Here is a 139486-nt window from a genome sequence, read left to right as displayed (position 1 = left end):
TTCGGCCAGGGCCGCGGTCCAATCTTTCTGGATAATGTCGAGTGCCGGGGGCAGGAGGCGTCGCTGAGCGAGTGTGGCAGCCGTGGTTGGGGAATCCACAATTGCTTCCATTACGAGGATGTGGCGGTGCTGTGTGATGGTGAGTGGGGGGGGGGGTGCGTGGCTGCGCTGCAGGGATGGGGTGTGATGAGACCCCTCCTTCCCACTGTCTAGGGTGCTCCGGCTCTTCCCCCCAAACCATAGCATTACTTCTTCCACTGGGGGCCAGACAGTCCATGATTCGTTTTGGGGCCACACTCCTAAGGTGCTCAGGGAACTATATGCAGGGCTAGGTTGGCCATGTGCAAGGCAAGTGCCTTCCCTGCTATTCTATCTCTCTGGCTTCTAAAGCCAGAATATATAAATGAATAAATGAATGAATGAATAAAACTGACATGGCACATATAGCCCACAAGGTCATTGGAAAAATAAGGATTGTGGCCCCCACCTTAGAATTTTATTGTATTAGGGGCCGGAGAGATAGCATGGAGGTAAGGCGTTTACCTTTCATGCAGAAGGTCAATGGTTCAAATACCAGCATCCCATATGGTCCCCTGTGCCTGCCAGGGGCAATTTCTGAGCATAGAGCCTGGAGTAACCCCTGAGTGCTGCCAGGTGTGACCCCCCCAAGAAAAAGAATTGTATTGTATTGGGGCCAAAGTGATAGCACAGAAGTAGGGCATTTGCCTTGCACGCAGTCAATCCAGGACAGATGGTGGTTCAAATCCCAGCATGCCATATGGTCCCCCACGCCTGCCAGGAGCAATTTTGGGGGGTTTGGTTTTTGGGCCACACCTGGCAGCACTCAGGGGTTACTCTTGGAGAGCCAGGAGTAACCCCTAAATGCTGCCAGGTGTGACACCCCCCCCCAAGAAAAATACTTTGACTGTATTTTTTTATATTTTGAGGCCACACTTGGCAGTGCTCATGGGTTATTCAGGTTAATCTCTGCACTCAGATTATTTCTGGCTGACTAAAGGGGCCATATGGGGTGCTGGTCAACTGTGTGCAAGGCAAATTCCTTCCCCCACTGAACCATAGAATTTGAGTAGACAAGGTTGGATTCATGTTTAAGGCTTTGCACTCCCAACAACTTCTATTGTTTGTTTATTTGCTTGTTGGGGGGCCACAACCCACTGGCATTCAGGGGTTACTCCTGGCTCTGAGCTCAGAAATCACTCCTGGCAGGCTCTGGAGACCACATGGGATTCTGGTGATCAAACCTGGGTCAGCTATGTGCAAGGCAAGTGTCCTATCCGCTGTGCTATCGCTCTGGCCCCCAACAAGTTATTTTTTTCTCCCAACAAGTTAAGTGATGCCATGTGTCTCCAAGAAAAGGGGACTGATGAGGCCAGAGAGATAGCACAGCGGTGTTTGCCTTGCAAGCAGCTGACCCAGAACCTAAGGTGGTTGGTTCGGATCCCAGCATCCCTGTGCCTGCCAGGAGCTATTTCTGAGCAGATAGCCAGGAGTAACCCCTGAGCACCGCCAGGTGTGGCCCAAAAACAAACAAACAAACAAACAAAAACAAAAACAAACAAAAACAAAAACAAAAAAAAAGGGGACTGAACAGGTACAGTGGGGAAGGAACTTGCCTTGCATGTAATCTATCCAAGTTTGATCCCCAGCATCCTAAAGGGTCCCTCAAGCCTGCCAGGAGTGATCCCTGAGTACAAAACGCCATTGGATGTGGCCCAAAAACCAAAACCAAAAAAAAAAAAAAAAAAAACTTAACTAAGAGGGCTGGAGTGTATGCTTTGCATGAGAGGGTCCTGGATTGGATCCCCAATTCTGTATGTGTCCCCCCCCCAGCACCAGCAGGAGAAACCTCTAAGGAAAGAGATTCCAGTAGCCCCTGAGAACTTCTGGGTGCTCCAAAACAAACAAACAAACAAACAAACAAAAACCTTTAAAAAACTGGGGCCGGGTAGGTGGCGCTGGAGGTAAGGTGTCTGCCTTGCAAGCGCTAGCCAAGGAAGGACCGCGGTTTGATCCCCCGGCGTCCCATATGGTCCCCCCAAGCCAGGGGCGATTTCTGAGCACATAGCCAGGAGTAACCCCTGAGCGTCAAACGGGTGTGGCCCAAAAACCAAAAAAAAAAAAAAAAGAACTATGGGTGCTGGAGTCATAGCTCAGCGGTAGGGCATTTGTTTGCCTTGCACGCAGCCTACCTGGAATGGACCCAGATTTGATCCCGGCATCTCATATGCTCCCCCCAAGTCTGCCAGGACTGATTTCTGAGCGCAGAGCCAGGAGCAACCTCTGAGTGCTGCCTGGTGTGGCCCCAAAACAAAAGAACTAAGAACTGCAAGAATTCCTCAATCCAGGTTCAATACCCTACACCCCATGGTCTTCTAAGCACCATAAGGGTGTCCCAAGTATCCCTAACACTGCAGAACCTGAATAGTTCCATATCCTCAGGCTTTGGCACTGAGCCCACTGCCCAGCTGGCCAAGAGATGCAGGTGGAACCCCCAGACTTCCTGCATATCACTTGGAGACCCCCACCACCACCAAAAAAAAAAAAAGAAAACCCATGGGGCCGGAGTGATAGCACAACGGTAGGGCGTTTGCCTTGCATGCAGCTGATCCAGGATGGACCTTGGTTCGATCCCCGGCATCTCATATGGTCCCGCAAGCCAGGAGCAATTTCTTTTCTTTTCTTTTTTTTTGGTTTTTGGTTTTTGGGCCACACCCGGTAACACTCAGGGGTTACTCCTGGCTATGCGCTCAGAAGTTGCTCCTGACTTGGGGGACCATATGGGACGCCAGGGGATGGAACTGTGGTCCGTCCAAGGCTAGCGCAGGCAAGGCAGGCACCTTACCTCTTGCGCCACCGCCCAGCCCCTGGAGCAATTTCTGAGCACATAGCCCTGAGTTTTTGGGTGTGGCCCAAAAACCAAAACCAAAAACCACTTCTAAAACATCTGCTTTAGGGTCTCAGGAGCCCCTTTGTCTTTTCCTGCCACCCTGTGAGACCTGGCTTGAATCTTTTAGGCAGCCCTTATCCTGTCCTCCCTTATCCTGTCCTCCCATGGGTGTGAGGATGGACAGTAGCAAGATTCCTGAAGCTTCCTCCCATCTACCCCGACTTCTTCCCAGAATTCCTACCCACGCAGCCCCCGACGAGGAAAATACTAACCAGCAGGACATCCTTCACAACTCCCCAGAATGGGAGAGGTAAGGAGGGGCAAAGTGGGGGGTTGCCTGGGTTCTAGGAGAAGGTCCCCGAGTCCCCTTCACCTGACTAGGCAGGGAGAGTGGATTAGTGAATTTGCTCACCCCCCCAACACACACACACACACACACACACACACACACACACACACACCTCCTTCTCCCCTACTAAGTCAGGCTCTGGAAAAGGGGGTTCATTCATTCCTGTGGGAACCTACAAATTGCATAAGGTTGGAGAAAGGGAGATAAAGAAGAAAGGGAGTTTCATCCAAAATTCACAAAAATCCCGAAATACTACTAATGAAAAGTGAGTCTGGAAAGATCGTACAATGGGTAGGGTGCTTGCTTTGCACACAGCTGACTGGGTTCAATCCCCAGCATCCTATGTAGTCCTCCCTAGCACTGCCAGGAGTGATCCTTAAGCACAGAAGTGATTTCTGAGCACGGGAGTTACCCCCGAGTGTGCCCCCACCCCAATTTTTTAAAGTGCCCTAAAGGAGGGACAGATATATAGATATTAAAAATATATTAAATCATATAAATATAATATTCAAGATATTTAAAAAGGGAAGGAAGAAGGGACCAGAGTGACAGCATTGCTGTGGGTAGGGAGTTTGCTTTGCAGAGCACTAGACTCAGGCTGGCTGCAGGCAGGAGGGCACAGACCTCCCGCCCCGGTCTGGTCCGCAGGCGAGGGCAGCGTGCGCCTGGTGGGCGGCGCAGGCCCGTGCCAGGGCCGCGTGGAGATCCTGCACGGCGGCGTGTGGGGCACCGTGTGCGACGACGACTGGGGCCTGCCGGACGCCGCGGTGGTCTGCCGCCAGCTGGGCTGTGGCGCGGCGCTGGCCGCCACCACCAACGCCTTCTTCGGCTACGGCACGGGGCACATCCTGCTGGACAACGTGCACTGCGAGGGCAGCGAGCCCCGCCTGGCCGCCTGCCTGAGCCTCGGCTGGGGCGTGCACAACTGCGGCCACCACGAGGACGCGGGCGCGCTTTGCGCAGGTGCGGCCCTGGAAGGGCGGGGCTTATTAGGCGGAGCTGATTGGCGGGTGGGGACCCGGAGGAAGCCTGTAGGAGGGTGTGGCTGATTGGAGGATGGGGCTTGGGGGCGGAGCCTGCAGAAGGGTGTGGCTCATTGGAGGGTGGGGTCTGGGGCAGAGCCTGCAGGAGGGGAGGGTGTGGCTGATTGGAGGGTTGTTCTGGGGGGCGGAGCTTCAGGAGGGTGTGGCTGATTGGAGGGTGGGTCTGAGGGCGGAGCCTGCAGGAGGGTGTGGCTAATTGGAGGGTGGGTCTGAGGGTAGAGCCTGCAGGAGGGTGTGGCTGATTGGAGGGTGGGTCTGAGGGTGGAGCCTGAAGGAGGGCGTGGCTGATTAGAGGGCGGAGCCTCATGAGGGCGTGGCTGGTTGGAGGGTGGAGCCTGCAGGAGGGTGTGGCTGATTGGAGGGTGGGTTCTGGGAGCAGAGTCTGTAAGAGGGCGGGTCTGGGCTGGAGCCTCGGTGGGGCCATGGAGGGCAGAGCATGGTGCTGATGGAGGCTGATGGGCTGGGGTGGGACTTGGGATGGAGCCTGTTGGGGCAGTCTGTTGGAGGGTGGGGTTGGTTATGAGGCTTGGGGCAAGGCCTATTGGAAAGCCAAAGACCCAAAGGGGATCTGCATATAAAGAGGTACTTCCACAAAAAAAAAAAAAGGTGATTCCCATACCTCTCTACAAAGACACTTCCCAATTAATTTTAGAAACTGGGTGTGATTTAGTGGTAGAGTGGACCCACAATGCCTGAAGTCCTGGGTTCCATACCCATCACAGCAAACACTGCAAACAATTGCTGGATCCAGAGTAATAATAGTACATCAGGGAGGGCATTTGCCTTGCAAGCAGCTGACCCAGCTTGGATCCGCAGTATTCCACATAATTCCCCGAGACCTGCTAGGAGAGAGCCCTGAGACATGAACCCTGAGCACTGCCAAGTGTGACCCAAAAGCAAACAAAAAAGTAATCAAATTTGTGGAGCCGGAGAGAGATAGCACAGTGGTAGGTAGTTTGCTTTGCATGCAACTGTTCCAGGACAGACAGTGGTTGGAATCCCAGCATCCCATATGGTCCCCTGAGACTGTCAGGAGTGATTTCTGAGTGCAGAGCCACGAGTAACCCCTGAGCGCCACCAGGTTTGACCCAGAAAAAAATTTTTTTTTGCTTTTTATTTATGTATTTAATTTCTTTGGGGTGGGCAACTTGGAGATGCTGTGGAGGGCAAGGAAAGATATACTCCAGACTCAGTGCTCAGGTCACATTCAGTAAGAAATTCTTGAATCACGGATGCCAGGGATCAGACCTGGAACCCAACAGGCAAAACATATACTCTAAAGGCCGAGTGATAACACAGCAGGTAGGGCATTCGCTTTGCATGCAGCCCACCCGGTTTGATCCCTGGCATCCTATATGGGCCCCAGAGCTTCCCAGGAGTGATTTCTGAGTAAAGAGCCAGGAGTAACCCCTGAGCTCTGCCACTGGGTGTGGCCCCCAAACAAGCAAATAAAATAAAAACCCATACACTTTAGTACTTTGAGCCATTACCCCAGTCCAAAAGTTTGCTTTTAATCCCTCAGTACAGCCCAGAAGAGCCTGAAGAAACCCCAGTACTCTTTGTGGTAAGCCCACATACAGTTGTGAATATTGTGCTTGTCGTAATAAGCCTTATGAATAATTTGACCGCACCCCAAGAATGCCTCTAAGTTTCCGGATAATTTCCAAGTACTTTTCATGAATATTTCAGAGTAAAGTTACTGTCCTCTAGAATTGCTCATGAAACTCCAGAAATTCTCTCGTTGTAGTCCAGGTTATCATGTCCCCAGAATTGCCACCAACACAGCTCTCTGCAGTCGAGATGCTATCATAATAGTATTTTCCCTTGCCAAACCAACCTCTATTCTGAGAGGGTTCCAAAGCACACAGTAACAACAGGGCCAATGAAGCGCTTCCCAGATAGATTCTATTCTACAAGACAACACAGTGTGAGTCTGGGCCTGCTGCCTCACAGCAAACCAGGGGCCATCAATCTCAGCTGACAGATGAAAAAATAGAGTGAGGAAGTCTTACCCATGGTCACATGGCAAAGCCATGTCTTAGTATATGGTCTCAAGCATTTTTTTCTCTCTCTTTTGGTTTTTGGGCCACACCCCACAGTGCTCAGGGCACTCTGCTCAGAGATTTCTCCTGGCAGGGTTTGTGGGACCCTATGGGAATGCCGGGGATCAAACCCAGTCAGTCACATGCAAGGCAAGCACCCTACCCACTGAACTACCTCTCCAATCCCAGACATGTTTTAGCTGTAAAATGAGGATAGTATATAACTAGTTCTGCAAGCCCCTTGGACTGTGCTTCATTTTCTCTAGGGGGAACAAGTGTCCATACTGCCTTAACAGCCCAACACTGACCAAGAAGTAGATCTTGATCTATGACCCTGTTCTTTCCGACTCTAGTCCTAGGTCCCCCAACTGTCACAGCACTGCCACCCTCTGCGACCAGAGAGAAATGGGCCTGGCACACAGAACCACAGGGTAAGAAGCCCAGCAATCCAGGCTGTAATAGTACCTGAAGATGGGTAGGCAGCATGGCACTGGGGAAGGTAGTTTTACATCCATAGGAAAGAGACTAACAGTCCAAGGCTTTTGGCCAGATGGTTAAGTGGGTGAGGAAGGGATGAGCAGATGGTGCAAGAAGGAAACCTAAAGCCCGGACATGTTCAGCAGGGATATAAAGTTTTCTGCAAAGCTCTGGAGTAGTTTGGATTGATGCTGCAGTTAGGAGTTGGGAGACCTGGGAAAAAGATGAGGTAGAGGTGGAAAGAAGGACAGTATCCTTGGGACTAGGGCTGAACTGTCATTGGGCTGAAATTAGAATAATAACTGGAATAGGGCTCAGTTTATTCTTAAATTTGTTCCTCAGGAGCCAAGTTCACTGCAGACCCCACTACACCCAGACCAGGGTCCGAGACATGGGACTGAGACTGGGTGTGGGAAGTAGAACTGGGGTTCATTTAAGGGATCTCAAAGTCCTGGTGCCCTGCTTTCCGCCATGAGATCTCCTTGCCCCCACCCCCCGAAATGCTTTTTCTGGGGCCGCGAGATAGCATGGAGGTAGGACAGTGATTCGAATCCGGGCATCCCATATGGTCCCCCGTTCCTGCCAAGGGCGATTTCTGAGCATAGAGACAGGAGTGACCCTTGAGCACTGCCGGGTGTGACCCAAAAACAAACAAACAAAAAGAAATGCCTTTTCTGCAGCGACAGGCGTGGCCGCCCAACCTTCCAGGGAGACAACTCTGTCCACCACAGCGGCCTGGGCGTTGGGGAAGAAAAGTAAGTGGTGGAACTGGAGTACCCTGGGGGGGTGGGCGAGGGTGGGTGTTGGCTCTGCCTGGGAGCCAGCGGCCCCACCCCAGCCCCTCTGGCCCCGGGCCTGTGCGCCCCACAGGCGGGCGACTGCGGCTGGTGGGCGGCCCGAGCCCGTGCCGTGGCCGCGTGGAGGTGCTGTACGCCGGGGGCTGGGGCACCGTGTGCGACGATGACTGGGACTTCGCGGACGCGCGTGTGGCCTGCCGCGAGGCGGGGTGCGGGCCCGCCCTGGGCGCCACGGGCCTGGGCCACTTCGGTTACGGCCGCGGCCCCGTGCTACTGGACAATGTGGGCTGCTCCGGTACGGAAGCCCGCCTGAGCGATTGCTTCCATCTGGGCTGGGGCCAACACAATTGCGGCCATCACGAGGATGCGGGAGCGCTGTGCTCAGGTGAGGCTGGAGAATGAACGAACACATGTGGAGATGCGAGGAAATTGATCAGAAAAGCCATGGACTGGGCGGGGCAGAATCTGCGCAGGCGCACATTGCGAGGGGCGGAGCGGGATGGAGTTCTGCGCAGGCGCACATAGTGAGAGGAGGCGGAGCTAGTCAATTTCAGCGCAGTGGGCGGAGCTGGTGAATTTCAGCGCAGTGGGCGGGGCGGATTGGCGCAGGCGGCTACGGATCATGGGCGGGGCCGCTCGCAGACTCGCATTGCGGCGCGGGCGGTGAGTGGGCGGGGCTCCCGCGCGTGCAAGGTTCTCTGCGGCACTGCGACGGGAGCGAGCGTGAGAGGACGCGCCTTTTCCGCAGAGAGGGGCGGGGTCCGGCCTGCCGCGCTGCTGCTCTGCGCCTGCGCGCCCCGGGAGGGGCCCTGCAGCGAGAGTGAGCGGGACGGGATCCCCGGGTAGATGTTGCTGATCTGGGTCTCAGCGGTTCTTCTGCATGAATTGCCGCAAAGCTTTCGTCGTCTGGGACAGTTGATCAGCTTTTGGGGAACACGCATCAGATCCTTGGGAAGAATCGATGGGAAGAAGAGGCTGTTTGAAGAGACTGATTTGGAAAGGCTTATTGATCAGTGTGGGAATTGATAAATGTATCCACATATGGTGCCCCAAGCCTGGGAGCCTGGGTCCCAAAGGGCTAAGCTCAGCTCCAACAGCCACTGTCTGAAAGGAAGATCCACATCCCCCACCTTCATCCACATCCCCCTTTTCTGATAGAACAGGGCCCTGTGAAGGCTGTTCTGGAAGTTACCAGGCAAACCTCTAGCGGGTGGCCTGGTCTGGACAATATTCTCTGAGTAAAACTCTTTTTCTTTGTTCTTGCTGAGCCAGGCCCAGAGGAACTAGGACTGCAACTCCAGCAGGATGGTTTCGAGACCACCCGGGTGCCCACTCCTCGGCCTAGGGATGGTAGGTGCCCCCTGCCCTGAAGAATAAAGTGGGAAGGACATTGGCCTTGCAGGTGGCTGAGCCAGGTCTGGTCTGAAATGGTCCCCCAAGTTGTGGCAGGAGTCATCCCTGAGCATTTCTGAGTGTAGCTCAAAAAGCAAAAAAAATTTGGGGGGGGGAGGTCACACCCGGCAGTGCTCAGGGGTTATTCCTGGCTCTATGCTCAGAAATCGCCCCTGGCAGGCACAGGGGACCATATGGGATGCCGGGATTAGAACCACCGCCCTTCTGCATGAAAGGCAAATGCCTTACCTCCATGCTATCTCTCAGGTCCCATAAAGCAAAAATATTTTAACAAAGAAATTGCAGGAGGGCTGGAGAGATAGCCCAGTGGTAGGACATTTGCCTTGCATGTAGAAGGACATCCATATGGTCCCGGCATCCCATAAGGTCCCCCGAGCCCGCCGGGGGTGATTTCTGAGCGTAGAGTCAGGAGTAGCCCCTGAGCACTACCGGGTGTGACCCCCACCCTGAAAAAAGAAATTGCAGGGGAGAGGGAAAGAATATTGTTCACCAGATGAACATTTGCCTTGGATGGTCCTGAGATACCATAGTGGGGAGGGCACTTGCCTTGCACGCAGCTTCCCTGAGGCAATCCTTGGCTTCTGCATCTGATATGGTTCCCTAGCACTGCCAGGAGTGATTCCTGAGTGCCGAGCTAAGAGTAACCCCTGAGCATCGCCGAGTGTGGCCTAAAACAAAACCAAGAAAAAAGGAACAAGAATTTGCTCTTTAACCTGAGAAGTCTAAAGTAGGAACAGCCCCCAAATGGTAGGGACTCCCAGCCTCCAGAACACCCATGCATGCCCACCTTCAAAGCTGTATCTGGACAGTGATCCCTCCTGTTTTCTTTTCATTTTTGGTTTTTAGATCAAACCTGGGTCAGCACATACGAGGCAAATGTTTTCCCCACTGCGCTATTTCTGTGGCCCATATCCCTCCTCTTTTCTCCCTCTATGCCTTTGTCCCCTGGCTTCTGAACCATCCCTGTATCTCAAACCACTGCCTGTCTCCTGGCCTGGCTGTGAAAAGATCTGTCTGGCCTGGGCCAGCTATGCTCAGTTTACCCTGATCTCTCCTAGGACACCTACGTCTGGCCAATGGGGCCCACCCATGTGAGGGGCGCGTGGAGCTCTTCCTAGGGCAGCGATGGGGCACCGTGTGCGATGATGCCTGGGACCTGCGGGCTGCAGGTGTCCTTTGCCGCCAGCTAGGGTGTGGCCAGGCCTTGGCTGCTCCCGGGGAAGCCCACTTTGGCCCCGGCCGGGGCCCCATCCTCCTGGACAATGTCAAATGCCAAGGGGATGAGAGTGCCCTGCTGCTCTGCTCTCACATCCGCTGGGATGCCCACAACTGTGACCACAGCGAGGATGCAGGAGTCCTATGCCAGCGGTCGTGACCTCCCACAGCAGCCCCGCACACCTTCCCTTCCATGTCAGAACTGTGGCCCACCCTTCCTCCTGGAAGCCTTCCTGGAAGACCGTCCCTCTGCAGTTTACCCCTCAGCCCCTGATCTGGGGGAAAAAAACCCACCCAGACAGTGTGATCTCGCTTGAGGGAACCTGGCTGCACCCTTTCTGTGCGTGACCTCAACCTCTCATCCACCACTGTTGGTCCAACTCAGTGAAAGTTCCATGTTCTGCTCAGCCATAACAGAAGGTGGAAACAGGGAATGTCTCCCTCTCCTCTTAGGTGGTGCTCCTGTGGCAGCACCCCAATCCTGGAGGGTTAGGGGATTTCTGTGAATGAGGTGTCTCCTTCCCTTGTTCCCTTTCTCTTGGGCTCTCCAAGAAGAAGGAAGGCAAAGGTGGGGCCACAGCTCGTACCCTTATTCAGATGGTGCTTGGCTGGACTAGGGGACCCTAGGGGCCGGAGCAGGGAGAGTGGCCCCACACAGCAGCTGGAACCAGCATCTCTGACTTATGCTGCCTCCACCACAGAGCTGCCACTTTGCAGAAGCAAAGAACCTGGGGGCCTGTATGTGTCCATTCACAGGTGCCAAGTCAATAAAGCAACGTCTCCCTTTCTGTGTCCCACTGTCTTTGAACTGGAGCTATGGGGTGGGTGTCTGTGTTTCGGATGACCACAACTGATTAGCTCTGGAGGAAAACAGGGTCAAGCCAAGCTCAGTTCAATCTTCAAAATCCCATTGAGTCCCCCAAATCCCACCTGAGCACAGAGCCAGGACTCAGCCCTGAGTACAGCCTGGTGTGGCCCCAAAACAAAAGTGTATGAGGGCATCACATCCTGGATATGCTGAATCTCAGTGGCAGCCCAGCCCCCCCCAGACCCCTGTCCCACCCCCCTTTTATATATATATATATATATATATATATATATATATATATATATATATATATATATATATATATATATATATAAATTCTAGAAGTAAAGCAAAAGCAGTTTGAACTCATCTTGGGAACTCAAGGTCACACACAAAGGTCAGGCCACTAGAACAGAAAAAAGTTGGTGGTTGTTGTTCATTGGGGGGGCTCCCAAATGTGGAGAACAGTTGGGGAGAGGAGGGCATGTGATGCCAAAATTAAACCCAGAGCCTCTTTTTTGGTTTTTGGGCTTCACCTGGGAGTTACTCCTGGCTCTACACCAAGGGGTTAGGGGTTGCTCCTGGCTCTACACTCAGAAATCACTCCTGGAGGGGCTCAAACTTTATCCAGTTTGGCCATGTGCAAGACAGGTGCCCTCCCACTCTGCTATTGTTCCAGCAAAACTAAAATTTAAAGGAAGGCAAAAAGGGGATGTGGGAGAACAAAGTATCTTTGGGGCTCCCCCTAGAGCTCTGTGGGACACCGAAGGGAGCTCTAGGGCAGAGAATGGGAGAGCCCATCAGAATTGCTGTCAGCCTGCAAGTGGGTGACTTGTGAGCATCAACTCTGCTTGTCAAGAGTTGCCTCTGGGGCCCGGAGAGATAGCACAGTGGCGTTAGCCTTGCAAGCAGCCGATCCAGGACCAAAGGTGGTTGGTTCGAATCCCAGTGTCCCATATGGTCCCCCGTGCCTGCCAGGAGCTATTTCTGAGCAGACAGCCAGGAGTAACCCCTGAGCACTGCGGCAAAACACTGCGGGGTGTGGCCCAAAATCCAAAAAAAAAGAGTCGCCTCTGGGGAAGGAGCAATAGCCCAGTGGGGAGGGCCTTTGCCTTGTACACACCTGATCTGGGTTTGATCCCCAGCATCCCATATGGTCCACTGAGCCTGCCAGGAGTAATTTCTGAGCACAAAGCCAGAATCAACCACTGAGGGCCGCCAGGTGTGACCCAAAAACAAACATAAAAAGACTTGGCCTTCCAGCCTGTGGGCTTCTATCATAGCTGGAATGATTGTCCCACAGATAAGTGACCAAAAGTTAAAAACTATGTGCCAAAGCAATAGTACAGTCAGGGGGGCATTTGCCCGGCATGCTGACCTGGGTTCGAATCCCAGAATTCTCTATGCTTCCCTGAGCACTGCCAGGAGTGATCCCTAAGTACAGAGCCATGAGTAAGTAAGCTCTGAGCACTGGTGGGTGTGTCTCTACCTTACAAAGAAAAAAGAAAATTTCAAGGTAATTTAGTTAGTCCCTGCTGTCACCTAAAATTCAGCCTGTCCCACTCAGAATGTTATGACCTCTACCTAAACCTGCTCAGTTAGTAGTAACACTCCCACTCTCCTAGCCAGAAACCTCGGTGTTGTCCCCAATGATTTCTGCACCCCCACACACCAAATGAGTCTTCCCTGAAGTCCATTAAGTTCAAGTTCTCCTGGCCCATCTGCTGCTTCTTTTCTTTTCTTTTCTTTTTTTGTTTTTGTTTTTGGGTCATACTCGGCAGTGATCAGGGGTTACTTCTGGCTCTATGCTCAGAAATCGCTCCTGATAGCCCTATCCCACTCTTCTTTCTATATATCATCCTTCCTTCATCCTGCCCACCCCTTTTCCTCACTGCCTCACCACTGACTCTTCCAACGCACCCCTTCTTTTCTCTACCTCACACCTACTTCTCCCCACATCTCCCTTATTCAAAAAAAAAAAAAAATCGCTCCTGGCAGGCTTGGGGGACCATATGGGATGCCAAGATTCGAACCACTGAACTTCTGCATGCAAGGCATGCAAGGCCCTACCTCCATGCTCTCTCTCTGGCCCAGCTGCTTCCTTTCTTTTTGTTTTATTTTAGATTATACCTGGCATTGCTCAGGAGTTACTCCTGATTCTGCATTCAGAAATTACTCCTGACAGGTTTGGTGGACTATATGGAATGCTGGGGATCAAACCTGAGTCGGCTACATGCAAAGCAAATGCCTCTCCTGTGTACTATCACTCTGGCCTTCTTTCTCTCCTTCCTTCCTTCCTTCCTTCCTTCCTTCCTTCCTTCCTTCCTTCCTTTCTTCCTTCCTTCCTCCCTTCCTTCCTCCCTTCCTCCCTCCCTCCTTCCTTCCTCCCTTCCTCCCTCCCTTCTTCCTCCCTTCCTCCCTCCCTCCCTCTTTCCTTCCTTCCTTCCTTCCTTCCTTCCTTCCTTCCTTCCTTCCTTCCTTCCTTCCTTCCTTCCTTCCTTCTCTCCCCCTTTTTCTTTTGGTTTATGGGCTACAAGAGCTACTCCTGACTCTGCGCTCAGAAATCACTCCTGGCAGGCTCAGGGGACTTGATGGGATGCCAGGGATCAAACCCGGGTCCATCCTGGGTCGTCTCATGCAAGGCAAACGCCCTACCGCTGTGCTATCTCTCCGCCCCCTCCACACTTCTTTTTTTTTTTTTTTTTTGGTTTTTGGGCCACACCCGGTAACGCTCAGGGGTTACTCCTGGCTATGTGCTCAGAAGTTGCTCCTGGTTTGGGGGACCATATGGGACGCCGGGGGATCGAACCGCGGTCCGTCCAAGGTTAGCACAGGCAAGGCAGGCACCTTACCTTTAGCGCCACCGCCCGGCCCCTTTTTTTTTTTTTTAACTTGCGTCACTTTTCTGTTTCCAGTCCATTCTCTAGACCCATAAAAACAACGAGCTTTTGGGGTTCACCAACCTTCAGCCTTCCCCTCCTCCTATAGCTCCCCAGTGCTCAGCCTCTATCCCCACCGCACCCCACCCCCGCTGCCCAGATCCTTCACTCTGGGCCCCGCCCATGTTCTCAGCCTCATCCCTCACCACTGACTGCCAAGATCTCTCTGGCCTGGACGACTTTCAATTCTCTAATGTCTGGGCTCCCTTCCCCGACCTCTGCACACGCTGTTCCCTGTGCCTGGAGCCGAGCCGCGTCACCCTCTCCCCTCCTTCCCCTTTCCCCGACTCTTATTTAACCTCTCTCTCAGTTTTGCTTTCTCCCCAGAAAGTCTCCACCAGTATCTCTAAAGCTCCCTTGAAGCATCCACCCCACAGTTCACCTGTCCCAGGTTTAGCTCTACCATCCACCCAACCTCTGGGAGAGGGACTTGGAGGGCTGGGCTGTGGACTTGCGGATTGGGGTTGTGTTGTTTTTGTTTGGGGGCCCCAGCCAGCGGTACTCAGGGGTTCTCCCTGGCTCTTCACTCAGCAATCACTCCTGGTGGACTTAGGGTACTACCAACTGGGGTGCTAGGAATCAAAACTAGGTCAGCTGCATGCAAAGATGTACCCTCCCCACTGTACTATATATATCTCCAGCCCCAAAGGGGGCTGGAGTGTGGGTCCTAGACACCCCCCCAATACTTGCTGGGATGGTGTCTGTGCTCCATGGGGGACCTGAGCAAATATTCCTGGGGATCCCAAGCACTTTGCTGGGAATGAAGCAGTAAGGCAAGAAGAGATCTAGACCTGGTTCCTGTCCACTTGGTACAGAGACAAGTTTCAAGAGAAGAGGCCTAATGAGGAGAGAAATCAATGGCTGAAGTGCTGACTTTGCGTGCAGGAGGCTGGATTAGCTCCCCTGAGCACCACCAAAGGGTAATCAACCCTCCATTACCAAGCCAGAAATAGTGCCTGAGCACCATAGAGTGTGGCCCCAAAACAAAATAAATAGGAGCCAGACAGATAGTTCAGGGGGTAAGGTGTTGGTCTTGCAAGTGGTTCCCCTCAGTCTGATTCCTGGTTCTCTGCATATGGTTCCCTGATCACAAAGCCAGGAGTGAGCCCTGAGCACTCCGAAGTCTGCCCTCAATGGTGCTGGATGTGACCCTCAAAACAAAACAAAACAAAGCAATGATGACTCTTGGGAGAAATTCATAATCACAAAAATTTGAATGAGTGATGGGTGCTACAAAGAACACGCATAGAGAGGGGTCAGAGTGATGTTACAGCAGGTAGGGTGTTTGTCTTGCTCACAGCCGACATGAGTTCGATCCCCAGCATCCATATGGTTCCCTGAGTCCTGCCAGGAGTGATCCCTGAATGCAGAGCCAGTAGTAAGACATGTGCACCGCTGGGTGTGTCCCCCAAACCAAACCGAAGCGAGAAAAGGGAATGTAACTGGGTGTAGGAGCCCAGGAGGCCTTCAGGGCTTGAGGGTTCAGCACTGAGGGCAGCAGGATTGAGGAGAAGGGCTTAGAGGTTCTCCCTAGAGTGGTGGACTCTTAGAAAGAGGAGAGTCAGGAACATGGGTGAAGGCCACAACACTCTGGGGGTTCTTGGCCATTCCAGGGAGTTTCATTTTATTTATTTATTTATTTATTTCTTGTTTTGGGGACTCTGCTATCACTCCTGTCTCTGGAGTTTGATTTTAGAAGCAAAGAGTCTGCCATGTCAAGGTGCAGATGTTCACTTCCCTCTGGGATGGCTCTAACACCTCTTTGGACCTACTGGGATCTTCCATTAGGAGATTTGGACAAGACCAGGGATCTCCTATTAAAGCCGCATATCTAGAAGTGATCGGAAAGCTTGACTTGGATATGCTGACCCAGGTTTGATCTCCGACACCCCATATGTCCCCTTCCAGCCCTGCCAGGAATGATGCCTGAGTGCAGAGCATGGAGTAAACCCTGAGCACCAGGTGTGGCCCAAAAATAAAGTAAACAAATATCAGTGTGTCCAGCTTCCCTACCCACCCCAAAAATCTCAAGAATTTTCAGAGAGCTTCAGTTTGGCTCAATTTACCAACCATGGAATTTCATGTCAGCTTTTGTCTTCTCTTTGCTCACTGACTAAATCAGAATGTTTCTGCTTTATGTTTATTTCTTTCTTTATTTATTTTGCTTTTGGGATCACATCCAGTGACGCTCATGGTTTACACCTGGCTATGCACTCAGAAATCGCTCCTGGGGCCCAGAGAGATAGCACAGCGGCGTTTGCCTTGCAAGCAGCTGATCCAGGACCAAAGGTAGTTGGTTCGAATCCCGGTGTCCCATATGGTCCCCCGTGCCTGCCAGGTACGGGGTTTCTGAGTGGACAGCCAGGAGTAACCCCTGAGCACTGCCGGGTGTGGCCCCCCCCCCCAAAAAAAAAAAAAAACAAAAAAAAACAAAAAAAAGAAATCGCTCCTGGCTTGGGGACCATATGGGATGCCGGAGTCCATCCTAGGTTAGCATGTGCAAGGCAGACGTCCTACCACTTGTGCCACCACTCCGGCCCCTTCTGCATTATTTTTGTTTTAGTTTTTTTTGGGGGGCTACACCTGATGGTGTTCAGGGGTTACTACTGGCTCTGTGCACAGATATTATTCCTGGTAGGCTCAGTAGACCATATGAGATGCCAGAGATAAAACCCCGTCAGCCACATGCAAGGTAAACTCACTACCCACTGTGCTCTCTCCTCTCTGGCCCATTTATTTTTAGTTTTGGGGTGCACACTGCAATGCTCACAGCTCACTCCTGACTTTGTGCTCAGTAAATTAGTCCTGGCAGTGCTTGAAGGACCATATGGGATGCTAGAGATCAAACCCGAGTTGGGCATATGCAAAGCAAGTAACTTACCCCCTGTATTATTATTCTCCAATCCTAAGCCAGAGGTTTTTGTTTTAAACTTATTTAGCTCTTTTTGTTTTTAAATATTATTTTATTGAAACCATTGTGATCTACAAAGTCATTCATAATTAAACTTCAGTGATAGTGAGTCATGGCCATTTATTTAGATCTTTTTTTCTACACAGGAAAAATAAAAATTTTTCTGTGCTTCACCGGAAATCTGTATGGTTTGTTTGAAGGCCACAATCAGCAGTCCCTGGGGGGCCAGAGACAGAATATAAAGGATTATGCACTTGCCTGGCATGCAGCAGTGAACCCAGGTTTGAGCCCTGGCATCCCAGGTGGGCCACTGAGCACCTCCAGGAGTGATCTCTGTAATCTCTGAGCTCCAAACCAGAGTAAACCCTGAACACAGCTGAGTGTGGTTGGGACACACACACACACACACACACACACACACACACACACACACACACACACCTCCCTCTGTGCTGGTCCTTCTAGCCATCCTCCTTCTTTCTCCCTAGTCCACAAGCCATCTGACACCCGATTGTTTCCCTTTTTTTCTTTCTGTCCCAATCCCCTCCTATTATTTCAGGGGTCCTCAAACTTTTTAAACAGGGGGTCAGTTCACTGTCCCTCAGACCATTGGAGGGTCTGACTATAGTAAAAACAAAACTTATGAACGAATTCTTATGCACACTGCATATATCTTATTTTGCAATGAAGAAACAAAACAGATACAAATACAATATGTGGCCCCGCGGGCCATAGTTTGAGGACCACTGTTTCATATTTTTCAAAAATGTAACTTCGGGGCCGGGTAGGTGGCGCTGGAGGTAAGGTGCCTGCCTTGCAAGCGCTAGCCAAGGAAGGACCGCGGTTCGATCCCCTGGCGTCCCATATGGTCCCCCCAAGCCAGGGGCGATTTCTGAGCACATAGCCAGGAGTAACCCCTGAGCGTCAAACGGGTGTGGCCCAAAAACCAAAAAAAAAAAAAAAAATGTAATTTCATTGAGCTCTGACTCACACATGCTCTAAACTTTACCTTTTTTAAGTGTACAGGTCATTGATTTATTTTTTTTAGGATATTTTCAGGACTCTGTAATCATCACTGCTCTCTAATTCCAGAATATTCTACCATCACTCCCCTCAAACAGAAACCCCTCATACCCAGAGAAGTCATTCTCTCCCACTCCTGCCATCCCTGGAAACCACACAGCTCCCTTCTGTCTCTATGCAGTTAGTTCTAGTCAGACATTTCAGACAAAGAATCTTGTAACATATGGTCCTTTGTGTCTGACTTCTGAAGCTTACATGTTTTCTTCTTTTGTTTTTCTTGATTTTGTTTTGGGGCCACACCCAGCTGTGATGCAGGGTTACTTCTAGCTCTGCACTCAGGAATCACTCATATTGGTGTTTGGGGGAGAGGATAAACCATGCATATGGGATGCCAGGGATTGAACCTGGATCAGAGTATACAAGGCTCCAGTCATTATTTTATTTTATTTTATTTTTTGGTTTTGGGGTCAAAATGGCAACACTCAGGGATTACTCTTGACTCTGTGCTCAGAAATTACTCCTAGCTGTGTTTGGGGGACCATATGGGATGCCAGGGATTGAACCCAGGTCAACCACATGCAAGACAAACTTCCTGGGGCCAAAGCAATAGCACAGCAGGTAGGGCACTTGCCTTGCACGCTGTCCGCCTGGGTTTAATCCTCAGCATCCTATATAGTCCCCTGAGCCTTTTTTTTTTTTTTTGTGGTTTTTGGGTCACACCCGGCAGTGCTCAGTGGTTACTCCTGGCTCCATGCTCAGAAATTGCTCCTGGCAGGCACAGGGGACCATATGGGACGCTGGGATTCGAACCGATGACCTCTTGCATGAAAGGCAAACGCTTTACCTCCATGCTATCTCTCCAGCCCCAGTCCCCTGAGCCTTTGAGGAGTGTGATTCCTGAGCACAGAACTAGGAGTAACCCCTGAGTACCACCAAGTGTGGCTCCCTCCAAAAAAGACTAATGCCCTACTATTGTGCTGTTGTGCTATGGCTCCAAGCCACCAATTATTAGGGTTTTTGTTTTTTTGAGGTTTTTTTTTGGGGGGGGCCACACCTGGTGACGCTCAGCGCTTACTCCTGGCTATGCACTCAGAAATTGCTCCTGGCTGGGGCTGGCAAGGTGGTGCTAGAGGTAGTGTCTGCCTTACATGCCCTAGCCAAGGAAGGACCACGGTTCAATCCCCCGAGTCCCATATGGTCCCCCCCAAGCCAGGGGCAATTTCTGAACGCTTAGCCAGGAGTAATCCCTGAGCATCAAACAGGTGTGGCCCAAAAAAAAACAAAAAAAGGGGCCGGAGAGATAGCATGGAGGTAAGGTGTTTGCCTTTCATGCAGGAGGTCATGGGTTTGAATCACGGTGTCCCATATGGTCCCCCGTGCCTGCCAGGAGCAATTTCTAAGCCTGGAGCCAGGAATAAATAACCCCTGAGCACTGCCGGGTGTGACCCAAAAACCACAAAAAAAAAAAAAAGAAAGAAAGAAAGAAAGGAAGAGAAAGAAGAAAGAAGAAAGAAAAAGAAGAAAGAAAGAAAGAAAGAAGAAAGAAAGAAGAAGAAAGAAAAGAAAGAAGAAAGAAAGAAAGAAAAAGAGAAAGAAAGAAGAAAGAAAGAAAGAAGAAAGAAAGAGAGAGAGAGAGAGAAAGAGAGAGAAGAGAGAGAGAAGAGAGAGAGAAGAAGAAAGAAAGAAAGAAAGAGAAAAAAGAAAAAAGAAAGAAAGAAAGAAAGAAAGAAAGAAAGAAAGAAAGAAAGAAAGAAAGAAAGAAAGAAAGAAAGAGAAAGAGAAAGAAAGAAAAAGAAAGAAATTGAAGAAATTGTTCCTGGCTTGGGGGCCATATGAGATGCTAGGGGACTAAACCACAGTTCGTCCTAGGTTAGCATCTGCAAGGCAGGCTTGTGCCACAGCTCTGGCCCTATATTAGTTATTTTTTAAGTCTTATTAGGAAAATGTCTATTGAAATTCATTTGGGAAGGGGATGTTGTTTGTTTTGTTTTGGGGCAATACCCAGCAGTGCAGAGAGCTTTCTCCTGGCTGTATGTTCAGGTAACACTCCTTGTAGGATGGAATCTGGGTCAGCCTTGTGCAAGGCAAGCGTCCTACCACTTTACTATCTCTCCAGGACTTTAAAGTAATCCTTTGCCAACTTCCCTCACTTTTTCTTTTTTTTCAATGTTAGGGTCACACACTGTGACACTCAGATACTACCCCTCTCTTGCTGTGTGTGTGTGTGTGTGGATGTTACTCCCATGCGTACAGGACCACACAAGGTTCCCCCAATTGATCAGTCCTAAGTCACTACTTCAATTCTTTTGCCTCTTTTCCTGTTGGATTCCTATTTATTTTTTCTGCTTTAGTGAGTGTGTTTTGTTCATTTCTTCTGCAAAACCATCCAGCCCTCTTGTTAACTTCCAGAATGAGATGGGGGCCGGAAAGATGGCATGGAAGTAAGGCATTTATCTTGCATGCAGAAGGATGGTGGTTCGAATCCTGGCATCCCATATGGTCCCCCAAGCCTGCTGGGGGTGATTTCTGAGTGTAGAGCCAGGAGGAACCCCTGAGTGTTGCCGGGTGTGACCCAAAAACAAACAAACAAACAAAAACAAAACAAAATAAGGCACCTTCCAGAATGGGGTTTCTGAAGGTACCTACTGTTGGGTCAGGGAAGTTATAACTCAGAGGTGGGCTAGTGGGCAGGCAGGGTTTGATCCATGCATTGCAGGCTATCCCAACACCCTTCTGCTTCTGAGGAATGAGTCTGGGGTAGTCCCTGAGCAACACAAGGTGTGTTTCCCCTAAACAAAACTAACTCAATAAAAACAAAAACAACAAAAATGGCCTTTTGTGTTTTGCTAATCAAAGTTGGCTTGGAAACAATGGCTTTCTCCCTCTTTTGTGTGTTCAGTCTCACTTGTCTTGTTTGTTTGGTTTTAATTTTGGATATTTTCCTCTGTGTGTGTGTGTGTGTGTGTGTGTGTGTGTGTGTGTGTGTGTGTGTGTGTGTGTGTGTGTGTGTGTGTGTGAAGGACCCAGGTGTCTGTGTGTATAAAATCGTGCAGGAAGATCAGGGGTACTAACCAGTCCCCTGGATCCTGGACCCTTCCACCCAGTGACGTGAGCCAGGAGGTGGGGTCCCCAGGTGGTGCTTCTTGCTGATTCACCGCGATGGAGTGGGGCAAGCCGCACCGAGTGGGAACCCAACTCCCCGTGGGAACTGAAGCCCCACCCCTAGCTCAGCGGAAGTCTCTTGATTGGACGTGCCAGAATCGCTGCATCCAATCACAGAAAGTTGCGGGGTGCGGGTGGGGCGTGGCCAGGGGCAAGAGCGACGCCCCCTGCTCCTTTCCAAGGAGCCCCACCCTGGCGCGCCTCGGGGCCTTGGGGAGCCTCAGGGCTTGGGTCCCTGGAGGGGTGTGACTGGCCAGGAAGCTGAGTGATGAGCCCTGGGGTGGTTTATATCTGGACAGAACTGGAGGAAGGCCCTGGAAGGGTCTCATCGAAGAGCCAGGGGCGAAGGCAAGCATCTAGATGAGCAGTTTTAACTTCTTGCTAAATAAACACCTTCCAGCAAAGGAATGTGGCTCCTTCACCACCCCAAATGTGGCCCCTAAGGTCCTGGGTGGAGGGGTGGAAGGGCTCTGGAATCCGAAGATACTCACGATTTGCAGAACCAAAGGCTAAGAACCAAAGACAAAGGCCCTGGGGCCAGAGCAATTGCGTAGCTGGTAGGGCACTTCCCTTGCAAGACGATCCATCCTCAGCATCCCATATGGTCCCCAGAACCTTCCAGGAGTGTGATTCCTGAGCTCAGAACCAGGAGTAACCCCTGAGCACCGCCAGATGTGCCCACGTTCAAAATTGTTGCTCATCACACAAAGCCAGCGTCCAGATCTGAGGTACTGCTCTTCACTTGCCTCCCCCAACCTCACTTCTCTGGTCCTCATAGGCGCATCTCCCCTCCAGGGCTCCATGCAGTCAGGCTTGCTTTGCTGCTCACTCAGCTACTAAACAAATAGATTCCTTTGCATTCTTTGGTTCTGGGGTTCGGTGGGAGTGTGTGTGTGTGTGTGTGTGTGAGAGAGAGAGAGAGAGAGAGAGAGAGAGAGAGAGAGAGAGAGAGAGAGAGAGAGAGAGAGAGAGAGAGAGAGAGAGAGACCCTCAGTGCTCAGGCTTCTCATTCCAGACTCATTGCTGGACAGTGATGTACTCAGGGGATTGAACCTGGGCCTTCTGCATGGTTGATAACCCTCTGAGAATTTCTTTATGAAGCCAAAAGCCCCTCCCCTCACCAAAACGTTTGTTAGTGTTTGGAGGAAACTTGGCCATGATTGGTGAAAGAAGGTGGCAGGGCAGGGACCTCTAATTTAGTGTACAGAGAAAGGATCATAGGGAAGTTATTTTGTTTATGGTTTTGGTTTGGGGGGGGGGCCCACACCTATTGGTGTCCTGGGCTTACTCCCGTCTCTGTGCTCAGAAATCACTCCTGATATGGCTTGGGGAACCATATAGGATGCTGGGGATCTAATCCAGGTTGATTGCATGGGAGGCAAACACCCTATTCATTGTATTATAGCCCCAGCCCCTCAAGAGGAAAGTTTTGCAGGAAAACATGTTCCTGGAGCTAGAGATAGAGGACAGAAGGTAGGGCCCTTGCCTTGGACTCAGCCCTCTCATATTCCATCCCCAACACCTCATATGATCCCCTGGACCTCACTGGGAATGATCCCTGAGCACAGAGCCAGGAGTAAGTCAGATATGACATGACCCAAAACCTGTACATGTACACACACACATATATACATATATATAGGTACATATATCCATATGTACCTGTAGAATTAAAGCCCTTTGGATGGGCTTGGATGGTGGTGGATGGTGAATGGAGGCCTTTCTCCTCCAGCCCAGGACCCCCTGTTCAGCCGGCAGTTCTGAGGTGATCACAGTGGGTAGAAAACTCACGGGCAGGCTTCTTTAGGAGATAACATCTTTATTTGCCCTGGCCAACATGTGTGGCCTATCATAACCATTTACACTGCATCCTTATTCAGCCCTGCATTCTAACTTGTCTTTCAGTCATTTCTCCTTCTGCTTCCTTCTCCCTCCATCCATACCAAATCCCCCGTTTTGCCCCTGATGCCAAACCTTTTGTAACCTCCCCAAGACCTTTCTTGTAGGTAAGATTACATGAAGAATGCGGGTGGGGTAACATGTACCTATGTATATACATATGTGAGTTTTTTGTTTCTTTTGGGGTCACACTCGGCAGCGCTCAGGGATTACTCCTGGCTCTATGCTCAGAAATCACTCCTGGCAGGCTCAGGGGACCATATGGGATGCCAGGATTTAAACCACCGTCCTTCTCCATGCAAGGCAAATGCCCTACCTCCATGCTATCTCTCCGGCTCCTATACACATGTGTTTTTATGTGTATATATGGGAGGGGAGAGAGATCTTTTTGGAAGAGGAAAAGAAGGCTGCTCTTGTTGGCTGATGAAATATCACAGAGGTTCACAGGAACCATGAATTAAGGGATGGGAACCTTGAAGTTTTGTTACTCTGGGACACTAACTATTCAAGAGGGGTAATATAAAGAATAAATTTTTGTTTGTGTTTTTGTTTTGGGGCCATACCCAATGGTGCTCAGGATTTACTCCTGGCTCTGTCTGGACATAAGTATCCTTATGGGGCTCAGGAGACCATATGTGATGCTAGAAATTGAATTGCGGTTGGCTGCATGCAAGGCCAGCTGCACTATCTCTCTGCATTGCACTCTTAGACAATTGTGTGGTTCTATATCATATCTGTGTTTGGTCTCAGACATCAGCTCCTCTTTGGGAGTGGAGAACGTCCCTCTCTGTTTCCTTCAGTATCTGTCACCACAGCTGCCTGTTGGGCTGACCACACCCAAGTTCAACAGACAGTTGGGACCATTAAGCTTCTCATACATCAAGTAGGGTGCATCACTTCCACCTTCCCCTGTGGCCAGATGGATCAAACCCAAGTTTGATTTCCGGTATCCCATATGGTCCCTAGAGCACTGCCAAGAGTGATTCCAGAGCCCAGAGCCAAGAATAAGCTCTGAGTATTTCCAGGTGTGCCCTTCTCTGCTACACCCCCCCCAAAATAACCAAGATTTGCAGTGGGGAGTGGTGAAAGGACATAATTAGGGCACCTGGCTTGTATGTGGCTCCTCTTGGCCTCATGTGGTCCCTGAGCACATCTGGGTGTGAGAACCCCAGGTGGTCCCCGGAGTACATCTCTAAGGAAACTTGAATACCTATCAGATCCCTGTGGCTTGGGGGTTGCTAGTTCTAACTTAGGGATCAGAGAAAGACTATAGGACCCCCCAACTAGTCCCTTCTCTGACCTTCCAGACACTTGAGATAGTACTAAGGATCTGGATGAGACTGTGTATGGGGATTTGATGCAGTGGAGGGGTTTTATTTATTTATTTATTTATTTAGGTTCTTGGGCCATACCCAGTGAAACTCAGCATTTAGTCCTGGCTCTGTGCTCAGAAATCACTCCCAGCAATGGTAGGGGGGACCATATGGGATGCCAAAGATCTAATCCAGCTCAGTTGTACACAAGGCAAGCGCCCTCCCCACTGCCCCATCCCACTGTCCCATTGCTCTGGCTCCCAGTCCAGCTGCCTGAGTGTTAGTTGAGGTTGGTCTGTCTTCCCAGGTTGCATCCATTCACCACTGACTGGGTCTGCGCCTTCCAGGGTGATCTGGGGTGCCCTGCCACCTTCTCTAACTTTCCTGCCTTTCTTAGGCAGGCTGTCCTGCTGTCTGTCCCTCTTCTCCCACCCTTTGGCCTTTGCTCTGGTCACCAGCAACCCAGAACACTAACCCTTCATGAATCACACTTGTTCTTGATGTGCTTGATGTTCTCCCAGGGCACCTGCACACACCCCTTAAGTGAGAACAGCACAGAAGAGAACAAACCAGTCATTTCCAGTATGTTCTAGCACTTGACTTCGTCTCCCTTTTAGGGGACAGTGATTAGGAGAGGGAACCTGGTCTCACCCAGAGTGCCCAGGGGCTGCTCTTAGCTCTTTTAGGAATCAATCAGGGCGTGTCCATGTGCAAGGCCAGTGCCTTAACCCCTGTCCTATTTTCCTCTGACCCTATTCTTCTGCCTGGATGATACTTTCAGAGGTAGAAGTTTTTTAAAAATCAGAGTTCTGGGAGCAAACAGGGAGGACCAATACTCTGCCCAAAGCAAGACTCAAAGGTTTTGGGGTCACAGCAGGAGCCACCCTGCTCTTCCCAGAGCCATGAGCAAGGACTGGAGGAAATGAGCTAAGGTGTTGGGGTTACATGCTCCCCAGGACAGTGGCCTGGTCTCTCCTCCATAGTGCTGCATGTTCCCCATATAAGACCCTGGGTTCCTCTCCAGCAAAACATGGTTTCCTTGTACCACCAGAATTGAGCCCCAAGTATAGAGTGGCAAGGAGCCCTGAGCCCCTTTGGGGTACTGGGGTGGGAGATGGAAATCCAAAACAAACAAATGAAAGTCATGGGTAGCTTGTAGCAGGGTTCTGTTTGCAATTCCCTGACTCAGTCTGGGGAAATCCCTGAAATATCAGAACCCAAGAAATTTCTGCCTGGATCCCACCAGCCCATGCCCACTCCAGTGAGTTCTTTGGCAGATTGTGGACCAGTCTCTGAGGGTGTCAGCACCCCCATGTTCCTGACCTGCTTCACTCCTGGCCTGCATTTTCTTCCCGCCCTCCTGAATCCTTGGATCCACTGACTCCTCATCTCTCCCCTCTACCCCATGGTTACAACCTGTCATGAGTGCTCTGAATGTGGCCTGTTCAGCCCCCTCCCAGCACTGGGAGCTTCTGGCATGTACCCCAGGGCCTGACAGCATCCAGCCTCCAGACCTGGCTGGGCCCCAGATGCCCAACTCACCCCCACTCCCAGGTCTCCTGGGACCTTTTCTTTCTCTGGCCTCCCTCCCTCCTGGTCTGTGACTCAGCAGAAGAATCAACTTCTCCTTCTGGGAGGTTCCAGGCACCTCCCCATTCTGCCACAAAGTTGATCCCCACCTGCTTCCAGCCCAGCTTGTCCCTTCTCCAGGGCTTCAGGTCTTCCACCTGTTCCCCTCAACTGGGTTTCCTCCAGACTCTGCCTGAGCTACCTCCTCTTTCAGACAAATGAGCTGCTGCCCCTTTGCTCAGAGCCCCTGGTATCCTCAGTCTCTTCCTCTTCCAGGGGCCTGTTGGATCTGATGAAAAATCGTCACCTCCATGTCCAGACCTGTGGCCTTCATGTCCCCCACTGCCCCACATGGCCGCAACTGAACTCTGATAACCTAATACTTGCCACTGCCCTGCGTCTGTGTCTGGTGGGTGAGAGAATGTTTGTGGCTAGAAGTCAGTGTGTCAGTGTGTGTGTGTGTGTGTGTGTGTGTGTGTGTGTGTGTGTGTCCTGCCTTGCAAATATGAGATTGTAAGTTTAATAATTATTGGCACTGATGTGTTTAGTTCTGGGGCTCTAAGGCCATATTCCTCCTTCATTATGCCCCTGACTGCCCACCAACCACAACAGAGTCCAAATCTTCTACATTGGAGCAGAGCTACACAAGTATGAGACCCTGGTGCACACCCCAACTAATAGAAGTATCAGCATGTGGCCAGGAGTGAGTCCCCGGGCAAGTGTGTGGGTACTGCAGTGACACTTGGATGTATGCCGGCCACCCCTCTGGTGGTCATATGTATAAACTTTATGAGTAAAGAGTGTGTGAGTCCACAGACAGGGTGAAAACACTAGAACAAAAGCAGGAAGGGCATTTGTTTTGCATGCAGCCGACCTGGGTTTGATCCATGGCATCCCATAAGGTACCCCAAGCATGGCCAGGAGTGACTACCAAACAAAACAAAACAACAGGTGTGTAAGCCCTAGTGAGTCCTGAAACTGGAAATGCAGGGGTCACTGCTCATATCTGTGTCCTCTGACCATTATATTAGCCATGAAGGGAAGGCTTGGAAAAATTTGCTGCTGTCTTTTCTCCATGCCAAGACGAGTGTTCCTGGGCCATTTGGCCCAAATAGCACTGTGCCAGCCCGTCCTTCCCTGACTCACAGAGTCGAGTTTCAGGGGTTCCCCTAGATCTCCTTAGGGGGCACCTTCACAGGACTCTGCCAACCTCATTTCCCTCTGGTTTATTTCCTTCTGGGGCCTGTGACTCCACCCCACAATAATTTACCTTTTTGGGCCAGGAGTAAAGAACAGCAGGGAGGGTGTTTGCCTTGCATGAAGCCAAGCCCAGTTTGATCCCTGGAATCCCTATGGTCTCCCAAGCTTACCAGGAGTAATTACTGAACACAGAGCCAGGAGAACCTGGAGAGGCTTCTTCTGTCATCTCCCAAGCTGAACTAATGGTTGGTCTCTTCAGTCAGCTCCAGAGAGAAGATGGGGTAGTCCCTACACACCCTATTTCCAAGCAACCAACCTAAGTACCTCCTTCTTCCCCCCACCATCAAGGCTGCCCCATTCATCTCTTCCCAACTGTCCCAGACATTCAAATACAACTCCCCTAAGGGGCTCCCTTCCTGATGTCCATTCACCAGATAAACCCTTCCGTGCAGCATCTCAGCCTGTCTCCCCTGCTCAGGCCCATCCAGAAGTTTGCAACCTGGGTCTTTTTTAGGATCCTTTTGTTTGTTTGTTTGTTTTATTTTGTTTGGGGCCACACCTGGCAGTGCCTAAGAGTTATTCTTGGTAGACCATATGGGACATCGGGGGAATCGAACCTGCGGTCTCGATCTTTCCTTGGCTAGCACTTGCAAGGCAGACACCTTACCTCTAGCGCCACCTCGCCCGCTCTCAAGGGTTACTTCTTTTTTTTTTTTTTTTTTTTTTTTTTGGTTTTTGGGCCACACCCGGCGATGCTCAGGGGTTACTCCTGGCTGTCTGCTCAGAAATAGCTCCTGGCAGGCACGGGGGACCATATGGGACACCGGGATTCGAACCAACCAACTTTGGTCCAGGATCGGCTGTTTGCAAGGCAAACGCCGCTGTGCTATCTCTCCGGGCCCTCAAGGGTTACTTCTTGAGAGGTAAGTTACTCCTACCTTTGCACTCAGGAATTACTCCTGGTAGTGCTCAGGGAACCATATGGCATGCTAGAGAGGAATCCCAGGCCACTCTTATACAAGGCTGTACTATCGCTCCAGCCCTAGGAGAACCATTTTGTAAAAGGCCCCAAAAGTTGGTGGATGGTCCTGCCTGGTTATTCAATGCCAAGTCATATGCTCCAAGTAAGCTATGTTTGGAGAGTAAGGGTGTGGGGACCCTCAGGACCAACCTTGATGTTCAGGCTAAGGGACAGGATCTTTGGCCTCTATGACAGAGCCAAGGAGCCAAAGATGATGCTTCTTAGCAGGCCCAAGGCATGGGTTGGAGAGGGTAGGCCTTAACACATTTGGAAAGATCTCTTTTTTTGTTTTGTGATGCTTAGGAGTCATTCCTAGCAATGAGCTCAGAAATCGCTCCTGCCGCGGTGGACCATATGGGCTGCTAGGGATCGAACCAGGTCCTTCCTGGATGAGCCCGTGCAAGGCAAAAGCCCTACCACTGTGCTATCGCTCCAGCCCCAGGAAAGATCTTTCTGATCTTTCTTGGGGGAGACTGGAACTGCCACAAGACTGAGTTCTGATAGAAAGGCTGAAAGGACTGAGCTATCTCCATCCAATGATTTTATTTTATTGTTTATTATTTTGGTTTGGGGTCACACCCTGTTGTGCTCAGTAGATCTGTGTTCAGTTGCCATTCCTGGTGGGGTTGGGGGCCAAATTCCATGCCAGGGATGCAAGGCAGGTGCCTTAACTCCTATCCTCTCTCTCCAGCACCCCAAGTCTTTGGTTTCAGAGATGCAGAAGCTGAAGCCCAGGGAGATAAAGAAACTTGTTCAAGGTCACCGAGCAAGATCAATAGCTAAGCCTCCAGTGTGCCTCTTACAGCCAGCCCCCCTCCACAGCGCCAGAATACCCCGAGTCAGCTCCCCTAAGATGTCCCAGATGCCTGGTGTCTCAACCCTCAGCCCACCGCTTCAGACCGGCCTTAGAAGCTTCGGAAAAGCCATGCTGGGGGAAGCGTTCCCAGGGGAGCAGAGAGGGGAGAGTGGCGGCCTTCTCTGCAAGACGCAGCAGCGGGCGGCGGCTAGGCTGCTGCTGCCTCTACACCAATCAGAGCGCTGCAAAGCCACCGGAGGAAGCCCGGGGCGGGGCTGCAGTGATTGATGCTGCAGCACCGGAACAGCGGGACGCGGCCTGCTCCGGCTGGTCCCCCTTTTCCGCCGGCTCAGCCGCAGACACCCTCCCGCCCGCCTGCCCAGGAAGGTCACGACGTCCTGCCATCCTGGAGGTGGGGCGGGCGGAGAGCCACGCTGGGGGCCTGCCCCGTGCCCTGGTAGCAGGCCACTCGCCCTCCTTTCCTGAACAGATGCCAAGGGGAGAAGCTATTAGGCAGGGCCGGAAAACGTGCCCCTTGCTGGGGTTTGGGGTTTGGGGTTTGGGGCTGAGCTTGAATTTACAGCTCAGTCACTACCTGGCTCCAGGGTGACTTTAGCAATCCTGGTATGGAAAAGACAGATTCAGAGCCTTTCAACCATTGGGCCTAATCGCGGCTGGAGAGATGGTAGAAATTCGGTCTCTAGGCGCTTGCCTTGTATATGATGGGGATGAGAGAAGGGGTTCTTGGGGGGACTCAGTTTGAGTCCAGCAGGGTATATGATCTCTCATCACCCCACCAGGAAACAGTCCTGAGCACTGCTGGGTGGGATGCAAAAACCCCAAAACGAGTCAGAAAATGCCAAATAGCCTTTCATTTCACAAGAGGACCCTGCAGAACACTGGGCCCCATGGGAAGGGCCTAGAGTGCTTTCTCGTTTTCATTTTCACTTCCTAGGTGGAAACATAGAATCTTGCTTGCACCTGGGAATGGAAAATGGAGCCGAGCCTTGGCTAGAGCCAAGGACAGGCAGAAGCTAGAAGATTATTATTTTCTACACCTTGCCTCTTGGTCTCAAGTTTTCAGCAAACCCCAGCCTGTGGAGGAGGAAAACTGCATCTTAAGCTGTTTGCTCTCTACAAGGTGGACAGGCTTGAGGCTGTCCAGTGGGATAGTACAGGGGCTGGAGCAATAACACAGCAGTAAGGCTTTCCCTTGCACTCGGCCAACACAGGACACACCCCGGTTCGATTCCCGACATTCCACATGGTTTCCTCCCCCACCCCGTGCCTGCCAGGAGTGATTTCTGATCACAGAGCCAGGAGTAACCCCTGAGCACCTACAGGAGTGACTCCCCCGCCCCAAAAGTGAGACAGTACAGCAGGAAAGGCACTTGCTTTTCACTCCACCAGCCCAGATTCAATCCCTGGCACCCAACAGGGATACTTGAGCGTGCCAGGAATAATTCCTGAGCAGAGTCAGGTAACCCCAGAGCATAGCTGGGTATGGCCCCAAAACAAAAAGGCAAAAGGTGGCCAGGCTATGGGAAGCAGCCATCTGCACAAGCCAGCACTGCTTTAAGCCTAGTGCCTTAAAAAAAAAAAAAAATCCGGGCTGGAAAGATAGCATGGAGGTAGGGTGTTTGTCTTGCATGCAGAAAGACTGTGGTTCAAATCCCGGCATTCCATATGGTCCCCCGAACTTGCCAGGTATGCGATTTCTGAGCACAGAGCCAGGAGGAACCCCTGAGTGCTGCCAAGTATGACCCTAAAACAAAAACAAACAAAAAAATCCAAAGGAAATAAGGGCAAAGCTTACTCTCCTCCAGACTGCCAGAACGCGACTCGGAAGTCAACGTGGACACTGCAGATGTCATTCCTGTTTGGCTTTGGAACATCCTTTGCATCTGTTTGACTTTTCTCAAACAGATTTGGCTGTATTTTTTGTTTGTTTGTTTGTTTTTTGGGTCACACCCAGCGGTGCTCAGGGGTTACTCCTGGCTGTCTGCTCAGAAATAGCTCCTGGCAGGCACGGGGGACCATATGGGACATCGGGATTCGAACCAACCACCTTTGGTCCTGGATCGGCTGCTTGCAAGGCAAACGCCGCTGTGCTATCTCTCCGGGCCCTTGGCTGTATTTTTTTTTTCCTCTAGTGCTCATTGCACTGGTGGGGGGAAGGAACTGAGGTGGAGAGGTCAGGAAGACAGCCTGACATGTGCCAGGAAGTGGCTTGATGGAGCAGCTGCGGCCTGAGTCACTGACACATTTAATCCACGTGTGGACATCGAAGGGGGCAGTGAGGGCCTGTTCCCACGGACCTGGGGTGCCCAGGCCAGAAGGAAGCAGGGCTGGCCTGCAAGGAGGAAGAGAAAGGCTGAGGGTGGACTTGGCAATTGCTCCTGGACTAGACAGAAGGAAGTAGGAGGGTTGTTGGGTTGGGGGGAGGGCCTGGATGGTAGAGTGAGAGATGAGGGACTGGGGCTCACATCCGTGGAAGGGGAGACAAGAAAGCACTTTCTAGATGTTCTTTCTCCTCAAACCCCTTGTTCTGCCTGCACTGGACCCTGGTTTTAGAGGCATAGATAGTATAGGAGTTAAGGCCCTTGCTTTGCAAACAGCTGATCCAGGTTAGATCCCCAGCACTTAACCTTGGTACCCCTGTACCACCAGACCCCTGAAAAAATGAGCCAGGAGTAAGCCCTGAATATAGGCTCCTTCCCTAGCTAAACAAAACAAAAAATATGAAATAGATAAAATTTTTATGGTGTTTCAGACTGTGTTAAGCACTGAAGCAAAATGAAAGTCTCAGCTTGTTCTGCCTTGAGCCAAGTTCTTCCAGGCTTTCTCTTTCAGAACAAAGACTTCACTCCTTTATTCAGGTTTCTCCCCTCCTAGCTTCCGACTCCAACCTCTGCCCTAGGACTAATGACCTCGGGGTCCATGACAAACACAGTGGCTCATCAATCAACCTGTCAGAGGCTCTGAGGCAGTTCAAAGGGCTGGAAAACAGGTTTAAAATGTTGGTGCCCCCCAGGCACTGCTGGAAGTAGCCTCAAGCACTCTTGGGTGTGGGCCCAACATAAAAAATAAGCAGATGGAGACATTTCCCCAACCCCAGGCCTGCCATCTTCTGCCCATTTGCTGGTTCATCAATCCTACATAGCCTTTAATTTAGACCTTTTTTTTTGGGGGGGGGGGCGGGGGAGGGAGAACCACACCTGGCAACACTCAAGGATTACTCCTGGCTCAGGAATCACTCCTGGCAGGTTCAGCAATCTATGGGATGTTGGGATCAAATCTGGGTCACAAGAGGCAAATCCCTCGGACCTTTAAACCAGTTTTTAAATGGTTTGTTATTTTTGTTTTTGGGGTTGGAGAGATAGTAGTGCTTTTTTTTTTTTTTTTAATGACTCACATCCTGGGCCTGAGAGATAGCACAGAGGTAGGGTGTTTGCCTTGCACGCACCGGACCCATGACAGACTGAGGTTTGATTTCCGGCATTCCATATGGTCCCCTGAGCCTGCCAGGAGTGATTTCTGAGCACAGAGCCAGGAGTAACCTCTGAGCATGGTCGGATGTGGGCCCCCCAAAAAATAGACATGTCCAATGATCCTCAATGCTTACTCCTGGCTCAGTGCTCAGGGATCACTCCTGGTGGTGCTTAGGATAGGGGTCAGATCCTATGCAGTGCTGGAGATCTGAGTCAGGGTTGCTTCTTATAAGACAAGCACTTTAACCACTGTACTATCTCTCAAGCTCCAGCATCCTTTTTTTTTGGGGGGGGGGATTTTAGGCCACACCCAGTGGTGCTCAGGGGTTATTCCTGGCTCTGGAGTCAAAAAACAAAAAAACAAAAAACTCCTGGCCGGTTGAGGGACCATATAGAATCATATAGAATGCCTCAGATGGAGCCCAGATCAGCCACGTGCAAGACAAACGCCCTCTCCACAGTGTTATTGTACTGGCCCCCACCATCATCATTTCTTCTTCTATTCTTTCCTCCTTTCTGCCCCTTTCTCTTCATTGTTATTGCACTCCCTTTGTATGTGCATTTGCCTTGGTGCTCAGAGGTTTGCAAGTAGCTTGTCCACATGCTGGTCAGCATCCATCTCTAAGCTGAGGTGCTGATTTGCCTCTCTTTTGGAAGGGCTGGGCCGGAAGCCTTGAAGCCCTCTCAGGAGAAGCAAGCACTTCAAAGTCTCTTCCTTTCCTGCCCTTAGAACTGAAAAAAGTCAAAGGGGGGGGGGGGGAGAACCAAAGACAATTTAGAGCACTTAACACATTTGAAATTCTCTGAGGGCAGGGTTCCAGGCCTTCTTCCAGCATCTAGCATCGAGCCTGGAATATTCCTTTAGAGACTTCTTCATTGCAAATTCTTCTCCACACCTCTTCCCAGTCTCCTCTTATCTGTTGTCTCATCATTTTCTAACAGTCTATGTATTTATATGCATTTCTCTTTTTTTTTTTTCCCCTTGGAGGTGTCTCCTTTCTTGTTTTGCGCTCAGTGTGGAAAACTTAATAGATGCTCACTAAATAGAGATAGTGGAACAAGTGAAGTCAATGAAACGATATGCACTGTATGGTATGCGCTACATTGTCAAAAAGGGAAGCATTTAAGCAGGAATTGGTTAGCTTGATGTCAGCGTGTCTGTGTTAGGTAGGAAGAGAAGGGTTGCTCAACCCCTCGCTACACACAGTACCAGACTTTCCATAGACTCTCGGGAAAAGAATTCAATTTCTAACGTTCTCCCCAAAGAGGAAGTTAAGGGCTCTCCAGGGGTCAGTGTGCAGACAGCCGCATCCTTCCTGCAAATTAAGCCGCTTTGCTCCGCGTTATTTGTCCTTCTGCATTTTCACCTAGTCAGGCCCAAGAACGTCAAGGTGCTGATGGGGAACTGGAACACTGTGGGGGAGACAGAGGGAAGTGATCACCCCCATAGTTCATTCATAACCATCCGGCAGGCGGGCTCTATCTTGAGCGTTTATATATTCTAAGACCCGTCTGTCGTTTATATCTCGGAGATGAGGTCCGGGGGGTGCAAATAAATGCTGGGGACCCTCTTCCTCTGCTTAAGTACCTGTCGAAAGAAATACTGGGCGGTGCCGTGAATCAGCAACTAGCTAGCGCTAGGGACTGACTGATGCAGCCTCGATCTCCTCCGCCAGGGGTCCCCAGCGGCCGCGGAATGACAACTCCCCGCCCCCTTGGTTGTGCGCTAAGGCCGCTGGGAAATGTAGTCTTGGCCGCCTTTTTGTCCTTGATCTCATCCACAGGCCTCGCCGCGGGGGGGTGGACGAACTACGACTCCCAGAAGCCCACGCGTTTTGGAGGGGGGGGAGGCCTGCCAGAGCAGGATGGGGGTGGGGTATCCCTAAGGGGAAAAAAAGGCCTCTGGATAAATTAGGGCGCAGGAAATAAAAGAGAGGATGGAGAACAGGGAGTGTGAGGGAGCTGCCGGGGAAAGGCGAGACGTCGTGGAGGCTGGTGGAGGAGCGGATGAAAGCGGATGGGTAGGTGGGTGGGTAGGGAAGGAAGCAGCGGGTTGAAGAACAGCAGCGGCGGCGGTCAAGAGAAGGGGCGTGGTTGAGGGGCGGTACGTGATGACGTCACGCCCCATGGGCGGGGCCGCAGAGGGTGGTCGGCCCGCGGCACGCACAGCAGCCGCAGCCGCCGCCTCGCGCCGGATCTCGCGGTCGCAGCTCGAGCCGCCGCCTCTGCTCAGCTCAGCTCAGCTCAGCTCAGCTCAGTCGCCGCTTGAGCGCCGCGCTCTACCGTAGCCTTCCGGCATTCAGGCTCCCGCCGCGCCTTTCCTCGCAGCCCTTCCGAATCTCCTCCTCCTCCTCCTCTTCCTCCTCCGCCCCGCGCCCGCGAAGATGGTGGACCGCGAGCAACTGGTGCAGAAAGCCCGGCTGGCCGAGCAGGCGGAGCGCTACGACGACATGGCCGCGGCCATGAAGAACGTGAGTGGCTCGTCCTCGCCCTCGACCCCCGCGTCCGAGTGCGCGTGCGTGTGCGCGTGCGCGCGCCCCGGCCCGGCCCGGCCCGACCGGGCTCGCCTGGTCCCTGCGGCCACTCGGGGGGCTCAGAGGTTGCAGCGGCCTCCAGGGTGGGGCCCGGGGAGGGGCCGAGCGCCCCGGGGAAGGGGAAGGGGAAGGCAGCCCCGAGGTGATGCTGCAGCTGCAGCTGCTGTTGCTCCTGCGGCCTTTTCTCCACCCCCATGCGGCCTCCTCCTGGTGGTGGTGGGGAAATCCCTGGACCCCCGGCGCGGGGGGTCCTTGCGCGTGCATCCTTTGTGCCCCAACTTCCCCTCCTCCCCGCCTGGCGCTGGCGTGGGGGCTGGGGACCGCATGGATGCGGTTCCTCTTTTTTTTCTTTTTTTTTTTTTTTTTGCTTCTTCCCTGGTGTCTGGGCGGCGCCCCCTATGCAACGGGCCTTGGCAGTGTCCCCCCCCCCCAGTTCTACCCCCCAAAAATAAAAATAAAGATCTTCCTTCATCGCTTCTCTTGCCACCCTGGAAGAACCCGGGAGAAAGGGTTTTGGCATTTCATTGCATTTCTTCCCCTACCTGTCTTGTCTGTGCTCAGGGTGCAAATATATGAAACAACCTTGATGCTCACGTTTTTTTGTTTTTTTTTTGTTTTTTTTTGTTTTTAACCCCTAACAAAAGGTTTCTCTCTTTCTCCCCCCTTTTTGTAGGAAATATAGGGGGACGCTTCTCTTTTCTTGCTTAGCGTTTTCATTGATTGCTTTTCGAGATGCCTTCTCTCTCCTTTTATTTTTTTTTCTGACTTTTTTTTGGGGGGGGTATAGAAAAGGGAGGAGGGGGAGGCATTGTCTCTGAAAAGAAAGGTGGGAAATTTTCGCCCGACTGCCTGAATTTGTGACATATGTTGTTTCTTTTTTAGATACAGGCTCACATCTGTTGAAATTCCTATAAGTCGAAGGGTGTGGGGTGGGGTGGGGGGAATCGCTGGGATCTGATATTGCAAACAAAGCGGTGGTGGTGGGAGGCAGTATCAAGTCATTTCCAGAAGATTCTGCATTTGTCATATTGCAGAGAGCCTAGACTGGGTGGAGGCTGGGAGGAGTTATTTTAAAGGGGAAAAAGTCTTTTTTTTTTTTTAATATGGAAAAATATATATTTTTTTACCACCTTTGGTTAGATACATCTGAGCCCCACCTTTATTTAAAAAATAAAAAAAGAAGCTCCCACATCTTCATGTGGATGAAAAGGGAACCCTGGTCCCCAGTTGTCGCATTTTGTCTGGGATTCATTCCTGCCTGTATTGCACCATTTTGTCAGGAACACTAACTACATTTATAGGAAGGTCTGTCAGCCCACTTGCATTTAGGAGAGGGAAAAATATTGAGCATTGCTAAAAGGGAAAAAAAAATGAGTTTCTTGATGATTTAGGTCCCCTACTCTCTTATGTAACAAAGATTTTAAAATGCAGTCCTAGTAAGCATTGGACCCAGGCGTGGTCCGGGCCCGGTAGCAGCTTTGTGCTGAAACCACACGCGGATTACAGATGATATCTTGGATGGCTGGACTGACTCACTTGAATATATATATATATATATATATATATATATATATATATATATGATATTCATATGTATAAGCCACATTACCGGCGCTTTTATTTTTTGATACCTCAAGGAAGTGAAATGGTTCTGAAAATTGGGGGGAGTCCTGCTGTACCAGTGTGTCCTGCCCCACACTGGATGCGGTTTCCAGAAGGAAGCTCGAAGGAGAGAAGTGGGACTTGATGAAGGGAGGCCAATAATGGCAAGGACCTTCCTTCGTGGTATTGAAGAGCCTCCTAATTCTGCATTTTTAGTTTCACAGGCGAGCAAGCGAGTGACCTCGCACCCATGTCCATAGCAACCCAGTGATGTCACACACAATGACACAGAGGCTGCAATGCACCTAAGGGCTGGTGGGGAGTGTGCAGCTGGCGTCTGACCAAAGTGGTGCAGAAAGTCGAGAGAAGCCAGGTGGAATGAGACACTTCACCTTCCACGAGATAAGAATGTCACGGGCTTTGGGGCTTGTAGGTCTGTTGACCTCTTGTTATGGGTCCCTTAGCCTTCTTTATTCGGGTTTCCCTCAGATCGTTCTAGGGCATACACTTTTAAAATTTAGGCAGTGCAAGAATAAAGATAGACATTTTGAAACATTTTTTTTTATGATGGTGCCATTATTATTAAAATAATGGCATAGACATTTGTTGGGGGGACAGATAATTAATTTTGCAGGTTTTAAATAAAAGCCTTAATATTTTTCGAACGCCTGCGGATCTTTTTCAGTTCACTGTTAGGGGATGAGAATGTTGAAAGATTGCAAAATCTTAAATTGGGGTTTGGGAGAGTTTTCCCTTACAGTACTTAACGCTTCTGCCTCTGGACAATTGGGTGAGGAAAGACTGGTTTGTAAAATAAAGCACTTTTTTTCCCGACTTGTTTACCATGTCTCTTGAAAAGCAAGCTAGCTTCTGACCTCATTTTCTTCATCTGGAAATTGGGGCAATACCTACTTGAAGGAGCTGTGAGGATTAAATAAGAAACGTAGAGCCATAGATTGGAGCAGTAGCACTGCTGTGGGGCACTTACCATGCACACTGCTGACCTGGGTTTGATTTCAGGCATCCAATATGGTTCCCTGTGCTTCACTGGGTGTGGTTCCCCCACTTCCAAAAAAATGTAGGGCTAGAGAGGTGCTATAGCTGTAGGGTTCTTGCCTTGCACGCAGCCAACCAGGTTTGATCCCTGGCATTCCATTTGGTTTCCCAACCCTGCCAGGAGTAATCCCCGAGTACAGAGTAGTAAGCTCTGGCTGGGCACAGTTGGGTGTGGCCCAAAAAGCATTTTAAAAAAAGAAATGGGCTCAGAAATGGCAACTATTTTTTCTATTTATAGATTATCTCAGGCCAGAGTAATAGTACTAAAGGGCTTGCTTTGCAGGCAGTTACCCAGGTTTGATTCCTGGGACCCCATAGGACCCCAGAGCTTGACAAGCGTCCCTCCAAAAAAAAAAAAAAAAAAGTGGCCAGAGAGATATAGCACAGTGGTAGGGCATCAAAAAACAAAAGGTCATTTTATAATTGAGAATTTGGAAAACAAAATACCGAAATCTACCATTATATGAGCTCTTTTTTTGTTTGTTTGTTTTTGGGTCACCCAGCAGCGCTCAGGGGTTACTCCTGGCTATGAGCTCAGAAGTCACTCCTGGCTGGCTTGAGGGACCATATGGGATGCCAGGATTTGAACCACCGTCCTTCCTCATGCAAGGCAAACATCTTCCTTCTATGCTATCTCTCCGGCCCCTATATGAGCTCTTTTAAGGTACATGTCTTCACGATGATAGAAAACATAGGAAATACATTTTCTTTACAGTTAGGGAAATCATTCTAGTACTATCCTGAGGTACATAGTGCTAGTTGTAGATACCATCCAAGTACCAAAGTATTTGAAAGAGCGAAGAGGTAGGTTAAGTCTTTGAAGCCAGACATAGAGTTTGCAGTTTACCTCTAGGGGGAGAAAATGTTTTCTGGTTAGCCCTGTCCTTCGGATTTTAATAGCCTCTTGAGAAAATGTTCCAAGCAGGAAATTGATACCTGCCTCTGGGAAAGATAAGTCTGGGCTACCAAGTTTGTTGCCGGATTAAGCAATTGAAGTGGTGGAGGGTGAATTTGGTGCAAAAGGTCTTTCTGGATGGGGGGTGTTTTGTGCCACACCCAGCAGTCCTTAGGACTTCCTTGTGGCTCAGCTCAGGTATCACACCTGGGGAGATGGGGCACCACTGGAGGACTTCATGAGGTGTTGTGGATCGAATCTGAACCGGTCATGTACAAGCCTGATTCTTACCCATTGGACTATCTCAACCCTAAATTGTATTTTAAAAGCCTTTCAAGGGAGCTGATAGACTTTTAAAGTCTCACTCTCTTAAAATGCTGCTCTCTCCTCCCTCTTGCAGGAGACTGGATCAATAGCCTCTACCACTTACGGACTAATGGTATCTCTAATAGGCTGAGTGGAGGTGGGCCAGCCCTTGTTCTCAAGTCATGTGGCTTCAATTGTTCTCTTCTTTGGGCAGGAAAGAATGGAGTTGGTTATTTTTATGTGTTTACCCTTTGCAGTAACTATTGAGTAGTTTCATAATTGCTTGGGGGAAATGTATCTTTTGGATTATGTTGAGATTGAAGACTTTGCTAAATGGACATTATCTTCATTACAGACTTTTGGATTAAGTAGATGCGGGAGCGGGATTCATCCCTTGGTATTTGGTTTCTTTTTTTTCTTTTTTTTTTTTTTTATGGGCCACACCAGGTGACGCTCAGGGGTTACTCCTGGCTATGCGCTCAGAAGTTGCTCCTGGCTTGGGGGACCATATGGGACGCCGGGGGATTGAACTGCGGTCCGTCCTAGGCTAGCACTGGCAAGGCAGACACCTTACCTCTAGCGCCACCGCGCTGGCCCCATCTCTTGGTATTTGGGGGGAGGGAAGCCTTAGTAATGATCAAACTCTGAATTTTGAACAACACAGGTGAAAGGCAACAGAAGTTACTGCTTTCAGATGTACAGTTCCATAGCATTTGGAACATTCTAGCACATGTTTTCGGGTCGTGCTAAGAGGGACAGAGACAGTGTTAGCCTTTAGCATTGAACCCCGGGCTTCACATGTGCCAGGTAGATGCCCTACCATTGAGCCACATCCCTAGCCCACAGGTGATTTGCGGTGGTTGGATTTTAAAGCCTATTTTCTGATTCAGGAAAGTATCAATAATGAAGGGCCCTCAACAGCTCACCACCTTGGTGTAATGAGGTAATCAAGGTCACTCTTCTAATATCTGAACTGGCTCAACATAAATCGAGAAAGACGAGATTTCCAATAAACTTCTCAGTCAGAATTTAAGCCAGAAGGTCTCGCCCAAAGAACAGTGTTGAAATGAGACCAGATTTGGCGATTATGGAAAGTTGCTGGTCTTCCACTGGTTGATCGGTTTCTGCCCGAGGCCTACTTGGTGATAGATGGAATAACTCCCCTGTGGTGTGGCAGCTACTGGGAATGGAGAGTGCCTCCTGCATGAGCCCTGGGCTGCAGTTGCCCTTCCTGGCAAGAAAATGCTGGGAATGGGAGAAAATAGAAAAGGAGAGTGGGGAAGGCATTGCACATAGGTGCCCATGGGATCATATTTTAGGAGTAATCTGTAAGCACCACTGGGTGTGGCCCCCCAAAACAAAAGCAGTTAAGGAGATGCTAAATACCTTGCTTCATTTTCCAATAGGGCTGTTTGGCTTCTCTGCTCAGTTTCATCATCCCTAATCCTTTTATCAGGGCATCCGTTTATTTCTGTATGGGACACACAAAAGTCACAATGGCCAATAGAAATTCCAAGGTCACAAGGGGAATATCACATTATAAGCCTGTCATGTCTTGCATCTTTTCTAATCTGAGTGTCTTATTAGCTCTATTATGTCGACTGTAGTTTCAGGGGACTATATTTGTTGCCTCTGTTATAAGGCTACTAATTCCTTATGAGTTGTCTTTTAATAATTTGGGAGGGGGATTTGCACCACACCTGGTGGTGCTCAGGCCTTACTCCTGGCTTCACTCAGAAATTTCTCCTGGCTAGCTCGGGGGACCATATGGGATACTGGGAATTGAACCCATGTTTGTCCTTGTCCCAAGTCAGCCACATGCAAGCAAATGCCCTATCTCTGTGTAATCACTCTGGCCCCAAGTCTTTTTTTTCTCGGTTTCATTTTAAATTCCATTTCCCAGTTTTTGCAAACTGTTGAAATGTCTCTTAATTTAATAACACTTATAGAGATTCATACACTTTTGACATGACTAATTTATAGATTGGAGTGGTAGGAAAATACTTAGAAAATGTGATCAACAAAAATTTCTAAGAAAGGGCTAGAGCGATAGATAGCCCAGCGGGTAGGGCATATGCCTTGACTGCTGCCAACCCAAGTTCAATCCCCAGCATCCCACATAGTGTCCCTCCTTGAAGCACCCCCTGCCAGGAGTGATTCCTGAGTACAGAGCCATCATTGGGTGTGGCCCCAAAACAAAGACAAAAAATTCCTGAGAGTTTATACTAGGCTTGCTTGGTTCCTGTGATTTTTGTCAAAACGGTAGAAATTTGCATGAGTTCTTTTTTCATGTTTTGTTTTTGGTTTTTGGTTTTGGGGCCACACCTGATGGCACTCAGGGATTACTCTTGGCTCTGCTCAGAAATTACTCCTGGCAGGCTTGGGGACCATATAGGATGCTGGGTATTGAATCTGGATTGGCTGTTTGCAAAGCAAACACCCTATCCACTCTACTATTGCTCTGGCCCCCAGAGCAATGAGCAATGAGTCTTTAAGGAACTGATGAGGGGCCGGAGAGGTAGCATGGAGGTAAGGTGTTTGCATTGCATGCAGAAGGACGGTGATTCAAATCCTGGCATCCCATATGGTTCCCTGAGCCTGCCAGGAACGATTTCTGAGCACAGAGCCAGGAGTAACCCCTGAGCGCTGCCGTATGTGACCCAAAATCCCCCTCCTCCCCCAAAAAAGGTACTGATGAAGCCAGATTTTTTTTTTTTTTTTTGGTTTTTTGGGTTTTTTAGAAGCCCCAGGGGTTCTAGAATGGGAGTGGGGGCCCTGAGAGACAGCAGTGGGAGCAGCTGTCCTGGAAATGACAGATGCCCCAGCATTTGCAGTGGTTGGAGAAGAGCAGTGTGGGGGGGGGGGGGTCCAGCTTTGCTTTAGATTGTGATTTGGATTTGATTTTATCAGCTTGCAAGTGACCTGGTTTGGGTCTAATCTAGAAAGGCAAAGAGAAAAAAGAGGATGGGAAAAGAACAGAAAGGGACCAGGAAGAGAAGACTCAGGTTTCGGGTCATATGTAGGAGCCCCAGGTTTTGTTTCTGGTATGTTCCTGGTATTTTAGGTCCCCCAGCACCACTGAGGCGCCTCCACCCAAAACACCACCTGCCGGTGAAATGGCTGAAAGGTAAGAATATAATTTGGGGGCCCCGGAGAGATAGCACAGCTGCGTTTGCCTTGCAAGCAGCCGATCCAGGACCAAAAGGTGGTTGGTTCGAATCCCCATGTTCCATATGGTCCCCCCGTGCCTGCCAGGAGCTATTTCTGAGCAGACAGCCAGGAGTGACCCCTGAGCACTGCCGGGTGTGGCCCATAAAAACAAAACAAAACAAAAAAAGAATATCATTTGGGGAGGTGTTCATACCAGGGATCAAACTTGGGGCTTCACACATGTCAGATCAAGTGCTCCCCTGCTGAGCTACATGGCTGACCAAGAATAATTTGTTTTGGGCTATACCCAACATAGCTCAGGGTGGTGCCTCCCGATCAAATCCAGACCATCTTCATACAAAGCATGTGCTCTAGACCTTTGTGCTATCTCTTGACTCTCAAGTGTTTTTTTTGGGGGGGTGGGCAACACTTTAACTTTAAGTGCTCAGGGGTTACTCTTGGCTTTGCTCAGGGGATCATATGGGGTGCCCAGGATTAAACCTGGTCTGCTGCTGCTGCTGCCTTACCCAATATGCTATCACTGGCTGGGGGATTGAACCGCGGTACGTCCTACGCTAGCAAGGCAGACACCTTACCTCTAGCGACACCTTCCCCACCCCTCAAGGGTAATTTTTAAGGCTCTTGAAACCATCAATAACAGATATTCCTCAGAAGCTTTGCAAGAACTAATATCTTGGGGCCAGAGAAGATGCAGGGATTAGGTCCTTGCCTTACATCTGGCTGAACCTGGTTTGTTCCCAAGTACCACCTAAGGTCCCTACATGGCTCCCTTCATTCCCCCTGAAAAGAAAAGTGTAGTTGGTTGTGTATAATCACATGGTTGGTTTTGTTTTGGGGTCACACCCAGTGATACTCAGGGCTCACTCCTCCCTCTGCGCTCAGGAATCTCTCCTGGCAATGCTTGGACGACTGACCATATGGGCTGCTGGGGATCAAACCCAGGTTGGCTGCAATATGCTCTGTTTTCTTAACCTGGCTTTAAATTCTGAGAGGAATCTTAGAGGAAGATACTAGAAGGTGGAAAGGAAGGAAAGCTTTACTGTTGGCTAGTTACAGCAAGGTTGCATAATGACTTTTTTTTTGGTCTTTTTTGGCCATACCTGGCAGTGCTCAGAGGTTACTTCCTGGCTGAGGAATCATTTTTGGAGGCTGGAGAGATAGCACAGCGGTAGGGCATTTGCCTTGCATGCAGCTGATTCAGGACACACCGTGGTTTAAATACCGGCATCCCATATGGTCCCCCGATCCAGGAGCAATTTCTGAGCACAGAGCCAGGAGTAACCCGTGAGCATTGCCAGATGTGACCCAAAAACAAACAAAAAAATCATTTCTAGTGGGCTTGGAGAACCATATGGGATGCTGGATATTGAACCCAGGTTGGCCACATGCGAGGCAAGCGCCCTTCCTGCTGACCTATGGCTCTAGCCCCCCCCCCCCTTTTTTGTGTGTGTGTGTGGCTAAAATAATACCTTTAAGAAAGGTATTAGTAGGGCCGGAGAGATAGCACAGCGGTGTTTGCCTTACAAGCAGCCAATCCAGGACCTAAGGTGGTTGGTTTGAATCCTGGTGTTCCATATGGTCCCCCATGCCTGCCAGGAGCTATTTCAGAGCAGATAGCCAGGAGTAACCCCTGAGCATACCTGGGTGTGGCCCAAAAGCCAAAAAGGAAGGAAGGAAGGAAGGAAGGAAGGAAGGAAGGAAGGAAGGAAGGAAGGAAGGAAGGAAGGAAGGAAGGAAGGAAGAAAGAGGGAATGAAGGAAGGAAGAGAAAGAAAGAAAGAAAGAAAGAAAGAAAGAAAGAAAGAAAGAAAGAAAGAAAGAAAGAAAGAAAGAAAAGGAGGAGGAAATGAAGGAAGAAAGAAGGAAGGGAGGGAGGAAGGAAGGAAAGAAGGAAGGGGAGGAAGGAAGGAAGGAAGGAAGGAAGGAAGGAAGGAAGGAAGGAAGGAAGGAAGGAAGGAATTAGTCATGGAAAGTCTTGAATTCAGTATATACAAAACAAAGCTGGACAGTGTAGTACAGTGTCTCTTCTTTGTACCTTTGGTCAATATCTTTCTTTCCTTCCCCCTTTTGGCCTATCCCCCTTTTCTTGTCTCCCCTCCCTCCCAGGAACTTACCATGTAGTAAGATGAGTTTATCAGCTTCAAATTACCCCTCAGCTCACTCACATGCTCAAATTATCGGCAAGATCGCTTTACATTTAAATTTGGCAGCTTCAAAACGGAGTTTCTTGCTTAAGACGTTGAATCCAGATGGCAGATAATTGAATTTTCCTCCCTTGGTTTCTCAAGGAGAGTCGCTTGTCCGCCGACCTCCATGGCTGCTCCTTGACTGTTTCTCAGGGGGACTAAGATGCTGAGTGGTTGTTGGGGAGAGGAACAGTGCTGCTGTACTGGAGCGTTGGTACAGAAGGCAGGGCAGGACGCTGGCCTTGCTGGTAGTGTGCCCGAGCTTGACAACCCTGACACTCCATATGACTCCCCAGACACCACCAGGAGTGATCCCTGGTTACTGCGCCAGGAGTAAGTCATGAGCACAGCTGGGAGTGGGTCCCCCAACACCCTCCCCCCAAAAAAGTTCTGCAAAATGTTACTAGTTTTGGCCTTGTAGGATAGAGGCTTTCCCCATTCTCAATTCTTTCCTTTAGTGATGTGACCCACGAAGACTAAGCAAATAGGTTGAAGGTTGGCTTCTTGCCAAGCTTTAATTTTTTTGGAGAGGGGACACCTTGTCAATTTTTCTTTTTTTTGAGGGGATCACACCCAGTGGCACCCAGGGGTTAGTTACTTCTGTCTCTTCTCTCAGAAATCACTCCTGGCAGGTGCTGTCTTGGCTGTGTGCAAGGCAAATGCTCTACTAGCTGTGCTATTGCTCCAGTCCCTAGTCAGTCATTTAAAAAAATTTTTTTTTATTTTGGCCCACACCCGGTGACACTTAGGGGTTGCTCCTGGCTTGGGGGACCATCTGGGACCCCAGGGGATCGAACCATGGTCTGTCCTGGGTCAGCCGCATACACGGCAAATGCCCTACTGCTGCGCCACCGCTCCGGCCCTGGGGACCATATATGCCGGGGGATTGAACCGCGGTCCATCTTGGGTCAGCCACATGGAAGGCGACTAAATGCCCTACCGCCTGTGCCTTCGCTCTGTTTCTACTTTTTAAAAAAAAATGTATTGCTGAGTCAGGGAAGTGGATCAATGGTAACTCTGTGCTTTGCAGGCATGAAGCATTGCTTCATGACCAACAAGCATTGCTACAAGGCAAAAGGGTTTTATTGTTTTTGGTTTTGGTCCACACTCAGTGGTGCTCAGGGGTTACTCCTGGCTCTGCACTCAGGAATCACTCCTGACAGTGCTTCAGGGACCCCATGGGATGCCGGAGATTGAACCCAGATTGGTCATGTGCAAGGCAGAACGGTCCTCTCTGACTCCTTTTTTCTTTTGTTTTTGCATTTTGGGCCACACCTGACTGTGCGCTCAGAAATTGCTCCAGGCTTGGGGCATCATATGGGATGCTGGGGGTGAACCGCGGTCCATCCTATCGTGCGCACGGTGGACATGATAGACATCCTACTGCTTGTGCCACTGTTCCAGCTCCCCCTCATCCCCCCCCTTTTTTTTTTTTTTGGTTTTTGGGCCACACCCAGATATGCTCAGGGGTTACTCCTGGATGTCTGCTCAGAAATAGCTCCTGGCAGGCACGGGGGACCATATGGGACACCAGGATTCGAACCAACCACCTTTGGTCCTGGATTGGCTGCTTGCAAGGCAAATGCCGCTGTGCTATCTCTCCGGGGCCCCCCCCCTTTTTTTTTTTTGTTTTTGTTATTTTTGGGCCACACCTGGCAGTGCCCAGGCGTTACTCCTGGCTGTCCGCTCAGAAATAGCTCCTGGCAGGCACGGGGGACCATATGGGACACCAGGATTTGAACCAACCACCTTTGGTCCTGGGTCGGCTGCTTGCGCCGCTGTGCTATCTCTCCAGGCCCTGTTTTTTTAATGTTAGTTGCAGCGCATGTTTGGATGGATGGATGGATGGATGGATGGATGGATGGATGGATGGATGAATATAATAGATTTTCTATCCGCTATTTGGACCCAGAAGTTTGACCCTTGCTTAGAAGTATGGAGCTGAGGGACTAGGAAGATGCTTAAAGGGCTAGTGCTTTTTTAGATTGGTTTGTTGTTTCGGGGCCAAACCTGGTTATGCTCAGTGATCACTGGTTGAAAGACTTTGGGAACTGTATGGGAGGCTGGGGATCAAACCTGCTGCCTTTGTTGTATGTGAGATAACTGCCCTATCCACTATCTTCCATCCCTTGGAGGACTACTAGGTTTTGGGTTTGGGTCTTTTTATTGAAAGGGAGTGTTTTGGGTCACACCCAGGAGGTGCCAGGGATAGATCACAGGCAAGCCTGGTACAAGACAAATCAGCTCCTTACCTGCTGTACTATGCCTCCAGCTTAAGAAAAGATTTGGAACTAGATCCATTTATTGGGAGAGAGAGGGAAAACTATATGATTAATTCTACTAAAGCAAGATACTAGGTTTTTAAAATAGAAAATTGCATAAAATCTTTCTATTGACATTACTAATTTATGACAATAGTACATGGATTCTCAGAAATTCAGAATTATAACTAGTTAACTAGTTCTTATTTGGGATTTGTTTCTCTTCATAATCTTTCTGTGGCTATGATTATAGATATTTAATATCTATTGGTAGGGTTCCCAATGATATTGGGGGCCTCGGGGGTTGGGCCAAGAGCCCTGTCATGTGCTGTAGTCCCTAGAGCTCTCTTCCCTGGCCCTACATGTCTATATATATTGCTTCAAATAAATGCTGGCTTAAGGATCATTTCTTGGGACCGGAGAAATAGCATAGAGGTAGGACGTTTGCCTTGCATGCAGAAGACAGTAGTTCAAATCCCGACGTCCCATATGGTCCCCCAAGCCTGCCAAGAGCAATTTCAGAGCCTAGAGCCAGGAGTAACCACTGAGCGCTGCCGGGTGTGACCCAAAAACAAAAACAAAAATCAATTCTTGGGGTCAGAGCGCTTGTTTTGTATGCACACGTTATAGGTTTATTCTCCAGCATCTTACAAGGTCCTGAGCACCTTGCCAGGTATAAGGGTGAGTACAGCCTGGTATGACTGAAAACTGAAAGAACTCAAATGTTTTAGCGCTGAGGTGACAGCTCACAAGCTTTGCCTGCAGGAGCCCCAGAAAACCATTGGCCCCACCTTCCTGGCCCTTTATGGTTCCACAGTTCCCTGCTGTGAGTAGCACAAAGCCTTGCACTCGACCCTGTCCTCCTTCCCAGCATAACCAGGTGTGGGAGCAAAACATTTGGTTCATGACTGGTTTGCCTTAAATATTATTTAACAGGGCTGGAGAGATAGCATGGAGGTAAGGTGTTTGCCTTACATGCAGAAGGTCCGTGGTTTGAATCCTGGTATCCCGTGTGGTCCCCTGAGTCTGCCAGGAGCGATTTCTGAGCGTAGAGCCAAGAGCAACCCAAGCGCTGCCTGGTGTGGCCAAAAAAAGAAAAAGAAAAAAATTAAATTTTAATTTAACAGAAAAACTTTAGGTTTTTGTAATTTTTTGGCCTTCCCTCATTTACTTGGAACACTTCTTTCTGTGCCGTACAATGATGCTATGCTGGGGGTCAAACCTGGGGCACTCATGCAAAGCTCAAGCCCATTGAGCTAATTTCTAGCCCCACTGAAGTCTTAGAGGTCTTGTGAGGAGGCGAAGGGGCAGCTCCCAGAACCAATGGAAAAAGAAAAAACAAATGGGTGGAAGTGGACCAAATATCTGGCAGCCTGCCTCGGGCTTCAGAGTAAGACTGTCAGGCCTTGGAGACATGACCCAAGCCATAGCACAGCATGTTGGGAGCTTGATCCCTGGTACCCAGTATGGTCCCCCAAGCCTGACAGGAATAATTCCTGAGTACACAGCAGTAACCTCCCCCCCCACCCCTGATTTTTTTTGGTATCAAAGGGGAGTAGAATAGTGGAGAGATATAAATTTTTTAAAGTTCAGCATTGAGTCAGATTATACAACTGATAGAGCACTTGCCTTGCACCACACCCTTATGGTCCACTGAACACCTCCAGGTATAGCCCAAATAAAGGGGAGGGAATTGGAGAGATGCAGTACAAGGGGCAGGGTGTTTCCTTGCATGTGCCAGCCCAGATGTTCTCCCTGGCTCACATCCCTGAGCAGGATTGTGGGTGTGGGATGAGGGAGATTTTTTTTTAATTTTTAGGGCTGGAGATAGCACAGCAGGTACTTTCTTTGTGTGCAGCTGACATGGACTCATTCACTGGTGTCTCATATGGTCCATCAGACCTCCCAGAAATGATCCCTGAATATAATAGGTATGGCCCTCAAAAGAAAAATTATTTTGATTTAAGTATTTTCTGGCTCTCACACACTGAAGTATATAGTATAAAGCATGTTTGTTTCTTCATTTTTGGCTTTTGGACCAAAATAAAAAAAAAAGCACTGATAGTTCTTTGAGCTCAATTCTGGCTCTGTGCTCAAAGCTAACTCCTGGCGATGCTCAGGGACTATATGGGATGCCAGGGATCAAACCTGGGTCAACCATGTGCAAGGCACATGTGCAAGGCAGGTGCCCCTGCCAGCTACCTTATCCTATTCCTCTGGCTTTATGGTTAGTGTTTGAAAATCAGGAGTTGGAATCCAGTAGTCTAAAGAGGCAACCTTCCAGTGAGGCCATCTGGGAAAAGAGCCACCCCTGCACTCGAGCTGGGGGCTTATATAAACCCTCCCCATCACAGCTGCCCCTAACTGACAGTTATAAAGGGTCCCTCCTGACTGATTTCTCAGCCCTGAAAGAGGCCACAGGAGTCTGTGTAACTAATGCAAGACTAACTTCGGCTTCTCCAGGGGACTGGGGTGCCAGGCAGTGTATAGGGGCACTGCAGAACTTAACAAACCCAAATCACTGAACCCAGACAGCCTGGGTCCTGCCCGCCTTCCTCTCTGTGCCTTCGGTTCTGGTGGAACACTAGCTCTTGGTTGAGCATTTTCAAGATCCAAACACGGGCAGAGCAGGTCAGGTGCTAGGTTTGTATGCAGCCAACCTGGCTTTTATCCCCAGCATCCCAGGAGTATCCTGAGGGCTGTGGCTCTAGCCATAAGGCATCTGCTTGTGCGCGCTAGCCTAGGAGGGACCGCAGTTTGACCCCCCCACGTCCCATATGGTCTCCCAAGCCAGGAGCAATTTCTGAGCACATAGCCAGGAGTAACTCCTGAGCGTCTGTGGCCCAAAAACCAAAAAACAAGTAAATAGGGGTTGGGGGAGGAAGTGAGATAGGGGACATTGATGAAGGGGGATGTTCTTTTTATGACTGAAACCCAACAGTAATCATGTTTGTAATCACAGTGTTTAAATACATTATTTTAAAAAAAAAGTGGGGGGCCCGGAGAGATAGCACAGCGGCGTTTGCCTTGCAAGCAGCTGATCCAGGACCAAAGGTGGTTGGTTCGAATCCCGGTGTCCCATATGGTCCCCCGTGCCTGCCAGGAGCTATTTCTGAGCAGACAGCCAGGAATAACCCCTGAGCACCGCCGGGTGTGGCCCAAAAACCAAAAAAAAAAAAGGGGGGGGGTTGGAGAGATAGCATGGAGGTAGGGTGTTTGCCTTTCATGCAGGATGGTGATTCGAATCGGGCATCCCATATGGTCCCCTCAAGCCTGCCAGGAGCGATTTCTGAACGTAGAGTCAGGAGTAACCCCTGAGACCGCTGCCGGGTGTGACCCCCCCCCTAAAATAATAAAAATAAAAAGAAGAAACAAGAACTCTATGACAGAGGACACTGTCTCCAAGGGCTCTGAAGCCTTCAGGTGGGATGGTTGGTTCTGTTGAGGAAATGCATAATGGAAGGGGGAAGGAGCCCTGGGGCCACAGTAGCTGGGCTTCAGGGCTGTTGGAGCCTGGTTCCTGATGCAGCTTCTAAGTATGGAGCAGGAGCAGTGGTGCAGTGGAGGAGCTTGGCCTGCACATGGCAGACCCAGATTCAATTCCCAGCACCCCTTATGGTCCTCTAAGCCCCACCAGAAGTGATTCTTCCCCCTTCCCTCCCCTCCCCTCTCCCCATCCTGGCTCTACACTCAGAAATCGCTCCTGCTCGGAGGACCATATAAGATGCTGGGATTTGAACCACTGTCCTTCGGCATGCTAGGCAAATGCCCTACCTTCATGCTAACTCTCCGGCCCCCAGAAGTGATTTCTGAGCACAATTGGGAGCAAGCCCTGAGCACAGCTGGGGCGAAGGACAAACACCCTCCCCTACAAATCAACTGCTAATTACATCTGCCACAGATTGACTTGCTTATTAGTATAAGCATTTGTGTGTGTCTGTTGGGGGACACACATAGGCTTTAACTGACACTTTTCAATTGATTTGATTTTTAGAGGTGAATTTAGACAGTTGAAGTGCTTGTTAAGTTTCTGTATCAATCTACTTGATCGAATCCTTATGTTCTTTTGGGGCTGTGCTCAGCAGTGGTGTTCAGGGGGGACCATTCAGTGTAGGAGATCAAACCCAGGCCTCCTGCGTGCTAGAGGAGGCTGGTTGTGTGCTGTCTCTCCAGTCCTTTCCACCACCACCACCCACCCCCGACAAATATTTATTCTGATTTCTCAGATGTCTCAAGTAGCTCTGATCTAGGTCAGTCAATTCCAGGGATCAGGCAGACTTCAGTGCCCATCTGCATGGTCCCTTTCCTCCTGCCTACTAGCACTCTGTTCCATTACACTAGCCAGAGCCACCCCAGATAACAGGGAGAGAAACATTCCCTATCAAGCTGGCAGGGGCTGCAAAGTCATACTGAAAGGAAAGACTGGCGGGCTGGGAGGAATGACCAAGGCCCACTGCAAATAGCCAGGGCTGGATTAGTCATAACAGAATCAGTTTATCTGGCCACACTCTGGACTAGCAGAGACTGTGGTGAGTGCAAGGTGATGCCTGCCCTGAAGGACCTGGGAAGGAAATGATTGTTTGCAATTACAATACAAAGGGGTGGATAGGGTGGGTGGGTATGTGCACACTCGTGTAAAATGATTGAGGTTTAGAGACTACATGTGAGAGGGTCCCTCCCACATAGTGCCAAGGATTGAACCTGGCCTTGAATTTGGGTCTCAGTCCATTGAATGTTCTCTGGCCCAATTTCCAGTATAAGTTTAGACCAGCTGGTGAAGGGTCTAAATTTGAGCATCTTTCTAAAACTGATTTTTGAATATTAACTTATGCTTGGCTGTAGTGAAGACAAACACACCTTTGCCTGGGAAGGGACTATATTGTAACCCAACTTGGGTGTCTGCCATCTGCCCGTTCACCTTGATGCTTGATTTTGCCTTTTTGTGGCCTTTTGACTCATTCAGATGTTTTCTATATTGGAAACTAGAAAAGAAAATGTTTAGGGCCAGGGAGGGAGAAAGAGATGCCCCCAGTTTGTTTGATGCCCAGCATTGAATGGTATCCTCTATCCCAAGTACCACCAAATATAGTCACCCCCCCTACCCGATACACACTTAAAAAAGTCCACCAGTGGACGGACCCACAGTGATATTATCACCCTAAGGCCCATATTTTCTTTGCTTTAGGCTTATTCTTGGTGTTCCCAGTTCATGGATTTTGGATGGGATAGTGGCATGTATCCATCACTAATTGCCTGAAAAATCCAATTTTCCTGCCTATTCATCCAGTTTTGTTTTTTGTTTTTTTTTTTTCTTTTTCTGTTTTTGTTTTTTTTTGGAGTTACTCCTGGCTCTGTGCTCAGAAATCGCACCTGGCAGGCTCGGGGGACCATATGGAATGCCGGGATTCGAACCACTATTGATCCTGGATCAGTTACATGCAAGGCAAACACCCTACCCCTTGTGCTATCTCTCTGGCTCCATTATCCCATATCCCCCCCCCCCTTTTTTTAATGCTTTTTGGGTCACACCCAGCAGCGCTCAGGGTTTACTTCTGGCTCTATGCTCAGAAATCGCTCTTGGCAGGCTCGGGGGATGGACCATATGGGATGCCAGGATTCAAACCACTGCCCTTCTGCATGCAAGGCAAATGCCTTACCTCCATGCTATCTCTCCAGTCCCTGCTTTGTTTTTTCTAGGTGAACTGAGTGCTTTCTTTGTTAGATCCCCAGGTTTATCAATATTTTTTGTCAGTACCCTATTTTTTTAGGGGTGGGAGGTTTGGGTCACATCCACCGGTGACCTGGGGCTACCCATAACACCATACTTAGGGTTGCTCCTGGCAGTACTTGGGGAACCACATGATTCCAGGCAAGTTTTATTTTACCCTGGAACGTGGCTGAACCGAGTTTGATCCCTGACACAATATATGGTCCCCCCATTTCACCAAAATGACCCCTCCAACACTGCTTGGAATAAGCACTGAGCACAGCCAGGTATGGCCAAAAACCAAAATAGGTATGTCTTTTGGTCATTTTTGGTAGTGATCTCTACTATAAAAATTGCTGATTAATTCTCATAAATTATTTTGTTGTTTTGCCTTTGGATCACACAAGGCGGTGCTTAGGGGTTTACTCCTGGTATGGATCAGGTGTCTATGTGAGGTTGACCCAAATTGAACTAGGGTCAACTGCATGCAAGACAAATGTACGTGTGGTACTATGGCTCTGGCTGCCCCAAAGTACATGATCATTTTTTGTTGGTTTGGTTTGGTTTTGGGCCACACCTAGTGATGTTCAGGGGACCATACTGTATGCCAAGTATCAAACCTGGGTCAGCTGCTCTGGCCCTATACATGTTGATCCTAAGTTATTTTTTGTTGTTGTTTGTTTTTTATTTCTTCTTCCCAAAGCTGATGCTCTTTTAAAAAAATATGGGGGGGGGTGGAGAGATAGCATGGAGGTAGAGTGTTTGCCTTTCATGAAGAAGGACGGTGGCTTGAATTTCGGCATCCCATATGGTCATATGGTCCCCTATGCCTGTCAGGGGCGATTTCTGAGCATAGAGCCAGGAGTAACCCCTGAGTGCTGCCAGGTGTGACCCAAAAAAAACAAAAAAACAAAAAAAATATTAGGGATTGGTGGTGGTGATGGCAAGACCTGGCAATACTTAAATACTCAGGGGTTACTCTTGGTTCAGTGCTCAGGGGATCACTACTGTCAGGGTTCAGGTTCCGGTCAGTGAAGCTGGGTCAACCACCCGCAGTGCATTGGCTCCAGCTTCTTGTTGCATATTTTTTGCTTTAGGTGTTTGGGCCACAGCAGGGCAGTGGTCATAAAAGTGCCTTTCTTCCCCTCTCCCCCCTTTTTAGTTCTTCTTTGAGGTATTTGGCCAAACCGAACTTGGGAACAGACTCTAGAGAGTTAAAGGCTCTTCCCTCTAACTTAGTTTTCCACTGGCTACAAACATTTGGTGCAGTTCCAAATCTGGTTGAGTTACTATATCTAAAGGTGATCTTGGCCTTTCCTAATCTCCAGCTTGTCTGAGGCAACTGGACACACTTGACATAAGCCCGAGTTTGTGTGTTTGTGTAGTGCTTCCCTTGTGGCTGGCCCTCACGGTCTAGTGTGGGACTGAGGTCACTGGGGCCTTAAATAGCTTCTAGCTCTGGAAACAAGGACAGGATGATTTAGGGGAAAGGCCAGAATCCGATCTCTGTAGCCCTAGGTGCTCTGACTCCTCCTTGCTTCTGAGACTGGCATCAGGTTGCTCGGGGAGGCACTGCAGCAGAGTCTGATGGGCTTTGGGTATAATAGTGCCCCCTGGCTGGCCCCTAGGATGTGCCCTCCTAGCACTGGTTGTGTGTGTGTGTGTGAGCCAGATCCTGTGAGATGGCGCAAGGACCCTTGATATAGGGAAAGAGGCTGGGGGACTTTAAATGAAGGAAAATCACCCAGGGCTTTCCTGGAGGCATGTTTGTAAGTAAGGAGTTTTTGACTGTCTGGTCCTCCTGAATTTCTGATGGACAAGACCGCTGCTCCCAGGCTCACAGTAAACGGGCATCCAGGCACTCACTGCCAAGTTTTGCATTCAGGACCCAAGAAATAGAATCCACTGTGAGAAGTGGGGTCTTTCTGCCATCAGTTTCCCTGAGTTAGTTCCCGTGCTAACATGGCGTGAACTAAGCCGAGGAAAGCACATCTGCTTAGGATGTGCTGGAGGGGCTACGTGAGGGTCAGTAAGTGCAGTGATGGGTGCAAACTCAGGACGAGGTTTGCATTCAGCCGGCAGGAGCAGTGTGGCTCAGCTAGTGCCCTGTCCAGACTGGGGCGTATGCAAACTGAACGTGAGGAATTTTGGTCTCCTTATTGCCTCCTAGCCTGTGCTTTCCTATTTCTACATTGCAGGGAGGAGTGGCCACATCTGGCATCACTCCAGAGCGCCCACTGGGTGGGTGCTGGGTATAGGGGGTCTCTTCTAATGGGTTTCTGAGGACCCAGCCCTGAAGAAAACCTTCCAGGCTGACTCAGCTGCTTCTCAGGAACACAGCGTTAGATTCTGTGGTTGGTGTCACAGGACCAGTGTCAGAAATGGGATTTTGCTGAGGTCATTGTACCAGCCTGATTCGGGTCACTGTCGGTCCCTGTTCCTGTTCCATGAGGATCACTGAGAACTGTTGTAGGCAAGGGTGGAAGTAAAGGGATATTTTGCCATCACTGGACTGGGCTGGGCCCAGTGATGGGGTATTCTGGGAATCCTCAGGACTGAGCAGACTCTGGTATATGGCCAGAGGTTAGGCAGGTGTTCAGTGCTCAGAGGATCACTACTGTCAGGGCTGCAACCTGATGCCAGGTGCAGTTTATAGCTGCACCAACTTTATTTGCTTGAGCACTTTTTTGGAGTCATACCTGGCAGTATTTAGGGCTTACTCCTGGCTCTGCATTTAGGGATCACTCCTGATTGGGCTTGGGAGGGAGGGACCCTGTGTTAGGCATTGAACCTGGGTCAGTGCCCTACCCCTCCACTATTGGAATGGAAATTTAGCAGCCAGGGCAAGGTCAGGAAGAAGAAGCCATTATTCTGTTTTCTCTGGACAAAGGGAAAATAAACTTGTGGGTGTGAGAGGCATCTATGCATTAAACATCTAGGGCAGTTTGTGCATAATTGAGGCAGGGGTTTGGGCCACACCCCATGATGCCAGGGATCAGATCCAAATTGGTCACGTGGCAAAGTGCTGTCACTCCGTAGTAGTTCTCTGGCCCAGTGTGTGCAGTTTTACAAGAGAAGAGTTTTTGCAGTTGATAAAAATTTGGATTTTCATCTGAGGAACTAAACCAGACCATTTCTTCATGGAAGAACTATGAGATGGACACATGCTCCCCTTGGGAGGGTGCAAGCTGTAATTTTCTGTCTTTACCCCTCTTCCTTACAGCCACCTTGTGGGTTTTCTGTCATTCAAATAGTCAGATCAATGGGGTTTGTTTTACTTTTATTTTTAGGTCTTGGGGTTCCACCCAGCAATGCTTACTCTTGGTTTTGTACTGAGGAATCACTCCTGGCAGGTTCAGGGGATTGAGCCTGGGTAGACTGCATTCAGAGCAAGTTCCCTCCTCCCCACTGTCCCGTCACTCCTACAGTTTCTTGTGCCTTGACTGATGGACCCTCTGTTTTGCCTCCTCCAGGTGACAGAACTCAACGAGCCGCTGTCCAATGAGGAGCGGAACCTGCTGTCTGTAGCCTACAAGAATGTGGTCGGGGCCCGCCGCTCCTCCTGGCGGGTCATCAGTAGCATCGAGCAGAAGACCTCGGCCGATGGCAACGAGAAGAAGATCGAGATGGTCCGTGCTTATCGCGAGAAGATCGAGAAGGAGCTGGAGGCCGTGTGCCAGGACGTGCTGAGCCTGCTGGACAACTACCTGATCAAGAACTGCAGCGAGACCCAGTATGAGAGCAAGGTGTTCTACCTGAAGATGAAAGGGGACTACTACCGCTACCTGGCCGAGGTGGCCACCGGCGAGAAACGGGCCACGGTGGTGGAGTCGTCCGAGAAGGCCTACAGCGAGGCACACGAGATCAGCAAGGAGCACATGCAGCCCACCCACCCCATCCGGCTCGGCCTGGCACTCAACTACTCCGTCTTCTACTACGAGATCCAGAACGCGCCCGAGCAGGCCTGCCACCTGGCCAAGACGGCCTTTGACGATGCCATCGCCGAGCTCGACACGCTCAACGAGGACTCCTACAAGGACTCCACGCTGATCATGCAGCTCCTCCGCGACAACCTGACGCTCTGGACGAGCGACCAGCAGGACGACGATGGCGGCGAAGGCAACAATTAAGGGCCCAGGGACTGGCCGCGCACGCCGACGATGCTACTACTACTACTACTACTATTACTACTACTACTACTGCAGTCTTTCTTTTCTTTCCCATGAGGGGGGGGGTCTGGGGGGGGAGGGAGAGGGAGGGATGACCCTTCCCTGGGAGGAGCCCGCGACCTGTCCTGTCTTTGATTGCCTCTTTGACATTTTTGCCAAAATACCACTAGTGGAAAAGTCAGGCTCGCCCGTGCTGGTGAGGAAGGGAGCAGCAGCCTCACGCCGGCGCACGGACTGTTCTCTAGACGAATTGCAAGTCGAGCTTGTCTCTGTCTTCTCATTTAACTTATTGCTAGCTAGTAAGGGTTGGAAGATGCAAGAGCAAACCGGAAACGGAATGGCCCTCGTCCACTGAGTTCTGTGGTTCCAGTAAGGATTTTGATGTACATAATGCTCTTGTCTTTTAAGTTGTGGGGTTTTTTTTAATCTCATCTGTTTGAGCTGTGCATTTTCTTTTTAAATTTTTTTATTTTGTAGGGGGGTTACTCGTACCAGGCATGGAGTAGTTTTAAGAATCCCAGTCGGACAGACTTAGAACCTAAGATACATGGATCCTTAGATCTTTAGGCCTCTCCAGTTCCTTCACATCTCTGATTAGGCAACAGTATTAACACTAAATTGCAGTTTACAGTATTACTACATTACAGCCATATGTCACCTCAAGCCATCGACCGTGTTGTGTTTTTTTTCCTTGGGTCGTTCCTTAGCCTTCTTCATCCTCCTGCGGCCGTACCCAGGTTGGCTTGGCTGTTCCGTCTCCTCGGCTGGCTGCTCAGCTCGGCTTCCTCGGTGCTTGGCAGGCGGCAGTGGGCACTTTGCCCTTCTTTCCTTTTCCTCTGTAAATCCATCACTGGAACGACCCATCCATCACTTGACTATGAACATTCAACACCACAAAAAAGGGGAGAAAATTCAGGTCTGTATGTCATCCCTGTGTGGTCTCTGCCGAGCCTGCCGTGACCCTCAGCTGCCCTGGAACCTTCCCAGGGCCTCCCCTGTGGCCACATCACTCGCGCTCTCTGCGCTTGAGTCTTCCTGCTAGGCTGTGGCCATCACTGCTTGGTGGGGAGAGGGATGAGGGGCCTGTTACAAGGGTGGCACAGCATGCGGGGATTCAGGTGCTAGACGCTCCCTGGGAGAAAAACCCCAACGAAAGGAAGGAAGCAAGCGAGCGCTCTGATCAACAGCTGGTGCTGGAGCCCTGGGTTTGTGACCGGTGTCCCATCCCACTACTCCCCCCTCCCCCAAACCGCCCTTCTGGGTCAAGGCAGCGAGCAGGCAGCCTCAGACCCTTCTCAGAGAATTGAGACTCATCTGATTTGACTAAGACTTTATATATCTTTCTTCCTCTTGAACTAGTTTAGCCCTAAAGCTTGGAGATTGGCTTCTCTTGCACGCTTGGTGTGCCTTCTGGAGTGGAAGGAAATGGACTTGCTCTGGGCACCCATCTGTTTCCTCTGCGCCCCAAGCCCCCTGTCTCTCTCTTGGGGAACCCTCCTGTCTGAGAATGAGCATATTGCTTGTGGGCTCAGCATTTTTTCAGAGGTCAGAGACAGAGTGATGTGCTGGGCCCTGGGGGGTTGCTTCCTGTGGGTCTGTTTTAGGAAAGGGAAAGAGGGAGAGAGAGGGAAGCTGACATAGCATTTGCTAAGGCCCCATTGAGTATCATTTAGAGGGGATAGGTCTGATGGGATCGATGGGTCGTGAGCGGGGAGAAGGTTGTTCTGGGGTGTCATCTCTTGTCTGCCTTGCATGTTTCTCCTCAGCTGGGCCCTTCCTCGTGCACCAGCCAAAGGCCAGGGAGCCCACCTGGAGTTGGCCAGGATGGAAGAGCTTGGTGGGGGGGTTGTTAAGCACTCCTTCATCTTCATGTCCGGCAAGCAGCGTCCATCCGTCCTTTTGTAGCATTTGGAAAGAATTTACTGGAATTACAAAACCTTTTTTTTTTTTCCTTCAAATTTCAGCTTTGGCTCTGGCTGCTTTTTAGAACAATGCAAGATTTAAAAAAAATCATACCCGAGGGCTAAAATTGATGAGGGAAGCGGGGAGACTGGATGTTTAAGCAGCTTGAATGGTTCCTTTTCTTTTTAAAGAAATGCACTTGCCTGTGGAAGTCTCCAGTGAAACCATTACTCGATCCTCCATTACTCTGTGATACAATATTGTGCATGCTAGTGTTGTATTTCTATACAGTAGCTTGAAATTTATTAACTTATACTGTAGGTGTTATGTATTCCAATGACAAAAAAAATTAAGTCTTCAAATTTTTAAAAAAAAAAAAAGATTTTTTTCATTTAAGTTTTTTTCTTTTGGGAGTAAAGTTTGCTCTACCAAATAGTGATTGTAACCAATTGATCTGTTTTTGGATGTTGCTATAGTGACATGCAGTTATCTATTATGTTTTTTTTGGGGGGGGGGCAAAAGAAAAAAAAAACACCAGTGTTAGCTTAATCTTAATGTCTGGTGTTTGTCATGGTGAATTATAACTATTACAGTGCAGGAGAGCAACGATTATGTTCTCTGAATGAGCCTTTGTGCTTTTTTGTCATGTTATGCAGTGAACTCTTTTTAAGGTCTAATCAGTGATTATTTTTCCAACTCCGTGTTTCTCTAGGGAATTATTTCACACACGGACCATTCTTAGCAGTTTTCCTCAGTGACGGAAGATCATGAATGTGAGTCATTATGTAGCTGTCGTACATTGAGCAAATAAACTTACAGATCTGATGTCAGTGCCCTTTATTTCTATGGGTCCCCCAGCCCCTGAAGGTGTGTGTGTGTGGGTGTTCTTGTCACACTGACTGAGGGCACACTTGGAGGGAGTAGGTCATAGAAAACAGAAGGGGAAATAAACGGAGCCAGGGTAACAAGTTGGCTTGCAGAGAATCATGGCTTTTTTGGGGCTACCATAGGTTCCTCTCCTCCCTGCAAAAAGGAAACACATTAAGGGTCAAAGTCATATGAAAATCTGAGCTTGCCCGTGATTTCTGAGCACCGCCTGGTGTGGCCCCAAAACCAAAAAAAAAAACAACCACTTTGAACTTGAGTTGAAGGCCTTTGGGCCCAATGGCTGAGAAGCACAGACCCATGTTGATGCCTGAGAGCACTATAGGAAAGCATGTGATTTGTTTCAGTGCCCTTAAACCAGATCTTCCTACTGTTCCAATTCTGAGGTGCTCAGAGTGGCTGGGCCCAGCCCCTGCTTTGGCTGGTGGCAGCTGTGTTCAGATGTGTCCCCATGTCTTGGGAGCAGTTAAAAAGTGCGTTTGGCTACAGAAGGACCCTCAGGGTAAATGCTGTGCTGCTTCTCCAACTTTGCATGTGCTTCAAGGCAGGGAGCAGGTGCTGCTTTGCTGACCCCCTCTAAAAGGGATTGCCCTAACACCTCACCTTACTCGCCCAACTCAGGGCAGCCTGGGACCACTACCCAGCACTGGGATAGGAAAGCAAACAGGATTGGGGTAGTTGGGGGTTCTCTGAGCAAATTCCATGAGGAGGGTTGGGCCACCTGAAGCCCCTGGGCCCAGCCCTTCTAGGTTCCGTCAGCCTGATACCAGCCTGGGCTTGTCCAGAGAGTTTCACACACACCCCTATCTTTGGAAATGAAACTGAGGGCCTGAGAAATCATACAGGGGTGTTTGTCTTGCATGTAACCCAGATTTGATCTCCCACACTGAAATGCTTTCCTTTTTTGTTTTGGGGCCACGCCCGCCGCATTTTGGTGTTGCTCTTGGCTCAAAGCTCAAAAATTGCATCTGAAGAAACGAATATGAGAGGGGCCGGAGCAATGGTGTAAGTGGTAGGGCACTTGCCTTGCACGCAGTAACCTAGGATGTACCACCGTTTGATCCCTGGTGTCCCATATGGTCCCCCAAGCCAGGAGAGATTTCTGAGCTCATAGCCAGGAGTAACCCCTGAATGTCACCGGGTGTGGTCCAAAAACAAACAAAAAATTGCTCCTGGCAGGCTAGGGAGACCATGTGGGATGTTGGGGATTGAATGAACCCAAGTCAGTCCCGGGTTGGCTACATGCAAGGTAAATGCCCTACCACTGTGCTATCATTCCAGCCCTGAAATGGTTTTCTATGCTGTTTTAAGATTCGTGGAACTGTTATCTCAAACCTTTTTTTTTTTTTTTTTTGTGGTTTTTTTGGGTCACACCCGGCAGTGCTCAGGGGTTACTCCTGGCTCCATGCTCAGAAACTGCTCCTGGCAGGCACGGGGGACCATATGGGACGCTGGGATTTGAACCGATGACCTCTTGCATGAAAGGCAAACGCCTTACCTCCATGCTATCTCTCCAGCCCCCTCTCTCAAACCTTTTATTTCTTGGCCACATTCGGTTATGCTTGGGTTACTCCTGGCTATTGCGCTCAGAAATTGCTCCTGGCTTGGGGGACCATATGGGATGCCAGGGGATCAAACCGGGGTTTGTCCTGGGTCAGCAGTGTGCAAGGCAAACGCCCTACCACTACACCACCGCTCTGGCCCCTCTGAAACCTTTTCATGGACTTCTTCGCTTTTAGGTGGGTTGTTTCCAGAACTAGAATCTTGAACTGACTACATGGAAAGGACTAGACCTTACTCCATGCTGAGACATGTACTTAGTTCATGAATAAAGCATCTTACATACCCTGGCCACTTCTCAGGACCCTGCTGGACCCCAGCAAACCACGCTGGTATAAGGCTTTGAGTAGGCACATTTGGAAAAGAGGACCCCTAAAGTGGTGAGGGTGTGAGGCTAATTTAGGAACTTAAGGATGCTCGAAATGAATATCCCACAAGGAGGCCAGTTCACATCTTTGCCTCATGCCAACTTCCAAATAGCAGTGACCTCCAGGTGGCCGGTTAAGCACGAGAGGAACTGAAAAGCCACTATCCCCATCGGGTCTCCTTTGCAACAGCTTTGGGTGAAGTGCAGAGCCAGGTCCTGAGACTTGAGGCCTTCCCACTCCAGAGCAGAGGATGGCATCCTCTCTACTATTTATGTGCCATGACCACATGCTTTGGCCTCTGTGCCTGTCAGCTGAGACCACACGTTGACTCCCTGGCCTATTGGAGTGGCCAAGCTTGGCAGTTCACTTCTGGGCCACAGTTTTCAAGCAATCTTGGGAAATAACCTTTCTAAGACCATGTAGTAACACCTCTGCGTCTCACTGTGGACACGAAGCGGTTGCCAGCCCAAGGTTTCGGGAGACTCTAGTATGCCAGCTTGCTCAAATACTCAGTTTTCACTTGGGATCAGCATGGCTGGCTCGGGCCACCACCACCAGCACTGCCTGGGAATTGATGTACCTGTGCCAGGCGCCCGAGAAAGTGGCTGAACCACACACAGCCAATAGGCTGTATGCAACCAGACCGCACTGATTTCCCAACCACCTGAAAACAGTACAAAAGGCCATGAAAGATGATGAGTGGAAAAGGGCCATGATCCGGAGAGATAGCATGGAGGTAAGGCGTTTGCCTTTCATGCAGGAGGTCATCGGTTTGAATCCCGGCATCCCATATGGTCCCCTGTGCCTGCCAGGAGCAATTTCTGAGCCTGGAGCCAGGAATAACCCCTGAGCACTGCCGGGTGTGACCCAAAAACCAAAAAAAAAGAAAAAAGAAAAGGGCCATGATAGGGGCCAGAGAGATAGCATGGAGGTAAGGCGTTTGCCTTTCATGCAGAAGGTTGGTGGTTCGAATCCTGGCATCCCATAAGGTCCCCAGAGCCTGCCAGGAGTTATTTCTGAGCATAGAGCCAGGAGTAACCCCTGAGCGCTGCCAGGTGGGACCCAAAAACCAAAAAAAAAAAAAAAAAAAAAAGGCCATGATAGAACCAGATAGTTCAGTGGTTAGGGTACTTAGCATGTGGCTGACTTGCAGAATAAACACTAATTAGAGGGTTGGTGGGAGATGGTTTGGGCACAGTGTCCACCCAGCACCCCTCTGCTTGCTGGGCTTCATGTTCACTCACAGAACCTTGAACTGAGTCTTTCCCTCCCCATGTTCTCATTCCTAAAAATTGCAATGTCTTAAGTCACCCCGTGTGATTCTGTGTCAGGAAATAACTCCCCAATAGCTCATATTTGAGTGTGTGTGTGTGTCCCAACATCGCCAATGAACACCTGAGGAGTACTAACCACTGTTCACAGTGAATCAGATAAAACTGATTCATCGGATTTCATGATTAAGGTTTTTTTTTGGTTTTTGTTTTTGTTTTGTTTTTTGGTTTTGGGGTCACACCCAGCAACGCTCAGGGGTTCCTCCTGGCTCTACATTCAGAAATCGTTCCTGGCAGGCTCGGGGAGACCATATGGGATGCCGGAATTCAAACCTCTGTCATGCATGCAAGGCAAATGCCTTACCTCCATGCCATCTCTCTGGACCCATGAATAAGTTTTGTTTTGTTTTTCATTTTTTGTTTTTGAATACTGGTATGTTTTGTTTTTATCCCCTTCACACTACTGGTCTTTTCAGGAGGCCACTCAGAGTCCCCGCATTTTTCCCCTCTGGAACGTGTTAGCACTTTTTCACAGCCCAGTTAAGGCCCTTTTGTATGGTGGCTGCCATTTTGCTTCAGTCTTAGACATGCTGTTTTCCTTGTTTGTGCACAGTTGAATTTGAGCTGGGAGACGGCTGTGCAGGGCTCTAGAATAGGGACATCAGACAGTGGCAGGGCATAACCTCGAAGCACCCAGGCTTGATTACACAATTGCCAGGGTGAGAGTTAGCTCCTTTCCTCAGAGATGCATCTCCAATCTGGCATGGCCCCTCACAGTACCCAGCACAACCCATAAGTGCTGTTCCACCCTTCCCTGTCCCTTGGGGTCACAGGCCTGTCTTCGAGGCTACCTGCCAGCTGCATCCATTAGAAGAAAGAATCCAGATTTGTTTGAACACAAACCAAGTGTCCAGGTTCTTCCAGCCTCTAGTTTATTCTACTTGTTGGCTCTCATGTAGGGAGCAAGAAGTGTCACTGGACCATCTGCCTCCCAGCCTGGAGCCAGATTTAAGGATTTTTTTTTTTTTTTAAGTGGGGGTAGCCACATAAGGGGTTACTCCTAGCTCTGCACTCAGACAGTAATCAGGGATCTTATGGGATGCCAGAAATCAAATCTGGGTCAAGGCAAATGTCCTACCCGCTTTGCTATCCCCCTCTTTTTTTATTTTAAATGCCTTTATTATGATTGAAAGAATATGGAACGCTTCACGAATTTGCGTGTCATCCTTGCGCAGGGGCCATGTTAATCTCTGTATTGTTCCAATTTTAGTATATGTGCTGCCAAAGTGAGCACTTTTTTAAATGTGTTATGCTTCATTTTTTCATAGCCTGCTGGAAGTGTTGGAATGATAATACAGTGGGTAGTAGAGCATTTGCCTTGCACATAGCCAACCGGGGTTGGCACCCCATATGGTCCCTTGATAATACCTGCAGTCATCCCTGAGCACAGAGCTAGGAAAAGGCTCTGCGTACGACCAGTGTGGCCCAAAAAAGAAAAAACATATTGGTTTCTGGGTCACGCCCAACAATGCCCTGGCTCTGCACAAGGAATTACTCTTAAAGATGCTTGGGGCGATATGGAGATTCCTCCAAAAACTGGAAATCAAACTCCCATATGATCCAGCTATACCACTCCTAGGAATATATCCTAGGAACACAAAAATACAATACAAAAACCCCTTCCTTACACCTATACTCATTGCAGCACTATTTACCATAGCAAGACTCTGGAAACAACCAAGATGCCCTTCAACAGACGAATGGCACAGAAACTGTGGTACATATACACAATGGAATATTATGCAGCTGTCAGAAGAGATGAAGTCATGAAATTTTCCTATACATGGATGTACACGGAATCTATTATGCTGAGTGAAATAAGTCAGAGAGAGAGAAAAATGCAGAATGGTCTCACTCATCTATGGGTTTTAAGAAAAATGAAAGACATGCTTGCAATAATAATTTTCAGACATGGGCCCGAAGGGATAGCACAGCGGCATTTGCCTTGCAAGCAGCCGATCCAGGACCAAAGGTGGTTGGTTCGAATCCCGGTGTCCCATATGGTCCCCCGTGCCTGCCAGGAGCTATTTCTGAGCAGATAGCCAGGAGTAACCCCTGAGCACCGCCGGGTGTGGCCCAAAAACAAAAACAAACAAAAAATAAATTTCAGACACAAAAGAGAAAAGAGCTGGAAGTTACAGCTCACCTCAGGAAGCCCACCACAAAAAGTGATGAGTTTAGTTAGAGAAATAACTACATTTTGAACTTTCCTAATAATGAGAATTTATGAGGGAAATGGAAAGCCTGTCTAGAGTACAGGCAGGGGTTGGTTGGGGAGGAGGGAGATTTGGGACATTGGTGATGGGAACGTTGCACTGGTGATGGGTGGTGTTCTTTACATGACTGAAACCCAAACACAATCATGTATGTAACCAAGATGTTTAAATAAAATATATATATAAATAATAAAGATCAATGACATTAAAAAATAATAAATAAAGGTGCTTGGGGGATCCTTTGGGATTGAAACTGGCTTGAGCTCGAGTACAAGGCAAATGCCCTTCCCATTGTAGCATTTCTTGGGCCCCAGAAAAAAAAAAAAAGAAACCTATCACATTTCACTGCATAATAGGTGCATATTTTATGACATTCTTTTAGCCAGAAAATGGGGTGCTGGAGCTGGAGAGAGAGTATAGTGAGTAGGGTACTGGGAATCTAATCTAGGTTAGGTGCAAGTGTCCTCCCCAGTGTGCTATCAATCTATCCCTCTTTTTTATTTTTTTGTTTTTTTTGGGGGGGGCCACACCCGTTTGATGCTCAGGGTTTACCCCTGGCTAAGCGCTCAGAAATCACCCGTGGCTTGAAGGGCCCATATGGGATGCCGGGGGATCGAACTGCGGTCCTTCCTTGGCTAGCGCTTGCAAGGCAGACATCTTACCTCTAGCGCCACATCACCGGCCCCTATCCCCCCTCTTTATTTTTCTCTGGGTCACACCTGGCAGCCCTCAAAGCCCTCAAAGACTCCTCCTGGCTTAGGGATTACTCCTGGCAGTACACAAGGCACCATGAGCTTGCCAGGGCCAGAATGTGAGGCTCCTGCACTCAGAGCCTGGGCTCAGCCTGCTGGGCTCCAACATGTGACCTGCTGACTGGCTCAGTTTCTCCAAACATTCTTTGCTTGTTGCTTGTTGGGAATGTTCCTAGGTGAGAGGGCCTTAGTAGGTAGGCTGCAGTCGCAAACCAGATTACATCAGCAATTAGGCTGATAAATCTGGAAAGCATGAGGTGAGAGGGAGAGACAGATTACAGCAGGTAGGGTGCTTGCCTTGGATGCATCCCACAGAGTCCCCGGAGCACTGCTAGGATAGATTCCTGAGCACTTCCAGGTGTGGCCCATAAATGTATACAGCCTGCGCTGACAGCAAATAACCCTGGTCGGGTCATTTTCCATGTGATCTAGGATGTCCAAATACTCAAGACAAAGCAGCCCATGTGGAAAAGTGAAAGCAAAAAGAGCAATAAAAATTGCATCCCCCAAAAATTAATTTTAAAAAATCGCTCCCCCGTATCATTGCTCTGTTAGGACCAAAATATGTCAGGGCCAAATTAACCGTGAATGGGGAGAAGGGCGATGAAGATGCGGGGTTCCCTGGATATAGGACAACACTCCCGCCTTGGGCCGCCTCCCGTGTCGTCGTCCTCTGCTGCCCCCTGGAGGGCGCCATCAGACACCACACCGCCCAGCCGCGCCCCTCCCCGGTTATAATCGTGTGGCATCCCGCGAGCGACTGCGCCCCCAGATGTAGCTCTGACATCTAGACGGCAGCAGCTCCCCTTCGCTTCTCTCTGGTGCCCCGAAAGCAAGAGTGCACGTCCGAACAGGAGAGCTGCTCCCAACAACGCGCGGCTCCGAAGATTCCGGGTCGCGAAGCTTCCTGGACAGTGCCTAGATGCCCGGATGTGGCTGAGCTAGGATGCGGAGGCCGCCGCGGCCTTGCCTAGCAACAGCCCTGCCATTGGAGGAGCGGGACATGTCGGCCTCTGATTGGTTCCCTGTCACGCCGAGGCCCGCCCACTTCCCCCTGTTCCAGGTTCGCTTGTTCCCAAAGGCCCGCGAGCCTTTGTCTCCCCAGCACCGGGTCAGCATCTCTGGGTGCTTTCATGGCATCTGGCAGTGAAAGGACTTGGTGGGACCCGGCCGAGTCTCACACCCCCCAATGGGCCCTTGATCACTCACTGCCTGCCCCTCAGTTTCCTTGTCTGAGCAAGGACGCCCTCTCCAAGGTCCTGGGGCTGATGCATTTTTTCCTACTTACCTCACCTGCAACCAACCCCTCATGATTCTTTTGTTTTGTTTTGAGGGCCACACCTGGCAATGCTCAGGCTTACTCCTGGCGGTGCTCTGGGGACCATTTGGGGTCCTGGGGATTGAATCCCAAGTCAGCCTCTTGCCAAGCAGGGGATAAACCTTATGTAACTGCATGCCAAGGTTGGGGGTGCTCAGTGGGCGCCCAAGCCCCTCCTCTATGACTTCAGTTAACCAATTTAAACCTAGCTGTTGCAACATGTACTGAGAACTTATAGTTTTACCCTTAGCTTAAAGCTCTAGTGACCCTATAAAATGATTTGTAAGCCTGCCTCAGGATTGCCACTCATGAGAGGAGCAGCTCCAGCATGCTGGTAATTGAATAAACTCTGTTGTTCTTTGCATTACTGTCATCCCCTTGGTCATTATGGGTCGGATTTTTAGTTCGGAGCTAACAAGTGGCCTCCTTCACCCCATCTGGTAGAGTTCATCACTTTGTTGACCAGCAATTAATGAGAGCTGGAGATAGGGTAAAGAGGGAATGTGGGCCCGGAGAGATAGCACAGCGGCGTTTGCCTTGCAAGCAGCCGATCCAGGACCAAAGGTGGTTGGTGTCCCATATGGTCCCCTGTGCCTGCCAGGAGCTATTTCTGAGCAGACAGCCAGGAGTCACCCCTGAGCACCGCTGGGTGTGGCCCAAAAACCAAAAAAAAAAAAAAGAGGGAATGTACTCGCCTTGTACGTGGTTGACTCTGGTTCAATCCCCAGCAGCCATAAACAAACAAACAAACAAACAAACAAAAGGCCAGAGAGATAGCACAGTGGTAAGGCGTTTGCTTTGCATGCAGCCGATGCAGGACAGACGGTGGTTCAAATCTCAGCATTCAATATGGTTCCCCATATCTGCCAGGAGCAATTTCTGAGCGCAGAGCCATGAGTAACCCCTGAGTGCCACCAGGTATGATCCAAAAACAAACAAAAAAATTAATACCCAACAGCACCCCATAGGCTCTCCTGAACATAACCTGGAGTGATTTCTGAACACACACCCAAGAGTAATCTCTGAGCACTTCTCATTCACATATCCCAAACACACCACAAAACTTAGTTGTTTGTTTAGTTGTTAAACAACTAAAATTTAGTTGTTTGTTTGTGGTTTCTGGACCACACCCAGTGACACTCAGGAGTTACTCCTGGCTCTGTGCTCAAAAATTGCTCCTGACTTGGGGGACCATATGGGATGTCCAGGGATCAAACCATGGTCTGTCCTGGGTCAGCACGTGCAAGGCAAACGCCCTACCGCTGTGCAATCGCTCCAGCTCCTCCACCACAAAACTTTAACAGTAAGATGCCAGGCATGGACAAGCTCTATGAGGTATTCATGGACTTCTATATTCTTTGTTTGTTTGTTTGGGCCACACCCGGCGTTGCTTAGGGGTTACTCCTGGCACGGGGGACCATATGGGACACCGGGATTCGAACCAACCACCTTTGGTCTTGGATTGACTGCTTGCAAGGCAAACGCCACTGTGCTATCTCTCCGGGCCAGAACTTCTATATTCTAAGGCTTCTAGGAATGATCAGCTTTGCTTGGCAGAGCCCAGACTGACACCCAAGAACCTTGCTCAGGGCCCCACAGCCACCAAGTGGAGCCATAGGGTGTTTGAACTCAGGAAACCACACCCCAAGGACTGCAAGCTTAAACCTGGCACTCTGTTACCTGGGATTTGGGTTGGGTTTTGACAAGCTGGGAATGAATGGTTGGCAGCTAGCAGGTGCCCAATACTGCTTAATGGGTGTGATTGTCATAGGTATGATGCATCCAGCAGCCCCGGAAGCCAAACAGCAGCCTCTGCAGCTAAAGAGGAGTGTAAGGGGTGTGGGAGCTCACTTTAGGTTAGATTTTGCCAGGGCAAAATAAGTTGGTGCCAGGAGAGGGACTGGGTTCCCCCCAAGGACTCTTGGGCTTCCAGCAGAGGATATGGTCTGAGGTTGGGGCTAAGGGGCATTGGTGTTCCCCAAGGCCAGGCCTCCTGTCCCTTTACTGCTGTGTACCAGCCCCTGAATGGTGATTCTGATAGGTTCTGGAGGTGGGGTAATATGGGAATATGAACATGTCTGGGAAAGCGCCCCCCCCCCCTTGGACAATCATCTTCTATCTGCTATTCAATTAGGGTATCTATTGAGGGGCTGTTTCTAGGCATGAATTCTGCTTTCCCCAGCTTGTGGGACCACAGCTCGTGTCTGTCTGTGGGAACCAGTGCCCTGAAAACCCTCTTTCTTCCATCCTCACTCATGCCTTGGTTTTGAAGGCCCTTGCTGAGGGGCCCCAGACTTGTCAGGAAAGAAGGGGTCTTCCACAGGGGTACTGAGGAGCTGGTTAAAGAGGGATTTAGGGGCCAGAGAGATAGCACAGTAGTAGGGTGTTTGTCTTGCAATTGGCTGACCAGAAATGGACCCAGGATCAATCTCCTGTGTCCCATTTGGTTCCCCGAGCCTGCCAAGAGTGATTTCTGAGCGCAGAGGCAGGAGTAACTCCTGAGTGCTGCTGGATGTGGCCCAAAAACAAAAAATAGTCTACGGCCATACCACCCTGAACGCGCCCGATCTCGTCTGATCTCGGAAGCTAAGCAGGGTCGGGCCTGGTTAGTACTTGGATGGGAGACCGCCTGGGAATACCGGGTGCTGTAGGCTTTAAAAAAAAAAAATAAATAAATAAAGAAGGGAGGGGACTAGGTGAGTGTTTGGGATAGGGGTCTGCAGAGAAGATGGGAGCTTCTAAGTGACAGGATCAGACAGGGCAGAAAGAATAGGGGTGGGAGAGATAGCACAGCAGTAGGGCATTTGCCTTGCATGCAGCCAACCAAGGACAGACAATGGTTCGAATTCCGGCATCCCATATGGTCCCCCATGTCTACCAGGAGCAATTTCTGAGCGCAGAACTAGGACTAATCCCTGAACATCGCTGGGCATGACCCCCCCCCCCAAAAAAAGAAACAGAAATGTCAGAAATGATGGGGGCTTGGTAGTGTAGATGGCAATGGGGGCACTGGTGGGTAGTCCCCCATTCTCTTACTAAGTGCTCAATCTCCCTGCCCCAGTTTCTTTCCCTCCCCAGGTCTTTATGCTTCACCCCCGTGACCCACCTGGGACCCCTCACCTATCCAGGTAAGGTACTGTGGAGGCACCCCTGTACCTCCTATGGAACTCCTGAGACCTAGTCCTTCATACCATGGTTAGAGCACCCTGGGCCACTGCATAGCTATGTCTAGATTTCAAATTGCCCTGCGGAGGGGAGCCCAGAGTCACCCAAACCCCTCTTAATAGAAAGAGACTGGTGCCCAAGCCATGTTACCAAGGGGGAGAGGAGAGAGGAGGCCCCAGTCCTGGACTGTCTCCTCACCCAGGGAGAGGCAGACCTCAGCCTGTGACTCCTGTGACTGACTATCTTTTCCTCAGAACCTGACTCTAGTCCATTCCAGCAAGTTCTGCCCAAGCGGCTGAGCTGTGCTGGCAGGTCATTGTTTGGCATCTTGATCCAACACTGCCCCCTGTAGGTTGAAGTAGGGTATGGCCGATTGGAAGGAAGGATCTGGTGTGTGTGTGTGTGTGTGTGTGTGTGTGTGTGTGTGTGTGTGTGTGTGTGTGTGTGTGTGTGTGTGTAACCCCTGAGCACCACAGGTTGTGACCCCCTCCAAATAAATAAAAATAAAAATGGGACAAGTGGGACTAGAGTGATGGCACAGTGGGGAGGGTTATTGTCTTGCATGTCTGCTGACCTGGGTTCGATTCCTGGCATCACATATGGTCCCCCAAGCACTACCAGGAGTGATTCCTGAGTTTGTGGCTCCAAAACAAAGAAACCAGATAGATCTTCTTTCCCCTTGAAGGTTACCCAGCAGGGCCTCAAAGGGTGCTGAACTCCCTTTGTTTAGAAGCTCAAAGTGGCACCAGTGGTTCCAGATAGTGCCCGGACTAGTGTGCTAGCTGTGCTCCGGCCTCTCCTTTCATGTTGCAACCTGACCCCCTTGGGTGTCTATGACCCCACCCTCGTTCAGGTACACCTACTCCCAGCTGTGAACACACCTCCCACCTCTTTTCAGATGTCTCTCAGCTGGTCTTGCCCAGCCACTGTGACTGTATAAATGTCCCAGCCCCATCTTACACTTTTCTGTTTCCCAGGATTCAGTGAGGGCCCAGCATCTTATTTCTTCCTAATTCCCTACCCCAAGCCTGGGAGCTGGCCATCCTCCTCCACACGTACCTATGGGGGTACTGAAGCTGGGTGCTGTCTTTCATGCACTGGGCAGAGGAAACACCAGGTGACTGGCTACCCCAGGTCCTGGCTGCCAGGACTGTGGAGAGGGGAGATGTAGCTAGCTAAGCAGGGTGTAATGTGAGTGTTGGGGAGGAGAGTAGTGATCAGAGCAACTGGATTAAGTGAGGGGTGGCAGGACGGGTGCGGCCCCACAATGGGCCCAGACTGGTTCTTCAGGCAGCTCTCACCAGGGTGTAGATTTCCGCCCTGGCCGGTTGCCAAACCCTGCCAGCTTTCCTGTCCCGCCTGGCAGGGCCAGCAGCCATGGTGGTATCCTCAGGGAGCAGGGCACAGAGTGAAGAAGCTGTACAGAATGTGTGTATGTGGGTGTGGAGGTTAGGAAGCACTCCAGGATTTCCCCTCAAGGGGCTGCTTCCTTCATAAACCCAGGGGAAGGCATTCCTTCCGAGACTCAGAGGAAATAGCACAGAGGGGGACAGGGGTGTCGTGCAGTGGCGTAACTTTGCAAGCATCTGGTCACAAGTTCAAATTCCCAGTGTCCCCATGCACCAAATACATATTGGTGTCCCTGCAGTGTGATATTTTGAATGTATTGTTTGTTTGGAGACCACACCCATTGATGCTAAGGGCTTACTCTTCACTCTGTGCTCAGGGATCACTTCTAGAGGTACTTGGCATACCATATAGAGTGCTAGGGATCTAACTCAGTCTGCCACATGCAAGGTGAGTACCTGAACCCCTGTACCCTCTTGGACCAACCCTGCAGTACCACACACCAACAACCCAAACCCACAAGGAGATCCTTGAAGCATCAAGCTATAGGGTGGACCTCAGGGACAATGTCGGGTCCTTCCAGTTTTTAGGGACTTTGGACCCCACCCTTATAGGTCCCTCTTGCAGTCCAATGAGAGGGAGATAGAGAGAGTGAAGTCTCAAATGTTGGCATAAAGGCAGTCAGGACAGTTCTATCTTTCTGCCACCCAAGTCACAGTCGAAAACACCCCCATTTTTGGCCTCCTGGGGACAGAGGTGACCTCCTCAGGCAGGACAATGATCAGAGGGGTTCTCTGAATTATTCCCTTCCACTGGATCTTTCCCAGCACATTACCTGCTGATCACATCATTTTCTCTCTTATTTTTTGGCTGTGGGACAGACTACTGTGCCAGCCCTTCTGACTCTCCCCAAAGCAGTGTGGCTGGAACGGAACATCCTTGGACAAGGCCCCACTGTCCAGGCGTTAAGACAGCACACAGCAAGCTTGACCTGTGAGTAAGCCAAAAGCTACCAACCAGAGGCCAGGGCAGAAACCAATCAGAAGCAGAGGCATATGGGATGTATCCAACTTTATTAGAGAAAAACAAAAGAGGGAGTATCAAAAGAGCTGGGCAGGGAGACTGGGGTACAGAGGAAGGACAGAGATTCCTGGGGTGGGCGGTGACCAGAGGCCCCGAAGCGCTTTACTTGGCTGCAGCCTGCTCGGATTTCCCTGCTTCTGGGCCTGAGAGCTGGGCACGGGACTCAAAGGTGACCGGGATGGTGATTTCAGACGACTGGGTGGCTGGTTTGGGCATGGGGGCCTCCACGGTGAGCATACCCTCAGGGGACAGGGAGGAGGAGACCTGGGTGGGATCCACACCAGGGGGCAGCCTGGAACATGAGAAGGATAAATGTTAAGACCCCACATGTTTCCCAATGGCCATGCCTCTCCCAAGCTTCATTCTCCCATAGCCCCACACCTAGCCCCCTACTTCCTTGTCCCTACCCTTAAAGGCTCCATTCCATATGCCCCGCCCACTATGTGGTCCATTCTCCATAGTCCCCGCCCCGGTGACGTCATGGTCACATAGCCCCGCCTACCACCTGCCACTCTTCACATACCCCGCCCACAAGACCACACCTTCCTGAGATCTCCATCCCTAGTGGCTTCTTGGTCTTGTGGTCCCGCCCCAAAGACTTCACCCTCCTGAAACCCCGCCCCTTTCCCCATATGTGTCTCCGCCCCCACCAGCTTCTCCCTATTTGGCCCCGCCCCAAGACTCGCTCCTCTCCTGAGGCTCCGCCCCCAACGGACCACTCCCAAGGCCACGCCCTCCCGCGGACTCACGTGTATTTGCGAGTGAAGCACCGGGAGATGTAACCGTGCTCGTCTTGTCTCTCTTCGTGCTTGCCTGGGGGGATGGAGAGGAGAGATTAGAGGCTATCTCTAATTTGGGGAGGGGGCTAAATTTTGGCTATCTCTAATATTGGGGGGTTAAATCATCCCCCGGGGGAGCTAAATTTTGGTATCTCTACATGGTTCCCCTGGAAGGCCAAGCTCCAAGCCCTACCCAGATAGACCAGAGAGATGGGGTGGGGTGGGGGAAATCCCTGGACTGTCTCCGGGCTCTTAGAGCATCTGCAAAGTGATCCAGGACTCGGGGAGCGAGGACGGATCCCCAACCGAGCCCGCACCCATGGCGGGGACGCCCATGGCTGGGCTACTTAAGAGAGTCCCCCGATCACCCGGGAAGTCTGGGGCTGTCCCGGCGGACGGGCGCCTTTCTTGGCTCCCGAAGGCGATGACAGGCAGAGCCAAGGGCGTCGGTGGGAGCTTCGGGTTGGGCTTGGGGGCACCCGGGGTGTCTTTCCGAACCCTGGGGGGGGGCTGCTCACCGGTGATCTCCACCACGCCGTCCTTGGTCTTGACCGTCAGCTCCTCGGGGGCGAAGTGGTTGACGTCCAGGGCCACGCGCCAGCGGTCGGCCGTGTGCCGGAGCTCCGAGACGCCGCTGCTGAGCTGCCGGCTGAGCGCGCGGCTGTAAGCCGGGGCGGCCACGGCCACGGCGGGGGCCCCGTCCACCGGCGCCCCGGGCAGCGGGCGCACGTAGCCCGGCCAGCCGCTGGAGCCGAGCCACTGCGAAAACTCCTCGGGCAGCCGCGGCATCCCGAAGGCCGTGTCGAAGAGGCGGCTGTGCGCCGGGTACCAGTCTCGGAAGGGGTCCCAGCTGGGGCTCCGCAGGAGCGAGAAGGGCACGCGGCGCTCGGTCATGCTGGGGTGCTGTGGGGTGCGTCTGGAGGCGATCGGAGAAGTGCCGGGGCGCTGCACCCCGCGGTGCTTTTATGGGTCTCCGGGCCGGGTATTTTTAGCAGGCGTGTCTCAGGTCTCTATTAATGGCAATGACCAGCTGGGGGGCGGCCCCTCCCTTTGCGGGGTACCCCGCCCCTTGCATACCGGGGCTGGGGCGGGCCCAGAAAGGCCCGGCCCACTCTGGAATCTTCTCTCCGGTTCCAGAAAGAAAGCAAACGACGGGGCGCGTGGGCGCTGTAGCTGAAGTGCCGCCACCTGAAGCTGGTGCCCGGACTTTGGTGTCTTTGGTGTGGGGAGAGAGGGGGACAGGTGGGGGCGGGATTGGAACCTCAGGAGATTGATGTACAGTGGTTGGTGGTTAGGACTGTGGGTCACCTCCTGCCTCTGGCACTCAAGGTGACGCTGCTGTGCCTCAGTGTCCCCCTTTGGAGACTGGGGGTGAGGATGGTGGGAGGACTCAGAGATAAGGCGCAAGGCTGGCTTTAGGCCAGGGCCCGACCATGCATAGTTATTGTTTTAATTGCTAGCTGTCCTCATGATCTCGCTGGAGCCTGAGCCCAGAGAGGAGGTTGGTGGATTCAGTCACCTCCCACTACCTGACTCCCCTGGTCCTCTCCTCTCCCGCAGCATCATGGACCCGCCGCAAGCTAGAGCCCCTTGCCCAGTCTGAGAAGGGGTTTGTCGGGAATAAGTCCCCAGTGTTGCTCTTTCTTTGATTGAGGACCCTGAGTGTGACACCTGAACCTTACTGGGGCTCTGCCAACCCCATTGCTGTGAGTGAGATTGGAGCAAGGATAGCTCCATTCTTGAGGATTATGATTTCAAAGGCCCTTCCCTTCTGTCCCCTCAGTACACGGGGGGAGGGGGGGTGACCCTCAAACTTCTGTGATCCACTTGCCCTCAGAGTGGCTTGGCACCCCTCAGCCCCTTCAGAAGAATCCAGTGCTCTTGGTTCCTGACTTGCTCCAGACACCCCCTTCTGCTCCTTCCACCCCCTCCAGCTCCCCCCACACCCTCCTGCTTGACCTCTCTCAAGTCCTAGTACCCTCCTCTTCTTTTAAAATGTATTGTGGGGTTATTATGGGTTCTGGGGAAGCTCTCAGTGATACGACCTGTGGCGGTACTGGGGATCCCTGCATGGATAAGGCATGGGGTACATATAGGGCCCAGGTTGATTCCCCAGGACTGTATGGCTTCCTAGCATTGCTGGGGAGGGCGGTAGAAGTCAGAAAATGGAGGTTCTGAGAGTTGTAGAAATCGGCTGAGTCCCCAGTAAATGGGGAGTAATCTTTCCATCTAGGGTGTGGCATCTGGGGGTTCCCATCTTGGCACCCCCCAATTCTCTCTGTCCAGGACCTGCTCTGTGGCTGCCTCCTTCTTGGAGCAAAACTGAACCAGCCACGGACCCCAAGACACTGCAGCCTTCACTGTCCCTCCTGGTAACTTGCCTGAGGGGTGACAAACATGGGGAGTAGCTGCCAGCTTGGGGCACAGCTGGCTTTAGGTTTTCCCCTCACTGCCACAGACTCCGGCTCCTTCTGAGACTTAGCTTCCCTCTCCCTGGCTTCCTAAATGCCTTTCTCTTTTCCCTCAACCCAGAAAGATTCTGGCTGGCCCAGGAATCAGAGAAAGACCTCGACAGATAACCTGGGGTGTTTGTGGGCTGGATTGGGGGCAGACAGGCTCTTTCCCGCCCCCCCCCCCAGCCTTGCTGGGTCATGTGTTGAGCCCAGGGGGTCTTAGTTAGGAGGTGCTGACCACCCTCTTTCTGACACTCCCTGGCACTCCTTGGCCCTCGATAAATCCATCATAAAGTCAGGGTGAGGTCAGCCCTATAAACCAGGGTGAGATCAGAACCATGGCCCTTCATGCGCCCTTGCTTGCCCACCATGGCCCAGACTGGAGCCAGGTGCCGCCCAGAGCTTGAACAGGTACTTTCAACTGGGGCCCCACCACGCTGTGGGTGGGGCTCCCAGCTGGCACCCCACACTTTGTAGACGTAAGTTCCATCACAAGCGCCCTTCATCTTGCCTGCAACCAGGGCGGGGTGCGGCAGACACCTCTGCCACCTGCCTACCGATGCCTTGTGTAATGTGAGGCAGGCACCCCACCCTCTGCCACTGCAGGGAATGGGCAACTGGGCTGAGCTCACCTCTCAAGGTGGCAGTTTTGGAGGGGTGGGGACTCACTGACACCCCCCTATGCTGCCAACACTCAGCACCCCCACAATCCATCAGAAGACAGTGATGGGGGGAAAAGACAGTGAGGAAGTGGGGCTGGTGGCTGAAAAGGGGTTTAATGGGTTACACAAGTCTGAGGCGAATCTGGGCACTCTGGCTGGAACCTCTAAGCCTGCATGTTCCCCAAATGAAGCTGATGGCGCCTGCCATGGCTGATTTATGGAGTTTCACCCACAACCTTCTTTTCTTCTTTGACTTTTTGGGGGAGTCTGCCATGTTGGGGCCATGCCCAGCACTCTTTGGGAGGCCAGAGATGGAATGTGCACTTTCCCCGGCCAGGGAGACTGGTGCAAACCTCTTCTGTCATCACGGATGACACCTCAGCACCTCACTCATCAGAGTGAAAGTCAAAGGTCATCAGATGAGGCTGCATTGCTGGTCCAGGGATGCGGAGGGCACTCAGGGAGAACCATCCCTGAGCATCCGAGGGGTGGGGGATCGGGGTTTGAGAGGTATAGGGCATGATATGGGACCCTCTGGGCCCAGGGCTTGGAAAGAGAGATGAGGGGGATGGGGCCAGAATAATAGCACAGTGGGTAGGTGTATGCCTTTCACCCAGCACACCCAGGTTTGATCCCTGGAATTCCATAGTGTCCCCCAAGCACTGCCAGGAGTGACCCTTGAGCACAGCTGGGTGTGAACCAAAAACCAAAAAATAAATAATGATGAGGAGGGATAGTATAGGGTATTACATGTCTGACCCAGGTTCCCTGAACCTGATGCACTTCATGTGCCCCCAAAACCACCCCTGAGGGGTCGGAGTGGTGACACAAGCGGTAGGGCATCTGCTTTGTATGCAATAACCTAGGACGAACTGTGGTTTGATCCCTGGCATCCAATATTGTCCCCCAGCCAGGAGTGATTTCTGAGCGCATAGCCAGGAGTAACCCCTGTGCGTCTCCCGGTGTGGCCCAAAAAGAAAAAAAAAAAACTCACCCCTGAGAGCCAGAATATTGTGGGGTACTCCGGGCATCCCTTGGGTACCAGCCTCACCTTACATGGATTTTGGGTCCTGGCATTGACTCTTTTGCACCCAGGGCTGAGAATGGCTGGGAGTGGCTCCGGGTCCTCTTAGTACTGCTCGGAGAACCCACCAAATAACCTGAGTGGGAAAAGTTGATTTTTTTTCCCTCACTCCCATCCGCTCAAGGGGCCCCTGAGTTGCCTGGGTAGCTTTTCTGGGATTAGGAGGACAACCCCGCCTCCAGGATATCCCAGCACCTGGGGGGGGACAGAGAGGAGACAGCAGGGTCTCCCCCTACCCCACCTCCTTTGTCTCCAGTCCGCTCAGTCTCCTCCAGGCACTGCACCCAGCCTGGGCCCCTCCAGCCCCGCCCCAGGAGCGCTGAGTCAGCCTCTCCCCTGCTGGCCCAGACCTGGAGAAAATGCCAGAGGCTTCTGGCAGCCTCGGTTGTTGTGGGGAGGCCTGACAGCTGATGGATGGGGAGTCGTGGGGCCTGCTGGGAAGTGACCCTGTGAGTGAGAGACAGGAATGAGAACAATGAGAACGCCTGGGGGCGGGGTGCCAGGTCTTCTAGAAGTGTCCAGCACGGTCCCTCCCAGAATTTCTCTCCGCTCCACCCACTCCCTCGACATCACCCCTATAGAGGGTCGGTCCCCTAGCCCCCGGTCCCCCCAACCCCGTCGTCGTGCTGTCCCCCAGCATCTGCTCCCTGAGAGGCTGTGACCTTGGCCGACTGCCGGCTTCTGTGACTCATTTTCCTCACCGGTGCCCTGAGACCAGGACACTGGATGTTCTGGAAGATTCTTTCCAGAGCTGTGAATCAAGTTTCTCCTCCTCTACACCCCTCCCCCGTTCCACCTGCCAGCTAATGCTACTGGCCCAGGGGGATAGAGCAGAGACAGAGAGACAGAGAAACAGAGAAACAGGGGCCTTGATGCTGGGAGGCCGCTGTGGCAGGGTCTGACCCTCAGTTTTTGTCTGTTTGTTTTTATTGCTTTGGGGTCACATCTGGTGGTGTCCAGAGTATATATATACTCCTAGCTCTGCACTCAGGGATCACTCCTGAGGGGATAGAATCCAGTCAGCTGCATGCACCCTACCAAAGTACTGTCTCCCCAGCTCTGCACCCCACATTCTTGTTCTTGAGACTTCAGGAAACTTCTCAGGGGGCAAGGCCTGGGAGTGGCAGGGGAAGGTAAGGGGTGTCCAAGGACTTTGCTGAAAGGTCAGGTATTGGGGATACCACCTGACACCCGCCTGGGTATGTTCACTTGTCAATGTGTGTTTAACAGGAAAGAGTTTCCTGTACCCCTAACCCCATCTTTCTAGCCTCCCTGCTGCTGTGTTAGGAACAACGGAGGGGTGCGGGAGGTAGGCTGTTGGTAGTCAGAGACCAGGAGGTGACCTGCTGCACCCCAAACCCACCCAAGGAAGACTGGGCTTGCCCCGCCCCTTTACCCCCTGACACAGAATTGGGGTTTCCTGTTTTTCCACATGCCTTCCTGGCAGTACTTTTCCCTTTTCTCAGACACAGCACACAGGCAATGGTGGTGGTGGGGTACTGCCCCCTGCCCCAATAGCAGGACCCCAGAGTAGCAGGGAGGTGGAGCTGCTGAGAACCATGTTGGGCTAATTCCGGAGAGGGGGCTCCCTCCTCTGCGCTCCCCACCACCATCAGTGTTCCCTCTATCGCCTTCTAGTGTCCACCTGCTGCTGTGGCACCACCTCCAGGTTTCTGGGGCTCTGTTTACTAGTTTGCTGGCATGTCCTGATCTCCCAAAACTCTCAGATTTTGTGGTGCCTGGATCTGAAGGGAGTTTGGGGGAGGATGAAGGAGCCATGGCGTGGGTAAGGCACCAGATGATACCCAAAAACAGTGTTCCCACAGAGTCAATGGGGTGGCAGCAGATCAGAGCAGGCGTTCTTTTGTCTGCTGGTGGGGCGGGGCACACGCAGCTGGTGCTAGATGAGTATCAGGCCCCTAGTGAAAGCTCAGATTTGCATTTTAAATTTTGGAGGGTTCCCAAGCACGGCTTGAGAGGTCCCTCAGTCCTGGTGAGGCTCAGCTCTCTGGGGCACCTGGAGATGCTGTGCTGGGGGCCTCCAGGGCCACCCTGACAGTGTTGGGGGCCAGTAGGGCCATGCCCAGCTGTGCAGGGAAGGGGCAAGGTGGTGTCCACGAAACATACTTCCACCCAATCTCGCTGACCCAGTCAGGTGGGCCCAAGGCATGGTGAGGACTGAGGTGCAGAGGAAGGGAAGAGGGCCAGAGGGATAGTACAGTGGGGAGGGCACTGGCCTTGCACACATCCAATCCAAGTTCAATCCCGGTACCCCATAGGGGTCCCCCATGCTTGCTAGGAATAAGCCCTGAGCACTGTCAGGAGTGTGTGGGTACAGTCTGGCTTTGGGTTATGGGAGGAGCAGGCACTAGACTAGGTGGAGAATATGTAGTGGGGGGGGGCAGTGTACAGGATGGCACAGGTATGGGCTCCCTTGAGATGGGAAGATGGGGGGCGGACTGACCCACACCAGGCTCTGCTCAGAGCTGACTACAGGCTCCTAGGGATGCTCATAACAGTCCTGGGTGCATAGACAGTCTGAGGGTGGAACCAGGGTCAGCTGTGTGCAAGGTGAACACCCTAAGCCTGGTGCTTTCTCCTGCCTGGGAGGGGAGGAGAAGAACCTTACCTAGGGGCCAGAGTGATAGCACAGCAGGGAGGGCATTTGCCGTCCACCCAGCCAACATTGTTTTGATCCCTGGCATCCCATATGGCCCCCTGAGCCTGCCAGGAGTAATTTCTGAGATAAGAGCCAGTAGTGAATCCTGAGCACTTCTGGGTGGGGCACAAAAACAAAACTAACAAATAAAAAAGAACCATACTAGGGGCCAGAGAGATAATCCAGGGGGTAAGGCACTTGCCTTATACCAGCTGATCTGGTCTAATCCCCAGTGCCACATATGATCCCTCAGACCTGCCAGGAATGATTCCTAGTGCAGAGCCAGGAGTAAGCCCTGAGTTTTGCGTGTGTCTGACCCAAGGTTCCATCCCAGGCACTGCATACGGTCCCCTGAGTCTTGCCAGGTGTGATCTCTGACTGCAGAGCCAGGAATGAGCCCTGAGCATTATTACTATGTGTGGCCCCCAAATAAAACTAACCTAAAGGGCTGTACATGGTAGTTCTGTATATACCATCTGTGTGGCACTGAACTTGGGGCCTCAGACACGTTTGGCTTGTATTCCACCTTCAGCAACATTTGAGGGTGCATGTCCCCTCTCAAGTGGAGTCTTGGGGTCCCCATAGCTAGGTCCAGTTCCCTTGTAACCACTTAGTTGGAGACCAAGTTTTACTAAATTTGTATCAAGGGTGGTTGTGCTCTTAGGAAGGGGCCTGGGGCTGCTAAGGACATCTGTGAACCCGACAATTCTATAAAAATTGTGGATGTGGACACATTTGGGGGGGGCAAAGCTTCTAAACTTTTATCAAATTTTCAAAGAGATCTCTCTTTTATTTTTAGGCCACAGCTGACAGCACACCTGGCTCTGTACTCAGGAATCACTCCCGGTGGTGCTCAGGGGACCATATGGGATGTGGGGATTGAACCTGGATTGGCCGCGTGTGCAAGGCAAATCCCCTCTGCGTTCTGCTATCATTACTCAGATCCCAGACTCCCAAAGAGCTCTTGATTTGAAACTAAACTGAAAGGTGCCCCACTGAAGAGGAAGGGAAGTAGAGTTTGTATTTCTATGCCTAACAGAAATCTGGGAGGGGGGAACACAGAGTGGTCCAGGTGCTGTAGAAGACCCCAATTCAACCTAGCACCACATATGGTCCCCCAAGCCCTGCCAGAAGTAAGTCCTGAGCACTCCAGGATGTGTTCTTCTAATACCCACCCACAAAAAATAAATAAATAAAAAGGACCAGAAAACTCAGTGCTAGCACCTATTTAAACCCACCATTCAGGCACTAGGCTGGCATGTGGGCACCTCATCTGCTCTCCTGAACCCTGCCTGGAGTACACTCCCAAGCAAAATAAAATGCACCAACCCCACATCAATTCTGCACACAGCCAGGACCAGAGTAGATGACCAGAGTCTTAGTCAATGCCTGCTCTGACCAGGACGTTCTCATGGCAAGATATTTTTCTCTTAGTTGTACCCCAGCCTCTGAGCAACAAAGCTTGGAAGGGTCAGAGGTCAAGGGGTCTCCAGCTGCAGGAGTTGCTGTGTATTGGAGGTGGGGGAAGCTACCAGAGTGGGATTGGGGAGGGGGTGTCTTCTTGGCTTCCTGGACTCAGGGGTGAAGCAAGCCCAGGGGCCTCCGGGTCGGCTCTTCTCTCTGGGACCCTCATTCCCAGCAGTCCCCCCACTCCTCCAGACACCCACATGCGCAGACACCGGGTCTCACCACATGCCATCCGGGCACCGTGTTTATTTTTAGAGTCCAACCATAATCCGCTCCGTGAAGAGAGAAGGAGGGGGGCAGGCAAGAGAGGGGGAACCCGGGCCAGACCCCAGCTGTTCCCCCGCTCTGCCAGCTGCCCTGTGGGGGCCAAGGAAGACCGGGTAACATCCCTGAGGGCCCCAGGAGGAGGGGCTGCGGGCAGCGAGAAGGGCCTGTGTTGGCGCCCCAGGCAGGCCCTGGGTGCCAGTCCGGGTGAGGGGTCCCCACGCTCTGCAAAGCACTGCTGCACCCTTCTGGGAGGAGGTCAGCCTCTCAACCTGGCGCCTACGCTGTCCTGCGCTGCCACCCAGACCAGCGGGACACAGGGTCCTGTAGGCCATTAGCCATGGGCTCTCCCGACGTCCACCTCCTCCAAGACCCCAGAGACCCCTAGGCTGCGTGCATGTGTACCTGTCTGTTCCCTCTCCAGTGGCTCAGAGGGCCTGGTGGGTGGGACCAGGCAAGGGGTGAGGCTGGAAGTGGAGCCTGGCCTGGGGGAGAGGCTCAAGAACATGCTCCTGGGCTAAGGGACCTCCCGGGCTGGTGTTCAGGGGGGCCCAGGGGAGTTAGGGGAGGCTATGGGGCTTGTCTCCAGTTCCAGACAGGCATCTCTTGAGCCTACTCCAAAGGCAGCCTGGAAGGTGGGGCCCTTGGGGGCGCCCAACCCGCCTTCAATGACTCCCTGCTGCTGTGTGTGCCCTGGGGTGGGAGTGCGGGCCCAGTGCCTGCGGCTGAGAGCCCTGGGCGGGAGGCTCCCAGCCCCGTCCCCCACCCTCGAAGCTGCCCCTGATTTTGGCTGCATGGCGCTGGCAGCCCAGCCTGGCTGGCATCAAGCAGGAAGGGGGGCAGGGGACCCCTGTGATCGCAGCGGCTCTTTGTTCCCTGGGTCTGGGGAGCTGGGACCTTTTAGAAGCAGCAGAATTCGGCCCCCCACCCCAGTCAGCAGGGTGCCCCCTCCCTAGGGCCCTCTGTGGCCCAGGACCTCTCTGTCGCCATAGGGTGCAGGTCCCATCCCTCCCGCAAGGGTCCTGGCCAAGCACCAGGCCAGGGGGCTCCACGCTCAGAAGCCCCCACTCTCGGAGCTGCTCCGGCTGTGGGAGCTGGGACTCGGGGTCCGGGACGGGCTGCGGGAGCGGCTGCGTGTCCCCCGGCTGCGGCTGCTGTAGCTCCCCGGGCTGGCGCCGGGACTGGGGCTGTGGCTGGAATAGTCGCTGCTCAGGAAGGTGGAGGAGGACGACGAGGGGCTGGGCCGGTAGTAGGGGATCGGGCGCTTCCTGGCGCTGCCGAGATGGAGAGGCCAGTTACCCCCTGCCCCCCCAAGGGTCCCCGAGCTCCGTCCCACCCTTGCAGTGGCCCAGGGCTTCCCGACCTCAGTTTCCCCGCCAGGATCCACCCTCTGGAGTGCCTCTCTCCCCCCACCAATGGAGAATCCTAGTCAATATCACGTCAATTTCAGTGTCTTCTCCAAGTTGCCCGACAGAGCCGGGTGTCAATCGATCATTTGAAATGGGGTGGGGGCTTCATATCTGGGGCAAAGTTGCCCGCTTTCCTCTTCCCCATGGACTGGAGGAACAAAGGGGGGACCCTGGCCACTGCTATCCAGGGTCCAAGCCCCGCCCATCCGCTGGCTGTGCTCCTCAAGCCGCACCCCCCAACCCCAAGCCCGAGTTAGTGTGAATCAGGAAGCTGTGACCCAGAAAAAGAGAGTGGTTAGGGGGGCATTGTGCCCCACCGCGCCGGGTTAATCTGAGGAAGAAAAAGGGGTTCATTAGTGGGAGGAGGAGGCAGCTGTGGTGGCCTGACATGGGGGCTCACACAGGTACTGAGAGTAGGGGACCCCTCCATGTGTGTGTAAACTATCTGTGGGGGTCTCAAGCCTGGAGACCTTTTTTTGTTTTGTTTTCTTTTAGTTTTTGAAGCACATCCAGTGATGTGTTATTCCTGGCTCTGTGCACAGGGATCACTCCTGAAGGTGTTCAGGGGACCATATGGGATGCTGAGGATTGAACCTGGGTTGGCCTTGTGCAAGGCAAATAAATGCCCTCCCTACATCTCTAGCCCCAATCTCAGACAGCTTTGAGTTCCATGGAGGGCTAGGCCCTATCCTGCCTTCGAGCTCTGGGGGAAGAGATGGGGCATTTGCTCTGCACGGACCTAGGTCCAGGGACTGCCCATAGCCAAGGCACCCACCCTGTTCTGGGCAGAGTTATGTGCTAACCTGCCCGTGGCCTTCTGCCCCTACAACTAGGGCCAGAGGCTTTGCATAGACCTTAATCCCACAGACCCCTCTGTCTTGTTCCTGGTCTGTTCCTGGGCATGCCCCCTTCAAGCCCCCAGGAGACCACCCGCTAGCCCCCTCCTCCAAGTCCCCTGGGCTGAGAGGTGAGAGTGAGGTTAGAGAGAGGAGAGGCAGCTGGATCGCTCACTTGGGCATCCCCCTGCGGCCAGGGAGAGGGACGGGGGCCACCTGGGCCCCGGGCTGCCCACAGGCCACTCTGCAGGCCGGACCTTCGACGAGAGGAGAGAAGGAGAAACAGTGGGGGAGGTAGGGAGGTGGGCAGAGCCGGCTGTCGGGAGGGGGTGCGGTCATTAGACACCCCAGCCTGCTGCCCACCGCCCGGGTCCACAACCACCCCCATACTCCCGGGGAGTGACCTGTCCCACCCCTGCCCTCCACGCAGCTTCAAGACCCCGAACTCTCCAGGATTCCCGCCGTCCCTGCCCTGAACCTCCTCCCGCCCTTGCTCCCGGTCCCAAGGTCGGTGGCCCCCTCCTGCGCTCCTGGCCCCCCAGTACCTGGTGATGCGCCGCGGCTCCATGAAGCTGGGCGAATCTCGGCGCCGCTTGCGGATTGGCGAGTAGCTGCGGGAGCGGCGCCGGGCGCGGGCGGCCTCGGCCTCGGAGTGCCTGGCGCGGCCCTCGGCGTCCTTGTCCCTGCGGGGGTCCGAGGTGAGCCCGAGGCCTTGCCCCGAACCCTGGGCCTCCAGCCCTCCCTCCGTTTTGTTTTGTTTTGTTTTGGGGTCACACCCCAATTAGGGGTTCCTCCTGGCTCTATGCTGGCAGGTTCAGGGGACCATATGGGATGCCGGGATTCGAACCACCGTCCTTCTGCATGCAAGACAAACGCCCTACCTCCACGCTATCTCTCCGGCCCCTCCAGCCCTCTCTCCGGCACGCGTGTTCAGCCCCGTACCCCGCTCCTGGGCCTCCCAGTTTGGGTCCTTCTGGGTCTCTGACCCCTCCCCACGCCTCCCGGACTCCGCACCCCACGCCTGACCCTGCGGACCCCCGGCCCCCGCTCACCGGCCCGCCGCTTTCTTGGGCGACGGAGAGCGACTGGGACTGCGGGTCCGCTTCTCCGCCGAGCGCGAGCGCGACTTGGACGGCGACCGGCTGGAGCCCCACGACCGCGGCGGGGGCCCGGGGCTGCGCGACGAGCTGGTCCCGTCGGGGCCGCCGTGCCGGCCCCGCGCGCTCGGGGACGGGGAGGTGCTCACGGGCCGGGTCCGCGGGGCCCGCTCCTTGACCCTGAAGGGGAACCGGGAACGGGGAGGGTTCAGCGGAGGGGCTCGCCACGTGCCGTCCCCAGGGGGTGCGGAGAAGGGAGGGGAAGGAGGCGAGAGGTGGAAGGCGCCTGTGTTAGGGTCCAGGGTCGGAAGGCGGGTCTTCTGAGTCGGGGAGGGAATGTCTTGAAGGGGAGAGGAATGTGGCTTCCAGTGGGCGACTTAGATTGGGGGAGAGCTGGGGAAGTGATTATGGAGGGGGCGCAGAGAGGGGCAGGACTGGGGAGAGTGGTCAAGGTGGGGTGTAGGGTTGCGGGGAGGAGGGCAGGGGTGCAGGAATGAAGGCAGAGTTGCAGAGAGGAGGGCAGGGGTGCAAGGAAAGAGGACAGGAGTGCGGGGAGGAGAGCAGGGTTGCGGGTGTAGGGAAGAAGGGCAGGGGTGTGGAATGAAGGCAGAGTTGCAGGGAGGAAGGCAGGGCTGCGGGGAGGAGGGCAGGGGTGTAGGGAAGGGGACAGGGCTGCAGGGAGGAGGGCAGAGGTGCGGGGAGAAGGGCTGGGGTGTGGGGAGGACAGGGCTGCAGGGGTGCGAGGAGGGCAGGGGTGTAGGGAAGAAGAGCAGGTGTGCGGGGAGGGTAGGGGTCTGGAGAAGAGGGCAGGGGTGTAGGGAAGGAGGAGCGGGCAGCAGGGTTGCGGGGAGGAGGGCAGGGCTGCGGGGAAGAGGGTAGAGGTGTGGGGAGGAGGGCAGGGGTGTAAGGAAGGAGGACAGGGCTGTGAGGAGGAGGGCAGGGGTGCGGAGAGGAGGGTAGAGGTGTGGGGAGGAGGGCAGGGGTGTAAGGAAGGAGGACAGGGCTGTGAGGAGGAGGGCAGGGGTGCGGGGAGGAGGGTAGAGGTGTGGGGAGGAGGGCAGGGGTGTAGGGAAGGGGGACAGGGCTGTGAGGAGGAGGGCAGGGGTGCGGGGAGGAGGGTAGAGGTGTGGGGAGGAGGGCAGGGGTGTAGGGAAGGGGGACAGGGCTGTGAGGAGGAGGGCAGGGGTGCGGGGAGGAGGGTAGAGGTGTGGGGAGGAGAGCAGGGGTGTAGGGAAGGGGGACAGGGCTGTGAGGAGGAGGGCAGGGGTGCGGGGAGGAGGGCAGGGGTGTAGGGAAGGGGACAGGGCTGCAGGGAGGAGGGCAGAGGTGCGGGGAGGAGGGCAGGGGTGCGGGGAGAAGGGCAGGGGTGTGGAGAGGACAGGGCTGCAGCGGTGCGAGGAGGAGGGCAGGGGTGTAGGGAAGGAGAGCAGGTGTGCGGGGAGGGTAGGGGTCTGGAGAAGAGGGCAGGGTTGTAGGGAAGGAGAGGGCAGCAGGGTTGCGGGGAGGAGGGCAGGGCTGCGGAGAGGAGGGTAGAGGTGTGGGGAGGAGGGCAGGGGTGTAGGGAAGGAGGACAGGGCTGTGAGGAGGAGGGCAGGGGTGCGGGGAGGAGGGCAGGGGTGTAGGGAAGGGGACAGGGCTGCAGGGAGGAGGGCGAGGTGCGGGGAGGCGGTCGGGTGCAGGGGGGCGGAGCGCGTGGCTCACCGTTTCGCGTGCCCGCCGTGGCCTCGCTCGGAGTCGGGCTCCTGGCCGGGTCCCGGGGCGTCGCCGGCCGAGTCGCTGCTGGAGCGGGCCCGGCTGAGCGAGCGCGACGAGTCCCTGGCGGGCGCGGGCCGGACTCGCCGGCGCCCCCGGCGACGAGGTGCGGACGCCGAGGAGCGCGAGCGCCGCCGCCGCCTCCGCCGCCGCCGCCGCCGCCGGGCCGGGCCCGCAGCGCGGCCTCCTCTGCCGAGCGACGAGGGCACCGAGCGCGGGCTCGGGCTCTGCTTCCCCCGCGCCGGCGGCGTGTGGGCGTCGGCCTCCGCCTGGTCACCGGCCCTGGGCGAGGGCGAGCTGGGCTTCTGACGGGAGAGAGGCAGAGAGGGGCCGGGGTGGAGGGGACAGAGCGAGGAGGAGAGGAGAGCAGAGGAGAGCGGGAAATCCCAGGAGGACAGAGGGACAGACAGATGGGGGGCAGAGAAGGAGACGGAGACACAGATACAGAGATAGAGAATGAGAGACAGAGTTACAAAATAGAGACAGAAGAGACGGAGGAGACACAGAATCCGAGACAGAGAGAAAGAAACAGGGCCCAGAGAAGACAGCCAGCCAGGAGAGAGCAGGGAGAGGGCCAGAGGAGACAGCAGACAGATGGGAGGAGAGATGGGGAGAGAAGGAGGGTGGGGGGAGAGAGGGAAAGAAGGGGCTTTCATCGGGCCCAGGCGGGGGGCACCAGACCCCGAGCCTCGCGCACACGGCTCCCCGCGCCTGGCCTGCCTGTCTCTCTTCAGTTCCACCTCTGGCCTCGCAGTGCAGCTCATGCAAGGTTCTCAGCATGCAAAACACAAGGGGGTGTAGGGGGGGCGGAGCGGTGTGGGGACTGAAGGGAGGCTCCAGGACAGGTGAGGGCTGGCCTTGCCCCCCGAGGGGACAGACAGATCCCGGCAGAGAGAAGAGAGAGGGCAGCCCAGGAGGCTGGGCCAGGGCCAGCCCACCAGGCGGAGGGGACCCCCAGCGCATGGGGAGTTGTGGGGGTGAGGGTATGGAGGGGCACACGGCACACAGATGGGGTGAGGGCGGGGGCGGGACAACTGAACTCAAAACTGAACCGAAGAAAGGGAGGAAAAAACCAAATCGAAAAATAAAATCCACAAATGTCATTAGATACCAAACTCAAAAACAATGCCTGCATTTCCTAGGGGGAACTGACATTTTTTTCCTGTCAACATTGTCATTTCTTTGTCTTCTGGCCCTGCAGAGACCCGTGAGCTCTCAGGAGCACCCGACTGTCTTTCTGTTTCTCTCTTTTTTCTTTTTCTTAATTTTTTCTTTTTTTCTTTTTTCTTTTTTTTTTTTTTAAGTTCTGATTTTTGTAAGTCCCTCTTGGTTACGTCCACTTACCAATAAAGTGGCACTTCCTCCTTAGTAGGTGTGTAAGAGAAGGGAAAAGTGTGGTAGCATAAGTTCATCATTAGATTCACAAAAATGCAAGAGAGATAGAGAGAGAGAGAGAAAAACGCAACCACCCCACTCAAGGCCTGGAAGAGGCCGCCGCGCTGCATGTGGAGAAGGGCAGGAGCAGATACCTCTGGGAGAACCACCAGGTATCAAGATGTCTTGGCTCTTTTGGGGGGGATAAGGGAGGGGGAGAGGTTGGTTTGTCTTTCCGAAAGTGGAGTCAGGATACAAGGATGGGGAGGGATCTCCAAAGTGAGAAAGGGGGCCTTGGCTGGGATCCAGAACTTCCAGAATCTGTGACTGCCTTATTGAGTTGAACCTGTCCACCTTCCCCATTGGTCTCAGTCTGAGTCGGCAGGCCTAGCTTTTCCAGATTCCCTTATGAGCAAATATTCCCGGCTTTTCTGTGCACTCCCTTGGAGCTAACATTGACTGCATGATTGCATCGTCTCTGGATGTCTGTTTTCCCCAACACACATCTCAGTCTTCCGCCATCCCCAGAAAGAACCGTTTTTGGACTCATCCAGGGCAGATCAGTCTAGGATTCAACTCTGCGCCCTTAAATAATGCACCGCAGAGCTTGGTTTCCAGGAAGACACCCCCCCCTCCCCAAGAAGGCTGAGCCCTTGCAAGGGTGGGGAGGAGCCAAAGCCAGGGTCAGGGACTGAGGTCAGCTTTTTGTTGTTGTTGTTGTTGTTTTGGGGCCACACCCGGTGATGCTCAAGGGTTACTACTGGCTATGCGCTCAGAAATCACTCCTGGCTTGGGGGACCATATGGAACGCTGGGGATCGAATCCAGCCATGTCTGACCTGGGCAGCCACGTGCAAAGCAAGAGCCCTACCGCTTGCACCACCGCTCTGGCCCCTGAGGTCAGCTTTTAGGGTGATGGAACAAACCAACTGCCACCTCTCAGAGCACCAGTGCTGGCGCAGACTGGCAGGAGCCTGGATTCCTGGGCACAGCCAAAGGCAAAGTGGTACCAAGGATGCTGGCTATCTTGGAGACCAGGGGGCTATGGAACCAGCGCTGAGAAAACTTATTGGTGGAAAAGTGCGGCTAGCTCATGATTGGCGAATCAATCAGCCAATGAGCACCAGGCCTCGCCCCAATCCTGGAGACCAACGGTTCAAGGAGGCGGGGTTGAGAAAGCCTATTGATGGAAAAGCACAGCTAGCTCGTGATTGGTGACTCAAGCAGCCAATCAATAGAAGGCAGTGCTGGGCGCCATTCCAACAACTGCACTTGCCTGATCTTCTCATCCTAGACTGGCAGAGATGGATGCTAGGTGATGGATGGGTGATGGTGCCAAAGGCTCCTTTATAAACAGCGCCTGAGACCCTGGTTCCCCAAGACATAACCTTGCATCCTTCCAGGCTTCTCACATTTCCAGCTTCCTTCCCACCCCTTGGAGTTGTCAGAATGTAGATAATGGGGGACATGGAACTCCATAAACCAAGGTATAGTAGCCCATACTCAAGGGAACGCTGAGCCCCTCTTTTTTGTTTTGTTTTTGTTTTTGTTTTTGAGTCACACCCGGCAGAGTTCAGAGCTCCTGGCTGTATGGTCAGAAATCGCTCCTGACAGGTTCAGGGTATCACATGGGATGCCGGGATTTGAACCACCGTCCTTCTGCATGCAAGGCAAACGCTCTACCCTCATGCTATCTCTCCGGCCCTGGGCTCCTCTTTTAAGAAGTCTTGAACTAGGGGCCGGGCGGTGGCGCAAGAGGTAAGGTGCCTGCCTTGCCTGCGCTAGCCTTGGACGGACTGCGGTTCGATCCCCCGGTGTCCCATATGGTCCCCCAAGCCAGGAGCGACTTCTGAGCGCATAGCCAGGAGTAACCCCTGAGCGTTACCGGGTGTGGCCCAAAAACCAAAAAAAAAAAAAAAAAGAAGTCTTGAACTAGCCTTTTTTTTTGGGGGGGGCACACCCTAGGGATCCTCAGGGCTTACTCCTGGCTATGTGCTCAGAAATCGCTCCTGGCTTGGGGGACCTTATGGGACGCCGAGGATCGAACCCAGGTCCATCTTGGGTCAGCCGCGTGCAAGGCAAACGCCCTGCCGCTGCCCTATCGCTCCGGCCCCTTGTATTTGCAGACAGTAGCAGTAGGCAGGTAGCTGGACACTAACCGAAGAGATGCCAAGCTGTATGTAATTCCTGCTCCAATCTCCCTCTGAGCTGTGCTCAGGGAAGAGGTGGCCGTAGGGGGTAGGAAGGAAAATGGGTGGCAAATACTGTGGGTGCCTCTGTACCTGTCTCTCCTTCAGGCTAGGAGCGGGGCGGGAATTTGAGGAACCCCAAGGTACTGCTCCCAACCCTGAAGCGGAAGTCCTGTGCTAATCGTGCTACCCCACCAGCCAGTTCTGGAAGTGCAAGTTCCTCTCTTTCTCCTACTGAAACCCAGAGGGGAGTGAAGTGGGACCCCCAAAAGTCACCTTGAACGTTTGCTGAAAGACCTTAAGGAAATGACTCAACCCTCGGGGCTTAGTTACTTCCATAGTAAAATCAGAGGAGAACTGAAATGGGGTCTTTGCTGGATGAGCCTGGGGAGGAAAGGGAGGGCTTCCTTCCTTCCTTCCTTCCTTCCTTCCTTCCTTCCTTCCTTCCTTCCTTCCTTCTTCCTCCTTCCCTCCTTCCTTCCTTCTTCCTCCTTCCCTCCTTCCTTCTTTCCCTCTTTCCTTCCCTCCTTCCTTCTTCCTCCTTCCCTCCTTCCTTCCCTCCTTCCTTCCTTCCTTCCTTCCTTCCTTCCTTCCTTCCTTCCTTCCTTCCTTCCTTCCTTCCTTCCTTCCTTCTTTCCCTCTCTCTCTTTCCTTTATTTCTTTAATTTTTTTGTTTTTGGGCCACACCCACTGACACTCAGAGGTTACTTCTGTCTATGCTCTCAGAAATCATTCCTGGTTTGGGGGACCGTACGAGAAGTTAGGCTAGCGCTTGCAAGGCAGAAGCCACCGTTCCTGCTTCCTGCCCCTCTCTCCCTCTTTCTTACCTACTTTCTTTTTTTGGAGGGGGGGCACACCCGATGGTGCCCAGGGGTTACTCCTGGCTGTCTGCTCAGAAATAGCTCCTGGCAGGCACGGGGGACCATATGGGACACCGGGATTCGAACCAACCACCTTTGGTCTTGGATCCGCTGCTTGCAAGGCAAACGCCGCTGTGCTATCTCTCCGGGCCCCTTTCTTTTTCTTTTCTTTTCTTTTCTTTTCTTTTCTTTCTTTCTTTCTTTCTTTCTTTCTTTCTTTCTTTCTTTCTTTCTTTCTTTCTTTCTTTCTTTCTTTCTTTCTTTCTTTCTTTCCTTCCTTCCTTCCTTCTTTCCTTCTTTCCTTCTTTCTTTCTTTCTTTCTTTCTTTCTTTCTTTCTTTCTTTCTTTCTTTCTTTCTTTCTTTCTTTCTTTCTTTCTTTCTTTCTTTCTTTCTTTCTTTCTTTCTTTCTTTCCTTTCTTCCTTCCTCCCTTCCCTTTCTTTTTTCTTTTTTTTCTTTTTGGTTTTGGGGCCACATCTGGTGATGCTCAGGGGTTACTCCTGGCTCTGCGCTCAGAAATCACTCCTGGTTTAGGGGACCATATGGGACACCGGGGGATCAAACTGCGGTCCATTCTAGGTCAGTGCGTACAAGGCAAATGCTCTATTACTTGCACCAACACTTTGGCCCCTCTTCCTTCCTTCCTTCCTTCCTTCCTTCCTTCCTTCCTTCCTTCCTTCCTTCCTTCCTTCCTTCCTTCCTTCCTTCCTTCCTTCCTCCCTCCCTCCCTCCCTTCCTTCCTTTTAGGGTAGGAAGGAATCACAGAGTCCCTGGAAGACACTAGGGCAGTGCAGGGAAGCCTGAGCACCAGGGATGTCCTTAAGGTGACAAACACTGGGAGGCAGGGGCTGCAAGAAGGGTGGCAGAGTCCTGTAGGTGGAGCAAGTCCTGGTAGGGACCTCTAGGTCCTCAGGGCTGAACTTCCCCTTCTAGCTCATTCCTCCCAGAACTGAGGAATACCCAAGTCCAGTTACTGGGATGGGGGCCTCCAGGTGTCTCCTTCAGAGCTTGTTGTGGTGCCCTACCTGTTTCCCTCTTCCCTTTGCCTCACAGCCTGCTAATGCCTGTGCTTCTCAGCTCTTAACTCAAGGGCTGCTGACTCCAGGAAAACCTCCAGGAAGGGACAAGGTGGAGGATCCAGCCAGGTATGTTCTGCTCCATCATTCAGTCTCTTCCTCCCATCAGTCCAGATGAGGCCAGGCCATGCTGGGGCCTGAGAATAAAGGGCTAGTGCATGTCTGTGAAGCCAGAGTTCTGGAGGAGGAGCTGAACTCTACCTGCTACCCCTCTAACCTGACAACTCAGAGTTCCTCTGCTGGCTTCCTGCCTCCATCAGGCTTCGACAGTGCCATCAGACCATCAGCACTTCCTCCTTCCCCCAAACAACTTCCTTCTTTGTCCTTCTTCCACCTCCCCCCAGGAGAATAAGGTTCAGGGTAAGTGAAGTTCCCAGGTTTGATCCTGAGGGGTTCACAAGGAGAGGAGGTGGTTCACAAGCTGAGGGTGGGCAGAGATGGGGTCCCATCTCTTCTCCCTGCCTAGGACCCTCAGTGTGGCCAGATAAATCTAGACCTGCTGCTGGACCCCATCATGGGGGATCATTCTGCAGTTGGGGCTCACTTGCTCTTAAGTTTGGAAGGTGGAAGGCTAATGGCAGAGGATGGAGCTCCCTGTCTGGTTTAGGTAGGATTCCTGGTAGGGGATGAGTTTGCTGAGAGATCCCTCTATTCCCCAGATTGTGCCCCAGAGTTTGTGGACACACCTTCCAAGGCCATGTTGATTTCTGGCAAGCTCAGCACCCCATTTATGTACCAAAAATGAGGCTCTGGGGGTCAGTCAGAATGTGGGGAGTCCAGAGGTAGGACAAAGCCCTTCCTAGAGGCTGACCTCAGCCAGCAAATTGCCCCCCACTCCCCCACTGCACACAGCCCTCATGGAACCCTGGAGGGGGGCTGGCAGGGGGGAGGGCACTGGGACTCAGCAACTACTCCAGACAACAGAAATCAAAGAGACACATCAGAGGTGAACACAAACTCTCAGAGAGCTAAACCACACACAGAAATGCATTCAGACAACACGCTGAGAAAGAGTGGGGAGCAGAGGGAGCAGGGCAGGTGGGAAGGATGAACCAGAAAATTCGAGGATGGGGGTGGGGAGATCCAGAACCAAACAAGGACACACCGGGAGACACAGCTTTGTAGGAAATGCAAGTTACAAATGAGAAAGTGAGAGAGAAAAGGGCAGGGAGATAAACCAACCAGAGCAAGAGAGAGATCTAGAAAGAGGGAGGGAGAGAGAGAAAGAGATAGAGAGAGAAAGAAATAACCACATTCAAACCAAGCAGAGAGGTGGGGCTTGTCTGAGATGGGCGCCAGCAAGCACAGCGGAGCTGGGATACCTACCTTCTCAGTGGTCAGGGACAGGAATGCAATAATAAAAAAGAAAAGAAGGGTCTCCGCATCGGGAATGCAGAAGGGGGCCTCAACTCTAATGCAGACCTGGGTTCTGAGTTGTGCACCCCCTCAGACAGGGCTTGGGGCCACCAGGCCAGCCTTGTCTCTATCCCAGTACCCTCTCTTCCCTTTGTTCTTAAACCCCAAAAGGCTCCAGTAGCAGCTTTCCTGAGCTCTTGCCACACAGAATCCCTCCTCCGAGGACATGCGGGAAGCAGCCAATGGAAGCAGTACCATGGGATGGGTGGAGAGATGGAGAGGAAGACAGCAGAGATGTGGAGAGAGTCAGAGAGACCAGGAGAGATAACAGAGAATTGGGAAGACCCAGAGGTGAGAAGAGAGACAGGCGGGCTAAGACAGGAACTAGCAAAGCCTTTTAGACAAGACCAGTGAGGGAGGAAGGAAAGGGTGGAGGGGTCGTGCATTTAAAAGGGAAGGCAACTTGGGTCCACTGGGGGGCTTGATCCAAGCCCACTGCCCACCCTTCTGTCCCCTGGCTTTAATGTTTTTTTTTTTTTTTTTTGTGGTTTTTGGGCCACACCCTGCGGTGCTCAGGGGTTACTCCTGGCTGTCTGCTCAGAAATAGCTCCTGGCAGGCACAGGGACCATATGGGACACCGGGATTCAAACCAACCACCTTTGGTCCTGGATCGGCTGCTTGCAAGGCAAACACTGCTGTGCTATTTCTCTGGGCCCTGGCTTTAATAATTGAGGGGAGAAAATTATCTCTGGTGTCGAACTCAGGGTCTCTTGGACACCTGTCACACACTCCTGACTTTATTTTTTTGTTTTGTTTTGTTTTGTTTTATTATTATTATTATTTTTGGTTTTTTCGGGCCACACCCGTTTGGTGCTCAGGAGTTACTCCTGGCTAAGCACTCAGAAATTGCCCCTGGCTTGGGGGGACCATATGGGACGCCAGGGGATCGAACAGCAGTCCTTCCTTGGCTAGCGCTCGCAAGGCAGACACCTTACCTCTAGTGCCACCTCGCCAGCCCCTTGTTTTGTTTTATTTTTATTTTTTACTTTTTTGTTTATGGGCCACACACAGCGGCGCTCAGGGGCGCTCCTAGCTCTGCACTTAGAAATCGCTCCTGGCAGGCTCGGGGGAACATATGTGATGCTGGGAATCGAACCCAAGTCTGTGCTGGGTCAGCCGTTTGCAAGGCAAATGCCCTACTTCTGTGCTATCTCTCCGGGCCCCCTGTTTTATTTTGTTTTGGAGCCATACCTGGCAGTGCTCAGGAATTACTCCTTGTGGTACTTGGGAACCATATTGGATTCTAGGGATCGAACCCAGGTCAGCAGTGTGCAAGGAAAACACCATCCTCACTGTACCATTGCTCTGGCCCCTGACTTCATTTTTGCCACATTCATCCCTCTTGCCTTCTGACTTTATCCTGAGGAACAAAGCCAGGGCACCCGTTCTTTTTGCCTTCCTCAACATAGTGGTCACTGATGTTTTCTGATGATGCTGAGAAGTGCCAGGGACACCTCTTCTGGGGACACCCTATCCTCAATGGCGAATCTATGGTATGCGTGCCAGCAGTGGCATGCGAAGGCCTTGCAGCTGGCACTCAGGAAGATCCGAAATTAAGATATGCGGCCTGGTGGGAGGCGAGTGTGCCAGTGTCTGCTTTGCAGCTCACCTGGCAACAGGTCCAGACTGGCCATTGGGAGGACCCGGCATTGTGCAGCAGTTTGGGCACTAGGGCTCAAAAAGGTTAGCCATCACAGCCTAGGTGATCCATTTGTGCTGGGACAGACCAGATAAAATGGAGGGCTTTAATTCCACATCCTCCTGCTCCCTTCTCCAAGCAAGGCAGCTGGCCAGCACCTTGTATTGCCCAGAACCCAAGGGGGTGGGACTGGTTTGTGCCCTGTGATTCTCCTTCTTGGTGGGTCAACTCCCCGGGCTCATCAGACCCCCTTAAGTCTCCACTGACCCAGTGAGCTTAGCTACTTAGCTCCCTGTTTGGTAGGAATTAGGGCATTGGGGGTCCAGAGTGGCTGGGGCAGGGAGCAGATAGGCATGTTGGGACAGAAATAGTGCAGTGGGGTAGGCTTTTGCCTTGCATGTGGCAGACCCTGGTTTGATCCCCTGCATGATCCCTGGAGCCTCACCAGGAATGAACTCTGAACACAAAGCCAGGAATAAGACCTGAGCACTACCAGGTGCAGCCTAAGACCCAAACAGAAAAAGAGGCTTTGAATAACTCAAGGAAGACCCAGACCCTGGTCTCAGTTCAAGCAGTTGGGAGAGAGGAAATTTCTGGGCAGGTGGAAGGAATTGTAGGGGTGCAAGGGGGGATTCAGGCACTGAGATAACCATGGCACACTGCCACCTGCCTCCTCCTTTGAATGTGCCTTTCCTGGGACCCCTTCTCCTCTAGCTCTACCTTCTAAACACTGTGTGACCTCTCTGGGCTGCAGGTTTCTTCTGAAAGCAGAACCCAAAAATCTCATCGGGGTCCTAGTCTGGGATGAGCCAACAAAGTCATGTGCTGGGAGGTTCCAGTCTCAGGACTAGGATGGGAAATTCTCTTGCTTGAGAGAAGTTTCTAGAAGTTTCTCTTGCCTAATAGAAGTTTCTGGAAGTTTCTCTTAGCTGGCTGGCTTTGAGGTTCTCACTATTGAGTTCAGCTCGGAGGATTCCTACTCTCACCTCAGCACAGGCTTGGAAGGTTCTGGACACACAGGTTATAAATAAGAGTCTACTGGGAGGCTGGAATGAGGCTCTTTGCCCCCATCTAGAAAGGCCCTAGGGGAGCAGGGAGCCAGCTGCTGCTGATTTAGGAGGAGTTAGGGGTGTGGGACCCCTATTTCGAGAGTTATCTTCCCTTTTAAATTCTTATGGCAAAGGGTGAAAACAAGTCTAAAGAAATGTATATGATGAATGTTCACTTGAAATTCCAAACCATCTCCACGATAGATTTCCCACAGTAACACGCACAAAAGCAAATTCCAGAACAGCAGGGCAGAGAGAGGGAGAGATAGAGAGAAAGAGAAAGAGAGAAAAAGAGAAAGAAATACCCAAAGAGTTTGCATTTCTGTACACCAGGAAAGAGGGAAAATTAAAAAAGAAATAACAAAGGGGAAAAAAGAAACACAAACAAAACCGCAATATTTCCCCACCCTCTTCCCTCGGGCTAAAGGAGACGAGGAGCCCCAATATTACCACGTTTCAAGTGGGAAGCTAAAAACAAACAAAAACATAGACGGGATTAAAACTGTGAGCGCGTCCTCCAAACTCTCTCGCTTTTGTTCTTTCTGTAAAGCAGCATCCAAGAACACCCCCCAATCCCCATTCATTTCCCCCACGTTGGTTTGGTGAAGGGCCAAGTTGGGACCCCTGGACCCCAAGAAGCACCAAATGAACCCCATGGTCAGGGCCAGGATCAGGGAAGAGACCCCGGAGTTTCTGGAGCCCAGAAGGGAGGAGAACACATGGGGTCCCCCAGGCTGGAGTGTAGGCATTCTCCCCCCACCCCCACTGCACACTCCTGGATTCACCTGGAACTGGGTGGGTCAAATGCACTTTATCTGCATATGCTCTGGCCTCCAGGGCCCTGGGGGGGGGCAGAAGTAGAAAGGGGGCCTCCTTCAAGCCCCAACTCAAGGGAGGGTGGGCAGCACCTGGGAGAAGTGTTGTGGGGTCCCTGTGTCCTGGGGGCTCCCCCATTCTGGCTCCCTCAGTGATTTCTATGTGTCTCTCCCAGAACTGGGTTGGGGGGACACAGCTCTGTGACCCTCACAGCATGGCTGCACGAGGCCCTGGAGAGGCCTCGTCTTCACTCATTTAACCAAGAGCCATTGGTAAGGAGCAAAGAGTAAAGTAGTAAAGGGAAGATTTGGAAACCATAGGAAACTGAGCACCTCCTCTGGAACCCTCGCTTCAAGAATGTGGGGACCCCCTCCCCAACCCTGGACTGCTCAGCTACCAATTCTCCTTCACTACTGTGAGCCCCCCTCCCAGAGTAGGAGGGCAAGTTTTCTTTTGTTTGCTTCTTTGTTTGGGTGTTTTAGGCCACACTCAGCGTGCTCAGGGGTTACTCCTGGCTTTGTGCTCAGGGAATCACTCCTGGCAGGCTCAGGGGACCATATGAGATGATGTCGGGGATGGAACCTGGTCAGCTGCGTATGCCCTCTCTGCTGTGCTATCATTCCGGGGGCCCGAGGGAGGGAAGTTTTAAGGAATCTGAGGGAATTTTGGCTGCTTGGTGGGTGTCTTAGGAAGGAAGGAAGGGCTACAGAAAGTGCCCCCCTCAATTTAAGTGCACTCAGCATGAACGAGGACAAAGGAGCAGTGTCTTGAGAAAAGGGGGAGAGCCTAAGAGAGGCGGGGGGCTAGAGAAGGGTGAGGGGGGATGAGCGAGGGGCTCAGAGAGGGAGAAAAGGTGAGGGGGGGCTTGGCTCAGGATCAAAGTGACGGGGTGGAGGTAGAGACCCTCTCTTTGAAATCCTCTTCCTGACTCCCCCCCAACTTGCAGGTACCCCCCCACCCTGTCGTCCCCCCCATCATCTCCCTGCTGGGGAGGGGTCGGGGGTGAGCTGCTCCTGGCCCCCCACCCCCGCATCCTCTAAGGCCTACAAGCCTGCAGGTGCCCCCTCCACTCCTCCCGCACTGCGGGGCGCAGCCACCAAGCTGTGGGGGCCGCCTTGGGCGGGGTGTGGGGGTGTGGGGAGGCCGCCCCAGCCCCAAGGCGCAGCCAAGCGTACGTACATCGGGCGGGCTGAGCGCCGAGCCCGGGCGACCCCCGCGCGCTCCGCTCCGTGGCCGCCCGCCGCCGCCGTTCTGCTGCGGCGACCCCCATCCGCTGCCCCCCGACGGGGAAGGCGACCGGCTCCCGCTGGACCGCTGGCTGCCCGTCTTCCGCCCGTCGTCTCGGTGCTTGGGGCTCAGCCTGCAAGGGAGGGGAGCAGGGGACAGGCGGGGAGCCGGCGTGGGACGCGCCCTCTGCGCCCAGGGGCCAAGTGGGTCGGGCGCGCACCCACCCTATGCCTGTTCCCGGGGGTGCGTTTGATCCGCCCGTGCCTGACACCCCCCCACTCAGGGGCCCCAGGGCCGGACCTACCTTCTGGGTGACCTGGAGTCGCTGTATTGGGAGGAGGCGGCCACACTGTCGGAGCTGCCACTGCTGTGTCCACGGGCCCGCGGGCATGGGGAGTCCGCGTGAGGCCTGGGGGTTGGGGGAGTGGGTGTCTCAGTCTGCCTAACCCTCTGCTGCAGGCTCCAAGACAGGACACGGAGGGGCCCGCTGGTGGGGGGCTAGTTCAGGGTTGGGGTACATGCCCAGCAAGCGCAAGATCACAAGTTGGATCCCTGGCACCCCCAGGCAGCCCTGTTGGTCCCAGGTCCCAACTCTGCAAAGACAGGCCAGAGCCTTTATGACTGAGTGTCATTCAGGGACTGGGGCACCCTGGGTTCTATTTAGGAGGCCACCCATTCCCTCCTCCCAAAAAAGGCACTGCTGATGCCCCCGGCTCTTCGAAAAGCACCCCGGCCTCCTGTCTCAATCGACCCACTCAGCTGTGGCATCAGCTGGGAACACGGGGGATGATAAGGACAAGCTGAAAGAATGCTAAAGGAGGAGACTGCTGGACCCTGGCTCTGACTTAGCCAGTGCTCACTGTAATTTCTGTTTTTTTTTTTTTGTTGTTGTTGTTTGTTTTTGTTTTTTTTTTTTTTGGTTTTTGGGCCACATCCGGCGGTGCTCAAGGGTTACTCCTGGCTATCTGCTCAGAAATAGCTCCTGGCAGGCACGGGGGACCATATGGGACACCGGGATTCGAACCAACCAGCTTTGGTCCTGGATCGGCTGCTTGCAAGGCAAATGCCGCTGTGCTATCTCTCCCGGCCCTGCTCACTGTAATTTCTGAGCAAGGCCTGGGGGCTGTGATTTCTGAGGTTCTAGAGAGTTCACTGGACAGAGCTGGGAGGGACTCACCTCTTCCTCTCTTTGTTCTTCTCTTTCCTTTTGCTCTTGGGGCTTCGAGATCTGTGGAAAGCAATGGCGTGGGGGACGGCGTGGCTGGGCCTGAGCCTGGCATGGCTCTGACATGGGGTTTCTCTCTTGTAACCCCCACCCCAGGGTTGGTGCCCTACCCTAAGCCCAGTGCATCTTTTGGTAAATCCTGGCTCATCTCCAGCTTAGCACCCTGCTCCCTCTGGAGGTGCCTTGGAATGTCTTAGGAAAGACCCCCATGGGGTGCCTTAGGGGATTCCATGAGGTATATATCTCACTGTGTACCGAAGGTCCCTCAGAAGGAGGCCCAAATCTCCTGCTTCCCCTCTCAGGTGTGTCCCAGCTCTGGGACCCCCAAATGTGGTTTTTTGTTTTTGTTTTTGTTTTTTTTGGTTTTTTTGGTTTTTGGGCCACACCCGGCGGTGCTCAAGGGTTACTCCTGGCTGTCTGCTCAGAAATAGCTCCTGGCAGGCACGGGGGACCATATGGGACACCGGGATTCGAACCAACCACCTTTGGTCCTGGATCGGCTGCTTGCAAGGCAAACACCGCTGTGCTATCTCTCCGGGCCCCCAAATGTGGTTTTAAAAGAGAAATCCTTTCCCTTGAGCAAGATCTTCCTGCTTTTGGGTGTCTTATTGGGGTCCTCTTCCATTTATCCCATCAGCTCCTGGGGGTCAGTTCCAGGGTCAGCTCCCTAGTACAACTCCTCTGCCTTTGACAAAAGGACTGAAGACTTCTAGTAGGCTTCTGAGGCCTCACCCCCACCTCTAGGTCTCTGGTGATTTCCCCACCCCGAACACCTTTGGGGTTCCAGCAGTGTGCTTCTGGGTCTTATTGTTATCAGATTATGCCAAGAGACAGTGAATGTGGGGCTTGAGCAATAAATATTATGGGGGTAAAGGAAGCTCTGGGTTTAGTAACCAGCACAGCAGAATCCTCCAAGCACCACAAGAATGAACAGAGTTGGAAGTCAGCCCTGAGGCCCCCATTAGGTGTGGTCCCAAATACAAAACACAGAGGGGCAGTGAATGTGCTTCTCAGGGGAGCAAAGGGGCGGGTCTGGGATCTGTGGTTGTCTGCTGGGCCAGGGTCTCCCCATCTGGCCCCTCACCTCCTGCTGCTTCTGGAGCTGGAGGGGCCATGTCTACCGATGGTGACCGCTAGGGGGCACTAGAAACCCACATTGTTTAATAAGAAGGGTTGTAGGGGGCGATCTGTCCCCCAGTCCATGAGCCAGGGGTCACTGCCCTGCTCAGAGTTCCAAGAAGGGAGGGTAGAGACCCCATTTGGTAGTCGGGCATTATAGGGGCTGCCCTGTGACTTCCTGAAACTATGCACGTCCTTTCCTAACTCCTGCAAATTTGGGGTCCTCCTTCTGCTGTGCTCTCATCACCAGACACATCCATAGATCGGGCCCTATGGGTACTCTCTGGGAGTCCTTGGGGCCCCCTATCCATGGGGCAGGCAAAGGTACAGTCCTGAGCTAGAGCAGGCGGGGGTTGGGCATACTCCCCTACTGGCTGCTCACCTGTGCTTTCTCTTCCTCCGGGACCCAGAATCAGACCTGTGGATTACAGAAGGTTCTTTAGAGCCCATCTGGGGCAGCTTGAAGAGGGTGTTTTCTCATGTAGCTCAGGGAGGGGGATACCTGTCTCTCCGATGCTTCTTCACACTCTTCCTCTTCTTGCGCAGGGGGGAAGGGGTCCCACAGCTGCAGACAAAGGGACATGCACTGAGGAGGGGTGGGAGTGGGGCAGACCCCCAGACAGGCTCACTCACACTCTCTCTGTCCACCCCCCTCCTCCCTCACTAACCTGTGCTCTGGCTCCAATCTCCTCTTTTTGCTGTAGCAGGGAGAAAGGACAGACAGACAATGGGAGGGGGTGTCAGTGGTCTCTGTGGGTCAGAGGAGGAGGTCTGCAAGCCCCTCAATCTGCACTGGAGGGCTCAGTGAAGGGAAAAACTCAATGTGGCCCCTCCTGCCCCATCCCTCCTCACCGGCTCCTACGGCGGCGGCTTTTTTTCTTCTTCTTTTTCTTGGGACGGGGCGATGCGGAGCTGCTGGACCAATGCTTGGTCCTGGAGGAAGATGGAGTGTTGAGGGAAAGGTGTCCAGGGGTCCCACCTGCAGCACTGAGGTTTCCCCCACCCCAGCCAGCAGCCTAACCTGTAGCCACGGGAGCCACGCTCACAGGAGGCCGGGCAGTCACAATCCAGCGGGCCATCAGCGTCATCCTCATCCAGGGCGTACTCAAACCCTGGCTCAGGGCCCTCGGTGAGCCGCGGGGTGTCGGCCACGCTGCAGATAATAGGGACACTCAGCTCTTGGCCCCTAAGGGGGTCCGTCCCTAAAGATGCGGGACTTCTGCAGGCTATGACCATCAGTGATCCCTCGTGCACTGTCCCCATGTTGCAGTGACCTGCTATCCTCTCTCTGGGCCTCTTCTCCAAGAGGGGAGCCATCGATCTGCCTTGAGAGTGTCCTAGCCTCCAGAGCCCCACTCACAGTACCCCCACAGTATACCCAATGTGTCCCCCACTTCCTGGGCATCATTTCCAAAGGCAAAAGGCAATGGCTCTTACCGGAAAGGGTCCTTGGCTTTCTCCATAAAATACCCAAAACTGATGGGGTGGGGAGTTGAAAGACTAAAGGTACCAGCCAGAGACTGTTGGGTGGTTAGAGGGGCCTCAACAGCTCCCACCAGTACCCCGAATTTGGCAAAGGCTGCAGCCAGACAGAGTGGGTGGGGTCAGTCAAGGCCAAAGGAACAGTGCTCATTTCCAACCACCCTGAGCACTGTGTTGGCCTGAGTGTACTTTGGGAGGCAGGGCTTCTGTAGCCTCCACAAGAGGTGGGGCTTTTGGGGGAGGCTAGGCCAGTATGGTAGAACCCTTTTACTGTGGCCCCATATTGAATGGGATCAGATCACAGGTGGGGCTGGAGCCATAGTACAGCAGGTAAGGTGTTTGCCTTGCATGAGGCCAACCCAGGCATCCCATATAACTTCCTTCTCCCCAAACCTACCAGAAGTGATTCCTGAGTGCAGAGCCAGGACAAACTCCTGAGCATCATCAGGCCAAACATACACGCACGCACACACACACACACACACACACACACACACACACACACACACACAATTGATTATTGTCTATGGCCACACCGCTGTGAACTCACCTGATCTCCTAATCTAAGCAGTGGCAGGCCTGGTTAGTACTTGAATGAGAGAACTACTTATTGTCTTTGCTGAAAAGTTATCCCAAAGATTTTGTTTGTTTGCTTTTGGGAAATACCCAGTCATGCTATGGGGTTACTCCTGACTCTGCACTCAGGTATCACTCCTGGAAGGCTCAGGGGACCATAATGGGGTACTGGAGATTGAACCCAGGTCAGCTCCACTCAAGACGGGGCCGAAGGCAAGCATCCTACCCACTTTACTATCACTCCTGCTATAAAAAATTATTTCCTAAAGTGTAAAACTGTTTTTTGGAGGGCACACCTGGCATTACTAAGAGATCACTCCAAGTTCTATGCTCAGGGATATCTCTTGATGGGGCTTGAGGGAACATATGGAGTGCTAAGGACTGAAACTAGGACATCCATATGCAAAGACAGTCACCTTACCAGATATACTATTAATTTGGCCCTCATTGTATAAAACTTTTTTTAAAATAAGGGAGAGAGGTTGTCGGAGAGATAGCATGGAGGTAAGGTGTTTGCCTTTAATGCAGAAGAATGGTGGTTCAAATCCGGGTATCCCATATGGTCCCCTGTGCCTGCCAGGGGCAATTTCTGAGCCTAGAGCCAGGAGTAACCCCTGAGCACTGTCAGGTGTGACCCCCCAAAAAAAATAGGGGAGATTTTAGGGCAATGGTCAAGTGCTACTCCTAACCTCCTAACTCTGTGGTCAGGGGCCATTCCTAGGGGTTCTTTTTTGTTTTGTTTTGTTTTTTGGGTCACAGCTTGTGCTCAGGGGTTACTCCTGGCTCTGCACTCAGGAATTACTCCTGGTGGTATTCAGAGGGACCTTATGGGATCGAACCTGCATTGTCTATGGAAGGCAAATGCCCTTCTCACTGTACTATTGCTCCGGCCCCATTCCTAGGGGTTCTTGTGGGGCCATGTCATGTCAGGAAATGAACCTAGACCTCTCACATGCAAATCCTGTGCTCAGACTATAGCGCTGTCTCCCAAGATCCTATTTTATATAGGGTGCTGGGAATCAAAACTGCATCATTCTCATGCAATGCACGCAATCTATCAACTGTACTATTTCTCTGGCCCCTATAAAGCTTTAAAATTTTTTATGCCAGGGTCTAGAATAGGGCATTTTCTTGGCATCCCATGCAGTCCCCCAAGCACTGCCAAGAGTGATTCCTGAGCACAGAACGAGGAGTAACCCCTGAGTACCGCTGGGTATGCCTAAAAAACAAAAAGAATTTTTGTGCCAGTTTTACTTATGTGGTGGTGACGGTTAGGCAGTGAAATATGGCAGAACTCTTCATGCTATATGAGGACACAGAAGGTGGCCATCTGCCACCCATTGGAAAATGTGGGCAGAACCCAGCCATGCTGCCCTCAGAACTGTGAGATGTAGGTTCCTGCAGTTGACCAGGCACCTGGCCATGGCGTGTGGCTCACGTGACTAGAGCCGCCCACTGTGGATGGTTGTCATACTGGGTCCTCAGTGGGAAAAGCATCCTCGATTCTCTCACTTTGGTTCATGGTTTCTCGAATGTCCTCAGCGCTCCTTGGAGATGAGCAACCCTGCTTTCATCTCCATCCATAAATCAAGAAGTTCGGGCCTTGCCCTTGTCGCAGATTTGGGATATAATGAGGGTCACTCTGATGCTGGGGTTCGCACACTCCCCACACCCTGACAGGTGGGAATTGCAGCAACTCAGTCTTCAGGAAGCACAGATGCACCTCCCTTTGGTTCAGCACCACAAACAGCTCCTCCAGGCCTTGGAAGCATCTAGGCCACCAGCTGGGTTTGAGGCTCAGAGATCCCAGCTTGGATGACTATAAACCCACCAGGGCTGGAGATGCAGCAAAAAGCAAGATAAGTAGAGCCAGAGAGATAATACAGCAGGGAGGATGCTTGCCTTGAATGTGGCTGATGTGGGTTTGATTTCTGGCATCTCAAAGGGTCCTCCTGAGCCCGCCAGGAGTGATTCCTGAGTGCAGAGTCAGGAGTAACTTCTGCCAGGTGTGGTTCAAAACAAAAACAAAGAAGTGTTTCAGACTGAGTCCTCCTGGGGTGAATATTCTAGAGGGAGCCCTGGACCCTGCTCAGTCAGACCCACCCTCACTCTAGAGCAGGAACCCGACTGGGCACGGGGACGAGGGAGACTGTCTGCTGGTACCCAGAGCCCAGACTGGCCCACCTCAGTCTCCACACTCCATCCTTCACCCTCACAGTGTCTTCTTGTTTGGTGGGAGCATGGTTCTAAATTTCCCAGGTCCGGTTTTATCTCCAGGGGAGCATTGTTATTGCTTCTCCCACCCGAAGGCCTCCCCCAACCTCAGAGCCACCTCCCTTTCCCCTCACAGCCTCATCATAACTCAGGGTTACATTAAGATGGACCCTCCAGGATCCTTTTCCGGTTGATAAGCATGATGATCAGGTTTTCACACACCTGTGTGATATGTGCCTCCCTTCAACCTTGTTATGACGTCGGCACATGACCCTTCGACATGAAAAAAAAAAAAAGATGGACCCTCTAGAAACGTCTGATAAGGGAGACCCTGCAACATCTCTGTGGCTTATTTCCCTGCATGCCCCAGTTAAATGCATGCATGCATCATTCATTCATTCATTAACTCATTTATCCATCCATCCATCATTCATCCATCCTTCCTTCATTCATTCATCCATCAGATGAAGGTTCAGAAAAACTTTGGAGCATAGACTCTAGGCTCTCCCAGGTGAATTCCGGCTGACTGAGTGTCTCAGGGGAGAACATGAGAGAATGTTGGGGTACCACATTCTGGGAAAAGCACAGGAGTGTGGGAGAGGGCAGAAACTGTGGGTTGAGTCACAGGAAAAAACACAGAGCAGCAACTTGGAAGCTAAAAGGGGTTCCTGAAGTGGGGGACACTCAGGGGCACATGCCCGGAAGAGCCAGGTCTACAGCCAAGCAGACACGAGGACGTGGGAGGGTCATAGCTTTTGAAAGCCACAGCTTTTGGGGTCACAATTGGGGTATGTAATAGGGGATGATCAGAGCCCGAGGGCCCCCACTATGTGTTTTGAGCCAGGTGGGATCTTCCCATAAATGGAATGTGCCCTCGTCTCCCCCATACCCAGGCCCACAGCACCCCTTTGCCCCCAGACTCACATGTGGCCCCCAGGCCGGTCGTCCCGACTGAGCATCCCCTCCTTCTCCATCAGCATATGTCGGAAGGTCCCCACCTTCTGCCGAGTTTCCTCCTCAGAGTACCTGTAAGCAGGGGACAAGGTTCTTGGCTCTGGCTCTCCCCCAGCTAGTACCCTGAGTTATTTACTAAGTGCAATGACCTTGCCTTTGGTCCCAGTAGGGAGCAAGGGGCTGGAGCTGGCAAAGTTCAAGGTTCCTCTGTTTTATACCCAGCCAGCCAGCTAGATGTGCACCCAAAGGAGAGTGGTTCCCAGTGGGAGAGCAGCCCCCCAAAGGTGGTCCCTTTTTCTCTTTGCTCTTCTCCTCCTACTCCAGGCAGCCCTCCCTCCCTCCTTCCCACAGGCTAACTACTATCACTAGGAGGTATTTCCTGGAGGAGCTGTAGGTCTCAAGGACACCTGATCCTCCCACAGACTGGGGGTGGAGGGGTCTTCAAATTACCCCCTGTCACAAGATCAAGGCCAAGGAAATCTAGGCACAGAGGAGACATGGCCTTTTACTATAAACTCTTTTTCTTTGTGTATGTGTGTGTTTGTTGTTGTTATTTTTTTTATTGGGAGGGTCACACCTGGTGGTGCTCAGGGGTTATTCCTGGCTCTGTGCTCAGAAATCCCTCCTGGCAGGTTTGAGGGACCATATGGTATGCCAGAATTGAACCTGAGTTCATCCTGGGTCTGCCATGTGCAAGGCAAACCGCCCTACCTCTGTGCTATCTCTCCGGCCTCTAAACTCTTTTTCTTGCATGTGTGCACAAGTGTGTGTGTGTGTGTGTGTGTGTGTGTGTGCGCGTGTGTGTGTGTGTGTGTGTGTGACACTCAGTGGTACTCAGGGCTTGCTCTTCGATCAGGGATCACTCCTGGCAATGTTCAGGGCATCATACATGGTGTCAGGATCCAATTCTAGGTTGACAGTGCTTGAGGCAGGCGCCCTCCGGTGGTTCTGCTCTTTCTGTGCCTCTGGAAAATTATTTTCAAAAGCAAAGGAGCACATCCAAGTGAACTTGAGGGTTTGGCCCGAGGTGATGAGTGTGGCTGAGCCCCAGGGCGCAGAGACGGCTGGGGAGGGGTCCCCTGAGCCCCAACCCCCGGGTCAGGTGCCAAAACTTCTGTTTCCACAGCAACCTGCGCTCCCTGGAGAACCTCAGGTGGTTCTTGCACTGGCCATTACAGGAACTCTCCTGGGGCAAGGACTGGGGGTTCCCTGATGGCAGTGGGGAAATCTGATGGGCCCCTGAAGAGCAGGACCACATGTGTGTGGGTGTGTGGGCAGTGCAGACCCCGTGGTCACCACCCCTCTTACCCCTTTCTCGCCCCTGGCTGGCTGTGGACAGCAGGGTTTGGAGGCTGCATTTGTTTGAGTTTGTTTTTAAATTAAATTATTTTATTATTTATTTATGCTTTGGTTCAGAGTCCATCCCACTCCCCACCCAGCAATGCTCAGGGCCTCCTGTGTGGAGCTGCGGATGGAACTGAGGTTGGCCCCGTGCCAAGCCCTTCGAGGTCTCTTGGGCCCCCGTTACCTTCATTCTGGAAGGGGGGCTCTGAGGGGGCATGAGGGGGTAGGCCCTGCCTGCTTGGCATCACTGGCTCTGCTAGGAGATGGGGACTCAACCCCCTACTCTCCGGAAGGAAAGGATTTTGTGTACATTACATACCAGCCCACAGGATCTACCACCACCATAAGGGAAGGCCTGGACAGAAGAATTGCTCCTTGTGGGACCTCCTGGAAGCCCTCTGGGCTTGGGTTGCCTCATTCTGCTGGCCCCACCTAGACTCAGGTTTCCTTCCAAGAGCTCAAATTGGATCTTGGGACTGGAGCAGTAGTACTACGGGGAGGGAGTTTTTCCTTGTACTAGCTGACCTGCGGTTCCATCCTCGGTGTCCCCTGAACACCACCAGGAATAATCCCTGAGTGCACAGCCAGGAGTAACCCCTGTGCATCATCCTGTGTGGCCCCCAAACAAACAAGCAGAATCAAATTGGCTCTTGGCCCTGTGGGGGTGAGTTTGTCTGGAAGATGAGGAATCAGAAGAGGGGGGGTGAGTCCTGGCGTGGGGTCTGTGAGGTGGTTGGAGGTTGGGAGTTGAGGGGAGACCCAGCAGGCAGCCCCTCCACGCAGCATGAGCTGGAGGAGGTATCCTGGAAGGGGAAGGCGCCTCCCAGTGCTGCATCAATAGAGCGGGAATTAGCATCATCCATCACCAGCAGGAGAGCAATTGTGACCAAGAAACGCACACGTTCCGGGACTTGCAGGAATATTTGTCAAATGCCTGAGTACCTGGTAAATAAACTTGAATGGAGCCGCGTTTCAGAAATGGATATTAATGATCTAGATGGAGAACACCAGAGCTCCCCCCACCGTACCTCTGGCCCATCAGAAGATGGGGTTGAGTTGTGGGTGGAAGGACTGGTGTGTCTGAGGTCACAGAAGGGCTGGAAGCCTGGATTGGTGTTTCAGGGGGCTGTGTCCCCACAATACATCATTGAGAGAGGGAAATCTAGGGGTGACCTGATCTGTCAGGTTTGGGGGGAAGGGGCTAAGTAAAGTGAGTGAAGGGGGACTCCACTGAAACTGAGGGATGCTCAGGAACTGCTTCCTGGAGGTGCCAACCTGACAAAGTGTATAGTGAGGGGTGGTGGGGGTAAGGCCGGGGGACAGGGATGGGAATGGTGGGGTTGGGGCTGGGGGGGGCTCGAGATTCCCGGAAATGATGATAAGAAGAAAGCACTTTCCCAGAACAATACTCTGTCTTGGCTCCATCTGGCCCCAGCCTGTCGCCTGCCTACATTCCCTGCACTCTAAGGATGTGCAGGTTTAATTAAAGTCCTGGGGTGCTCTCAGCAAAAGGAACATTCCCTCTCTTTGTCTCCTCTTTTTGCCTGGGGTCTCATTTCTCAACCCCTGAAGTTCGAAGATTCTCTTTGCTAGCTGGAAGCTCCTTTCTTCTGTCTGCTGGAGGCTGCAGCCCCTAGCCACCTTCTCCACTGGGACCCTGTCACTCACTGAGGGTGGGGGGTGTCCCTAGGCCTTTGCACACCTTCCTTTCCATGGGTGGCCCTGCCTAGTAGCCAGTCAGGGAGCCTGCTTCAGTCTCACTCTCAGATGACCTGACTGCAAGGTTTTCTGAGCAAGCCCCATGGATGGGCAGGTGGGGAGTAGGTCTTGGCTGCCACTGGGGAGCCTGGAAAGTTGAGGTGTGCAGAGGCACAGAGTGGATGATTTGCTATCCACAGGCTCAAGCCCCATGTGGCTCCAGCTCAGAGTAAGTCTTGGCACCCACACTTGTCATGAAGAACAGGGATAGTGCAGGTGTTGCTTTGCATCCAGCCAACCTTGGTTCCATACCTGGCACCATATATTGTCCCCCAAGGTCCATCAGGATTGACCCCTGAGCAAAAGCAAAACCCTAAAGCACCACCAGATGTGGCCCCCCTCCAAAGACAAATATGAAAAGAAAAACAGGAGCAGGAGAGATAGCACAGCAGGGAGGGTGTTTGCCTTGCATGCATGAGGCAGACCTGGTTTTAATTCCCAGTATCCAATAGTGTCCCCCAACAGGGCCGGGGCGATGGCACAGTGGTAGGGCATTTGCCTTGCACATGGCTGATCTAGGATGGACCTTGATTCGATCCCCCAGCGTCCTGAGCAAAAAATAATTTACTGAATTCTGACTGTATTCAGGGCCAGAATGGTGGCGCGAGAGGTAGGGCATTTGCCTTGCACGTGCTAACCTAGAACGGACCGTGGTTTGATCCCCTGATGTTCCAAATGGTTCACCAAGCCAGGAGTGATTTCTGAGTGCATAGCCAGGAGTAACCCCTGAGCATCAATGGGTGTGACCCAAACCCCCCCCCCAAAAATGTCCCCCAAACCTGCCAGGAATGACTTCTGAGCACAAGAATAACTTCTTTTTTTCTTTCTTTTCTTTTTTGAGTCACACCCGTCAGCGCTCAGAGGTTACTCCTGGCTCTACGCTGAGAAATGGCTCCAGGCAGGCTCAGGGGACCATATGGGATGCCGAGATTAAAACCACTGTCCGTCCTGGATCCGCTGCATGCAAGGCAAATGCCTTAATTTTGTGCTATCTCTCTGGCCCCATGGGTCCTCTCCTTAGAACTGTTAGAAAAACCATTAGAAAGTAAACTTATTTATTTCATTAAGAAGAAAGTCTCTTTAGGGACTGGAGCGATAGATAGCACAGTGAGGAAGACATTTGGCTTGCATGTGGTCGAACTAGGTTTGATCCCTAGCATCCAATAGGGCTCCATCCCCAGCCTGCCAGGAGTGATTTCTGAGTGCAGAGCCAGGACTAACCTATGAACACTGCTGGGTGTAGCCCAAAATCGAACAAACAAAAAAGCCAGTCCTCTCTCTGGATCTCTCTTCCCTGCAGTCAGTCCTTCTGGTTGCTTTGTTTTGTTTGGTTTGGTTTGGTTTGGTCACACCCGGCGGTGCTCAGGGGTCACTCCTAGCTGTCTGCTCAGAAATAGCTCATGGCAGGCACGGGGGACCATATGGGACACCGGGATTCGAACCAACCACCATTGGGATCGGCTGCTTGCAAGGCAAACGCCGATGTGCTATCTCTCTGGGCCCGGAGTCCTTCTGGTTGCAACCAAGATGTAGTTCTGATCTGCTTTGTGGTGGACTCAATGTTCAGCCTCATGCCCATAGAAATAGGGAGAGCGGGCCCGGAGAGATAGCACAGCGGCGTTTGCCTTGCAAACAGCCGATCCAGGACCAAAGGTGGTTGATTCGAATCCCAGTGTCCCATATGGTCCCCCCTGCCTGCCAGGAGCTATTTCTGAGCAGACAGCCAGGAGTAACCCCTGAGCACCGCCGGGTGTGACCCAAAAACAAAAAAAAAAAAACAAGAAAACAAACAAAAAAAAAAAGAAATAGGTAGAGCGTGTGGTACAGAGGCTCCTGTCTGGCTCTGGGGCCCACTTGTGCCCACTTGCATGTCTCTGTTTAGCATGTAACTGTGGGGTCCTTGAGCTAAACCTCAGGAAGTGCTTTCTGTTTTGGGGCAGCATTGCTTGGTTGAAGATAAGATCGTCCCATTTCACTGAAAGGAAAACTGAGGTGTTGAGTTATCATACGTGACTTTCTCTCCCTTCATTTTTGTTTGTTTGCATCTCTCTCTTTTTTTGGTCATACTTGGCAGTGCTCAGGGGTCATTCCTGGCTCTGCACTCAGGAATTACTCTTACCAATGCCTGGGAAATCATAGGAGATGCAACCGAATGTGAGTCAGCCATATGCAAAGCAAGAGTTTTAACAATTATACTAGCTTCCTGGTGTGTGTGTGTGTGTGTGTGTGTGTGCGTGTGTGTGTGTGTGTGTGTGTGTGTGTGTGTGTGGTTTGTTTTGGACCACACCTATCTGTACTCAGGGTTTATACTTGACTCTGCACTCAGGGATCATTGCACAGGGGAACATATTGAGTGCCAAGGATTGAATTTAAGACAAGCACCCTATCCGTTGTACTATCTCTCTGGCCCCTGGACTGGATGTTTCTAGAAGGTCTCCTTGATTGTGTGAATCTGATCCGTGTTCAGAGCCTATTAAAGAGCATGTGTTGGAAGACAGGACATTGACAGAACAACAACAAAAAAGAGCAAAAGTTCAGTTGGGTTTGAAGGGTTCCATTCCTACAGGTTAAGATTGAACTCTCTGGGGCCAGATAGCACAGAGGGTAGGGTGTTTTGCCTTGCACGCGGCTGACCTGGGTTTGATTCCCAGCATTCCCAGCATCCCTGAGCCTGCCAGCAGTAATTTTTTTGTTTTTGGTTTTTGGGTCCCACCCGGCAGCGCTCAGGGGTTTCCTCCTGGCTCTATGCTCAGAAATCGCTCCTCGCAGGCTTGGGAGACCGTACAGGATGCAGGGATTCGAACCAATGACCTGCATGCAAGGCAAACACCCTACGTCCATGCTATCTCTCCGGGCCCCGCCAGCAGTAATTTCTGAGTGCAGAGCCAGGAGCAATCCCTGAGCATTGCTGGGTGAGGCTCCTACAACCCCCCCCCCTCAAAAAAAAAAAAAGACAGAACTTCTCACCTAATTAGAACACAATTCTGGAAGGGATCATCCCTATGCACCAAAATCATATGGCACTGACTGCCCCTAACATAACCCTACCACTAGCCAAAGCTCCGCCCATCCTAAACCACGCCCACAATATGGGCGTGACCAAAAAGAATCCTGCCCCGCCCGAGCCACTTTATTCAACGGAGCCCCGCCCACAACACAAACCACGCCCTGACCACGCCCACCCAACAGAGCCCCGCCCACTGCGACCCCGCTCCTCACCCCTGCTCCTCCATCATCTCCTGCAGCTCCATGCACTTGAGCTCCACGCGCCGCTTGCGCTCGTGGTCCAGGATTTCGCGGTGCGCGCGCTTCACCAGGCCCGGCTCCGCGGCGCGCATCTCCTCCTCCGCGCGTGGCCAGGCCCCCGAGGAGACGCCCGGCTGCGGGAAGCCGTTCTCGGCGTCGGGCGGGGATGGCATGCTGGGGGCGCCGTTGTTCACGGTGGAGGACATGGCAGCTGGCGCGGGACTCAGTCGCTGGCCTCCGCTGTCCCTGCAGGAAAGGCGCAAACACCGGGGAGGCGAGAGGGTCAGTCCCCGGCCACCTGCTATAGCTCCTCTCTCCTCTCTCTCCTCTCCGGGCTTAATCCTGCAGATTTAAAGGCCCTCTCCCGACTCTAATCCTCTTCCCCCACATGGCTTGGCAAGAGGGGAGACCACAGGATGGCACCTTCGGGTCACACCTCAGGGCCTGAGCTGGGGGATTAAGACTCTGGGGTTCCCCTTCTGAAAGATGCCCAGGGCACGAGAGGGGCCCTGAGAGAATCTCCAGGCCTTCCTCTGCAGAACTGACCCTGCCTGCGTCTGGCTGGCAGCTGCTTGCAAAGCTTAGGAGACAATTGGGGGGCGGGGGAGGAATTGCCTAGAAAAATGTGGTCATTTTTTTAAATTTGGGCTCCCTTTAAGCCTCCTTCTCCCTCTCAAACCCCCAGACTCTGGGCAGCTCTGTCTGTGCTCAGGGGTCTGTCCAGGGAGGGAGGGGGCAGCTCCGTTTGGATCTGGAGTGGTCTAGCGTTCTCAAAGCCAAAGTCCTGGGGATAAGCCCGAGGGAGTTGACATGGTCCAGGGCAGTGTCCCCTCCTCTGCCAGAAACAGCTACTCAGGATAAGGCCAAAGTGATGCTAACAGGAGCTTTCCCCCACCACGGAGCCCAGCAGGTGGGCTGGGGTGAGAGTCAGCAGGGCATGGAGAGCCCGAGTACACACACACACACACACACACACACACACACACACACACACACACTTGCAGCAATCACACCCACCAGAATAAAGCATGTGCAGACACGTGTCTGGACACACGTGTACCCCCCAGAGAAGAGCACGTGTGCGCACACACACACACATACAGACACACCCCAAGGACCTTCTCTTGGAGGGGAGGCACCTCCTGAGCTATTTCCATTTCCTTTCTCCCAGGCTCTGCTGGTTGCTAGGCAACAGGAAGGCTCCTTCCCCAGGAGGGGGGTATGAAGGATGGGGAGGGACTGGGCATGTCTGGACGTCCTGGTGAGACCTTCCAGGCAACAAGCACCCCCCCCACCCCCCCACCCCGCCTGGGAGTTATGGGTTGCAGGGGTGCTCAGTGCTACAGAAATAGAAGGCAGGGAAAGAGAGAAGGGTTGCTGAGGATACTGGAGCAGACAGAGTGATTGTCTGTCTGACCCTCCTGCTAAGGCCCAGGAAGAGCCACTCCTGGGCCTGCAGACCAAGCAGGACTTTCTGCCTCTCTCTCACCTGCCCAGCCAGCTTCTCCCTGCACCCCAACTCCTTCAAGGCTTCCCCACTCACAACCTATCCAAGCTCTGGAGTTCTGCTCCCTGCTCTGGCCGTGGTGTATGGCTTGTGCAGGACCCCTTCATTTCTGGGGCTCTTGAGCAGGCATTGCAGCACCCATCCTCAGGAGAGTTGCCTTCTTGCTCCCAAGTTGCTGTCACTAACTCCATCTGGACTCTCAGCGATAGGCCTCAGTGCTGCTTTCTGCAGCCTCCTCAGAAGCGAGTCAGACTGTGTCCACTCCACAACCACTAAGGGATTATAGGGGGCTGGCCCTACCTTTGCAGAGCCCACCCCTGCCTTTCTCTACTCTTCTCCTCTTGTCCTCAGTCACTCGTAGGTGGAGAGATGTCCAGATGCATCCCTGCTTGCCTTGTTCCCTCGGGCTCCCAGAGGCCTGGTGGTTTGGCTCTTGACCCCCAGAAAAGTGCTCCTAGCAGAGGAGATCCCCGCCCCTTCTCCCCTTATGTGTTTCTGGTTTTATTTTATGACTCAGCCTGCTTCCAGCTCAGTGCTTGGGGAACTGTGCACTGCCAGGGATTGAACCTGGACTTCCTGGGCTCCAGATTCTCTTGTTTTTCCAGGACACAAGATTGTCTCAATTTTCTTTTGCAACTTCATCTCCTGCTTGTACCTCCTTTTTTGGCTTACGAACATCCCTGGCCTTGGACATTTATTCCTGCATCACTCAGTGCCCTGTGACCTCTCTTTTATTACTCTTCTGTGTTGACTCTCTGCTTCCCTTTACTCTTTTCCACCTAGGAGAATGTTCATCTCCTCCTTCAAGCCTCTGTCCAATGTCATCTACTCCATGAAGTCTTCCTTCCTACCAAGGGATACATCATGGTCTCTGGTCCTCCCCACTTCAGCCGCTGGACTGCAGAAGGCTGTTGGCATCTGACCCCCCCATTCTAGATTCTAATCTATGATACCTACTCCCCAGAGCCTCAGACTGTGGGGAGCTGCCTTGTCTTCTCTGATGCAGATTCCCTGCCCCCACCATCTTCAGCCAAGCCTAGAATCTGGCTCAGCATCTCTGGATTCAGATTTGAAGTAGGGGCTGATTGGACACCCTCCACTCTACAGATACACAGGGAAGTCTTGCTTAGCTACTAAGGCCTCTCAGGAGCCATCAAGAAAGAAGAAGGCAGGGCCGGAGAGATAACATGGAGGTAAAGCGTTTGCCTTGCATGCAGAAGGAAGATGGTTTGAATCCTGGCATCCCATATGGTCCCCCGAGTCTGCCAGGAGCGATTTATGAGCATAGAGCCAGGAGGAACCCCTGAGCGCTGCCGGTGTGACCAAAAAAAAAAAAAAAAGGAAGAGGTGCATGAAGATGCCAAGGGGAGATGGCATTGTGCCAGCATCCCCGGAAGAGAGGGAGGGGGAAACTGAGGCAGACTGTTCAAGGGATGACTGTGAACTGCTAGAGAAGAGGCAGACTAAGACTATACTTTCAGGGATCATTTCTATAGTATGAGAAGAGGCATATGAGAAGACTCCCCCCCCCCCCAAGAATGAGTAGTTATTGAATTGTGGGGGCCTGGTGCAACCTTCAGGAGTCCTTGATGCCTGTGCCATTCATTTCTGGAGCAAGCCTTGGGGCTTGAGAGTGAGACATGAAGCAGATACTAGAGCTGTGGTTGTGCATGGCCTGACCTTGGTCCAAGACCCTATCACTTTCCCAGTGTCTCCCTGGGGAAGGCAAGCCTGAAAGTCGGGACTGCACGGGGTACAAGACAGTCATGTCCAGAGGTGCCGGGATGGAATTCGGGCCTCTCGCAAGCAAAGTATCTCTGGGCCCCCAGAGCCACTACACAGAATGTGTTTAGAGCAGCCCAGAATCTCTAGTCTACCCAAGTCGGACTCCACACACTTTGCTGCAGGGAATTTTGATGCTCTGTTAATGAGCTTCCTCCAAGAATCTCCGGAACTCAGAATCTAAAAAGATGCAACAGATGGACAAGCTGGAAGGACTCTAAGGAGGTAAAAAGGTAGCTGGAGGAGACAGGATGAGAGTTTAGTGGGGAGGGCTCTGGCTTTGCATGAGTTTGATCTGGTTTTCTTCCCTTGGTACCTCATAGGGTCCTCTCAAGCCCCATTAGGAGTAATCTCTCTCTTTTGGAGGGCTTGGGGCTACACTTGGTGGTGCTCAGGAGTTAGTCTTGGATCTGTGCTCAGGAGTTAGTCTTGCATCTGGCAATGCTGGGGCACCATGTGGGATGCTGGGATTGAACTTGGGTCAGCTGTGTGTAAGGTGAATGCCCTCCCTGCTGTGCTATTGTTCCAGGAGCAATTTCTAAGTGCAGAGCCAGGACTAAACCCTGAGTCTGTCAGATGTGTGGCCCTCTCAAAATAAAAGGGGCTGGAGTGATAGCACAGTGGTAAGGCACTTGTACACAGCTGACCCGGAACAGACCTGGATTCAATCCCCAGCAACCTATATGGTACCTCGAGCCTGCCAGGAGTGATTTCTGAGTGCAAAGCCAGTAGTAACTTCTGAGTGCTGCCAGGTGTGGCCCAAAAGCAAAACAAAAAAGAAGGGGGTTGGGTTGGAGTGATAATACCTTGGGGAAGGCATTTAGCATGCATGCAGCAGACCAGGGTTGGATCCCAGGTACCTCATATGGTCTTCTGAGCACTAACAGCAATGATCTGAGCACAGAGCCCTGAACACCAAACATCTCCCCCCAAACCAAAAAAAATGTCTCTCCCCCAAAACAAAAAAGGTAGAGAGACAGGTCAATGGGCTGAAGTGCAGTTTTGCATTTTGGAGGCTAAGTTGGGGCTATGCATAGTCCCCCCAGCTCCACCAGAAGTACCCCCTTAGCACTGAACTCTCACTATCAAGTCTCTTCCCAAGAGAAAAGAAACAGGTAGTGTTTGATGCTCCATCTCCAAGGTGGACACCAAACTAACATTTGGGAATGAAGTGGGAGAATATAATTTAGAAGAGATATAGTACGTGGATATAGTGTGTGTGTGTGTGTGAGTGTGTGTGTGTGTGTGTGTGTGTGTGTGTCTAAGGATCACAGATTCCGAAAGAGCCAGCATACGGTGTGATGGCCCCTAATGCGTGTTATTAGCAACAATAGAAGGTGGAGAATGTGAAGGTGCTAAGAAGACAGGAGTCAGATCCCCAATTTCAAATCAGGGAGGATTCAGGGGATTTAAGCCAAAGCTGGCGGGATCAGTTGGAGACTTGTTAGAAGCAGGTAGGGTTAGCAGATTTGGCAAATAAAAAAAGACAAGATGCACAGCTCAATTAAATTTGAATTTTATGAATTTTATATTTGGGACATATGCTCAAAAATTCATTGTTTATCAAAAATTAAATTTAACTGGGTTAAATAGATTTTCCTCTCTTTCTTTTTTTTAATTTTGGAAATACCCAGTGATGCTCAGGGTTTACTCCTGACTGTGCTCAGAAGTCACTCCTAGTGGTATTCAAGGAATCATATGGAAAGGCAGGGATCGAACCCAGGTCGACCGTGTGCAAGGCAAGCACTTTTCTTGCCATACTATCTCTGCAACCCCTTGAAGTGTATTTTGGAAATTCATTCTCCATCCTGGAGATTGGCCCATTTTTCAACCTAAGATGTGTATTCTCAGCTTTTTTCTGTGCCAAAGAAACCCGTGTTTTCTCTTGAACACATTTATCTCTCTTTCTCTTCCTCCAAATTTCTCTAAATAAAATTTTTTTGTTTTTGTTTTTTTATGGGTCTCACCCAGCAGTGCTCAGGGGTTACTCCTGGCTCCATGCTCAGAAATTGCTCCTGGCAAGCACGGAGGACCATTTGGGACGCCGGGATTCGAACCGATGACCTTCTGCATGAAAGGCAAACGCCTTACCTCCATGTTATCTCTCCGGCCCCTAAATAATTTTTTTTTTTTTTTTTGGTTTTTGGGCCACACCCAGTGTTGCTCAGGGGTTACTTCTGGCTGTCTGCTAAGAAATAGCTCCTGGCAGGCACAGGGGACCATATGGGACACCAGGATTCAAACCAACCACCTTTGGTCCTGGATCGGCTACTTGCAAGGCAAACACCGCTGTGCTATCTCTCCAGGCCCCTAAATAATTTTTTTTTTTTTTTTGGTTTTTGGGCCACACCCGTTGACGCTCAGGGGTTACTCCTGGCTATGCGCTCAGAAGTCACTCCTGGCTTGGGGGACCATATGGGACGCCGGGGGATCGAACCACGGTCCGTCCAAGGCTAGCGCAGGCAAGGCAGGCACCTTACCTTTAGTGCCACCGCCCGGCCCCTAAATAAATTTCTTAAGATAAAACTTTTTTAAAAATTGGAAGTGAGGGGCCGGAGAGATAGGACAGCAGGCAGGGTTCTTGTCTTGCACTTAGCTGACCCTAAATTCAATCCCCCTGGTATCCCAGATGGTCCTCCTAGCCCACCATAGGTGATCCCTGAGCACAGAGCCAGGAGTAAGCCCTGATTAGCTTATCAGGTGTGGTCTCCCCACAGAATATTGTATTTTGTGTGGCCAGAGATATACCTTACCAGGGCTCAAGTCAATTGCTTTGCATGGGATGGACTATTACTTTAATCCCTGGCACCACATAGGATGCCTCATGTGGCTCCAAGAGTGATCCCTGAGCACAGAACCAGGAGTAAGCCTTGAGCACTGCCTGGTGTAGCCAAAAACAAAACAAAAGTTGTATTTTGTTTGTCAGCACTGCCTGGGACCTACTCCAGACCTACCTAATCAAGATGTCTAGGGATGAAAGTGTTAATATAACCCAAGTGAGGCTGGTTGAAGTCTCTCTGGCCCAGAACAAAGGCCAGCAGGCTTCTTTCCCACTCACAACACCTTCTGGTCCTAGAAAGTTTCACATGGCCAGGGTATAGTTATCTACACAATAGGATCCAATTAACATTCATTAAAAACAAATCATGAATTTATTTTGAAACCTTTTTTTTTTTTTTTTTTTGGTTTTTGGGTCACACCTAGCAGCACTTGGGATTCCTCCTGACTCCATGCTCAGAAATCACTCCTGGCAGGTTTGGGGAACCATATGGGATGCTGGGATTCGAACCACTGTCTGTCCTGAATTAGCTGCATGCAAGGCAAATGCCCTACTGCTGTGCTATCTCTCTGGTCCCTGAAATTATGTTTGATAAGTTGTTACTCCACATGGAATTAGAACCTGACAGTGCTTGAGGGACCCTCTGGGGTGCTGTAAATCGAGTAGAAAGCGAAGCAAGTGCCTTAACCCTAATACTGTCTCCCCTGCCCCCTTATAAACTTCTAGGATCATCCAAGATAAATGAAGACCCTTCTTAGCCTTTTATTTTTAAGCTCCCCCCAGCATGGAACAACCAGAATCTGCTTCCTAACAGGCTTATCATTAAAAGGATGGCGGGTTCCTCCAGCCCTTGAGTGGCCTGGATGCCTCAAATCAATGCCTGAAATCAGCACTTTAGAGGCTAAGGTCTGGTGGAGTCTGACTTGGGAACCCAGACGGAAACATAGTCAGGTCATAGTCAGGAGGCGGATAGCAGGGCAGGAGCTGTGCATCATGGGAGGAGCTGGCCCAGAGCTACATGCCCCCATCCCCAGCTGGTCTCTTCGCTCACTACACCCACCTCTGCCTGGAGCACCACAGACAGAGCCCAGGGCACCAGCCCTGAAAAGTCATGATGAACAGATCTGAAGATGAGAGGCTGCAAATTTAGGGGAGACCTTCTGGCGGAGAATTGTCCCCAGGGTGGCCCAAGTTCCCCGGAGGAACATATTTTGGAATTGTCAGAAATGTGACAGGACTGACCAGGTTGGGAGCATGAGTATGGGGCCTCCAAAACAATTCCAGCTCCCAGGAAGCCCAACCAGCAGAGAATCTAGCATGCTCCCACTCCAGCTCCTGATCAGGAGCCTGGCGGGCCCATGACACCCATGTGGTGCATATAGGCCTAGGATTGATCAGATGGGACTGGGTAGCAAAGGGCATAAGAAAGGCCCCTCAGCTTCAGGCCAGGCCACCCACACCTCAGGTACTCAGTGAATCTAGATGGTAGAGGCAGGTAGAATAAGCCTGGGTCCCTCTGAGGTGGCAGGACAAGCACAGGATGGTGCTGGGAGGGCAGAGGCAGCAGCTGAGCTGGAATACAGTGTGAAGGAGCAAAGCTTGGAGGTCTTCCTGGAGAAGACAGCCTCTCTTTCTCAGCCCAGCGGGAATGATTCAGAAAACCAAGTAGTGCCAGGTAGAGAGGAAAGAAGGGCAGGGAGGTGGGGCCGGAGTGGTGTCACAGCAGTAGGGCGTTTGCCTTGCATGAGGCTGACCTAGGAGAGACCGCAGTTTGATCCTCCAGCATCCCATATGTTCCCCCAAGCCAGGAACAATTTCTGAGTGCATAGCCAGGAGTAACCCCCTGAACATCACTGGGTGTGGCCCAAAAACCAAAAAACCAACCAAGGAAATAAAAAACCTCCCCCGGGCCCGGAGAGATAGCACAACGGTGTTTGCCTTGCAAGCAGCCAATCCAGGACCAAAGGTGGTTGGTTCGAATCCCGGTGTCCCATATGGTCCCCTGTGCCTGCCAGGAGCTACTTCTGAGCAGACAGCCAGGAGTAACCCCTGAGCACCAATGGGTGTGGCCCAAAAACCAAAAACAAAAAAAAAAACCTCCTCCCAAAAAACCCCAGAAGGTTTGGGGGGGGGGGAGAAAGCTGGTAAGGTAAGTGCTGCTGGGAGAGCAGCACTCTGGAGTACTGTGGGCCCAGAGATATGAGGGTTCAGCCCTGAGGATGTAGTGGAATTAGTGGCTAGCACTAGAGAGCAGTGAGGACCTTGAGGTTCAAACCCAGGGCACACACCTGCAGGTCACCCCTCTTACTATAGGGGGGTACCCTGACTCTGAGGCCAGGCAGTCTGCAGTGCTTAGCACAGACACCTACAGACAGGCCTGCAAGGGGGGCCAGACCCTGATGTACTTCAGGTGGGTCCTGTATGCCTGGAGCCACAAGCCCTGATTTCATGCACCTCCAACATGGAGGAAGGAACAGGCATGTCAGGGCCCATGAAGGGTGTTTTCCCTTGCCATGTGTGACTGAGCACCTGGTGGGAGTGACAGACACAGACCCACTTCTCCTAGTGAGCCAGGGAGAGAGAGAGAGAGGAGGGGCCGAAAAATACTGAAGGGTAAGGGCTTCTCTGCATGCCTCACCAAATCAGGTCCATGAACACTGTCAGGAGTAAGCCCTGAGCATAGAATCAGAAGTAAATCCTGAGCACAGTCAGGAGTAAGCCTTCAGCACAGAATCAAGAATAAGCCCTGAGCACTAGCAGATGTGGTCCAAAAAAAACAAAAAACAGAAAGATCCAAGAGGAGGAGCCTCAGAGATAGCCACAGTGGGGAGGGCGCTTGCCTTGCACAGAGCCAACCCTGGTTTAATCCTCGGCATCCCATAAGGTCTTCCTAGCACCGCCACGAGTAATTCTTCAGCACAGAGCCAAGAGTCAGTCCTGAGAATCACTGGCTGTTCCCCCATGAAGGAATGAAAGAATGAAGGAAAGAAGGAAGGAAGGAAGGAAGGAAGGAAGGAAGGAAGGAAGGAAGGAAGGAAGGAAGGAAGGAAGGAAGGAAGGAAGGAAGGAAGGAAGGAAGGAAGGAAGGAAGGAAGGAAGGAAGGAAGGAAGGAAGGAAGGAAGGAAGGAAGGAAGGAAAGAAAGAAAGAGGAGAGGAGACTCAGAACCTTTCCCAATCAGAACTGACTTGAAGGCGAGGAGATGCTGCCTTGGCACAAAGCCTGGGTCCCTGGGGACCAGAGTGGTTGGCCTGGCCTGTAGAATCCAGAGGAATGGCCTTGGGCTGGTCTAGGCCAGCAAAGAGAGGGTTAACAGCAGGCGCTTCCTCCAGGCTCCTCTGAGTCTCAGGGGAGCAGGCCGGCTTGCTTGCTCTGCTCTTGCTCTAGCTCTTGGGAAGTCTGCCTTTCAATTATTCAGCAGCCCAGCTTCCTGCTGCCGGGCTCCACCCCAGCCAGCTCACCCCACTAGAACCCAGGCTGGTCTGCAGGTGAGGGGTACGCTGACTACTCCAGGCTGACCTGCAAGGTGCTGGCACCCCAGGCCTCCTGTCCTCCTGCCTGCAGCCCCCCACACTGGGTGAGCTGAGCTGGGCAGGACCCAAGGCTGTTCCCTTCTTGGCAGCAGCTGTCTGGGCTGTGCTGAGCCGCGGGGCTGGCCCAGTTCCCAGATCCAAGATGGGGTGTCTGGGGCCAGCAGGAAGGACAAACAGCAGCCCACAGAGAAAGCTAGACCCCCGGTGATGGGGCCTGTGTACCCCCATGGGTCTTGGATACTCTCCCCTCCATCCAGGAACACACTGGCCCATGTGCTTCCTCATCCGGGTTTCCTCTTCCATTCATCCCATTTTTTCAAGCATCACCTCTTGGAAGGTCTCCCTGATGCCTACTTGGCGATATGCCGCTACTGTGCTATTGGAGTCTCCCTTCTAGGTCCCACTCCTGAAACTGGACAAGGACTCTCAGGGCTTGGCTGGACCCCTTGTGTCCAGCGCTGAGTTTGGCATGAAGCAGCCATGGGTGGAATCCAGTCTGTTCTTGCAGGGATGGGGACTTGATGCTAGTTCAGTCTCCAACACATCTTAGGTGGTGTTGGGTGAGTGGACCCGGTGCAGTGTCATCCACTTTGTGAGCCCTGAAAGGACCAGGATGAACCCATCTGGTATCAGCTCCATGCCCATCATATGGGATGCCAGGGATCGAACCTGAGTCAGCTGCATAGAAGGCAAGCACCTAACCCACTGTTTTATCTAGCTGGGGCCAGAGGAGGAGTACAGTGGAGAGGGCGCTTACCTGGCATGTGACCAACATGGATTCGATCCCCGGTACCCTATAGGGTAAACACAGCTAGGAATGATCCCTAAATACAGAGCCATGAGTGAACCATGAGCTTCACTGGGTGTGACCCCAAAACAGAAATCAGAAACCAGGGGCCTGGTTTTCTGAGCGCTAGCACAGCAGGGAAGGTATTTGCCTTGCATGCATCCAACTGGAGGTTCAATTCTCAGCATCCCAAATGATCCCCCAGCCTGCCAGGAATAATTTCTGAGAGCAGAGCCAGGAGTAACCCTGAGTGCCGCTGGTTGTGGCCCCAAAACAAAAACAGAAACCAAATCTTAATATGACCTTCTTTCCCTTCCCAGTTCAGTGCCCCCATCTGTGCCATAGATCTGGGATCTAGATATGGATGGGGCATTCTCTGCTTTCCTAAGATCTCCCAGCAGGAAGGGTTTGTCATCCAGCCAGGCCCCTCCAGTCCCCGAAAGAGGCAGTAGCTGCCTCACAATCTCATTACGGAAGATTCCCTCCATTGATTGGGCTCTCATCAGCCAGGCTGCCCGGGGCGCACCCCCAGGTCTCTGCTGGGCCTGGGTGAGATCAAAGAGAGAGTTGGGCTGGGGGCTGGAGCTGCTGGGCCCTGGCCCGCCTTTCCCATCGATCCATCCAGATGTGCCTCTTGTTTCTAAGCAACAACACTCCCTGTCTTCTGGTCCTTCCTCCCCCAGGGGCTGCTGTGGATCGGGCAGTAAAGGAGCTAGAAGTTCGCTCACTTGCTCATTCTCAACCATCTCTTCCCCGGCCATGTCACTAGGCTGGAAGCACCTCCTTGTACCCAAGAAGCTGCCTGTCCCCCTAGTCCAGAGAGCTTGATCCCCCACCAAAGTACACCCGGTCTTCCCTCAACTGACTCATCTCTGGAATACTCAACACCTGCACCCCATTTTGCTCCCCAGAAGCTGGAGCTCAGTGAGGCAAACCAGAAAGGGAATAGGCCCTAATGGGCCCTAGGGAAACCAGCCTGAGTGCTGCACCCGGAAGACAACCTGCACAGGGGGCTGGTTCTCACTTCCAACAGAACCTCAGATGCCCTCATGTGAGTTCTCGGAGTGCGTGCTTGTTTCCAGCATCAGAACAGAAAGTTGAAGGCTGTGTTTTGAAACAAGGCAAGGGAGGCTGTGATTTGGGGGAGCTGCTGTGGCCAGAACCACTGGCTCTGAGCCTAATCGGTGCAGCTGTGTCCCGCGGGGGCTCGGCCACCCCTTCATTTCCTTTAGCTGAGACACTAACTGGTCCTCACTGTGGGTTCGGGGTGCTGACCTACTTATGTCATCGCTAAGGAGGATTTCATTTTGTTTATTTTTGAGGCTGGCCTCCCAAAAAGTGCTCAAAGAAATCAGGGTCACTCCTAGCTACTGCTCAGCCTGAGAGTTCAGTGCTCCAAGCTGCAATGCTCAGAGTTGGGGCCAGCAGGGTTATAATGCAGTACCCCTGGGTGGGGGCACCCTGTGCTCTGCTGCATGCAAATTTAGGGCTTTTCGGAAACCAGATGAGTCCTCTGCCTTGGGCCATCTTCATGGCCCTGATTTCAGATGTTCAGGTCTCCTATCAGGCAGGAGAGGCAGTAAAGCGATTCAGGCCCCGGCCTTTCACGAAGCTGACTTGGGTCCGCTCCTGAGCACCTGTGATCCCCTGAGCACTTCTGGGTTCACTCGTGGACACAGTATCAGGACAAGAACTCTCAGGTGTGACCCAACCACCCCCCTGCCAGAAAAAAGTCCCACGAACTCTCTCCTCTATAGGCCTGTCCAGCCCTTACAGGTGCATGTCATCCGGTCACTTCTGGCCCCCTGTACTTTTTTTTTTGGGGGGGGCCACACCTGGCAGTGCTCAGGGGTTACTCCTGGCTGTCTGCTCAGAAATAGCTCCTGGCAGGCACGGGGGGCCATATGGGACACCGGGATTCGAACCAACCACCTTTGGTTCTGGATCGGCTGCTTGCAAGGCAAACACTGCTGTGCTATCTCTCCGGGCCCCATCCCCTGTACTTTTTTTATGTGCCACCCAACCCCCTGCATCCAGGCCCGCTGAGTCACGACACCTCCACAGCTCCCGCCCCCCCTGATATCACCACATGCTCCACCACAGGGGCGGGGCTTCCCAGGGACCCTGACAAATGGCAGCCAATTAATGCCAATTATTCAGATGAGCTTAAATAGTTAATTAAGCAGTTAATTAACAGCGGCTCTGACAATAACTCTGAGCTCCTGAGGGACTGGCAGGCAGGAAGGGGGTGAGCCCTGCAGCCAGACGGGGAGTGGGGCTCGTCCTGTGGCCAGGGCCTGGCTGAGTCTCTGTCTTCTCTCATCATTAGGGCCTCCCACTCCCCCCTGCACATAGCTACCAGTTGTCCTCTGTCCCTCCAGCCCTGCCTGGGGTTGAGAGGATAACAGTCGCTGGATGAGACCTTATCTGGGGACACAGGAAACTAAACTGCCACCCCAATATCTGGAGTGTGCCTGCCTTGCCACCATGCCCAACCAGGCACACCATGTAAGGCTGTGGCACCCTCGGTCTTTGAAGGTAGCTGCAGTCCTTCAGCCCTTTAGCACCCCAATCTGCAGGGCTGGTGGTGGACAGTATCTAGCCACCCTGCCTTCCCATGCCTCAGTTTTACCTATCTAGTCTGTTCCAAGGGTTACGTGAGTGGGCACACTGGACACTGGAAGTCCTTAGCACAGTGCCCAGAGAGTGGGTCATCACGGCCAATCCTGGGGGTCACAACATGGTAGGCAGAGCCCTCAGGAGCAGATATCAGTCAGTGGGTGTGGCCCACTGTCATGTGTGAGCAGATGCTCAAGTTTCAGAGATGGGGTGAGGTTAAGTGGGTTTCTGAATAGACAGAAGTTCAAAGGACTGAAATGGGTTTGGGAGACAGTCCAGAGATGACCCAGGCTCATCTCCAGCACCATCACAAAGAATCCCCTGAGCCTTGCCACAAGTGATCTCTGAACACAGAGCAGGGAGTCAGTCCTAAGCACCGCTCGGGGAGGCCCAGGTTCCAGCTGGAAGTCTGACCAAACACATCACCCAGCCCATCACAGCACATCACCCAGTCAGAGCCTGGATTAGTTCTCCAGGTGTGCTGCAGAATCTGCTCTCCATGGATTGTTCTAGAAATACCCAGGTAGATTTTCTGCTCCTGTACTCCAGCTGCCATACTTGTGAGGGTCCCCAATGAGATGGAGTTGAGCTGCAGGAAGTGAGCCCCAGAACAGACCCCCAAGTTCCGCCATAGACCCCATTTGCTCTGTCCTCCAGAGCCACCCTGGCTTCGTGCTTAACCTGCCCTCCCACACTGTCTGTCCCCATTTGGCATGGACACATTCTATGGCCCCTCTTTCGCGCCCCCCCCCCCCCATTCCACTGACTGTCCCCAGTCAGGTGCTTCCACCACAGTGTAGCACAGGCCCTTCTGCCAGTAACATGCTTCTTACCCGACAGTCTACATCCCTCTGAGATCCACTTGTGAAGCAGCTCAAATGTCAGCTGGGGAGGCCCCCCTTGGTGCTAGGCAGCCCTTGAGATACTCCCCCAGAATCTGTTTTGAGTCCCAACAGTCACCAGCTCTGCCCTTGGTCCCTGTGAGCCCCAGACTCGCTTCTCACTTGCCCAGAGCTTGAAACAGGGCACAGAGTGGGGGACAGAAACAACAGAGTTTTAAGTCCAAGGTATCATTGAATGAATGAGTGAATAAATGATTGAATGAGTAAATAACTGAGTGAGTGAATGACTGTGAGTAACTGAGTGAGTGAGTGATTGAGTGAGTGAAGGAGTGAATAAATTAGTGAGTGAATAACCAAGTGATTGATTGAATGAGTGATGGAATGAGTGAATTAATGAGTGAGTGAATGAGGGTCAGAGAGATAGCATGGAGGTAGGGCGTTTGCCTTGCATGTAGGATGGTGGTTCGAATCCCGGCATCCCATATGGTTCCCAGAGCCTGTGAGGAGCGATTTCTGAGCATGGAGCCAGGAATAACCCCTGAGCACTGCCAGGTGTGACCCCCCACCAAAAAAAAATGAATGAGTAAATGAGTGGTTAATGAATGAATGAGTAAATAAATGAGTAAATGAATAGATAACGAATCAGTGAAGAAATAAATAAGTGAATGAATAGATGGATGAGTAAATTAATGTATAAATGGATGAATGAATAAGTGAATGAATAAATAAATAGATGGATGAGTGAAGGAATGAATGATTGAGTGAGTGAATAAATGAAAGGAAGCATGGATAGCTCTCTCTGCTTGATATGTGCAAAACAGGGAAGTGGAGGAGACAATCTGGAGGCAGGGAAGTGAATTTTCAGGGGCAAATGAAGGATGGGCTGGAGCCAGTGTAATAGTACAGCAGGGGGTAGGGGGTGCTTGCCTTGCAAGTGTCCCATCCAGGTCCCATCTCTGGTATCCCATATGGTCCCCATAACACAGCAAGGCGTGATTCCTGATCACAGAACTGGGAGTAAGCCCTGACTACTGTCAGGTGTCTCACAAAAGCAAAAACAAAAAAGGATGCACTCCAGGAGCCAAAATTGACCTGCAAGGACAGACAAGCTGACCCCCTGATGGGCCAGAACCAGGGCACCTTCTGGATCTCCCTTGGGAGAAGGGTGTGACATGGCTGCCCTGGCAGTCCCAAAGCTGCTCCCAGCACCAGGCTTCTCTGTCTCCTCTGCCTACCCCTGGCCCTAGGTCCACCCTTCTACAGAGTCCTGTAACCCCTAATCTCTAACCCCTCTGTGGTTCTGCTGTGCCCCCAGCCTTCTGGGCTTCTGTTCTTTGCCCTTCCCCATCCCAACGTGCCAGAGTGCCAATCTGAAAGGCCCATTGGGCCACTCTCGAGGGTTGGCGCCCCCCTTCATCCCAAATCCCTGTGCTGCGTGGGATTTTCACAGTTGTCAAGACCATATGGACCCATGGCTGTGGGGGGCTGGGCTGCTCCAGCTTGCCTCAACTCCAGACTCCTTCAGTGACAGTCCTCCACCTGTCATTCCCTGAGGGCCTACAGGTCCACCCTACTGAGTCCCCCAGGCCATCCCCGACACCCAAAAATATTTTATTTATTTTGGGCCACACTTGGAGGCAGTCAGGAGTTACTCCTGGCTCAGTACCCAGAAATTATTCCTGGCAGGCTCGAGGGACCCCATGGGATGCCAGGGATCAAACCCAGGTCAAGGGCTGCATATAAGGCAAATGCCCTCCCTGGTGTACTATGGCTCCAGCCCCACTGAAAATCTAACAAAACTTTAGGGCTTGGCAGCTCTCGGCTCCTCACACCCCCTGAGCCTGCTAGTCTGGGGGCTGCTCAGGCCAAGCTACCATCTGACTGACCCCTCAGAGGGCCCTGGGTGCCATGTCATGCCCAGGAAATGGGCCGTCCTCAATGCAGGGTGCCTGTGTGATCTCACACACTCTGGGGGTGCCTGACCTACTTCTCCTGTGCAACAGCAGACCAGACTGGAAACTGGTGCCCAGTTTGTGGGGGAGGAGACAGGCTCCCCCACCCAAGAAGGCCGGAGTTCAGCAGATGCTCATCGCCAGTTCTAGGTTCGAGCACCTTGCAGGCTACCTCATGCAGTGACCTCCCAGGCTCCTGCTCTTTACCCCATGCAGTGACCTCCTGGGCTCCTGCTCCTGCAGCTCTGGGAATGGGGCACAGATGAGGCAGGACCCACCATGATCCCTGCTGACTTGCCACAGACCTCAAAGCCATCCCATCCCCTGCAAGGGGCCCCAATGGGCAGGGGAGGGCGAGGATCTCCCCACATTTGCATGACCCTGCAGAAAGCAGCTCCTCAGGCCAGTAGTGCACATCCAATTCCTTTGCCCTGGGAATAAATTCCTAGAAGAAGGCACATACACACACTCATACAAACTCACATATATCCACACACACACATATCCACACACCATCCCTTGGTAGTAAATAGATGGTAGGGGCCGGAGAAATGGCATGGCGGTAAGGCGTTTGCCTTGCATGCAGAAGGATGGTGGTTCAAATCCCGGCATCCCATATGGTCCCCCAAGTCTGCTGGGGGCGATTTCTGAGTGTAGAACCAGGAGTAGCCCCTGAGCGCTGCCGGGTGTGACCCCTCCCAAAAATAAAATAAAAGTAAATAAATGGTGATTTGGGGATGTGCTGGGGTTGGGGTACTCTGGGGATCACACCAGTAGTCACACCACCTGCCAGGCACACATCCCCACTCATCTGCACACCCCTTCCCCTCGGGGTCTGGCCCTCAGGTGTCACCTTTATGCCAGGACACGATGGTGCAGACTCATCCAGTTTTCCCTAGGGGCCTGGTATGGAGGTAGGTGGAGGTGAGTCCTTGGAGGAACCTTAGGGCCCTTCTGGTTGTGTTCAAGGCCTAAATTCTCAGGCCCTGTCAGTTCCCACCCCGGGTTCTAGGCCTCTTTGTGGCCTCTGAGGCCCGGCAGAAGCCTGAGTGCCGTGGCCATCCGCTAGCCCAGCTGGCACTGCGGCCTCTGCAGCAGGCGGGCGGCCAGGGCGGGGACGGCAGGAGGCGGAGGCCAGGCTGGTCAGGCTGGTGCCAAGGAAGCAGCATGTGCAGGCGGCAGCCTTGAGCTTTGGGGGTGCAGAAGAGAGTGAGAGAGGAGGAGAGTCTGGGGGGCTGGGGCCACAGCATAGCCTGGACACCTGCGTCCATGGATGCCCTTCTCCCAGATCCACAGGCCACTTAGAACTGCTCACAGAACCCTCTCCCTGTGACACAGACTGGTGGGACTCGGGCTCTGAAGATGGGGCTCGGGACCCAGAAATGAAGAGAGGGACTCTGGGCACTAAGTGACACCAAGGATAGAGAAGGCTGGTGACTGGCAGCTGTGAAGTCCCCTGGCTCCTCTGGGTTCCTGCCCACCTGGTCACACTTTTCCTCTGCCCCAGAGCTCAGTTCCAACTTTTCCTCTGAGCCCAGGTTCCCAGCTGGGCCATAAGCCAGACACTCTGCTTCTCTCCTGGCTGCCCCCCAACAAGTCACTGCCCAGACCGCTCCCTCTGTGGTACCCCACATCCTCCATTCAGAACATTAGGGGTCAGAGTGATAGCACAGCGGTAGGGCGTTTACCTTGCATGCGGCCAACCCAGGACAGACCCCGGTTCAATTCCTGGCATCCCATATGATCCCCCAAGCCTGCCAGGAGCAATTTCTGAGTGCAGAGCCTGTGAGCCATCGGGTGTGACCCAAAAACAAAAAACAAAAACAAAAACAAAACATTAGCTACGGGGCTGGTGCAATAGCACAGCAGGGAAGGCGTTTCCCTTGAACGAAGCCAACATGGGTTTGAGCCCTAGCATCCTATATGGTCTCCTGTGTCTGCCAGGAATAATTTCTAAGAGCAGAGCCAGTAGTAACCCCTGAGTGCCACTGGTTGTGACCTTCCAAAAAGAACATCAACTACAAAATCCTGTACCCCTGCGCCCCATTGCTCTGTGAATAAGCCTCCACAGCTGCACACTTGTAAAATCTCTAGATCCACATGTGTCCTAGGTCCCCATGAAAGACAGGGAGAATGGACACCTTTTGTGTCCCTACCAGCCTCTTTCAGCCCTGGACTTGAGTCTTGGCTCAACTCATAAGACCTGGCATCTCCAGAGGCATGCCATTGACACCCTGTTAGTGAAGCAGACCCCGAGTTTGCAGGTGGCTGTGAGCACTCAGCTCATCTCCCGCTCATCAGTCGCTTCTGCCAACAGCAGTGCAGGCCCCAGATGCACATGTTATATAGCACAGCAGAGAGAGCTTTGAGTCTGGAGGCTCAGCTTGGGGGGGGGTCACTGAGTCACCCTCGTCATTGTACAGCTGGGGGACCTGGTCAGAGATGGACCACAAAGACTGTTCATGAATCCTCAGTTTCCTTGTGCTCTGTCCCTCTCACCTCCTACTGTCCCCCAGTGTCCTGACTGACCTTCCTCTGGAGAAATATGTGACAGAGAGACTTTGTGGGAGTCACATGAGCCTCAGGACCCCGCCTATGACCATGGGAAATCCTGGTCAGGAGTTCTCAGTCTGTTGCTGGGCTGGGGAGAAGGTAAAGGTGCCTTTATGAGTCCAGAGCAGGAAAGAGCGAATGTCCTGTTCGACCAGCGACAAAGCAGGAGCTTGGGGTACAGGGGGAGTTAAGGAAGAGAGGGGAGGCTCCCTCCAGTTCCCCATGAGGCCTCTTTCTGGCTGCAGAGATGGGGGAGGTCATAGGGCAGAGGAGAGAGTGAGTTGGGGTGTCTGCCTCCCCAACGATAGCCACCTGCTCCAGCAGCCGCCAGCTAGCTGAGGTCAGCAAAAGGATGGCAGGCAGGAGAGGTGAGAAGTGGGCACCATGGGATGTAGACAGAGGTGCCAGAGCCAGTCTCCCTATCATATGGGGCAGTTGGGGGGAGGCAGTGTGACTGTAGGGAGCACCTTACACCTCCAAATAACTCAGTGACCTTGGAGAACCAGCTCCTCACGGCACGGCCCCCTGTGAGCTTCAGGCCTTCCATCTGGAGAACTGACACCTTGGATCCAGGGCCTGGCAAGCCCATGCCCCGTTATCCAGAGCCTGAATGGAGGTCTGTACCCACCTCAGTATGAGGACAGACAGTCTGGGCACTAGGGTGACCTTGGGAAAAATCTCTCATCTCCTTTCTCAGTCGGAAAATCGGAACAAGGATCAGGGTAACCACACAGGGGGAGGCTAAACCGAATCAACTGTAGCTAACACAGTTGTGCCTAACAGATAGCCCAGGAAGAGGCCCTTGGACACGGCCCACCTCCTCTGGAAGGGGAACCAAGTGTCTTAACAGTGCCAGAAACTTCCTAGCCTCACTCCCAGCAGCCCCTTCCGAGACACCCCATTGCATGGCATTGGATTGACAAGCCCTCACCCAACTTTATAGCTTGAAAGCAGTTTCCCGTGTGCTATGAAGTTCTCGCTGCCCTGTGCTCGGGTGGCGAGTGCTATCACTTTACCTGTTTTGCAGACCGAGCCAAGGTTGATGGGCTGCCCAAGTCACCTGGCTTAGATTTGGGCTCATGTCTCAGGAGGAAGGCCTCCCCCGTACACACACACTGGCCCTCTGAGAACCCATCAACTCTTAATTCACCCTTCAAGAGAGTGGGCTGAGGAAGAAGGTTAAGGAGGTGTGTGGGAGCAATTTCCTCGTCAGCTCAGGCCTGTTTCTCACTGGGAAGCATCAGGCACAAACTAGATCTGGCTCATGGGATAGGCCCCCTGGGCTCCACCCCCATAGCCCATCTCTGGACAGCCCTGTTCTGCTCGCCATCAAAGCACCTGCTTTTTCTCTTGATGGAGAACAAAAGGCCAGCCCAGGGCCCTGGATGCCGGAAGCAGAGGGGGGCAGCTGGATGAAGTCTTGGGGAGGGGTGGGGAGACTGAGAAGTGATTGCCAGAAAGCACAGGCATGCAAGCGCCAGACAGACCTTGTGTGGTATCCAGACCCCGCCTGCCTGCATCCCCACAATGGATTGGTGGTTTCAGGGGCAGACAGGCAGGGCTCCCCCCACAACCCTTCATGTCTCACTACTCTACCAGGAACCTACTCTGGGGACCCTGTACTGTGATCTTCAGAAACGCTCCCTAAACATCCCTAGGGGGCCATGAAGAGCAGCCCCCACTTCCCTCCCCACACCAGCCCCAAAACCCTCCTAGCTATATTTTCTCTCTAATATCCTCCATCCTCTTCCTAGTTGGAGAGAAAAATGCTATCCTGGGTGAGACCCAGTTCTACCTCGCCAGCTCCTGTTTGCTTTTCCAGGGCGTTTGGGCAGCTGGCAAAGAGGCCAGGCCATTCCCCATGCTGGCCCCAACAGCCTGGCATGAAGGTGGGGGGGCTTCCTCCTTCCCTTAGGGACCCGCATAGAGCAGCGCATTGGTCTCTCCTTGCTGGGATGTGGGGGGCGTAGGGACTGCGGTGGGGACCTTCCTGCCGAGCTCCAGAACTGGGCCAAGATCATTCAACGTCCAGGAGGGCTTCCCACTTTCTCATCGCTTCAGCAAAACGAAAAAACCTTCGCCCCCCTCCAACCCCAGCCTCTACGTGAGGGATCTCGAACCCTGTTGCAGATACTTTCGCCGCCCCCCCAGCACCCAAGATCAATTAGCTTAGGGTCCCGGGGCTGCCCGGGCGCCTGTACCGCGGCCGAGGCCCGAGGTGCAAATCCAACCCAGCCCCGCTGGGAGATGTAGCCCCCGCCCCGGCCGCGCGCTCACCTCCCCGCTGACCGCCGGGCGATCGAGCCAGGCCCTCCGGCCCCGCTGCTCCGGGCCGTCTCCGGGGAGGTCTCCTCGGCTCGCCTGGGCCCGGCAGCTCGGCGGCCCCCGCGGCCCCGCGGCCGTCCGTGTCCCCGCGGGCGCCGCCGCCGCCGATTGCTGAAATGCTGGACAGCGCTCCACCATCGAGGCGGCTCTTGGCCCGTCAGCCGGCCAGAGCGGCCCTTAGCCACAGCGCCCACAGCAGGTTTGGAGGACCGTCCGCAGCCTGCACCAGCGACTGGGAGGTCAAGTTCGCCTGGGGGCCAGGACATTTTTATTTGTCTGTTTAGTTTGATTTGGGGGTCACACCCGGCGGCGCTCAGGGGTTACTCCTTGCTCTGCCCTCGGAAGTTTCTCCTGGCAGGCTCGGATCATATGGGATGCTGGGAATCAAACCGGGCTCCTTCCAGGTTTGGCTTCCTGCAAGGCAAAGGCCCTACTGCTGTGCTATCCCTTAGGCCCTGTTTGTTTGTTTTGAGGCCTCACCCGGCGATGCCCAAGGATTACTCCTGGCTTTGCTCTCAGAAATCACTCCTGGCAGGCTTCGGGACCATATGGGATGCTGGGGATTGAACCGGGTTGGCTGCTTGTAAGTGCCCTTCCTGCTGTGCTATTGCTCAGGCCTTGCAGGGCATTTTTAATTTGCAATGGGAAGTAGAATCCATATCCTGAATCCCCTACAGGGCTAAGCGGGTTCCCAAGGCCCTCCTTTCATGGGCACATCCTGGTGGCGGCCTGATTGAAGCTGGGCAAAGGATGGTGGTGAGAATGCCGTGTCAAGACCCTTCCACGGTGTTGGTTTGAGTGCCTGAAATTCTGAGTTCAAATTCATTTAGGAATGTTCTTTGGGTTGGAAGAGCCGGAGTGATAGTACAGTGGACATATGGCTGACCCAGGTTCGATCGCCAGGTATTCAGTGATCTCTGAGCGCAGAGCCAAGAGTAATCAGATCTGAGCTCTGTTGGGTGTGGCCAAAACAAAAACAACACAACTCTTTTTGGGTTTTAATCCATCTTTAGTGATGCACAGGGCTTACTCTTGGCTCTGTGCTCAGGGTTCTCTCCTAGTAGTGTGGGAGGACCATATGTGGTACCATAGATCCAAGCAGATCTGCTGTGGGCAAGGCAAATAAGGTGTTTTTTTAGTTTTGGTTTTTGTTCAGGAATGACCCTTGGAGGAGCTCAGGGATTCCAACCTTGCTCCCATGAATATAGACAAGTGTGTGTGTATATGTGTGTGTGTGTTTGGTTTTTGGTTATGCCCAGTCGTGCTCAGAGTTCACTTCCGCTTTTGCGCTCAGGAATCATATCACTTCTGGTGGACTCCAAGAACCATATGGGATGTCGAGGATCGAACCCAGTTCAGCCATGTGTAAGGCAAGCAATTTACCCATTGTATTGTTGCTCTGGTCCCTAAATGTCTACCTTTTTAGACTATCTTTCTGCCTGCAACTTCAACTGTGTATGAGAGAGGGGCATACCCAGAGATGGTCAAGGCTTATTTCTGCCTTTGTGCTCAGGACTTAGGAGACCATATGAAGTGCCAGGGATCTACCCTTGAGGCATAGATTTGTAGAAAGGAAATTGCAGAGGTCAGAATGATAGTACATTTGCTTTGCATGTGTGTGACTCCAGTTTGATCCTCTACACCCATATATCCCTGAACCCCACTAGGAGTGATTCTGATGCCTGAGCACCACCAGCTGTGGCCCAAAAAGCAAAAAAAAAAAAAAAAAAAAAAAAAGTAAACATTTTTATTTTTTACTTTTGGGCCACACCTGGCAGTGCTCAGGAGTTTCTCCTGTCCCTCACTCAAGAATCATTCCTGGTGAGCTTAGGGAACCATGTGAGATGCTGGGGATTAAATCATGCAGCCTGGGTTGGCTGCATGCAAGGCAGATGCCCTCCCCACTGTACTATCACTCTGGCCCTCTAATTTGTGAAACTGGGGCTGGAGAGATAGCATGGAGGTAAGGCATTTGCCTTGCATGCAGAAGGTCGGTGGTTTGAATCCCGGCATCCCATATGGTCCCTTGAGCCTGCCAGGAGAGATTTCTGAGCATGGAGCCAGGAGGAACCCCTGAGCACTGCCGGGTGTGACCCAAAACCCAAAAAAGAAAAAAGTTCTTGAAACTTTTTGTTTTGTTTGGTTTGGTTTGGTTTTTGGGCCACACCCAGTGGTGCTCAGGGGTTCCTCCTGGCTCCATGCTCAGAAATCGCTCCTGGCAGGCACGGGAGACCATATGGGACACCAGGATTCGAACCAACCACCTTAGGTCCTGGATCGGCTGCTTGCAAGGCAAACACCGCTGTGTTATCTCTCCAGGCCTGAAACTTTTTAAAATTAATAAAGTGATTGGCTGATGGAACAGCCTGGTCTAGGGGGTCTCTTGGGTTCTGTGCTGCCATGTCAGTGTGTCTCTGTGACTGTATGTCTGTGCTGTGCTCTCTGTGCAGCCCTCCCCTCCCCATATTTCTTCCCATACATGTGTGTCTTTAGAGTGAACACATGTGCATGCATGGGTGTGCATGTATGTGTGTTGGTGTGGATCCTAGCCCTAGAATACCATGCTAGCCAAAATAAAGGTTTGGAGGGAGAGAGGGGATGGGCTCCAGTTCCAGCCCCATACCCTTAGCGGTGACTTCTGAGTGAGGTTCCTGCATCCTGGGTATATGAATATTTCATTTCATCTGGTGGGGTTTCTGCCTGTCTGAGGGGCGGAGCGACACTGGTATGTGGAGTGTTTGCGTGCACATGTGTGTGTTTATATATGTGCATGTCTATGGGGCTGAGGAAAGCCCAGCTAACTCAGTGCCAGGGCTTCCTCTTGGAGCCATGCCAGGCTCTGAAATGACAATTAGATTCATAAACGCTCCCACACTGGGCAGCTGGGCCAGCCTTGACTGCAGCTGCGTGGGGTCTGGCACCTGCTGTCCCTCCCCTGCAGCCCCTAGTGCAGGGAGGGCACAGGCCCCAGCAGTCTTGGAATCTCTATTTTAGCCAATTGATGGGGTATCCTGGGAGTCCCCTCACTCCTGTATTGCCCTGTTCTGCATCATAGAAACCGCCCCCCCCATGCCCCTGATCATCTCCTCCTTCCATGGGCCACTTGTTCTAGCCAATGACATCAACCCTGTGCTGGCTTTTTTCTAGACCCCCGCTCTGGGTCTTGGGGGAGCTTTACCCAAGCTTCCTTGTGCTTGGCTTCCACTTGGGAAGTAGGTTCCTGGCAGAGAGAGCAGGAAGGACCATCCATCAGATGGTTCCCAGCCTTTTTTTCTCCCTTATTTTTGCCTGACCTCTACCTTTTATAAACTAGTTGTGTCTTTTCTGTGTTGCTATCCTTGAGAGAAGGTTTGCAGTGGCTGTCTCTCTAAGTACCAAAAGAACCGGTCCTCCATTGTTGTTTTAATATATAAATTAAAGACCCCTAGAATTGGTGTGGGGAGGGTGAGGCCTTTCTTGGCTCGGCCTAGTTCTTGTTGCCCCTTATGCCCAAGGGTTTGAAAGCTGCAGGCTGCAGGGGTCCTCAAACTTTTTAAACAGGGGGCCAGTTCACTGTCCCTCAGACCATTGGAGGGTCTGACTATAGTAAAAACAAAACTTATGAATGAATTCTTATGCACACTGCATATATCTTATTTGGAATGAAGAAACAAAACAGATACAAATACAATATGTGGCTCACGGGCCACAGTTTGAAGACCACTGCTGCAGGGTAACAGTGGAGAAACTCACAAAGCATTCAGATGAAGTTCCAGGAGTCAGCCAGCTTTATTTCACGGTCCCTACCACCATGTACACCTACTCACATGGCTTGTACTCCGTGTGTGTGTGTGTGTGTGTGTGTGTGTGTGTGTGTGTGTGTGTGTGTGTGTGTAAGCTCTGTTGGTACTTCTCTTTACCTGACTTTGCCTGGATTTAAGGAACCAAATGTTGGTGTTGCCCCATGTATTGGTGTTCCCTGCCCAAGCCCTTATTTTCTGACCCCACATACAGTGCCCTGAACTCTGAGCACTACAAAACCCACACAAAAGAGAAAAATGGACAAATAGGGGCCCTGAGCGGTGGTGCAGCAGTAGCCAAGAGTGATTTCTGAGCCCAGAGCCAGGAGTAACCCCTGAGCATCACCAGGTGTGGCTCAAAAACAAAAACAAAACAAAACAAAACAAAAAATGAACATGGGGCCAGAGTGGTGGTGCTAGCCTAAGACGAACCGCGGTTTAATCCCCGACATCCCATATGGTCCCCCAAGCCAGGGATGATTTCTGAGCGCATAGCCAGGAGTAACCCCTGAGCGTCACTGGGTGTGGCTGAAAAAACAAACAAAAAAAATTTTTTTTAAATGGACAAACAGTCCTGCCTCTTCCATCAAGCTCCTTCTCTCCCAACTTCCCCTCCCTTTCTCCCTCCCTCCCTGCAGGACTTTTCTTTTTTCCCTCTCTTCTCTGCCAGCTAAGCCTGCCTTTCCCTTTCTCTTTCCCTCTCCCTCTCTGTCCCCCCCCCCCCTTCTCTCTGCAGAGCCTGGGAAATTGAGGAGTCCCTTGTGGCAGGCTGGCAGGGCTGACCTTGAAGCTCATCTTTAATAAAAAATGAGCCTAGTCGGGGCCTCCCCTACACTCTCCACCACTCCCCTCCCCTCCTCAGTCCCACCTCCCTTCCTGCCTCTTCCCACCCTGCCCTCCCCTGTCCTCCCACCGCACCAGCGTGTCTCCGCCCATGTGTCCCCGCCCACTGCCCCTCCATGCCTTTCCAATATTTGTACAATCCTGGTTGGAGTCTCTGCTCTGAATAAGTCTCCCCCCTCTGGAGCTGGAGAGATAGCATGGAGGTAGTGCATTTGCCGTGCATGCAGAAGGACATTGGCTCGAATCCCAGCATCCAGGGGCGATTTCTGAGCATCCCAGTCTGCCAGGAGCGATTTCTGAGCATAGAGCCAGGAGTAACACCTCATTGCTGCCGGATGTGACCCCCCCCCCGAAAAAAAGTCTCCCCTCTCATTAGGGCCCTAATAACAGGTACTCAGGGATGTGAGATTTGCCTAGGAGGGGAGTGGTGGGTGTGGGTAAGCTGTTTGCTTCTTCCTTTGAGCTTTCCCTGGATTTAGCTCCCCTTGCTGAAAAGGGGGTTCTGGGGAGATGGCTCAAAGGTTGGAGTACAAGACCCCCATTCTATCCCTGCACCACCTGGTCCCTGGGCACCCCTGGGTATAGTCCTGTGTCCCCTTCCGTCCCCCCCCCCCCCCACACACACTACAGAACTGGGCCAGGGCCCGGAGCCTGTACCGGTGGGCTGAGATTGTCTAGAAGTATCAGGTCTGTCCCTGGTCAGCACCCAAATCCCCTGAACATTTCTTGAGGTTCCCATGTTAAGATCACCAACTTATGGGCTCTTCTTCATGCTCCTCCTCCATGGATCTTGTTTGTTTGTTTGTTTGTTTGTTTGTTTGGGGGCCACACACCTAAGTGCTCAGGGGTTACACCTGGCTCTGGGCTCAGGGCTCACATCTGGCGGTGCTCAGGGGACCATATGTGATTCAGGAGATCAAATCCACGTCAGCTGCGTGCAAGGCAAATGCCCTCCCCTCTGTGCTGTCTCTCTGGCCCCTTTCTTCTTGGATCTTTCGCGGCCCTAGAGCCTGAACTCCCAGTGCTGACCACTGGGGTGAGTCCTAGACTTGGAGGAATGAATTTATAAATAAATGAATGAATGAGAATCTCTCAGGAAAGCAAAGGAGATCGTGAGCCAGAAGGACTTTGCCCGTCAGGAAAGGCAGAGGCAGGAGCAGAGAGACTGTTCTTTCGGGGCTCGCCCTCCCCAGGAGCCCCACAAAGGCCCAACTGCTCAAAGTCCTTACACCCCTTCCAGAGCAGATGGGAGGTAGCCACTGGGGACTACAACTCCCAGCAGGCCTTGCGTGCAAGAGGACTACGTGACCAATTCTCTGCACTGGAATGTGGACAGACGTGACGTCAGATCCCGCCCACCTGCTGGACGGATGCACCAGCTCCAAGGCCCTAAGGGGACATATGGGGTGTCAAGGGATGGGAGGCTTACATGGAGGCGAGCTGATTGCCTGCCCTGAACCTCAGAATAAGACTGTTGGGGACCAGAGCCATAGTACAGCGGGGAGGGCGCTTGCCTTCTACTCGGCTGACCCCCTTAGATCTTTGACATTCCCATAACGTTCCCCCATCACTGCCAGGGCTGATTGCTGTGCACAGAGCCAGAAGTAACCACTGCACATCTTCGGGTGTGTCTCGAAATCAAACCCACAAAGGAGCAACCTGAGCTCATTGAGCCCTTTTTCGCAAGGACCTGGAGGGGGCACTGCTTCCACCCACTGCCTGCTCATTTCTCAGGGTGCAGGCTTGCTCCTCCAGTGATGGCCAAGGAACTCAGTGTTGAAACTAACCACGACTAATGCAGTCAGGAGAGTGGGGAGTGGGAAGAGAGGGAGGCATGCTTTGGAGATTATGCTGTGGTCTGTGTCTTGAGCTGGGCGCTGGGCTTTTCCTTCCTTCCTTCCTTCCTTCCTTCCTTCCTTCCTTCCTTCCTTCCTTCCTTCCTTCCTTCCTTCCTTCCTTCCTTCCTTCATTT

At 52.3% G+C, this 139486-nt stretch overlaps 4 protein-coding genes, 3 non-coding genes and 1 pseudogene across 7 annotated transcripts in view; 5 read left to right on the top strand and 3 right to left on the bottom strand.

Annotated features, from left to right (window-relative positions):
- Positions 1-10775, top strand: part of SSC4D (scavenger receptor cysteine rich family member with 4 domains) — a 13471-nt gene extending 2696 nt beyond the window's left edge. Inside the window, exons 3-10 of the mRNA XM_049787861.1 lie at positions 1-139; positions 3141-3218; positions 3906-4220; positions 6696-6773; positions 7500-7574; positions 7690-8001; positions 8889-8966; positions 10088-10775. The exon at positions 1-139 is cut by the window's left edge and continues 184 nt beyond it. Coding sequence (XP_049643818.1) covers positions 1-139; positions 3141-3218; positions 3906-4220; positions 6696-6773; positions 7500-7574; positions 7690-8001; positions 8889-8966; positions 10088-10404 — 1392 coding nt within the window. The 3' untranslated portion in view covers positions 10405-10775. The remainder of the gene's footprint in view (positions 140-3140; positions 3219-3905; positions 4221-6695; positions 6774-7499; positions 7575-7689; positions 8002-8888; positions 8967-10087) is intronic.
- Positions 10776-34577: 23802 nt separating this feature from the next.
- On the top strand, positions 34578-58989 carry YWHAG (tyrosine 3-monooxygenase/tryptophan 5-monooxygenase activation protein gamma). Its single transcript, XM_049787877.1, has 2 exons — positions 34578-34847; positions 55567-58989. The coding sequence occupies exons 1-2, from the start codon at positions 34761-34763 to the stop codon at positions 56221-56223; spliced, it is 744 nt and encodes a 247-aa protein (XP_049643834.1). The 5' UTR covers positions 34578-34760; the 3' UTR covers positions 56224-58989.
- Positions 58990-63438: 4449 nt separating this feature from the next.
- LOC126031707 (U6 spliceosomal RNA) lies at positions 63439-63542 on the bottom strand. Its single transcript, XR_007503539.1, has one exon. It is a non-coding gene; the product is annotated as a U6 spliceosomal RNA (small nuclear RNA).
- Positions 63543-69129: 5587 nt separating this feature from the next.
- Positions 69130-69248, top strand: LOC126031575 (5S ribosomal RNA). Its single transcript, XR_007503407.1, has one exon. It is a non-coding gene; the product is annotated as a 5S ribosomal RNA (ribosomal RNA).
- A 2914-nt stretch (positions 69249-72162) lies between these two features.
- Positions 72163-73935, bottom strand: HSPB1 (heat shock protein family B (small) member 1). Its single transcript, XM_049787880.1, has 3 exons — positions 73487-73935; positions 72939-73002; positions 72163-72481 (listed from the first exon to the last, which is right to left on the bottom strand). Exons 1-3 carry the CDS (start codon positions 73860-73862, stop codon positions 72292-72294), a joined length of 630 nt encoding a protein of 209 aa, XP_049643837.1. The 5' UTR covers positions 73863-73935; the 3' UTR covers positions 72163-72291.
- Positions 73936-81509: 7574 nt separating this feature from the next.
- SRRM3 (serine/arginine repetitive matrix 3) lies at positions 81510-132983 on the bottom strand. The gene is made up of 16 exons (XM_049787899.1): positions 132845-132983; positions 112188-112460; positions 105837-105938; positions 101662-101793; positions 101493-101573; positions 101309-101338; positions 101143-101205; positions 101023-101058; positions 99474-99524; positions 98601-98705; positions 98249-98429; positions 86601-86956; positions 84855-85079; positions 84348-84485; positions 83978-84059; positions 81510-82831 (listed from the first exon to the last, which is right to left on the bottom strand). Exons 2-16 carry the CDS (start codon positions 112418-112420, stop codon positions 82223-82225), a joined length of 2424 nt encoding a protein of 807 aa, XP_049643856.1. The 5' UTR covers positions 112421-112460; positions 132845-132983; the 3' UTR covers positions 81510-82222.
- LOC126031452 (small nucleolar RNA U13) lies at positions 105091-105193 on the top strand. Its single transcript, XR_007503326.1, has one exon. It is a non-coding gene; the product is annotated as a small nucleolar RNA U13 (small nucleolar RNA).
- LOC126031520 (uncharacterized) lies at positions 115187-115284 on the top strand (annotated as a pseudogene).
- Positions 132984-139486: the final 6503 nt, after the last annotated feature.

The sequence above is a fragment of the Suncus etruscus genome, chromosome 15 (assembly GCF_024139225.1).
Source record: "Suncus etruscus isolate mSunEtr1 chromosome 15, mSunEtr1.pri.cur, whole genome shotgun sequence".
Taxonomy (NCBI): domain Eukaryota; kingdom Metazoa; phylum Chordata; class Mammalia; order Eulipotyphla; family Soricidae; genus Suncus; species Suncus etruscus.
The sequence above is the reverse complement of the archived record's forward strand: the minus strand, read 5'-3'. Positions and strand labels throughout refer to the sequence as shown.

Coding starts and splice junctions, on each gene's coding strand:
- YWHAG (XM_049787877.1), top strand. CDS start 34,761: ATGGTGGACCGCGAGCAACTGGTGCAGAAAGCCCGGCTGGCCGAGCAG. Junction 34,848..55,566: donor TGGCCGCGGCCATGAAGAAC/GTGAGTGGCTCG, acceptor TGCCTCCTCCAG/GTGACAGAACTCAACGAGCC.
- HSPB1 (XM_049787880.1), bottom strand. CDS start 73,862: ATGACCGAGCGCCGCGTGCCCTTCTCGCTCCTGCGGAGCCCCAGCTGG. Junction 73,003..73,486: donor CGGCGTGGTGGAGATCACCG/GTGAGCAGCCCC, acceptor CCATCCCCCCAG/GCAAGCACGAAGAGAGACAA. Junction 72,482..72,938: donor TGCTTCACTCGCAAATACAC/GTGAGTCCGCGG, acceptor CTCATGTTCCAG/GCTGCCCCCTGGTGTGGATC.
- SRRM3 (XM_049787899.1), bottom strand. CDS start 112,420: ATGTCCTCCACCGTGAACAACGGCGCCCCCAGCATGCCATCCCCGCCC. Junction 101,574..101,661: donor CGTGGCTCCCGTGGCTACAG/GTTAGGCTGCTG, acceptor ATCTTCCTCCAG/GACCAAGCATTGGTCCAGCA. Junction 101,206..101,308: donor AGATTGGAGCCAGAGCACAG/GTTAGTGAGGGA, acceptor CTTTGTCTGCAG/CTGTGGGACCCCTTCCCCCC.